The sequence below is a fragment of the Brassica rapa genome, chromosome A06, assembly GCF_000309985.2.
Source record: "Brassica rapa cultivar Chiifu-401-42 chromosome A06, CAAS_Brap_v3.01, whole genome shotgun sequence".
In the NCBI taxonomy this organism is placed as follows: Eukaryota; Viridiplantae; Streptophyta; class Magnoliopsida; order Brassicales; family Brassicaceae; genus Brassica; species Brassica rapa.
Genome location: NC_024800.2, coordinates 489,317 through 627,397, shown reverse-complemented (window position 1 = coordinate 627,397; position 138,081 = coordinate 489,317). Strand labels below are relative to the sequence as shown.

The following is a 138,081-nucleotide window of genomic DNA, read 5'->3' as shown; positions in this document are numbered from 1 at the left end:
TCATGGCGTTTTGCATTGCCAAAGTTTCCGCAAGTAGGGGCGACGCCACAAAAGAAGCTATCGTTGAGTGAGATGTGGATGTTCCAGCATCATCGATGGTCCACGTTTTGGATACCGGGTGAAAATTACCTCTTACAAAGAGGGACTGTGGTGAAAAGATTCTCTCCTGCAAGGAGGAAGTGGATTACGATCTCTCTCGGCCCTGGCGAGAGGAAGTTTGAGTAAAATTAACCATAATGGTTAAAGTTACTGGGCTGGTAGGAGTAAGCTTTTGTCTTTTCGGATTGTGAAACAATGTAGCGCTTGAGCTTGTGATTTTGTTGACCTTCGGTGGTTGATTGATGAACGTTGTGAACTCAACCGAAGTTACCATCCCCTTGAAACTTTGTTCTTCAATTGAACCATACCAGAGATGTTGGAGTTCACATGGAAAATGACAGCACCAAGTGTAGACTAAACTCGCCACAGAAGGTTCGAAGAAACAATAATCAGTTTGCAGTGAGAGGACTCTAATAGGAAGCCACTAGATAAGAGAGGACAAAGGACCAAATCTGAATCTGAAGCAAGGTCAGGAGGATCAGGTGGATCCGGCAGTGGAGGTGGCTCCGGCAGAAACAGATCCCAGATGTGAAGAACTGCTAATGGTGACACCAACGAGCTCGAAGGCATGGGGAACGGAGGAGACCAGCTCGTCGGTTGTTGGAGACTGGACACTATCTTCAGCAAGGTACAGCTGAGAGTTTCAGTTACTGTTCTTCCCGGTGAGGGAGAGAGGTCACTGGAGCGGAGGAAAAAACTGGAGGAAGAACCACCAGTGAGACGATGCAGAGGTCCGGATGCCCATGAGAACTGCGACAGAAAACCATTAAAGGAGCATAAGAGTTCAGATCTGGCAGTTGCTAAGGAATTGAGCTTGAAATCTGGCGAGTCCGTCTGCGATGGTGGAGAAAGATAGCTCGACTGCAACAATTGGGGCTTCACGTGGGAGAGAGAGCACCGAACTGTCACGGACACCAGATCGAAAGATGAGAACAGTAGCAGATTCGCAGGCGCGCTTGAGGGGGACATGGAAGCGGAGCTATAACGGTGGTAACGATCTCGTCGGCGCAACAGGCCATCGACGGAAAGAGAGACATGGTTCTTCGGGGTGATTAGGAGTGACCCGAGAGATACGACAAGAGTGCAGAACGGAGAGGAGCCCAAGTCGGAGACAAACCACCAGAGGCTTCTGTTCATACTGAACTTTCGCCGGCGGCGCCTCGTAACCTGGGCTTATCGCTCTCTTTTATTTCTTCTTCTGTGATAAGAGGAAAGGGAAATAAAAAAAAGTTTTTGATTTACAACAAATTTTTGTTTAGTTAAATAATTCATTTATGTACGAGGCCAAACCAAGATCGGAAAATATATATATCAATCAGTGAAAAACTCCAAATCATGCAAAATGGAACCCCCTTACGTACGCCCCACCCACGTGAGCAGAATAAGACATGCATGTAAGAACAACCTGTGGCGGAACCAGACAATGATTTAAAAATAATAATTAAAGAGGGGTAGGTAAGGATAAATCCAAGCTAGTAGTAAACTTACAAAACAAGCTTCATTAATATGAATTTCAATAAAAAACAAATTTCAAACCAATATCGGAAAATATATATATCAATCAGTGAAAAACTCCAAATCATGCAAAATGGACCCCCTTACGTACGCCCCACCCACGTGAGCAGAATAAGATGTGCATATGAGAACAACCAGTGGTCGAACCGGACAATGATTTAAAAATAATAATTAAAGAGGGGTTAAGGTAAGAACGAACTCTTGTTTAGGGGTATCAGTAGACACCTTTTACCAAATAGCCATCGAATTCTCATTGTTCTTAAGCATCTTCTTATACATTTATAGATTTATGGGGTGTCATGTGACACCCCCTCCTCCCCGAATGGATTCACTTCTGAGAACGACCTTAGAGCACTGAGTAGATATTCAATAAACATCTTAACAAGTTAAATAAACAAAAAAAAATAGAAGAGGGAGGCCGGAAAGTATCTCAAATGTAGAAGTGTCATAGTTTTATGAGTTATTTCAACTAGGCTATATGAATTTTAGTGTGTAAACTAGGTTAAGACTGACTTTTTACGTAGGGTGAGACATATGTAAAAATTATATAACCAAAGTAGGGCGGTTTAATACATATATCGATCTAGTTTCAGTTCAGTTTTTTGGTATCTCGATATATAAAAATTAGATACCATATTAAAACCACATCTACTTTGGTTTGGTTCGGGTTATATACCGTTGGTGTTTGGTTTATTTGATTTTTACCAAAAAAATTAAAATATATTTATCTTTTATACCATTTTTTCAATTTAATTTTGTATGATTAAAATGTGAATTATTAAAAAGTACTCTAATTTTTAAATATGATGTTTTCTAGTTTATTTAACTAATAAAATAACTATTAAATAAATTATAATTATTATAATTTCATAAGATGAAAAAGATTAATAATATCATATTATTAAATAAATAAATTTTATCACAAATGTATTTCAATGAAAGTCTTTACTTAAAATAACAAATAATTCAAATTAACGTCTAAAATATCAAGATCGTATCAATAAAATAAAATACATATATATATTATTAATTATATTATGTAATTTACATATAACTATATTCTTATATTTTAATTAATCAGTTTATTTGGTTTAATTGATTTATATACTGAACCATATTCATATATCAGAGTTTTTAAAACTAACATCTACTCGATTTATACAATATTACCAATTCCAAACTACTTTTTCTATTTCGATTCGGTTTTTACCGGATCGACCACCTTTAATTCATATAATCAAAGTTTTTAATTTATAATTAAACCTTTTGAAAAAAATAGATTCCATCTTTCGAAGTAAACTGACGTAATATACATTGTTTGATATAGTTTCTTCGAAGAATAACATCCTTGGAATATATAATTTCGTATTTTCCATAAATACATTTTTTTATGTGTTAGGATATAGTTATGAAGATATATATTTTGAATCATATATAGTTTGGCACAAAGATAGTAAGAAATATATTTTATTTAATACAAATGAGTTGTATATTGCCAAATACAGATTTTAAATAAACTTGTATATCGCGTGTATTGATTTAGTCCTTGGTATTCACTTTCTCACTAAGCAAATAAAAAAAATTGATTGACTTCTAATAAATTGACGGACCATTATTCTGATCGGTCCGAAATAAAAGTAGTTGAATAATAACTAAAATTTATTAACCAACTACATGGAGTAAAAAAAACTATGGAGTAAAAATGACTATGGAGTAAAGAATGCTCCAACCCAACTTCATATCTCACTCCATAATAAAGTTTATTCCATAAATGGAGTAATCTATTTTTTGTTTGACACTCCATTATGGAATAGGAAATTGAATAAAGTTAGAGTAATTTTACTCCATTTTTTACTTTTGAAAATGGAGTTTTACATTGTTGATGTTTTTACATATATGTTTTGGACATGCCCCAACATATAGTTCAAAATCAACGAAATTTTGTTCTGTGCATCACACTGCAACTTATACAGAATAATAAAACAGTTAAAACAAATATGTTTTGAGCGTTACAATATATAACTATCTTAACAGTGCAGACAACTATCGTTAGTATAAAGACTATGGTAGTGGGTAGTACGAAATTCATAATATAACAATATTATTGTGACCTTCGGACTTTTTTGGAGTTCTCTCAGACGTCTAACTCTCTGGCTTCTCCTCCGACATCACCTTCGTATTTTGTCATTTTGTTTACATTTTCCAGACTATTAATAGGTCTGCAGACTCATTAGCGAAAGCCTCTTTATCCTTGTATTTGGGCCTAAGACCATAAACGCTTTTCTCATTATTAATCAATTGGTTGATAAAAAAAATATTATTATGAATTTCTGTCATGAATTCTTTTTTTGAAATTTTGTGATGAATTGTAGACATAAAATTATTATTGTGGTTTGTATAAAGGATATGGTAGTGGGTCGTATGTATAAATCAGATGCCAGATGTATGTATTCAAACAAGCGATGGTGTGTCCTTCGCATTATTCTGATTTCTCAGATGTCATTGCCATGTGACTGAGTTCTGAGACAGAGAAAAAAAAAACAAGAGCTGATCTTTTAACTTAGTTGCAAAGTTGAAAAAAAACAATTTATTCTTTTCTTCAAGAGGGAGTATTGTGAAAACAAAAAAATAATTAGAATTAGAGCACTTTTGAAATTCGATAATAACAGGAAACAATGCTAATTGGATTTCATGATTTATAGGTTCCTACAGTTCACTTTAATTTTTAATAAAGACGATATGTGTATTTTCATAAAACCATAAAAAATAAACACTGCACTTTTATTTTATTACAAAAAACAGAGGATAACAACATTTTATTTAGAGTTTCAACGGTCACACCGCTTAGCTAGCGACTGATCTAGACACTAACTTTTAAGCTCGAAACTACGTAGATGCACTCGCATTGGCGTCGTATTCATGGACCAACAACAAATTCCTCCCTACTGGTTCTTTCCAAAACTCAGACATATTTGTATTAACAGGATAGGTAATAAGTTCACGAATGTTCATGGGTTGGATAACGTTTGGATTGGCTCCAAAGAGAAGATGAGCAAACTGTTCCTGTGCCTTCTCTGAGTTGTGACGTCCATCGAAGAAAAGATAAGATCTTTGATACTCACATAGCTTTGAGTGCACGTTAGGTCTACCGCAACCGAAGGCGTTGTGCGACCCTATACCGCAGCACGATACATTCGTAAAGGAGTAACCTAGTCAGTCACAACAAATATTATCAAATACTAGTTCCAAATCCTTTATATTAACTAGTGTATATATATTTTGTAACGGTACATAATACTTACGGAAATTCATGTTTCTTTGTGTCCTGCGAAGAATGACATTGTAGAAATCGAAAACTGTGAACTGGAAACCCGATCTGGCTCTCGCTAGATCGTTCAGCATCGGTCCGAGTCTAGCGTTGTGTTGTTTAGCCAAATCATTCAATTTCTCGTAACAGTCGTTTCCAGTGTTAAACTCCTGTCTCACGATAGGAAAGCAACCCAGTGCGGGTAACGTATATACGACGAATTTACTAGCTCCCGACGAATACAACATCTGTAATATGCAAATTAATTATAGTGTAACAAATGTCATTAATATACTTCTAACTAATTTTCTCATTACTTTAAAATCGAAAGTACTTACCTCGATATTGTTTCTTAGTCGGCTAATGACTGAAATGACAAAAGCTTGTTGAGCAGAACCATCGGCGGTAGGGTTGTTTTTCGTGAAGTTATAGTAATCTTCCATACCAATGGATATCATAAACAATGATTTCGTAATGTAATCTTCTTTCCAATTTGATATCATCTGATTGAATCTCCTCACTTGGTTATTCAGATTCAACTATAAAAAAAAAAATTAAAATCATGCATTACATAATTTTTTTTTGTGGACAAACATTACAGAATTTTGCTTATAATTATTTAACAAAAACTAATGACAGAATAAAAATGATGACTGTACTAATCAATTATGAATAACAATAGTTACTTCCTTTGTTCGCGTGCATTATAAATATACATAAATAATTAAGGAAAGTTACAGAGTCTCTGGCAGTCCCAAGTATGCTAGCAGAGTCTACAGCAAAGCTAGCTCCTCGTGAGACATTGGCGCCAGGTTCAAACGCCGGCGGTAAATCGTGTGGAATCCCCATGAATTTTGCTGTCATTTTAGTAAATAAATATATGGTTACTTAAAAAACAAAACCAAAAATAAATCTATGTTTTTTTCTTAATGTTTGAGAGTTCTGTCCCTATTTTTATTTCATTTTTTTCAAATGGAACATGTTCAACAAATATTTAAGCATAATATAAACTAGGATCCTTAGTCCGTTGTATTTCAAGATTTCACACATTTATAAAATGCTATGCTATGCAGTATCTTTGAATTGCTTGTTTAATTGAACTCGGTTTAAAAATATTTACTTCAAACAATTAACTCACCGATAAAGTCAGGGACAATTCTGCCATCCGAAAACTTGCCAGTGGGGTCATCTCGGGATTTACCGTAAGGCCAGAAGTTTTGAGGAAATCTTGTACCTGCGAGGAACATTCTGTTTCCGGCGTCGAAGTTGGAATCGCCGAACGTGAACAATGCCACCGCCGGAATATTTTGTCCGGCCACGGTGATCGGGTCGTGGAACAGAGTGAATACTAAAACTACCCCTAGAACATTCGCTAAACTGCAGTTGCATGCCATTTTTAGTGAAATAGAGAGTAATAAGATATGTTTGATAAGTTCCTCGGTGCACTACTATATTTATATAGTAAAATATTTGAAACAAATATATTTTAAAAAAGTTTGTTACAGTTAATCGAACCTATTTGAATGACAAGTTTTGTTGAAAGAGCCCTTTCAAGTGACAGCGTTGTGAATGTGGAAGTGTTCACCATCCAGTCTAACTTTTTTTACAGGTGTTGGAGCATTTTTAATTCATTCATTTTTCATTCATTCTAAACTTCATTTTAAGAAATAAAAATTTTAATCTATTTTATACTGTTTAATATAGTATATATTAATTCAATCCGAGAATCAGGAATTTAGATTCTGTTACAACATGTTTTGAACAAAAATTTCAAAATCAACCTACTACAATACTAACTTCGCCCGCCCATTAAACCGGTACATTCCGCTAATCCGTTTTTGAAATTTTTTGGAATTGATTACCGTTCTTGGCCATTAACTAAGATCCCGAAAAAGTGAAGTTTTCTTCATTGTCTCGGATGTCGGGACTTTTCAAATCGTCTCCGAATATTAGAGGATTTCTTCTATGCTCAAATCAGGCTGAATCGCTTCATCACCTATTTTCAATTGTCTTTTTTTTTTCAAATCGTCTCCGAATATTAGAGGATTTCTTCTATGCTCAAATCAGGCTGAATCGCTTCATCACCTATTTTCAATTGTTTTTTTTTCAAATCATCTCCGAATATTAGAGGATTTCTTCTATGCTCAAATCAGGCTGAATTACATCATCACCTATTTTCAATTGTCCTTATTCTACTCGGGTATGGTCTTATTCAGTCTGGAACCATCTTGTAAGCTTCCTGTTTTCGAGAATGGTATTTGAAAAATAGAATTCTTTGGTATCTGGTTTAACTTTTGGTATAACAAGTCAGCTTCAAATCTCAAAAAGTGGACTGTAATCTGGTTAGTACTTGTAATTTCTAATTATTAATGAAAGGTGTTTTTTTTTTTTTTGTCAACAATGAAAGGTGTTACAAAAACACTTTTCAAAAAAAAAATCAACATGTTTGAAGTTATATGTGTGTGTGTGTTTCTGTGTCTGGTTATTCTTTTGAAAATGTGGTGCTTTATTATATTCACATACTTTGCAATTATATTTAGTTTATTTCAAAATAATTTTGCCTTGAGAAATCATAAAAGAGTTAAAAAGAAGAAAAGGTTGACAAATTCTGTTAAATGGTTTCATATTTTAAATTAAATTGGTTTAAGTATAGTATAATTGGATAAAAGAATAAAATAATATGTGGTCAGTTTTAAACAAATATATATTATTTTATACATAATTTGTTGTAATCGATTTTCTACGGTTCAGTATGTAATGACATGTGGTCAAAGGTTCCGTCCAAATGTCAACCATACGAAACAATAGCAACATGTGAAGACTGAGACATATAGGGTCTAAAACATAGGATATAATGGTTCCACTTCAAACTTTAATTTTGTTTCTCAACATCATCTCGTATTAGCCAAATATGAGTACAAAATTCAAATCTCGAGATTTAAACGCAAGTACATCCATATATCAAAATATGAACTTCTCGATATGAACTTCCCAAATCCATTCATATATCAAAACATGAACTTCCTTTTTTGGAAGAGAAAAGAGGTGGCTCCTCTGAAACTACAATTCGATACTTTTCCGTAGATCTGTTGGTATATTTGAAAAGCGAAAAACGACAAACTCTTCAATGGAAAAGACGTATTCCTCATTGATACCCTCCAACATGCGTCTTTTGAAACGAAATGTTGGAAAAGACTAACAAAAAAGAGGAAGCAAATGAGGATCATAACGATCTCCTTATTACAGAGAGTGAGACAGTGTTCCCTTAGATATTCTCGAATCCCTACTTGTCAAATTGATGCATCATGGATCAATAATGGTAGTGTCAGTGGCTTAGGGTGAAGTCTTAAGGATCAAATGTGCTTAGAATACTTCGGATTACGGGCGTGTAACAGGAGCCTCTCAGCTTTGCATGCTGAGATGGAAGGATTATTTTGGGCAGCCTCGTGTATAAGAGACAAAAGGATCACTTCGGTATGGTTTGAGACGGACTGTTCGGACTTAGTGGATATGACTACAAACCCGATGGACTGGTCTGCTTTTGCAACAGAGATTGAGATATTCCAGAGGTTACAGGAAGACTTCGAGTATGTGAGACTGTCTCATATTCCTCGAAATCGGAATGGCCGGACAGACGGATTAGCAAAAGATGCAAAGACCAGAGGTTATATTTTCTCCCATATAGATCAGATCCGGACAGATAAAAATGCTCCTCAGAAGATTGGCTCGTCTGTTCTCCGCTTGATCTAGCTTAGATAAGTAAACGATAAAAAAAAAAACCCAAGACACAACTAGTAAGATCTAGTATCTTTTGAAACCACTTTAAAAAATTCTACACTACCTAGATTAAACTCAACACACAATCATTATTTTCTGTTTTTTATATACTTTCAGTATTCTAACAAAATCTATTGTTTACTAATTTATTTCTTAGATTATACTTTACTAATTAATTTCTGCCCCAAGTAAAAAAAATCTAGATCCATCACCTCTAAACACTACAGACATCTTACTGATATACAAGAATCTATGGCTGCCATGAGGTTGAGGCAGATCAGAATTGAGTCTCTTTATGATATCAAGAAGATGGAATCGGAGATGGAGAATCAATGGCCTTTCTGGTTGTCTAAGATTATGTTGCAATATGTGATCAAAGCCTGAGTCAGTTAAAAGAGTTACTATAATAACGAACAAAGACAAGAAAACTGAGGCATCTTTTTTTAGTTTTGTAATAAAACAATCGGAATTGAGTCCATGATATCCCAAATGTTGGGCCTATCTTACTATCTAGATCTCCTCTTCCAGCAATATAAATAATCTATAATCTATAATCTACTATCATTTGTTGTGACATTCAATTATGGGGTTATGTTTTGATGACAATAGTGAATTAGGTGGATCATTTATGGTCTAAATAGTACTATAGTAGGTTTAGGTCGTCATAGCTAATTCGTAGTTTTTACATATTCTGTAAAAGTACAAAACAAAATAGGGCTAAACTTACTTCACGTCATTTTATATAGTAACTGTTTTAAGATAAATTGTTTTAAAATTATTTCAATAACATGAAATTAGTAAAGTACTATTCAGAAATCTTCTTTTGTTTATTTCACGGTACGCTAGTTCATTGTATTCCATATAAAACTCCTTTTGTGGCTTTATGTTATGGTGTTGTAATTTAATGAAAGTTAAAAGGAACTTATATAAAAAAATTAGGAGTATCATTCATCGTCTTTATGTTCTATACATTTGTTGTCATCTAATTGAATATATATGGTTCCAATGAATAAATGTCAAGTACGATTCCGCGAAAATTAAGTGATGCAACAAGTTTGTACTTTGTAGATAGTTTCCATAGTACTATCAATCATAATACAATCAAATAATTTAAATAAACAATCGAACAAGACAAAATAGTAAAATATTATTGTGAAATCCTCTACTTTGTATATTCACACGTTGGTAGGGAAATTTTAATTTCTCTAAGGCTCTCAATCTCTCATAATAAGGCTGGTTCATGTATTCCAGATCAAACTCTTTTGTGTCTTTATGTTATAATGTTTTGATGACAAATGAAAATAGCTCATATAACGAATTAGGTGTATCATTCATGGTCATCATCTAATTAAATATAAGTTCAAAAAAAAAAAATCATCTAATTAAATATATATGGTTCTAGTGAATAAATGTCAAGACGATTACTGGAAATTAAATGATGCAACAAATTTATAGATAATTTCATACTATCATATAATTATTATTAGAATTACACACAAGGAAAGATATTATCCCAAATACAGCAATTTCCAAACCACAAACACACATAATTCGATTTAATAAGATACCACAATCAGCAACAGGTAGATAAATTGGCTGTTTTCGTAGGTCTCACAAACCTTTATTGGTGCATATAATTTTAACCACACAAACATACCACGAGGGTGGGAGCATTGATTACGCAGAATTAACTGCGTAGAAGTAAAGCTCATCGGTTCGGTTGTTGGTCGGACGTTTTCCACCATGCATGAGGAGACCTTTCTTTCCATACACGGTGGCAGTCGTGTAACCGGGCCAACCAAGTTGACCCGGTTCAGCTCCTCCTCCAAACCTCTCCCACACCAGTGTCTCAGTGTCTAACGCAAACCCTTCATCAGACAACGTCCCTGGTCCCAAATGTGCCTTTGGGTCCGGCCAGGTCTCTCCTCCAAATATCAGTATATATTTCCCCACAACCGCATGTGCAAACACGCTCCTCGCACAAGGTTTGTCTCCTTTAGTTTCCACTTCGGTCCATTTCTGAGTAGCCGGGTCATAAAACTGCACTTGGTCGGACTCATAGTCATTTTTCCCATTAGGATCAGGAGAAGTTGCAAACCCGTAAACCACCCAAATCTTTCCTTGCACCACAACGAATCCAGCTCCTCCTCTTCTCTCGAACCTTGGGAACTGCTCACCAGGATCAGGAAGCTGAGCCCATTTCCCATCAGCAATGTTATAGGCCTCGATGGTCCTGAACCTAAAGGGTGTCTTGTTGGTCCCTCCTTTGCTCACTCCACCGAATACATACACATGGTTTTCATCCGAAGCCATGGAGTGGTAAGTTCGAGCCTCGGGTCCTCCCTCTTGATCCAGAGTGGTAATTTTTGTCCATTCATTTGTCACCGTATCGTACGAGTAAAAGTCATCGAACTTTTTATTCTCGTCGCGGCCTCCGAATAGATAGAGCTTAGTTCCCACGGACACCATGCGGGTGCCCAAGGCCTTGACGTCAGGGGCTACTCCCTTGGACGGAGCGATTGACCAAGTGTGAGTGTTGAAGTCAAAGACGTAAAGGTCCTTGTCGATGGAAATGTTGGGAGTTAACTCGCCACCAAACGAGTAGAGCTTGTCTCCGACCACGGCTATGCCATGTGAGCTTCTCGGTCCTGGTGTCTGTCCTCCTTTCTGCTCGACCTGTTAATCAGTATCAATGACCAAGATAATTCAAAACCATGTTGATGATATGTGACTATTAAAAAGGGATAAGTATGATCAGTCAATTAATTATGTGTGAGATGTGTGGAGAACGAGGAAAGGGTATCGGTGTCTACGTAGCTTTACTAAAAGTCTATGTTTATCTCGTGCAAAATTATGTATACGAGAGAAATTAGGCTGACATTATAATATAATCCATGATTAATTAATTAGTTACCTTGATCCACTCGCCTTGCACACTCGGAGCCATAGCTGCACTATTCGGTTTTTGTGTATTTGTTTGTGTCTTTCATCTTCTTTCCCCGCTGTTCTATTTATAGGCTAAAAATCTACGTCAAGATATTTCCAATTGTGTGGTGCTTGTGAATCGTTGTGAACATAATGCATGTGTATTTTTGTCAAAAACAGAAGTGAAAATGTTGGCTATTTGTTCATTTGAAAAATACCATGGATAGCACTAAAATATCTTTTGTTCAAAAATTGGTACACAAATTTCATTTTCTAAAATAACACTAAATAAAAATTAAAAAACCATTTTATTTACATTTTAGTTTAATTTTAGTGACTAGAGTTTAGTATTCAAAGGATGGAGGTGGCATTACGGTTTAAGAGTTATAATAATTTAACCTTTTTTTGTCAAATAAGATGTTGAAAATAAATCAGGAAATGCAATCGTGTTTCTTTTATGACCAAGCGCAGTTGGGCAGCATGGATGGTGCTCAAAGATGTGCTAAATTCATGAAGTAAGGAAAAGCATAGCAGCGATGATGATGATGCATGTCTTTGGTTATTGTACCTATCACCATTAAAACATGACTAGAATAACGTGATTTTTATTGAATTTTTTTTTTACTGAATTTTTTTTTATTGAGTTGTAGAACATATCTTTTAATTTCTAGAAATAATTATCTTTCCAAAATACTTCAAATATGAAAATAGAAACACAATTTCAAGAAGAGTACATATAAAGATTCTCAGAATAAGTCAATAACGTTTGCAGTTGTAGGAAGTCTTCTTTAAATTTCAAGTTAAGTTTCTGTGATTTCTTCTTAACTTTTTCTGAATGTTGTGATATTTTGCAAAAGGGCGAATACAAAACTGGTTTTCGCTACGATTTTTTTTCAGTGATTCAAAATTAATAAAAACATATCTGATTAAATGAAATTAGATATTTATTATTTCAAATCCTAACTTATGCGTCTCCTTTTATATGTGAAAATGTATACCAAATAACACTTTTCAAAATAAACCAGTTATAAACATATTTTTCTTCTTTAGGTGTTTGCACTAAGTAATTATCAATAGACCTAAAATAAATATAGATTAAATATAAACAACCACAAAGAGAAAATATATTGTTTTTGTTTGGATCTACCTTTGGATAAGAGAATCTCCGAGTTTACTTTATTTTTACATGGAGTTTGGAGTAAGAAATATTTCAACCTTATTTTATTTTCTATTTAATGTTTTTTGTCGAGATATTTTCTATTTAACTATATAAAAAATAAAATAATTCTGTAAATAGAATAATAATTTTTTTCATTGTTTCATTTTTTATTTTAAAATGAAACAGAATTATAGTAAAATTCAACTCATATAGTTACTCCATTTTGAAGTAGAAATAAAGTACATTGGAGATGGGCTAATTAATAGATGTTTTACGTTTTATATATTGACGGGCAATAATGCCGCTCATATGTTAGCACAAAAAGTCACACCCATCTTCTTTTTATTAATTTTTCTTTTTATCCTTTTTTATCATGAAGTGTTCTTATTATCCTTTCATGGTTAAATTATACTTTGTATATAAACCATTTCATTCGAGTTAATGAAAATTAATTCTATGCTTATCGTATATATATATATAGACATTTAATTCAGTGGTTTTGGAAGTTCGTACCAATCACAGTATTGTATTTAAGTTACGATCTGTGCTCAGCTAATTGCCTAATTTTGTCCTATTGTTTTCTGTTGAAATTCTTTCAATTCTCTTATCCGCAATTTCATGGTTTCAATAAGTTAGAATAAGAATATAACCGATTAACCAAAAATATAATTGAAAATATTAGCTAATGTTATGGCTAAACTATTGTATGTAGTTTATATGTTAAACATAAAAGTGTTCTCAATTTCTTTTTAAATTTTGTATTCTTTTTCTCTTTCACTAATTTTGTCAAATTTCATGTGCACTGTCTTCTTTTCTATCTTGCCCCTAGACAATTTATAGTATAATTTTACGTGGTCTAGATTATCATGTCTCAACGCTGATCTCCAGTCGCCGATTGTTTTGTTCCTATTTTCCGATTCGAGGTGAACCTCAAAACATCAATAATACGCGGGTCTTTAACTTTGAAATTCTCCACCAGTATAATTTGAACATTGAATTCTATACTATTTCAACCTATATACAATATATTTTTTTTTTTGACTAAATTCTTTCAATTAAAAACATAAACGATTACAAAGTAAGGTTACAAAACTTTAGAGTTTGGTAACATTTGCATGAAACACATTTCATGATAAGTTAAGTCTCAAACCAAATGTTATTAGGCCGGAACTAGAAAGAACCAAAGAAATGAAAGTAGTATGTAATATGGTATCAAAAATATCAAAAATAATATTATTTTGATATTAAAAGAATATAATATGGTAAAGTAGTATGTTTGGTTACATATGTTATATGGATATATTGTCCGTAGGCCAAAAGAAAATGGATATATTGTTGAGTATATTGTTCAGTATGAAACCCAACATGGATATTTGTATTTGCATCTGCGGTAAAATTATAAATTCGACTGATACCCTAAAAATCAGAATATATCATCCATGTTCATCCCTATATCTGTAAATGATAGCATTATAACGGTTTGGATAATTCATATGATTAGGAAAATTAAACTTCAACAAATATATAAATATATATCAAATAAAACTTAATCACGAATTAGGAAAAATTGTCTTTGCTACTTGTTGGAAACTTTAGCTGGTTATATTATTGAAAAGTTGCTTTAAAACCACTCTAGGGAATGTGGACGGCACAAACCTTTAAGACAGTCGCTGTCTTATAAAGAACTGAAGAGCAACGTGAATGTCGTTTACGAATAATCCATCGTGCACGTTTTGACACGTACGTCAGCAGTCTCCTTTCAACAGGTCCCCTGTTTAGGTATCATTTTCATTCATCTTTAATCGTTTTTACTCCCATCAACTAATAATTGAGTCGATATTGTTTAATTTTGTCAAAGAGAATTCGATATTGTTTAAAAAGAGAGTTTTTAAACAGTATAACTTTATATCAAGATAATTTTCTTTTAGAATCGTCAAAAAGTTATGGATACCGTTAGGAATATGATGAATGACTTGAATCGCGTTAGTGATTTAACACAACTAAACGTGCAGAAAAAAAAAAAATTTCGTTCGTAGAAACTGCAGTCTAAAATTTACTAGAGAAGTCTAGAGGCAATAGAAGAAACATGCTATAATTATACACTGACTGTAGGGAAATTAATAGAATTGCAAAAGAAAAACAAATGGTGCAAAACGAATGGTACAAAAACAACATATTTTGATAAACTTGTTCATTGCATAAAATGTCGATATAACACACAAATAACGAAATTCTTGGAAGATAATGGTGGCCACGCGTTTCTTGAACACTTAAAGTTGTGCTTATCCTAGAGTTCCTTCTTAGTGGTCCTTGTGAAATCTACTTGCAAACAGACGAGGTAAGTGATTAGAGGCTTATTGAATCAAGAATTTGAAAAAATTAAAGTTTTGGGTAAATCCAAGAAGATCTGAGATTTAAGTAAATTTTAAAAAAAAATTGTTACAAGTTTTAAGTATTTTTGAAGAAATTGCAGAGTTTTTGAAAAAAAAAATCTTTTAAAATTTAAATATTTATTTAAAATGATATTTTATTTTTAAAATTGCTATAATTCATATTTTATTGTTTTATGAAATATATAAAATAGATAAAGTTTAAAATTCGATTTTTAACTCTTTTTTTCATTTCAAAAAGTTTGATTTTCTTTTCAAAAATGTGAAGTAAATTTTTTGTTTTTATTTTTTAGATTCAAATAGCATCATAGGAGGTGGTATTTCCATTCACTGCTTTTGCACTATAAAATATTATCTAAACTCACCAAATCTCATTTGATAGATTTTATTGACAACATACATATTTTTCCCTGTTCGAAAACGCGGCCACTTAGCCACTGTTCGGAGGTTGACCGCGGCGGTTATGCCCAAATCGGTGTAACCAGGCATTGACCGCCTAAATTTTTGTTTTCGTCCTTGTAAGTTAAAACACGGTTGATTATTTTTTACTCATTATTGACAGATTTTGTGTAATTATTCATTACTAAATAATTATAATTACCTATCAAACCCAAAACAAACACATACATACTACATTTAGAGATTTTTTTCGTATCAAAATCCACCATTTACGAATCAAAAAGAGAGTATTTAAAATTATATATAAAAAAATTATATAATTATGTCTAAGAACTTGTATCATCATGTTTAAAATTAGCTAAATATATTATAAATATATTAAATTGTATTTAAAACTAAACCCCGCATATTCTCCGAATACTCTTTGATTTTTTGATAACTCGCTAGGCCCGGAGTTACCGCCCAAATAGCGCCTAGCGTAGTTCCGAACAGGGATATTTTCCAATAAGCTGAAATTTGAAAGAACTTTTCGATTCCCATGTGAGTCTATAAGGTAATAAATCTGGTTAGCTGAGCGTCCAGTTGCAACCACCCGGTGAAAGAAAGATGTATCTAGGTCTCTAATATTCAGCCAGAGCACTCTAGAGAACGTTGCTGTAAGAAATTTTCCTCAGCTATAGCCAGGGTAATCTATTTCCTATGAACTTCCTTTTCAAGTTGAGCCAGCTGCGAACTCGGGTTATGCATCATATTTCTCTGACTATCAACCAGCAGATTATGGCCTTCCTTGACTCGAGCTTCCAAGTCTGAGTACTGCTCACGATTTATGTCTCTGATTTCGTTCTTCAGGAGTTCTAACTTCCTTGAAAGCGAATACATTTCAAAACCTTGAACTGATGATTCATGCCAGTTAATAGCAACTCTGGTGAGAAAATCCTGGTGAGCAAGCAGAAAGTGCGAGATCATGAAGTGCTTTTTTTTGTCTTGGCCCTTGACCCAAAGATAATGCAGCTAGGATCGTGATCTGAGAAGATGGGTTCTCCAAAGTGGGCATATACCATAGGAAATTCGATTTGCCAATGATCATCGATGAGGATTATATCAAGCTTCTTCGCTATAGGTGATTATTCTTGATTATTCCACCAGGTAAATGCATTGCAATCAATGGCCTATCAAACAAGCCTGCATAATTAACACAATCCCTAAAATTTGATATACCCCGAGAGATTCTCATAGAACATGTTGAACTCTCTTGAGGGCTTAAGATCTGGTTAAAGTCTCCCAAAGCAGCCCAAGGCTTTCCACATAACATAGAATCTTGAGCAAAGATCCTCAACTCATCCCATAACTGCCGCCTACGGTATTTACAATTATAACCATAAATAAAGGAAACAAAAACCGCTGTAGTGGATTGAGTCAACTCAATCTGGCAAGTGATCATCTGAGCAGATTCATCCCAACTCAGCATACGGCTTGGACTGCCGTAGCCATTTTCTAAGATTATTGTGCTTGAGCTTGCTATTGATTCTTCTTACATTCCAGAAAAAGAGTCCACTAACATATCAAGGTTTTAGATATTTGCTGGGGTGATTCCCCGAGAACCTCCTTTTCATTCCATCGCTTCTTTTTTCTACTGCTTTTCGAGACCTTTGTGGAAATCATAGGGAAATTATTTCTGGGTTGTGTTAATCCCCTGAAGGAAAATCTGAAGAACAATCTGAGCTGACACTTTCCGAGGATTCAGAGTCCGAAGATAAAGATAAAGATGTGACAAAAGGAGTCTTCTGGTGGTTACTATAGTTTCTTGGTCAGATTCTGAAAAGTTCTTCACTCCAGCCATATTTACTTGAACCATTATTCACTTTCATCATCCATCTATTTTTGCGCGTGTTAATATTTATCAATTATCATAACTACAAGTATCCGACCCCACTATCAGTATCAAAGGGTCTCTGTCTGTTTTATAGCATCTAAATAAACACATGTCTTATTAAAATAAAATAAAAAATTGGTGAAGAGAAGAGACATTATTTTGTCTGGATAGAAATCAATCAATCATCATTTGGATTCACACACTCAAGTTAAAAATTTGATCAAACAATTAATAAATTGTTACCTAAATATCAATACCTTGTATGATTTCTCATACTATCATATACTCACTTGTTCAAGTTTGCTAATATTTCCCAACGATTAGGAAACTGAGCCATGTATGGTATATATATATATATATATATATGAATGCACCGTCCAGAGAAAGATAATGGTCACGCGGTTGTTAAGGACGTACGTTGCTGTTGTAGACCTGAACTTGTGCTGGTCTTGCTGGTCCTAGTAAAACCAATAGCCAAATCATTGAATATGTAGTTTTGTTGTTTATCCATTATTCTAATTTAAGTCCAACAGAACCGTATTGAGAAAAGAAAAAAAAAAGTAAGTAAATAGGTGATTCCTTTTTATAAATGAAATAAAAAGGGTTATAAATTTCTAGGAAAAAAACATTTGCCGATTAATAGAATAAAAAATCGACACACTTACTCACACTGTCACACATAGGATTTGAATGGAAAACTGATCAGGCACAGATCGTATCTAGCAGATCTAGCGAGAGTGGATCTCCAAGAGTGAAACTAGCAGTACGGTTCAAAATATATTTGAATTGTGAGAGTGAATAGAAATCGGTTCAAAACATTATATAAATATAAAATAATTATAAAAAGTATTTATGCTTTCATAATTAAAAATAGTTATTTTTAATAAAACTAATTACCAAATGCTATAAATAAATAAAACTATTCAAATATAATATTATTAATTCAAACATATATATAATTGTTTTGAGCATTAAAATTAAACTAGAATTTGATTCGTGCACCTGCGCATATATTTTTCACTTTTATACAAGTCAAAACTTGATATCCAGTGCTACATGATGGTATATAATTTTTACTTCTAATCCATGTTCGGGAGAATGTTAGACATGAGTTAGGAGGCGATATCAAAACTGCGCTATTGGAACTGTCAAATTATCAAAAAAAAATTCGAGATTAATCAGAGCAAATCTTTAATAATCTATTGTGATATTAATTTATAAAATAATATAAATTCACTCAAAGGTTTTACTCCAAATGATTAATTGATATTTCTTATTCTAATACACTAAAATATATATATAATTTGTACATACATGATACATCAAAAAATCTTGTCTTGATCTTGAGAACATACAAATGATATTTTTATGTTTATCGTTTTTATCTATAGTTTCTTAGAAAAAAAACATATTTTGATTTTTCAGAATAATTCTTGTCCTTCTAGCTACTTCAGCTTCTACTGTATATGAGACACAAATGAACTGTATATGAGACACAAACGATGCTTTGTATCTCCATCTTTCACATACTTTTGTTTACATCTGCAATGATCATGTACATAAGCTTAGCTTTCTTTTGTCTTGAAGGTTCTCAAAATCTGAAACACATAATCTTCTTATAGCTTTAGGTTGTCTTTGTTGTTTGAACAGACTTGCAGGTTGCTTATCTCATGTCTGTGCGTCCATTTCACTGCCAAATCATATTGTTTCAGCGTAGTACCTATTGGAACCAATTTGTATACATTCACTGTGCAACTTAAAAGTGAAAGCAATTTGCACTGTTTGAAGAGCAAGAGATTTATACCTATTGGAACCAATAAGAAGATGAAGATTAAAGGCTCTTATTATCCAGTAACTGTTTATAGAGCGAGAGATTTATAAAGAATTGAACTATTGGCTTCAGAACTCAAGTCTGTGACAAATCTGTCCAATAATTCAAAACTCAAGTCTTCAGCATTGGCTTAAGAACCAAAAAAAAAATCACATGATACTCTGAAACACAACCATCTAGCTTATTGGAAGTAGTGGATGTGACCATTGGAGTCGTTAAGATGAGTAGGTGTCAACGGAAGAAATGTTGGGATTCCATTTGAACCGATCAGACCAATCTCAACCACATCTCTATTAGAATCATTCATCACAAAGTTGGAGCAGATCTCCTCAAAATGGTATGGGGTAATAGATTCTTATTCTTGATATCTTATCAAGCCAGTTCAATTGATCGATTGATTCCAATTTGTTTTTATCCGTTCCATCTGCCTCTATATCTGAATCCCGTCGTCTATATTTCTTTTTTTTTCTTATTCAGTTCTCTGTTTCAAGATTTCTTATATTGACATTGGTTATATTCTAAATCATTTAATCTTGTTATATTTTAAGGATAGTGAAGATGGCAGACTAAATGAATTGTTTTCAAGGGGTGTACAAATGACAAACTTGCCATTAATAAATATTTAGGATTTGGTTAAAAGTGGCATAAAATATAATATCGCACATGATAGTAAGATTAATTCTAAAGTGTAGTTCTCTTTTAATATAGTAGATGAGTTGAAAATTTATAAGGCCTATATATATACTGATAAAATACTTTTACCCGTGATAGTACGACTGAATGATACAAACAAATCCGTAGATTCAATATATTCATTTGTTATACATACACATAATTAAACACATTATTCGAACGATATGTAGATAAACATTTCCAAACCACAAACACACAGCATACACATAACTTGATTTAGATAAATAAACGAAAACATGCACGCATAAGTGGATATTATTTCATAGGTTTCACAAACCTTTAGTGGATCATAAAATAATTAACCTTGAGAGTGAGAGCATGCATGGATCACGCGGAATTAACTGCGTAGAAGTAGAGATCATTGATTCGCGTATATTGAGGAGTTTTACCTCCATGCATGAAGAGGCCTTTCTTCCCATAGGCTGTGGCAGCCGTGGAAGCCGTCCAACCACGTGTATTCGGTTCATCCCCTCCTTCAAACCTCTCCCACACCAATGTCTCTGTGTCCAATGCGAAACCCTCGTTGGACAACGTCCCCGGACCGAAATGGCCCTTTGGATCCGGCCAGGTCTCACCTCCAAATATTAATATATGTTTTCCCACGACCGCACTCGCAAACACGCTCCTCGCTGAAGGTTTCTCTCCTTTGGTCTCTACTACGGTCCATTTTTGAGAGGCCGGATCAAAATATTGAACTTTGTCAGACTCATAGTCACTTTTCCCATCAGGCGTAAGCGAACTCGCAAACCCATACACCACCCAAATCTTCCCTTGCACAACATGGAGCCCGGCTCCTCCTCTTTTCTCGAAATTTTCTCCAGGATCAGGTAGCTGCGCCCATTTCCCTTCAGAAACGTTATAGGCCTCGACCGTTCTGAACCGATGGGGGTTCGGCGTAACACCATCGCCTTGGCTCGTCCCACCAAATACATACACATGGTTTTCATCCGAAGCCATCGAATGGAAAGTACGAGCCTCGGGTCCTCCCTCTTCGCCGAGAATCGCCAGACGCTTCCACTCGTTCTTCACCGTATCGTACGAGTAAAAGTCGTTGTTTCCTTCCTTCTGATTGCGGCCTCCGTAGACATATAGCTTAGTTCCCACGGCCACCATGCGGACGCCGAAGCTGCTTTTAGGGATGTCTGGTCCAGATCCCTTGGCCGGAGCGATTGACCAGTTTTGAGTGTTGAGGTCAAAGACGTGAAGGTCGTTGTCGATGGCAATGTTGGTACTGAACTCGCCACCGAAAGAGTAGAGCTTATCCCCGACCACAGCTATGCCGTGTGAGCTTCTGTCACTTAGTGTATTTCCTCCTTTCTGCTCCACCTATTAATTAAAAACATGATGACGGTAGCAATGTTTATTACTGCTTTATGGAGCATATTGCTTCAAAAAACTTCATTTTTTTTTGAAAAAATGTTAAATTAATTCAAATAAAAAAATGGATTCATAATGGAATTGTGGCTATGTTTTTAGCACTCTAGCTTTCACCAAAAACTTCGTTTTGATGTAAAAGAACTTGCCAACTCGGCATACGGCTTTGTTTTAGTTAATTATTTTATAGTCCTGAGCCATCTCTTAGAGGTAAAACTGTAAAGTATATCAGTTTATTTTAAATAATAATGTATATATTAAGAATATGAATGTTTCTCTGGGGCAACAATATGAATTTGAGTGAAAATAACTCAACATTTTAAATCAAATCCTTTTTTAAAAGGCTTTTAAATCAAAATCCTTCGTAAATTAAATAATATTTACTGACGAAAAAATGTTAAATAATACATATACCTTGATCCACTCGCCTTGCAAAGTTGGAGCTACAGCTGCGATCTTCAAGCTTCGAGTAGAGATGTGCGAGGCCTGACGGAACTTTTGCGAAGCATGACGAACTTGAGTGAGCGAGGCGGGACAGAACTGGTGTGAGACAGAGTGAATATGCGTGAATTTAAAACATGGAATATTCATCTTCTTCTTGCAATAGAAGTCCCAAAAGTGTTTGGTTTTTGTTTGTAACGTCTTTTGCTGATCTGCTTGTTTGTGTCCCTCAGCTTCTCTTCATGTCGTTCTATTTATAGGCTAACGTGCCCTAACCCTTTTGATTGAGATCTTAGAGTTGCATTGGATCGGACGGCTGTGATTGCACGCATTTAATATTAATCACGTTAAGCGTTCCATAACAATTGAAAGCAGAAAACATTTTTGCTAGTTTTATCGTGGCAGCCTAATGGACAAATAATTAATAATCTCATTGTGCATGATTAAGATGAGAACTAGGCGTTAACTCAGTTATTTATCGAGTAAGCTAGCTTTTTTGGATGGTTATTATATTTGGGATTAGTCGAATCCAATTACCTTATCGAGTAGTATATGTGGCTTTGGAAAAACCTTTTTTGAAGAAGAAGATAGAAAATTGAACTTAAATTCTTGGTTTTATGCTGGACGGTACAAAAAACAAGACCACCCTGTTTCTTACTCGCTCAGTTTTTCAGACAACTATCCACGAAGCTGTCCACGAACTGGTTTGAAGGGGATAATAGTAATCTCACTAGAATCATCAAGGATCAAGAGGAAAATGTGGAACTGGGTAGTTTGTTATTTGCATAAGACACTGGATGTTCAAGTTAGCGGACTGCTCGCTGGGTCAAGTAAACAGAGAGAAGAATCATGCAGCAGATATCTTATAAAAAAAAGTTATGATTCACATACATTATCTTTTATATTTGATATTCCACCTTGTTGGTTGATTGAAAATATGATTTTAAAAAAGAAGAGACAAAAAAAAAATTATTTAATTTTAGAAGATATATTTTATTTTTGAGAAACAAAATAAAAAAATTATTTTTTATAATTGTATCATCTCAAGTTTATCAATTTTATAAATATATCATCGTTTTATTATTTAATTAAACAGTTAGATCTTGATACTTTAAAAAATATATTATGTATTCCATGTTTTTAAAAACATTTTTAGTAATATTCAATTTTTCTTCTAAACATTATTTATAGAATAAAAATGTTTTCAGTGGTATGATTTATCTTACATTAAATAGAAAAGAATTAACAATATTATTTTAAATATAGAATAACAATATTAGATGACAAAAAAAAAAGAATAACACTATTCATTTATTTTGTTTTGAAATTGATTTTTTTTCTTTACAAAAAATTGTACATTTTTATATTGGTTCATTTCCCATCTAAATAAAATTATATATTATACTTTTTATATTTAAATATTATGTTTAATGTATTTTTTATATTGTAACAAATTTTTAATTTTAAAATAATCATTTAGTTTTAAAAATGTTACAATTATGTTGGCATATTATTACAAGAAAAAAAACAACATTTTAAAAGTTATTGATTATATAATATATTAATTAATATATATATACTTAGAAATTTTATTTTTAGAGTAAAAAATTAAAGTAATTATTGGAGAAAACACTTTTCTATTTTGAATATTTTGAGTACTCTGTTTTGGGAATAAAATATAGAAGTAATTGTTAGAGATGGTCTTACACCTTAGGGCATCTCCAATGGTTGGCTTCATTTTCAGCTTCAAAAGTGCACTTTATTCAAAATGAAGCACATTTCTTCCAATGGTTTGCTTCATTTCTTTTTTGTAAAATGAATATTCCAAGTACATTCCATGTCCCCTTTATCATTAATTATTAATAACATCTTATATTTTTTTCATATTTAGTAATTTTACCCAAGTGTTTTGTTTTAACAATAATTTAACATAATTATTATTTAATATAAATCAAACATTATCATATTAAAATACTACTACATAACATAAATAAACAAACACAGAACACCATATTTTGTAAAAAAAGACATCTTATATATATTTTTTCTTTAAATGATTAATTAAAGTGTTTAGAAGTAAAATGTGATATTATTTATTTTCCATTATTTTTAAACGAATTAAAGTTCTTAAAATGAATATTCTCATGTTTTTCATTATAAATATCTAATTAGATGAATAGAATTGTCAAAATTTTAAAATGGATTGGATAATATTGACATATATAATTTATTTCGGTAAAAAATAGAAACAAACAAAAGTTAAGAACCAATTTATAATTTAGAAAGTTTAGCTTAAAAAATGAATCAGTGAACAGTATTGCTTCAAATTTGTAATCATACTGTTCACTTCTTCATTTTGAAACAAGAAATAAAACACCATTGAAACAAAATTTACTTCAAAATTAAATAAAAAGTGAAAAATAAAGCAAAAAGTAAAAAATGAAGCTCCATTAGAAATGATCTTAACGGTTATTAAATATTTCTACAATTTGTGGCTTTTGTTAAATATATTCTTAACTTCTTTCATGGACCGCACAGACACAGTCTAAAGAGCAACGTGCCATCATACTCACCTATCACGGGATCCACTCTTTAGGAATCTTTGGCCTTTTTAACGAGAGTAGCCGAGTAGAGTTAAATGTCGGGGAAAGCTGTGTTTCTATTTTACTACAGAGTTGGTAGTAGAAAATGACTATACTTTCAAATATATTAGTACAGTAATAAGGAAAAAAATAATGAATCTGGAATAGAAAATCAAATATTTTGTTAGCATATAACAAATATTTTGATCATATTAGAATTTTAAATTGTATGTTATCTCTTCAACTACTCCGAGTGGTCCTCGTGAATGTGACTATGTGAGCGCATACAAACAAAGCAGTACAAACATATAATTAATGCTAGTTGTCATCACAACTACACTATTAGCCCACGTGTTGTTATATATTTTCCTGCGTGCCTGTGCATGCACTTGGACGTAACCAACTTTTTTTTTTGAGAATAATATCCAACTTTTAATTGTAATAAATCTTATATATAACACTTTTATAAGTGTAGAAATCTAAATGCTAAATGGTAATGCTAAACGTAAATGGCTTTGGATTCAAATTTATAAATGTATATGGTCTAATTATGTGAGGAAAACGCACACTACCAGCTATTAAAAACAACGCACACAACAATAACATGTCTATGTAACTGAGAAACAATCTAAAAAATTTATTTTGCCAAATCACAAGCTAAGAGTTAAACTGTAGATTTCTTAAGTTGCTTTATCCTATAAAATCCAAACTCGTATTTTTCACCTTTTTGTTATATTATTTGTAGCAGAAAATAATAGCATGGAAATAAATAAAACTGAAAGTGGGAAATAGCATTCGAAATTGTGCATAACGTGATTATATAAGAATATATGTAGCTTATCATTGTAACAACTTCGAGTGTTCATCAAATTAGGACAATTAAACTATATAGAAAACAATATGACGGCCTCAGTACACACGATGTGGAGAGAAAGGAATGGGAGAAGACATGGAGAAACACATCAGCCCTCAACTATTCTCATTAAGTTAGAAAGCCCTTTTTCAAAAAAAAAAAAGAAGTTCATTGATAAGGTGATCCTCTATAGAATCTCGTCACTCAATAAGAGAGTCCCCGATATGAGAACTTGAGAAGGCCATGCATGACGGCCTGGTTTGGTTCAAGATGAAGACCTGCAATTTTGATGCAGTTTTGTTCTGTTTTCAAATTGCATAAAGCTCTCTTACTCAGAAACATCAAACCTAATGCTACTAATAAACATGTTGTAATATATATATATATATATATATATATATATATATATTATTTTTTTTAAGAAAGGGTTTAAGAAAAATATATTTTTGAGATGAATAAATATAAATTTAACATTCTTTAAAAAATAAATATGTAAAATATAAGCAAAAGAAAACCTTCAACCAAAGAAATGTAACAAACACGGATAAAATTAAACTAAGAAAACATATCTATCTCTTTGCTCAAAAAAAAAGAAAACATATCTCTTTTGAGTAAAAAGAGACTATTGGGCAAAACTTCTGGTATTGGGTTAATTTTTTGGAAGTGCCAGACCTCATTGCTACCCATGAATTTGATTGCAAACAAACAAGGCAGTACTATTACTAACATATAATGACTGATATTTGTTAGTTGTCATCACAACCACACACTTAGCCCACGTGTTACATATTTCCTGGGAAGTAACTAATTTTAACTGGTTCAACATCTAATACAGAAAACTTTTATAAGTGTAAGAATGTAAACATATATGGATTCAGACTCAATTTTATATAACAATCTTAGTTAATTAATTAAAAGGTTATATGGTCTAATTATGTGAGGAAAACCCACACTGACAAACAATTTGATTATGGCATTTGTGAAACTCCTATTACATCAGATGTTTATCTACCCGTTACTGTTTGTAATCCGTTGGTTGAAGTCTGTTTGTTGATCTTATACATTTGTAATTGTATACTTTTTTTGAACTAGCTTGTAATTGTATACATTTCACAATATATAGACTAGAGTAAACCCCATACATATACGGGATATATATATCCTAATCCCATGTTCGAATAATCGTTCATGAGGCGTATCCCAATTGTTGAGCTTTGATCCAAATCGGTTAAAATATAGGAGCTCCTAAAAAATTTCACTTTTTTTTTAATTTCAGTTTATACTAAAAATGCTTTATATTAATTGGATATATAAATTTTAAAGAAGCCATCCACTTTGTTTTTTTCCGGCTCAACAATAATTTTCATAATCTAAATATGTCCAACCTAGTATTTAAACTTCACATACATCGACAAGATCTAGTAATATCTAAACACACTTAACAAGATTCTATGCTATCCCACCGAAACAAATTCATCCCACTACTCGATGTGAACCGTCCCGTACACCAACTAATTCTACCACTATACATGAGATTACAAAGCTATCCTAGTCCTCCAAGAGATCCTAGCAGAGAACATGATAGGATGACCGGAGCTGTTGTTACCAGAGAGACCTCTATTTTGCAGGTTCTGTGATCTAATCTCATTCAAGCTTTCTAATTTTAATAGATTTAGGCCCTGAAAATGAAATCCCACGAGTCATTTAATATCCAAAGATCACAAATCTACGATGTACAAAACACAAACTCAAAAGAAAACTGATTTTTTCTAAACCGTTCAAGAAATCGCAATTTGGAGAGTCTTAGGCTTTGGTGGCTGCGGCCGCACCTTCTCAACTGTAACTGTCAGAACCCCATCAGCATCTTCAGGTAAACGGAACTTCTTCACGAGAATCAGAAGAAGTCTCCGCTCGAGCCTAATGTACTTGCATCCTTGTTCTCTCTAATCACAATCCTCTCTCTTCCTCTTCCCGCTGCTCTTTATCACTATTGTCAACTCTTCCTCCACAGTCACCTATTCAAAACCATCACCACATCAAACACTTAAGTGAATGCTCATTATACTGATTACATGTATCTATGTGTGTACTTGGATATCAAATTTTGAGATTCATGGTATGTCGATGTAGAAGATACACTCTTTGGGAGATTCTAGAATATCAATTGGGATGTTAGTATTGCTTCCTCCTCTGATCGCTTTATCCTCGCCTGAGCGAGAAACCGGAAAGATCAGCTTTTTTATTGTCTCTCGAAGACTAAACCGGTGGTTGATTGCAACAGAACTCATATTGTGTCTTTTCTATGGATAGTTGGCTTCGATTCGTTTGAATCTCAATGACTGTTAGGCCATGCTTTGCGTCAAAACTTATTTTGCAGGGCCATAGAACCCATTAAGCCTATTGTACATTGGACCTGATTGATTTCTAATCGTATGCTCTATTGAGTGGTTCAAATATTTATATTACCATTGTGTGATTGTATTTACATAAAGAAAAAAGAACTTACATATATTGGAAAATTTTTGAAATTTTTTAAAATATATTTCGAACTAAAATGGCAAAAAAAGAGTGTAATTTTACTTTTCATCTCTTCAGTTTATATAGCAACAACTAAGATGATACCGCTGTACATACGGGTGAGCGGATAAGCGATACAATAAAAACATAACTTAGATTATGATGAAATTTTGATGAAATTTTTTCAATATTTAGTTTGTTCGCAGTTAAAGATGTTATTAACTTTGACTATTTTCTGTTACAACTTTAAATATTTTATATTTATTTTAAGAAATCATTATTTGTTTTACATTAAAACATTCATGAAAATATTTTTTGTTTTACCTTCAATATATCTCTTTCAAAAAATAAAACTATATATATATATATTTGTTATACATTGTTTTCAATATTTATGCTTTGGCTTTATAGTAAATATAGTTAATTAAAGATGATAGTTAATTGTGTTCAACACAGAAAATATGGTTTCTTATTATACATTCATTTTTTGAATTTAATGATACTTTTTGATTTATGATTATTCTAAAGTTGCTAATTTAAACGATATCAAAATCAAATAATTTATTCATTAAAAATTATATTAAATTAGATAGGCAATATTAAGCATAATTATAATTGAAATAAATATATATTTCGAATCTTGTATATGTTATTAAGTTTGGAAACTAACTACTACTAAATAAATGATAGTGATTAATTTTGAAAATGTAACTTTTACATTAAATTTATAATATACAGTTGATTTACTTTATATTAACAACTAAATATTTTTATTTTTATTTTCAGATTTTATACTTATGTTTAAAATTAATTACTTATATATATTCTAAAATACGAACTTACTATACTTTTGGATCAAATAATTTTTAATTATTGAGTTTATATCTTTTGAACTGAAAATTTTAAAATTTATTATAACTATATTGATATAATTATATTCATTCACGCTTTTGATAAATTATATTGTATTTTGGTTTATAAATTAATAAATTATTATTTTAAAGGTTTTTTATATTTTATTCAAAATAATAAAATTAAATATTAAATGATCTGGTATACATATAGATGTCAATATTTACTATTATATTTAAAATATTTTATATGAGTATAACCAGATCTATTAATTCTATTATTTTTTAGAAAACTGGTGTTTGAAAATTTATTGAGAATTACTTAAACTATCATTAGTTAAATCTATTTTTTAGATCAATCCAAAATACTCTAAGATTTAAGTTTATGATTTAGTGTTTAATATTTAGGGATTTAGTTGAATTTTTGAATTTCTATAAATAATTTTTAAACGTTTATAAATGATTTAGCAGAACTAGTTTATTTTTTTCATCACAAATTTATAGTAAAATTATAACTTTCTCAAATTTAGTTATGATTTTTTAAAAATTATTGTTTTCAGTTTTAGAACGTACATTTAATTTTAAAATCTTTAGAACTATATGATGCACTGTTAAAATTTTGGTCAAAACATTAAGATAATAACAAATGTGAATTTTTTTTTGTAAAAATTTAATATGTATGCTGAGATCTTATACTTTCCTTTAATCAATCAATGATATGTGTATGCATAAAAAGACTCATCATCTTTGTATATATAGATTTTGCGTTTTAAAATATTTACCATTGTATTTCTGATATAATTCAATAAAATTCTTTTTTTTTTTTTGTCAACAAATTCAATAAAATTCTAGTTTGGGAAAAGTTAATGTTTCCATAAAACTCATGCGAATATTAACATTCACGTCTATATTATTATTATTTTCTGTTATTAAAGAAAAGAGTGATGGGCCTTTTCGTCAAATTAAAATCGGGTCTGAGAGATTACTCATCCGGCGATCTTATCCCTTCTTCGCCGGTGAGACCAAACTCAGATCTACCCAAAAAACTTCGAATTTCGCATCGATCTGACGATGATGGAGGAAGAAGACGAGACTCCGTCTCAACAATCTCCACGAGATTCCCTCTCACCAGCTCCGATTTTGCCTACAAGCAACGTCACGGTGGCCTCCGCAACGAAGCCCCCTCCCTCCTCCTCCTCTCAATCTCCGTTGGCTCTGGTAGTTCAGACTCCTTCCGTCAACAGAAACGGACGAATCGGCGGAGGCGGAGGAGGAGGGAGAGACGATTGCTGGAGCGAGGAAGCGACGAAGGTTCTAATCAACGCGTGGGGGGATCGATTCTCGGAGCCGGGGAAAGGAACGTTGAAGCAGCAGCAGTGGCACGAGGTGGCTGAGATCGTGAATTCGAGTGGCCAATGCAAGTACGCCAAAACAGACGTTCAGTGCAAGAACAGGATCGATACGGTTAAGAAGAAGTATAAGCAAGAGAAGGCCAAGAATGGGCCTAGCAAATGGGCCTTCTTCAAAAAGCTTGAGTCTTTGATCGGTGGTGGCGGCAAGGCTCATGTGGGAGGGCGTAGCTCGGGTCCAATGAGGTGGCATTTTAGGAAACGGAGTGCTTCCGAGTCTGAGTCTGAGTCTGAACCTGAGCGCTCAGCTGAGAGTCTCCCTCCACCGCAACCGTTGTTGCCGAAGCGGGTGAAGATGGGTGAGTCAGGAGTTGGAGATGTGGCGAAGGCGATACTTGGGTTCACTGAGGCGTACGAGAAGGCGGAAACTGCGAAGCTTAAGCTGATGATGGAGCTGGAGAAGGAGAGGATGAAGTTCGCTAAAGAGATGGAGTTGCAGAGGATGCAGTTCTTGAAAACTCAGATGGAGATAACGCGGAACAATCAAGAAGAGGAGAGGAGCAAGCGTGACGGTGATGATGATGATGATGATCGCAATGTCAAGAATAATGGCGATGTAAGTAGCTGACAATTGAACACAGATGTTTTATGCTAATTTGATATGATTTAAAAAAACTTATCTAGATTGCTGGCTTAGCGTTTGATGTTGTTGTTGTTGTACTTTGTGGGATATGTAAATGTAGGAGTTTATTGCAGGGGTTCGGAGAACTGTGATGACCATGTGTTATGTTATCTTGTCTGAAACAAGAGTAAGCTTAGATCAGTAACAAAGATTCAGATTTGTCTTAGTATAAACCTGAAATGAGACATAACTTACAGAATATTCACCATGTCTTTAAGTACATTGAGATTAGAGGAACGTTAGGAAGAAACTATTGATTAGTCAGCAGCATCATAACCCATAATTAAAACCTCCTTAATTAAGCTAGAGCTAATAATTAACCTCACTAAAAATATTCAATGCTTCTCTTTGTTCATGGCCTCTATAAAACCATTTTCCTCGCAGAAGAAATGAAAAAGGTTAGAGACAAAATAAAAACCCAAATAATTTCAAAATATTTGTTTAGATAATATTTTGATCGGATGGGGTTCTTACACAAGCTGTGGGATGACACGGTGGCCGGACCAACTCCGGAAAATGGTCTGGGGAAATTGAGAAAGCATGTTTCGTTAGCCACTGTCCAACCTCCTCCTCTCTCCACCGATCAAGTCACAAGAAGCATAGTCGTTACCAAGGGGAATAACAATGTTCGTGGGCTCCGGAAATTGAAGATGGGTCTGGGTCGTGCTCCGGATTCTCCGACCGGGTCAAGTAGCACGCCGGGATCGCCTCTAACCCGTATTTATTTCTCCTCCTTCCTTTAAAACTAGATTAATTACGGATACAATTAGGAACTAATCACACGGATCACATTTTATTAAAGTTATGATAAATTATCCATTTTAATTTTATAACATTCAATCATTGCATAGCACAACTATACGTTGCTACTTCCATTGAATGCTAATTATTAGAGATTAAATCATTATTAATATCAATGGTATGTTCAATGAAAAATTACTATAACATGTATATATATGTATATCAAAACTAAAGAAAATTCCTAAAATGTTAGTAAGCAAAATAAAATAAAATTGTAGCTTATCAAATATCACAATAGGTGATGATACCACAAAATTACAGTTACAGTATATCCTCGTATATTTAGTATCGCAATTAAAGGCCCCATGATTGATAAACGTATTATATGCAGCTGGAACACCATGTGATCACTTTGGACCATTCAGCGCAGATAAAATCCCATCCGCCGGTGAAGTTGATGCCTCAAGTCTCACTACTTATGAATGGTTAGTATTATACTATTATTACCTGCATCACTTGATTTCTTCATAGATTCACTTATATATGTAATAGCATAATTTGCATTATATATAACCCTTTATTTTTGTTTATACTAATATATAGGATTGTGATAAACGCATTGGACCGTTGAAAACGACGAGAAAGAGAGAAAATCTCTATGGGTTTTTGTTTGTAAATATTAATCACCTATGCATGTAATTATGTAAATATTTACTGATATGGTAACTGTTAAATAATGTCTATTTTTTAACAATGATTTAGTATTATATATAACAAAACATAAAATTATTACATAAAAGTCAAAAGACAAATACCTGGACCAAGTTTACCATTACAAAACTACAATACAAGACACTTACTACTCCCTCAGACAAACAACATGTCTAGTAGAACCCAAACCAAACTCCCTTTTATTTCAATTTTTATTGCTTGGCCTAACAAGCCAAGTAATAAGACTCATAGGTTACAAACCAAGAAGCATACATATAGAATCAACGACTTCAAATGAGAGAGACACACATACATATAAGACTCTGAACAAGGTCTAGAAAATGAAAACAAGAAAGTGATAAAATTAAGAAGAAAAGAAAAGGTATCTCAGCGCCAAGGCACCAAGAGTTTATTACTGATAGTACATGAGCTGCTGATGCGCCGCAGCTACATTCTGAAAACCACCATCGTACATAGCCGCACTTGCTCCAGATGCATTGACATGCCTTAGAGAATGCTGAGCCTGAGGATGCATCTTGGCCAAAGCCAGTTGCCTCTCATAGGCTAAGAGGTCCATTGGGGACAGACCAGGGACTGCCACTGGCGCTGGTGGTGGAAGCGGGTTTGAGGCTGTGCCTATTGGAGTTGGTTTGTTTCCCCATGAACACTGCATATTATATCATCACAGAAATGAGTTTAGGTGAAAACCGGCCAAACCAATTTACAAGCAAGGGGTTGGTTAGTACCTTTATCTGTCTGTTGAAGAGGAAAGGCTGAGAGTTGCCCATCTGAATAGCAAGCGCAGCCTCGTCATGAGTGTTGTATCTCACAAAACCAAAGCCTTTGTCTCGCTGGACACGGACCTCTTCAATCACTCCAGCGCCAAGTGTATGGAACAGGCGGTGTAGATCAAGCTGAGTTACCTGCAAAAAAATTGACAACTGTCACCACATGCCAAAAACAGGAGCTGTCTCTGTTTTCATATAGAGCAGTTTCTAAAAACTTACTTCTGGAGCGAGGTTTCCTACATACACAGTGGTGTACTGAGGATTGTTTTCAGGAGCTTCTTCGTTTGTGATTGAGATCTCTCTACCATCCTCTGAGCCGTTTGTGAGTTCAACGACACTTTTGCCATCAGAGCTATGTTTGTCCTCCCCAAAAGTAGCACCTTTGGTCGCCCAGTTGCATCTGATTTGTCTGCTACTTAACCATTTACCTGATAACAGATAAGAGAAACATAAGATTATACTACTGACAAAACTATACTAAAAAATAAAATAAATACTAAACACAAAGTCTAATCCGAAAATAAAATGTAAGTTCAACACTTCATCGCTGCTAAGCTAAGCTGCAAACACACAGAATAGCACCAGAGCTACCATTCTTTAGCCGTAACATGACACAGTACAAAGCATCCTTACAGTATAAGCATCATGAAATCAAATTTTACAAAAGGGAACAATAAAAAAGACCATATAATCGTTCTTACCATTCATTTCATTTATGGCATTTTGAGCATCCTGCACAGATTACAATTAACAATTTAAAATCAATGTAAAAACATGAATTGAGCTAAAGCAAACAATCACACATGATTTGAAGAATAACAGAACCTGCTGATTGCGGAAGGAAACAAACCCAAAGCCTCTTGAGCGTCCAGTTTTCTGGTCCCACATTACTCTTGCATCCCTACACAAGAATAAAGAACGACAAAGTCACAAAACAACAAGCTTAATCAACGAGTACAGTTTTGTAACCTGTACTGATATAAGAAAAAGAGCTTACGAGCAAGTGTTGAAGGCAGAGAAGCTCTCAAACAAAGCTGCATCAGTAACATCTGGACTGAGATCTCCAACAAAAATGTTGAAATGGCCTGCTTTCACAAACTCATTAGACTCTCTCAAAGAACAAGCAAACAAAAAATGCAATTCTTTATTGTAATCAATGCGCTTAATTAGAACTTACTTGATGTGTCTTCCCTTTGACCAGTAGCATACGCCCAGTTAACTTTGATAGGCTGTCCAAACCTGTGAACCCCAGTATTACAAATCTAGTAGAACGTATAAAACAGATTGAACATGAAGTATCTATCACCGTCGGATGCTTACAGATGCCTTCCGTTAAGAGACATGATAGCCAAACCAGCAGATCTTCGATCAAAGTAGTGAACAAATCCATATGATGACTGTGAAGCGTAAAACACAAAAAATTAAAAAGTTAGCACAAAATGAAGCAAAGGAGAAAGAAGGTGTGGTCTTGCGAAACTCTTACCTTATCCTTTCTGATGAGCTTACAGCTCTCAACAGGACCGGTGCTAGCAAAAATCTCTTGAAGAAGAACCTCAGTGACCTGCGTGTGAATGTTGCCAGCATACCTACAAACCCCCAAAACTCAGCATTTACTACAAGAAGAAAGTCAAAGAAAGAAAACAAATTTCAAACGAAAACACTCACACACTGCGGCAAGTAGTGGGATCAAAACCAGGAGGAAGGTTTCCACTTGGTAGAGGCTCCATCTGCACAAACAAACATATCCCAAAGCTCAAAAATCACACCTTTTCTACTCGTAATCAAATACCCATCACATTACAAAACATACCCATCAAATTACAGAACATACCCATCAAAATTAAACCAAATCACTAACTCCAAACATGATCAAAATCTTAAAAATCACAGCTTTTCTACTTGAAATCAAAGACCCATCAAAATTAAACCCAATCACTAGCTAGAAACCCTTACCCATGATCAAAATCAGAGCTTTTCTACTCGTAATCAAAGACCCATCAAATTACAGAAATGACCCATCAAAATTAAACCGAATCACTAGCTCGAGACCCTAACCCGTGATCGAAAGCTCGAAACTTTACATGGTAATAGAGAGAGAAAGGGGGAATCGGGAATTTACAGGAAACCCTAAATTGGAAAGAGGGAGGAATCAAAGAATAACCTGAGGAGGGGGAGGAGGAGCCATAAGGCTAGGATGATAGAGAGAGTGGTGTTGTTGCATCAACGCTTGCTGCATCATAGCTTGTTGTTGCTGTTGCTGCTGTTGTTTGAGCCTCGGATTCTGCATCTTTTTTGAGATGGAAAAATATCTGTTTTGTTTCCCGAGAAAAAGACCTCTTTCCCCTTTTTAGCTTAGGGTTCGAAATCAACTAAAACGAAGAGAGAAACCAAAAAAAACGAAAGGAAGAAAAAAAAGAAAAAAAAAGAAAAAAAGGAAAAAAAAAGAGAAATAAGAGAGGAGAGAGAAAACAGAAAGGAACGCTCTTTGTGAATGGATGGAGTAAAGAAAGGGTTGTACGAGACTAGTGACCATATATAGCAGTAGGACGATTTCTCTGTGACAGAGAGAGTGAATGCTAATCTCACGCGGCTGTTAGGATTTAGATTCCGTCACTGACCAATTATAAAATTTATTGGTTCTTCGCGGCCCAGCCCACGGCTCAGAGAGAGACTTACGTGACCGACAAATAATTAACAAGTGTTGATGATGGCCCAGCCCAAGTCCCAAGTCTTTATCCCAAGACCTTCCTTGGAGTATCACTGAAAAAATTATTGACCTTGACATTTTGAATTTCTTCTCATAATGAGCGTGGAGGCCTTCGGTGGATGTGTTGGTAATGGTAACCATGGATCAGACCACATATCAATCAAAGAGCCATCCCCAACTATGAATCTCATTCCTTTTACAATCAAGTTTCTTCCATGTAAAATTGATTTTCTGAAAAGCTTCCACATCCCGAAATCCAAGTCCACTTTTTTGGACTCTCTTCCAAACATACCAATGTAAGCCTTTCTTATCTCCATTTTCCCACTAAATCTAGCTAAGATTATGTTGATCTTTTCACACACTTCCTTTGACAATCTGAAGATATTCATAAGAGTAGATTGGCACGGCAAGGACCACAACTTTTAACAAGACTTATTTACCTCCATGTGATAGATGACGTTCAAGCTATTATGTTTGACCTTCATTTTATCAATAATGTACGCAAACATCTCACTCTTTTTGTGCCACATTGTTCTAGTAATCCAAGATATTTTCCTATTCTTCACTCATTATGAATGCCTAATATGTTCCTCATACTAGTTTTGGTTATTTTCCTTTTTGTGTTTTTAGTCAACAAAAAAAACATTTTTCAGATTTTTTTGGGAGTTTTCTTTCAATATACATTTCTCAACTTAGATGACTATAAACTTAAACATATATATGAATGTTTTCTTTAATGTTGGGCTCACTAAAACCATATATTATTCTTGAAGTATGTGGCAGTCACTCTTTTGTACGTGTGAGCAAATTTGTTGAATGTATTGTTTGTCTGTTACTCGATACTCAGTCCATTTGTTGATAAATGTTGGCTTATATTGCTTTTATTGTATGCTTATGACTCTTGTATATTTTTCTTCAGAAACCCGTCTAAATGCATCTTGATTACTTTATTCTTTAAGATCAACATGCAAAATGTCAACGACTTTAAGAGTCAGCTGAACAGATGAAACTTCTGGAAGAAAATTGTTGTCAAACGAATAAAAATCGACAGCGCAGCAATGTATTGGACGTTATTTTTGTCAGTAGACCAAGTACAATCGACGTCACAAAATAGAGATATTGTGATTTTACTTGCTGTTCAAAAGAAAAAACAGTGTGATCTTCTATCATAAGGTTTGCTGTTCTAACGCAACCCTAGCGTAAGCCTTCGTTCGTTACCCTTCTCCGGATGCATAATTGCCAACACAACAAACCAATTAAAAGATGATAAAATAGTTGACTAAAGTATACAATAATGGTAATATTCGACGAACCTTCTTTAGTTATCATCTTCAAGGCAAGCGATTTTAACCCGATCTAGTTAGAGTTATCTTGCACGCTTTCAACTCTTCTTCGTCCACGTGTGTGTCTCATCCATTCGTGCACTTCATAATTGTCCAGATTATCGAAGATCAAAAATACCATAATTGACACTTTTTGCCAAATAAAGCCTGCACGTTAAAATCATGATAGCTGTTTAAAAAAAAAAGAAATACATGTGTTCTTTTTCAAAAAACATGTGTTACTAAACTGGTACAATCAAAAATCTGTTTAACTTATACTTTTAAAATGATTTAAGTCTAATCCATATCATTTAGTTTGGAAATTAATTGCAATTTGATTTATAAAATTTCATATTTTTGTGTTTTATATGTGTAAACCTTAATTCAACTAATCCTAAGACAATATATATCGGTAATCTGATTCTGAATGTTACATTTTCTGATAAAGTTTAAGATAGGATATCATCTTCGTCTAATCATTAATTTAGTTTCTAGTAGAAACAAACCCATAATCGACAAATTTAATTAACTCTTGCTTAAGTTACTTAATGTTTGTGGTTTTTCACTTTAAAATCTTTGGGTATAAATTTGTTTACCAAAATAAAATCTTTTGGTATACATTTGTATATAAACTTTGAAAAGTTCAAATTCGCTGTTTTTATGCTTTTTTGTAAAGCAATGGCTTGATTAAAGAAGGTAGAAGGGTGTGTCTAGAGCTATGTAAAAAACTCAGTTATGGTAATATATATATTATTTCAATGAAAAAACTAATTCAAATAGTATTGGTGTGGCGGTATAAAAAGGATTTCAGTTTAACGTAACTTCATTGTCAATGTTTGCTAGAAAAACATAAAATCATGTTACAGCTATACATATTCACTAACCATTCAACCTAATGCGATTTATGTTTATCAGTCAAAACAAAATAAAATGCTCAGCTGGCAACTCCACAGAGTGACAACGATCAATTTTGCAGTTTTATCCGCATCAACATATGCCGACGTGGAACTATAAGGAAAAAATCAAAATTTCGTACTATTTCCTGCTCTTGATCATTTAAATGTTCTGTTTATGAAGAATGTGTGAAAGAGTCGCTGAAATTTTTTTATTTTATAAATCCTTATAAATAAACCTGCTTTCTCTATCTCCCTCATTCCACTAACGATCAAAGATCAAAAGTTTAAAGCAAAACTGCAAAAACAAAAGAAGGTTTTTCGACCAAAAAAAAACTGCAAGAAGTTACAAAAAAAAAAAAAATCTGATAGCTGAAATGAATTCTAGGTATTCCTGGGTTTGATCATTCTATTATTTATAAAATGATTTTCTTCTTCTTCAAGCTATTCAACGGCGAAGCGCAGGTAGCAGAGTGGGAGAAAGAGAGATAGTAAAATCATTTACACACATACACGTGTACTTACATACTTACTAGATTTATCACCACACGTTCAGATTCGGACCAAAAGGTTTGTGTTCTGTCTGAGAATCAGATTCCTCTCTGTTTTTTAATTCAAATAAAACTGATTCTTGTTATGTTTCTTTAGTATACAGAGATATGTCTGCGAGTTTTATGGCGATCGCGAAGTCGTCGGAGACAGAGTTCGTGAGTTGCGAATGTTGCGGTATGACGGAAGAGTACACGGCGGCGTATATGGAGAGCGTACGCGTTCTCTACGCCGGGAAACTGATCTGCGGGATCTGTTCCGAGGCGGTGAGTTACGAGATGTTCCGGAGACAGATCGGCGTCGACGAGGCTTTAGCGATTCACGTGAAGGTTTGCGGCGAGTTTTTGTCTTCTCCGTCTCCGACCGTCGATTTCATATCGGCGATCGGAGAGATGTTTAGGAGAAGATTGGTTCTGGGTTTGCCGAGGGTCGTGGCTTCAGCTTTGCCGTCGCCGAGGAGTGTTCCGGCTGTTGACGGTGGAGTGGTTTGTGCTGCGGCGGTGATTGGTGGAGCTGGGAGTTGCTTGCCTGCTTTGTCCGGTGGCGTGTAGATTCGAATATTCCGCGAAGAATCAAACTGAGAAGGAAGCGTGTGTGTGAAGGAAGATTAGGAATAAAATATATTATTAAAAATTAGAGAAAAGATGTTTAAAAGGAAAAAAAAAACGGGAAATAAAAAATGATGTAAATAGAATTGAAAATTAGGATATCGTTTTGTTGTAATCCTACTATATAAAAGGGACTAAATTCAAGGCTTTTGAGGCTATCCACCTCAGCCAAAATATTCTCATCCAAAAAGAATTAAAAATAAATATCATTTAGAAGATAATTAACTAATATAAAACTTTTGATATTTCTAAAAATTTCAAATTTGTAACTGCTAATTTATTAATAGAATCATATATCTATATTGAATTATGTTCTATTTTTAATCGTTACTTTAAGAGTAAATAAATTATTAATTTATAATATATATATAGTTTATAACTTTATATTGTAGTTATAAATAAAGAGAAAATAACCGGGAAAGGTGAAGAAGCTCATATAAAATTATGTAATTAAAATGGTAAAATGGTGAATATGATGAAGTGAATCTAAGAAAATTTGTTGTACAAATTATGGTGCTTTCTTCGTCCACTATAATGATTTAAAATAATATATATTCATATAAATAAGTCAATATTTGTTGTTTTTTTTTTTGTAAGATGTTAAGGTTATCATTTTCTGAAAGGTTACACTGATCCAAAGAGATTAGTTTGTGGAGCTAACCAAACGAGGATTATAGTGTTTACTTTGGAAAAAGTAATAGGTTGAACGATAGATGGCGTGCGTGTTTTTTCACATGGAAATCTGCACATATATTAAAATTGTAAGATTTGAATCATAGAGAAAATATAGTGTATATGACTGAAGTTGATTCATTCCGAAACTAAAGATTGCTAAAATTCTTATTTGTCAAAATGCATAGATGTGAATCTTATATGAATAGAGTTCTCAATTGCTTATAGCAGTGTAATAAATTCCGTGTGTAAAGGAAAAAAAATGTTATATAAGTGAAAACAAAAATTATGATTTTTTTCTTGTGCCTATAGGCTCTTCGCAATTTGAAGAAGAAAGAACATATTGTGTGAAAATCTTTGGCTCGGTCAAATTTTATCGAGTTGTTTATAAAACTGTTGTTATATGATTCATGTAAATTTTCAGTGTTGATTTAAAAGCCCAAGAAAACCCATCTATACTGACTTTTTGATTTTTTTCTGTGATTTAAATTTAAAAAAGATAAAACTTTCGATAAGTTATGTAAACTCAGAACAAGTATTTAACTTTAGAAAGCATTTACATGTTTCAAACTTATAATATATACATATATAATATTTAAAATTATGTATATAAAACCTGTATAAAATGTGCTTAAATATGTTTCTCTTCTTTAATGTGTTAATTGTACTATATATAACATTATTTTAAAATTTCAAAAAGTTTATGTCACATTCAAAAACTATCAATAAAAATATAATTCTCCATCTACAACCAGAAAAAAGAAAAACTATAAACATATAAATTTAAATTAAGAAAAACTAACATTGGAAAAACAAAAAATTAATGTAAAAGAAACAAACCGACAAATAATATTATAAATAAAATAAATTTATAAGACACAATCCGCGCGAAGCGCGGAAAAAATCTCTAGTATATTGTAACTATTTATGTGGCAATGTCAAGTGTTGATGTGAGTCCTTAACTAATGGAAGTTTTGGTGTGTGATAATAAGGACTGGTTGTTGGATTTTTTTTTACGATATGATTTTAAATTAATTTATCGTTAATTTTGGCCCAAATGTTCGTTTAAATAACCGAATGTTAAATAAGATATAATTGTCACCATGTTTATCTTGTGTTATGACAAAAAAAAACCATAATGTTGTTTTTAAAATGGTCAAAACATGATAATTTTTAATTTAATTACAGAACCAAGTAACAAATAATATGTGTAATGTGGAACTTGTTTTCTCATCTAGTCTAGTCTTCAGTAATCAATATTAATCGAAATTTAAATATTAGAGGAAGATTCTAGGTTCCACTAAGTGTTTTAAATTTCTCAAAATATAATTTGGCCGACTTCTACGAAAGAAAAACGTTGTATCACCACAAGGAATAATGCTTCGTAATATGCTCAGACAGCTATATTTAAATAAACTTATTATTATAGTATTTTTTTTTTTTTGTCAACCATTTCGTTTTATTAAACGAAAACCCATTACAAGTAGACAAACCATTCCCTTACAAAATTGAAATTAAGCCCAATATGAAGCCCAAGCTAAGAAGATAATATTAACTTAATGCAAGACACGTGTAGCATATGCAGGAACTTCGAATTTTCTGGAAACGGTGAGATTGATCCATGGTTCGCCGGCTACATGTCGGTACGAATCCACCGGTCTCTCTCTCCGGATAGTTTGTTCCACTTGCTTGCTTCTACAACTCTTGATCACCGTCAATCCCTGGAAGTTCTTCTTCAATTTACCAGAGGTGAACTTTGAGAGAAGCTTCAAGGAGATAGCAACAAATCCTTATCGGAACGTCTTTTACAGACTCCGCCTTATCTGAATCTGTGCTGAATCTTCCCACTGCTTCAACTATCATCTCTGTTCTTTATCAACAAGGAGACTTTGCTTGTGAGTCAGAGCAAAGATTGATTCCTATTTCAAAATAAAACAGAGCATAACCAGCAAATAGAATCAAAGCTTCCATGGTTGATCGGAATAGAAGTTCACAAAGAGAAGAGAAGCAGAAAAAAAACTATAATACAATCGCCAAAGCGAGCAAAAGATCCGCAACCGGAAAAAGAAAATCCGCTAACCGGAAAACTAAGTCGATCTAATGATCGAAGATATTATACAACAAAAAGAGATGGTAACCGGCGACTAAAGTCACCGGCCACCAGAACGGTGGTCTTGTTTAAACGAAACTGATGAGAGAAGTTTGGTTTATTAAAGGTGGGAAGAATAACTCTATTATTATAGTATTGACAAAGAAATAAATCTTTCACTTGGGTAGTTATTGTTTATTATGTACACAAAGAGGTCTACAAACAGAAATTTGTATACACATCTACAAAGAATCAGCATCTTAAGATTGGTGTGAGATTGAAACAAGACGTATTGTTTGTCCATGCCATATTCCTTGTTCCAAAGAAGCCAATTCTATGTTGTTGGCCTATGGGTTATTATAACCAAAGGATTATAATAAGTTTGTCAATTGTTGGGCAGTGAGAAGTGTTATGAGCAACCTGCTTGAAACTCGGACGTCCGCTAAAAATCTTGGCTACCTTTGCCGTTGATCAAGAACGGACAGCAATCTGATGTCATCTATCTCTATCAATTCCTTGCGCTAGAGGTACTGTCAAAAGATAAACCGGTTTAACCAATCAAAAAACTTAAACCGGAAAATCTATTAAATCAAAACAGAGAGAGAGAAATCGTTATTGCTTCCAAGAGTCACTACCAGTTTCACGACCACCACCAGTCGCTTTCTCACCTCCAAAATCACCTCCTATCTCAGCTCCATTCGTCGGTATGTTCACATTCACTATCCCACAATCACTTCCCATTGGTCTAGAGAGTTGTCAAAGCCTAGTTTCAGTAGACTGGAGTGCAAAAGATTGTGGCTTTTCAAAAGAGCACCTACCCTATCCACTTAAAGATGTTTTTAGGTTTACGTGTGAATATGGAGCTGCTTAGACCTTGAGGAATCGAGTTGTTTATCGCTACTTGCTTCTTCAAATGACTGTCCATATCCACAATAAGATTTTTACTTGTATATAAAGTCTATTACTCTTATATGATTCTAAAGACTTTTTACCTTAAACCTTAGAGCATATAGAACCGGAGCAAACAGCTCTTCTTTAACAAGAACAGCATCTGATGATATCTCAAGTATCGTAGGCTCCACAAAGTTTCCTTCACCTTCTATTGCTTTACCGCCGGTTAGTACTTTACCACCCTGTGAATGCAAAAGGGTTAGCTGAAAGTTGAAAATGTTTAAAGAACTCTTTGGACTTGAGGTACTTGCCTGGGATTTGATGACTTCGATTCCTTTCTTAAAGTTCTTCCTCGATTCAGGAGTATGTAATGGTCCTAACAACGTCCCTTTTTGAAGAGGATCACCGATCTTGACTTGTTTGTATGAAGTAAGGAGTTGCTCAAGTACTTTGTCATACACACTCACATGCAAAAGGCTTAAGACAATAAAGAAAAAAACACTTTTAAACCATTCAGCAAAAGGAACAGTAGAGGATCAGATTCTTTAGTACCAGCCTACGGCAAGTTGTGCAACGTTGGCCGGCGTTTCTGATGGAGTAACCGATAATGCGAAGGTAACGTTGAATTTTAAAAATGCCTGACTTAGCCTTTTTAGTTTATTGAATTCTTAGAGAATGCCCAAAAATAAAAATTCAAGAATTATTTAACGCAACACTCTAAATTTTCTAAATCAATAATTAAAAGTTGTATCTCTCACAAACCCGATAAAAAACTATATATAATGAATAAGGTCCTAGTCGGCTATGAAGTATAACCAAAATCTACGTGCAAAAGGAAAAACCAACTAACATAGAAAAGGAAACTAGAAAACCAAAGCTTAATGATATGCGCTACATCAGGTTCCTACATCAGGTTCCAACAGCATCAAAAAGAACAGAACGAGCAGTTACTGTATATCAGCATCGTCCATGACTATGATTGCATTGTTCCCACTCAACTCTAGCAATGTTTTGCCAGATCTACCACTTACTTGTTGTACCATCAAACCCACATATGCATAATTTAAAAATATACAGATATAAGACAAGAAGTATCTCAGTGTGTTTTGTTGTAGACTTGTAGTAGAATAAAGTACTTGGAGCTACCAGTAAAGGGAACTAGAGGAATGCTACTGATAATGAATCTGGGCCGTTTTGGTTGATATCGATCGTGGATTGACAAATGTATTTATGCACTCATAAACTATAGAATACGGGCCTTAGTCTTAATGGGTCGGCTTTATCCACTCAATAGTGTAAACCCACTTGTTTCGTTATCTGTCACCTCTACGGCGTCACGGGGTAGTGCGATATACTGTATCTAGAAAATATTTGTTTTATCTGATTTTCAACCGTCATGCAACGTAACTCAGAAGTCGATATCATTTTCTTGGTGACTGTCCACAAACTACAGTTTTACAAATATATTACAAGACATAAATAACATTTACATAATTAAATAATGTGGCCCTGTTCGTTTGTCAGTCGCTAGCGGCAGCGATCAGCGGCAGCGACTAGCTGCAGTGATTAAATATCGCTGTTGTTGTTCGTTTCAGTATCGCTGACATAGCGATAGTCGCTGCGATAGTCGCTCGATTGTTCGGTTAGTAATCGCTGCCGCTAGCGACTGATCTGCTGCTAAGTTGTTTGTTATGCTATCTCTATGACTGAACGTTAAATAAAATTACTTTAAACTTATAAATGACACAAAAATATAAATGCAACCTCAAATGAAATATTATAGTTTCATAAAGACAAAGTCTAAAGTAAATATAAAACTTAAATAAAGCATTACAAAAGATTTTCTAGTATGGCAAACGACCTCCTCTACCCATCTCATTTGTAATGTAGTCACGTACACCTTCCACAGCTCTATCACCTGTTGGTTCATAAGGAGTATATCCACCATGAGCATGATCATCATCATCACTACTATCATCAGGTGATTCATCTTCATCATCATCACCATCACCATGAGAAGTATCACCGTCAACATTATCACTATGAGCATGATATTCTTCTATTCTCTCCCAATGAACAAAATCAAAATCCTCTCGATGTGAATCACGTATGAAATTATGTAGTGCCATGGTTGCAACAACAAGCTTCATCCACTTAGTCAAACCATATTTTGGATGCTTTCGATCTAGTATTCTCCACTTTGCTTTCCATACTCCAAAGGTCCGTTCAATCACTGTTCTTAAACCAGAATGCTTCCGATTAAACAATTCTCTAGTGTTTGTTGGCGGCCCTCCTCTGTTAAAGTGATCAAGATGATATCGAACTTGACGATGCGGACCAAGATAACCTGTCCTGGTGGGATATCCAGAATCAACCAATTTCCATTAGGAGGATGTGGAAAATTAGGCTCTTCTTTTGCGCAATAAGTCAACACTTTGGTATCATGTGCTCGACCTGGTACACCAACATATGCATATATGAACTTCATATTGAAGTTGCATATAGCAAGGACATTCATTGTCGGTTCTTGCTTTCTACCTCTGTATGCTTCTCCATTGTGACTTGGAGGACGAACTGAGATGTGAGTTCCATCAAGTGCTCCAATGCAGTCTTTAAAATATGGATAATAACGGTCATCATTCCTCAAGATAGGGTTTACCCTTGCGAATTCTCCTTCTTCTGGCTTAAGCGTATCAGCTGCAAACTTGAGAAGATCACTCAAAACTTCATCAAGTTTTCTTTGTATTGTATCCAGTGACCTTTGATATCTGTCTGCAAGAACCCGCTTAGTTTTATCTTGACCAACCGCTTCAAGAAACATTGCAACACTTTCCTCCAAGTAGACATTATCAGTTTCTCGTAATCCATACCTTGTAGAGAGCATCCTACATAAATCTTCAAATGTCCTTTGATTCATTCGCAGAATATCATAACATTGCTGATCTGATCCATGCATCAGTTGTTGAACATGACGCCATCCCGCACCTCTATCAGTCCTTTGAATCACTCTTTGAGTATTCGGCAAATCACGTTCATCATCATCATCATCATCATCATCATCATTCAACCACATCCATCTAATCATCTACAAAACCAAAATAATAATCCAAAAATTAATAAGCTGATCTTTTCATAATAATAATAATCCAAAATTCAAAGTAACCAAAAGCCATGTCAGCCATCAATAACAAAAAGTCGTAAACAAACAAAACATTAACCAAAAGCCATCAATAAGAAGAGTCGTAAACAAACATCAATCGTCAAGTTTAATGCCCATCCTATGTTCTAAAATGGTAATCTTATCTTCAGCACTAGAAAATGCAAGAAACCCTTGTCTATTTGCTGGATCAGCTAGCAAATGATCAACTGCAGCCAGATGAAACTTAGACCATTTTTTTACTCCAGGCAAATCATTGAGGATCTCCACACAACGCTCTCCGCTACGTAAGTTCTCACGCTCCATCAGTAAGATCATTTTCCCCATCAGTTGATTCTTCTCATCAAAAATTACATTACGTCTAGCAGCATTTTCAGTACTCGGATCAACTTCCTTCCTCTTCCTTTTTGATCTTGAACCTCCATTTTTGTTTTGAGTATCCCCAACTGGTGGTGGCATATCTGTACAGTCGTCTTCCTCATCATTGTTTCCACTCACTCTGGAATCTAGGCTAGCTTCTCCTTGCTGAGCACTCCACCCTTCTGCCCCAGTGACAGTAATGGCACCAAACTCTTCCTCAAAAAGATCAATATTAGGAACATGCTTGTTTTTGTATTTCCTAGCTCCAGGCCATTCCTGTAAGATTGAAAAAAAAATCACTGATTAATAATCTCTTACGTAGCATGAATCATGTTCCTCAACCACCGCTTGATTATAAAAATATTATCAGAGCACTAAACGGCATAAAGTGGATGGTGGGTCAGAGCACAAATCATCACATGGTCAATTCAAATGATACTAAAACAATACACATGTCTAAACAATGTAAAACATTATGCTTTTAACCATAACAAATACTACAATGGAAAAGAAAATAGTTTAAAAACAAAAACGTACAAAAGTTACCTTTATGCGTTCTTGCCACCAATCATCAGACATGTTTATTCTTCCCATATCATCATAGCCCATTCCAGTTCTGTTATGAATCAGCTTCTTAACGCTTACGTAAACCCTTCTACAAGTATCATACTTGTTCTTAAATCTGTCCCATATATGCTTCTCTCCGTATTTCTCTTCAAATGTCTTCACAATGAACTCCTTTGCAGTTTGATTCAATCCATTCCTTGTTTTGTTTCCCTTTTTTTCTCTTCCAAGAACAGTTGAAAAAAGAAACGACATTCCTCATCGGTCCAGTTCTAATTTAATAAATCAGCCATGAAATCATAAGACCAACCAAACCAAGCAAGACAAATTCAGCCATGAAATAAAAAACCGACCAAACCAAGCAGCACAAATTCAGCCAAAGAATAATTAACAAAAAAAAAGACTTACGTCATTAGTCAACTTTGACATCCTTGTTTAAGAGTGATTCCTCCTAAAACCTGGAAAGGATACAAGAAGGAGCAACAATAAACATCAAAAACAATGCGTTATGTATTCATTCACGGAAACTCAACACTAGCACAAACATACTCATATATGAATTCAGAACCATAATATCACAAACAGACACAACAAGTATGAGGTAAACTAAACTTGAAACAGACCCATGACCACCAACCAAATTGAAATCACAAATAGCCAAGAATACAACAGATCCATAAGCACCAAAAAGAGCAAAACGAAAGAGCTACCGTAAGAGAGAAAACCGACAAGCTTGGCCGCGGCTCGAAGCTCCTTGGCCGCGAGAGAGAATCGAAGTGGAGTACTGAGAAACCCAACAAGCTTGGCCACGAGAGAGAATCAAAGTGGAGGATTGAGAATCGTTATAGCTTGACGGCGACAAGAGAATTATAAAAAATATTACGTTTAGGTTTAGATTCATTAGTAGTTTCATTTAAAAACCAAGGGTAACATTGTCATTTAATGGGTTCATTATTAAAATAATAAAACAAACGCTGGAAAAAATAGCGATTGAAAATCTTTGTCGCTGCCGCTAGCGATTAGCCGCCGCGTTTGATCGCTCGTACAGCGATAGGTAAACGAACAAGAGATTAGCCGCTGCCGCTGATCGCTGCCGCTAGCGACTGACAAACGAACAGGGCCTGTATTAATCAGCATGTAACATATTATATTATCTCGCATTTAATTGAATAGATAACAAAATGGGTCAATAGAGCTATGTAAGTATGGGAGACAAATGCGTAAAGTTAGTGATGATGTCGTAGAAACTTATTTACATTATCTCTCCCTTGCGCATGAAGTAAACAAATTACGTCATACCTTATGTCACTGAACCCTCTTGCGCATGAAATAAACTATAATATTTAAGAATTTTGATGCCATATAACACCGTCTCGTACCATTACATATAGATATAGTGTACAATGACTATATAATATGGTCTGAATATGCTCAACTAAGGCCACGACATCCAAGAACATGTTATATATTATTGATATGTTCACGCAAAATGACAACTCTGACATTCATATGGGTTGTGTTTTATTATTTTTGGGTATATATATAACTTTCTGTGGTTACCAGTAATAACTTATTACTGCTCACATTGATCTTGGGTTTATATACGTGTTCATGACAATTATTTTTGAGGGAAATCGTCAGATCTAAAAAAAATTATATAGTACGCTGAATAATAATATTCTCTTTAATTTGGGATTTATAATTGTATTCGAAGTTTAGCATATATATCAGGCAAAGTTTTCATTCAGTCTAGTTAAACGCGCATAGTCTGACAAGCGATTGATAACCATATATACATTACCATATATAAAAAGAATTATCCGCCATATTAGTTCAAGTTATGTGGACCAAAATGGAAAATATTATCGACTTAATTAACATAATTAGGTTAAAGACAAATTCTGAGACTCTCAGTCAATCATTGAACTTTTCTCCATATCATAACAATATATTAACAATGTTTCATTATTTATTATATATGATGTTTCAGAGAAAAGCAAAAATATTAAGAAAATATAATTTCTCTTATAAAAATTCTCAAAAATATAAATTAAAAATAATACAACAAATAAGAAAAGAATATGTATAATTTAATTGATTAAACAGTATTCAGTAAATTTAAAATTGACACAGAAATATCAAAACATCATATATTTTGAAACAATAAATTTTTTAAAATATTATATATTATGATATGGAAGGAGTATTCATATTGAAACATACAGAAGGAGAAGAAACCAGGTATAGACCTAAAGTGTTTTAAACAAGAAATATTGTTTGATTGATTCATAAAGAGAAGACATGAAAACAAGTTCATGCGCTCTACATGAGCTCTATAAACTAAACCCTCTCTCGTTACAATTTATTGAGAACAAAAAATACATAAAATCTGCTGCACATAAATTAATTTAGAATCTGAAGCAAGAATATGAGTTTGATGTGTGGTCCAGTTGAGTTTTATGTCAATATGAATATATAGGCCATATACCCTTTAAAAAAACTGTATATACTAATTAACAAACCCATTAAAATGGTATTGTATCATTCAGACAATGAAAATAGTATTTTACATAAAATGTCACATGTCACATGCAAGGTCATTGACCCCAAAACTAAAATGTTTGTGTATATAATGTCTCTATATATTAGTTTCTCAATGTGCCTCTCTAAATATAATCTCTCTCTCTCCCTCTCTCCTTCTCTCACTAACCAAATGGATCCTCGAATCGCCGCAACATCCGTGTTCCGGTGGTCTCGGAGTCGCCGGAAGATTCATATCCGCCGTAGAAAGTCACAGGTAGTGCGTCTTGGCGGGAATCACAACGTGGTGCCACGTGGCGGATTCTCGTTGAAGAAGATGGTGAGGAAGATGAAGCTGAGATGGTTGAGATTACACTACGTGAGACTGGTGAAGAAGATCAACGGGTTTTATCGTAATTTGGTGAAAGAGTTCTTAGACGCAGGAGCTGAGCTTGAAGCGATTCAGAAGCGAATGGCGGTTGAAGCGGGTTCGTTTGCGGTTCCGGGTTTCGGTCTATCTTTCGCCTCTATGTCAGTTCATGACCGAGCAAGGCATTTTCTTGTATAGTAATAATATTAATAATCACATTCATAAGCTTTTGTTAATTACCTTTATTGTTGTTGTAATTGTATCTTATAAACTCTATATTATTTTTCACTGTGATTTCGTATTTCGTGGAATCATGAGACCGCTGGGATGTGACATTGGAATTAGTAGCATATATGGTTTTAAAACTATATAGTTAATATCCAGACGCAAAAACTATACCATACGTAGGTGAAGAAAGATAATGATTAGGTGAGAGATAATAAAACATTGCTGGTTACAATTACAAAAGATATTTTCTACTTTCTAGTATTAATATTTTGATAAAACAATAGAATGAAAAAGATTACAAGTTACAAACATACGCATATATGCCTATACGATCTTAAAAAAAATGTGTGTGCGTAGTAACGTGATTAGGAGATACTCCTGTCTTTTTAAGGGATTGAGTTAAGATGAATGCCTTGCTGGAAATGCAGTTAGGCATTGAGCTGAATAAAATACTAGTACTAACTATCATTATTATTATTCAGATCTTTATCAATACTGTACACTCATTACATGACAAACTCGCCGATTCCCGATATAATTTAGAAATATTTAATCAGATTTTGGAAGATTGCTTTACAGGAATCTCTATGCTTAAGCAACCAACAATAATTTACAAAGTTAAAGTTTCCATACATCACACAAACTTTCTGGGAGCAGAAACATCAATTTAAAATAAATACATTAAATAGTTATCTTTTATTTTGTGTTTTCTAATAAATAAATAATGTTAGGTTGATTTTTTTTCTGTTTATATATCATGTGTAAAATAGTAAAAAGAAAAAGAATCTCTAAGCGTAAGCAACAAAGTATGTACTCATAAAGTAAATTAATATTTAGTCAGTAACAGTTTCAATAGATGATATATAAGAATATATGTGTTGTTGATATTAATATCCTTGTAATGAAAGTGTTTTGAAAAGACTATTTGACAAATTGTAGTTCTGTCATGGATCTTATAAAATCTGCTAGATTAATAATATCAACATATCAGTAGTACGCAACGGGCGTTAACCATATCAGTAGACATGATAGTCTCTGATCATAAATCCATTAAAGGCGCGGAAATATTTCACCTGATTGTAAGAGATATTCGAACGTTGATTTGATTCAACGGTATTACTTGACGGTAAGATTTACCTGTCGTATCCTAAGATATTAACAATATAATAGAGTTAAATTCAATGATACTCTATTTTATAATGAAAAATAAACAGAAAATAAAATATTAGCATTTTTATTCTAAATTCTATTTTATTGAAAATAGAGTGAGATTGAAGATACTATAACACAAGTTGTACGATCCTCTTTGTTCTCCATCTTCACCATAAAGAAGATAGTTTCTTAGAGATAGTGAAATAAACATTTTATCAATTCTTTAATTTAGCATGGATTAAAAAAACTTCCAGAAAAAAAACTTTCTTGAATTTAGCATAGACTTTGCATTTTGACAACGTCCAACAACTTCGAAAGCTTCATCACATGGAGGATTGGTATATGCTGATTGAGATTGCTGCTGGCCGTTGCATAACATTGGTGGTTCAAGGGTTTAAGAATGTATTGGTTGTACTCAAATGAATGAATAAACATAAAATTATGAGATTTAAGTATACTCACGGTTTCGCATGTACGTTACCTATTACGTGGTTGCGTAAAGGAGGAGGTTAAAGTTCAAAGTGTCCTGGGATGGGTGGTGGTTCAAGTTTGCACTCTGACTCTAATTAATCACTTTTGCTTCTAACGTAATCACCTCTAACTATTTCTTTTATTATGAGAACAATCCCTCCCTTTACACATTTTCACGAAATGATACACTTCTTTTTTCATTTAATCAAAACTATATTTGAAGAAGAGATCCGATACTCGTCGGCTTCTTATTTACACGTGTACATATGAACTCATGAATGGAATATCACATGTGTGCAATAAGAATACAACTTTTTTTTTTTTTGACTTTTTGTGTTTCTTAATTGATGTATTTACCAAAGTTTTGTTTTGTTTTCGACCGAAAGTCAAATACAAAAAAACAGGTGTTGATATTGTTGAGTCGCGACCGTAAGCAATATATACGATTAGACGGCGATGCGTTTAATCACAAGATTCAGGCACGGCCGTTGATTTATGTAGTAGGTAAACCATTCCCACAAGTCACGGAGGCTGAGCCCGACCGTGAATGATGACCTGGCACGAAACTGTAAGCTTGGCCGCCAAACGTGACACGTGTCTTCTTTAGGGCATCTCCAACTCCACTCTATTTTTCACTCTAAAATAGAATTTAGAGTAAAAATGCTCCAATGGTACTCTATTTTCCACTCTATAATAGAGTAAAAAATGGGTTTACTCTATATATAGAGTAAGTTGTTTTTTGTTTGTTCATCACTCTATTTTTCACTCTAAAATAGAGTACCATTAGAATATATCACAACTCTATTATAGAGTCACTCTATTTTAGAGTAAAAAATAGAGTGAACCATTGGAGATGGTCTTAGCTCCGTCCCATTAACTCGACGTGGTAATTGTGTTTGTTGCAGACTTGCAGTGATAGTTCTTCTACGAGGGTTCGTCGGTGTCCTTATCAAAATGTGAAAATTACTTGTTAAAAAACTGTAGTATTTGTGAAGCAATAAAAATTGGCACCTAGAAGCTGAATAAAACGTATTTGAAATTTCCATATTGTCCTTATCTAACATCATTTGCGATATGTTCTTGTCAAGATTTCAAATTTTCAATATGTTACTTTTGATAAACTTCTTATTTGCTCAATATAATCTTTGATATTGTAAGATATACCCTTTTGTCTAAGGGAATACAAAATCGAATATGTAGCTGTCAGCTTCTAAAATTATGGAAATGCAATTTTAAACAAGAAACACATAGTTCCAGAGTAAAACAACTAAACCCAACGAACACAACCAGAACCAAGACCAAATAAACTACCATGAAAGATGGAAAGTAAGTGAAATTTTCAAAAAGAAAACGAAGAAAATGGAGGAAATAAGTAAAGAGTAAAAAATAACGTAAAAACATAAACCTAAAGACAGTTTACAAAAAAAAAAACAACCTAAAGACACTGATTAATACAAATCAAAGGCCCAAACGGGAATCAAATTTCATATACTCTTAGTTTTTATCTGATAATTAACTTTGCAATTTTACATCTCCACCAAAAATAAGCTTTATAAGCACATATATACTAAACCAATTAAAGAAAAAATAAGCTTTATAAGCACATATAAGATAAAAATAAGCTTTATAAGCACATATAAGATAAAATATAATTAAGTTTCATATAGATTCAACAAACAAAAAATGGTCAACGTAAATGAGCCATAATCCAAACAAACGATTTAAAACACACATAAAAGATGATTGATCGCAAAAATATATTGAAATATTAGTTACAATATGAATTTTCATTCATTGATATTTAAGTATTAAAATATTTTTCCTTTTAGTTTTGTGGTTAAATTTTAATAAACTTGGTAACTCCAGTTTCAAAGAGTTGGTTATTCAAATTTCTCCATCTCTCTATATGTTGCTTTACAAACAAATGCCAAAACATGTTATTTTGATATTTCCTTTTATCAACGAACGTATTAAGGGTTTGTATTATCGTTTCCCTAAACGAGAAAGAAAAAAAAGGAAAAAAAGAGATTCCTCATCCATATAAACCAAATAGATTCATTGAATCAAAAAATTCTCAACCAGACAAAAAAAACACTTAGAATCCCCACGGTGGATCCCACGTCCGACCAGTTGCCGATTTTTATAACAAATCATAGATTTTTATTTAGGCTCATTTGGCTCAATATACATAGCAAGTTTCGAAATTGCATGACTGAGCTTATTTTTTAATAATTGGAGAACTTGTAGCTCTAGCAAGGTGGAATGACTGATTTGGCCTCTAAACCATAAGTCTTATCCTATTCCCAAAAAACCTGCAACCGGTTATACTTGGATTATATTTAAATGTTATTTTCTGTTTTCTGAATGAAAGAAACATGGTTTTGTATTTCATAATTAAACCGAAAGGTGGAAAACCAAATTGTATTCCGTTTGCGTAATATAGTTTCCCACTTTGTTGCTATCTACAAATAGTTTCCGCATAGTTAGTAGTTAGCATCCATCTGGTGATCCTCATTTTCTGGATCTAGAGTTGTCAGACGGGTTGACCTGCGTCCACCTGGACAGTCCCGCAGCGGGTCCATCCGCTCACCAGACCGTGCGGGTTTGTCCGCGGCCGGTTGCGGCCTGGATCCTCTTGTCCAAGCCCACCCCGATAAATTCACCTTGTTTGCGGGTCGATCCACGGGTTACCTGCACAAACATAATGGAATTTGCATTTTTAACTTACACTTTATTCTTCAAGGCTCGAGAGATACACACAAACATTAAGCAACATACCATTAATCAGACAACACAATTTAGTTTTGAACTTACACACAAGTATTGTTTTAGTTGATTTCTATTAGTGACAACACAATTAGTGAAAGTTTTAGTTGGTTGCTTTCTATGTTGAAAGCATTAGCATCTGTTTATAATATAGTTGCAGTATACCAAAGTTTAAAAAAGTTGCAGTATACCAAAGATTAACAATTCTTTAGCCAAAAACATAGAACATCGTATATACTTTGTTATCAGTCCATATTTCATACAACAAAAACTTCACAAGCAGACAAAATTCTTACCAGAATTAAGCTTATTCTTATTATGACGTGAGAATAAGTTTAAGCAAAGGTAGGAAGCAAATGACCACTGAAGCTTTCAAGTTTCAAGACTAGAAAGTCTTGAATTCAAATTGTAATAGCTATAATTTTAAAACTTTGTTATCAACCAGATTCCACACAACAAAAACTTCACAAGCAGACAAATTCTTACTAAGAACTAAGCACAAATCAAATTTAGAACATGAATCCAATATATCAACGTAAAGAACATGAAAGCAACAAACTGTAATAGTTCAAAAGCAACACCAAATAAATTCCAGTCAACAAACTTAAATTCTAAAAGGAAATACGAAAACCAACAAGCCAAACTCAAACAGGAGACATTACAGTCAAGAGCAGAGACTCACCTTGTATTTGTGACATTTGTCAGCACCAACATCCTCTGTTCCAGAGAAAACTCTTCCCTTTCACTTCATCTATGATCATCAATAGAGATGAGTTCCCTTTACACAAACAAAGAAAAATGAACTCCAATATCAATGAAACCAGTTATAAAATTGTTTTAGAAAAAATGAGCTATATTTAGAAACATAAGGCAAAAAGAGCATAAAAGGAAGCTTGACGAATACATAAGAGTAAATGTACAAACCAAGTTAAATCAGGAAGGGGGCAAGAGACAATAAACAAGCTTAGCATCGATGACAGTTGAAAGAACACATAGAAAGTACGTAAAGAGACATGGAGAGATCAAGTGATAGAAGCATATAAGAGAGAGTACCAGCTTGATTGTGCTTGCAACAACTTAGCATCGATGACCATGTTGTTTTTGTTGCTTGATTGTTCTGTATTGGGGAGGTGTAACTGGATAAGCCTAGCTTTGTAATCTCACCCGAAGAAGCTGAATCCGCCGTGAATCAACTCGGCATCTCCGTCTTCCAGCTCCTCCCTTCGCTGGTCTATCCTGCAAAATCCTTCGCTCTACCACCAATCTCAAAATTCCACGTCGGAGCTATCGGGCTCGGATCATCGGGTCGGATCTTCTTAGGCGTCAATGTCGAGTCCCCAGGCCTCCTTCTCCACCACTCGATCCACGTCGAGCAGTTCCTCGTCACCAATCTCACGCTCAACGACGAGCGTCATCTCCGTCACTTCGCCGTCTCCGCCGCGCCGTGGGGACATTGCCGTTAATTACTCCAAGAGATCCGCGACGCGTCAGAGATCAAGCTCATAGTCATCGATCCGAACGCCACCGTAGATTCTGACGCCGATTCGGACGGATTCCTCCGCCTCGGAAGCAGATTGCCGCATAGATTCGGTCCTGAGGATCTTCTCGATAAAGAATTTCCTCTCATCCTCGAGCATCACGATAACAACCTCACGATCTCGGATCTCGATCCGATCTCCAACGGAAACACTGTGGAATTGAAACGTACGGCTCCAACGACAGAGAACAGATCGTAGGCGCCGTATTGTTTGTGTCCGTCCCTATCTTCGCGGTGTGTCAGACCCAAAACCTTTTGCAGCCGAAACTGTAGATATCAATATTTTATTCTAATAGGCCTAGTTTCGTCATTATTGAAAAGTGAATAGGACCATCGCTATTTCCCTAATAAAATAAGTTAACGTAGCCATAGAATGCAAAAACCCTTTTATTTATTACATGTAGTAAATATTCCAATAAGATTATTACCAAGTAATCAAAATTACAGGTACTTGTTTTGGTAAATAAGCGCGATGATTGATAAAAGTACCAGAAACTAGTCGGTGACAACCAGGAAAAAAGTTATTTATAGTTCATACTAGATCACAATGGATTACGACATTAACGAATACTAATCAGAGCTTACTTAAGCCAGTAATCTCCATCTAAACGAAAAGGGTAATTACGTAATTTGTGACGTTCAGTTTCGCTTCCATTGCTGGATTTAACGGCGAATAATGTATAGATTGGTTTTCTAGAATATTGAAAAAGTAGAATTTCTCTCACAAATCTCTTCGATTTTCCAAATTTATTTCTTTCCATTTCGTGTTTGTAGCTCGCTTTGTTCTTCTTCCCCCTTTTAGTATAACAAACCCTAATCGGGTTTCTAGATTTTCTGGGAAAATAAAATCCTTCGTTTCCCGAGAAATTAACAAGTCCGTGAAATCAATTTCGAATTCAAAAAATTCGTTCTTTTAATTTCTAAAAACCGAAACTTTCCGATTTCAAATTAAAAAAAAAAAACAGAGAGCTTTCTTCAATGGTGGTAGCAACGACCATAGCGCTCTACGCGAGTCCACCGAGCACCGTATGCTCCACGCCGCACCAGATCACCGCCTCCTGCGACCTCGATCTCAATCCCAGATCCTCATCTTCATCATCTTCCACCACAATCGGAGGTCTCTCTCTGCTCTTCAAATCATCGTCTCCCTCCTCATCCTCCTCTGCTTCACACCCATCCCTAGGAGATGAACTACCTTCCATACGCCACGACCGAACAGAGGATCATCGAACCACCTTAAGCAGCTCCTTCTCCTATTCCCCGACCAAGTTCATAGCTTCCTCTTACCTCAAACGAGACCACCACCAAAGCCCTGTCTCCGTCCTCCACGGTCCAGTCTCATCCAACAACAGCTTCACTGGCGGATCTCTCCGTGTAGGATCCACCAGATTGTTCAATGGTTTCATCAGGAAAGCGGTAGGCTCGTGCGTTGACTACGAGACGGACTCTGTTCTCGTGGATGAGCAGCTTCCATTCGCCATGGACGATGAAGGAGAGGAGAGAAGGCAACCATACGCTAGGAACTTGCTTAGACGCGCTCAGCTGAAACACAAGATCTTCGAGGATGAGTCTGTGATCAAAGCCTTTTACGAAGCGGAGAAAGCTCATAGAGGACAGGTACAATCAATAAAGCTTACAACTTTATCTATAAAGTTTTGTTTTTATTGCCATAACTAAACGCTTTATAGAGAACTAGCAATTAAGCAGACTATTTGGAGTCTAGACATTAACAAATTGTTGATTTATTTTACATTTATACCAGATATTTTAATTTTCGGGCTTAATTATAAAATTATATTGATGAATTATCAAAATTTGATATACAAAACTAAAGAAATTAGATAAATTTGTGGATTTGTACTAATAATATTACTTAAATTAATAATAATATTACTTAAATTATAAGATTTAAACTAATTTAGATAAACTAATTTAAACTGGTTTTTAAATCGATCGATGGCTTTGTTGAATCAGATGAGAGCTAATGGTGATCCTTACCTGCAACACTGTGTTGAGACTGCTATCTTGTTGGCTGAGATTGGAGCTAATGCGACCGTTGTTATAGCTGGGATTCTACATGATACGTTAGACGATTCGTTTATGAGCTATGATTATATCCTCCGAACTTTTGGAGCAGGAGTTGCTGATCTTGTCGAAGGGGTAAGTAGAAGAACACAGACATGGATGTGTCTTGTTGTTTAATGATTGAAAGACTCGAAATTTAGTTTTGTCTTGTTATTGCATTAAATGTCTAAGCTTAGCCAAAGAGACAGATAAAAATGGTGTTTAGCTAGTAAGCTTTGTTCCTTAATGGTTGAGATTCTAAGTAGGGTGTTGTTTTGTGATTGCATTAGGTGTTTTAATGGCTGATACTCTTATTAGTGTTCTGTCTTGTTATTATTGCATTAAGTGTTGTTTTAATGGTTGAGACAGTGTTTTGTCTTGTAATTGCATTTGGTGGTGTTGTAATGGTTGAGACTCTAATTAGTGTTTTGTTTTGTTATTGCATTAGGTGTCTAAACTTAGCCAGCTAAGTAAACTTGCTCGAGAAAACAACACTGCGTGTAAAACCGTGGAAGCAGATCGTCTCCACACCATGTTCCTTGCAATGGCAGACGCGAGAGCTGTTCTTATCAAGTTAGCTGATCGTTTACACAACATGGTGACGCTCTACGCTTTGCCTCCAGATAAGCAACAAAGGTTTGCTAAAGAGACGCTGGAGATATTTGCACCTTTGGCTAATCGGTTAGGTATCTCCAGCTGGAAAGTTGAGCTTGAGAATCTCTGTTTCAAGCATCTTCATCCTGACCAGCACCACGAGATGTCTGCTATGCTCGAGGATTCGTTCGACGAGGCTATGATCACTTTGGCGATTGAGAAAATGGAGCAAGCGCTTAAGAAGGAAGGCATTTCTTATCATGTTGTCTCTGGACGGCACAAGAGCTTGTATAGTATATATTGCAAGATGTTGAAGTAAGTTCTCTTCTCCTCTTTTGCTCAAATTTGCTTCTTTCACTGAGAGTCTAAGATGAAGGAGAGAATTAGAATACTGATCTTGTTCACGTATGTCAGGAAAAAGCTAAGCATGGATGAGATTCATGACATTCATGGGCTACGTTTGATTGTTGACAATGAGAAAGATTGTTACAAGGCCTTGGGAGTAGTTCACAAGCTATGGTCTGAAGTTCCTGGAAAGCTGAAAGATTACATCACTCATCCCAAGTTCAACGGGTAGGTTCTTCTGCAAACACCTGTCATAGCATCTTCTACCAAAACGATGCTAACTTCGGTTTATGAATATTATATAGGTACAAGTCTTTGCATACCGTAGTGATGGGCGATGGAACCATTCCGTTAGAAGTTCAAATACGGACCAAAGAGATGCATTTGCAAGCTGAGTTTGGGTTTGCAGCTCACTGGAGGTACAAGGAAGGTGATTGCAAACACTCATCGTTTGTGCTTCAGATGGTTGAGTGGGCAAGATGGGTTGTGACTTGGCATTGCGAGACCATGAGCAAAGATATCTGCTCTTCCGAGCCCTTGTGCAGTTTCCCGTCTCACGCTGAAGACTGCCCATTTTCTTATAAGCCTAATGGTAACCAAGAAGGACCAGTCTATGTCATTGTTATCGAAAACGACAAGGTTAGTTAGTTAGTTAGTTGCTTATGAACATCATCTCAACTTCTTCTGGTTATAATTTGCTTAAAAATGCAGATGACTGTGCAAGAGTTTCCCGCTAGCTCCACGGTCTCGGACCTGTTGAGCAGAGCAGGACCAGGGAGCTCGAGATGGTCGATGTACAGCATCCCGGAAAAGGAAGAGCTGAGGCCAAGGCTAAACCAGGTACCTGTGAGTGATTTGAAATGCAAGCTGAAGATGGGAGATGTGGTGGAGCTTACTCCAGCCATACCTGATGAGTCTCTGACTGAGTACAGAGAGGAGATTCAGCGGATGTATGATCGAGGGCTCGTTTTTTCTCGTCCTCGCCGTGCAGCTGCTGGCACAATGGTTGGCTGGGGAAGCTAATAGATTCTTAGTCAAAAAAACAGGATCCTTGTTCATGTATGTATGTATATAAGTTGTTATATACAGGTGTAATGCTTCAGAAAGATTTGTTGTACCTTTTTATCTTCTTGATTTAAAGTAAACAATGTATATAATATATGCATATATAGGCTACAAAAGTTACTGGCTCTGGTCATTTAGGCCATGGTTCACTATGACACAAATGTTTAGTAACTGATTCTTATACATTCTCCATATCTTGATAAGTAACATTAGTTGTTTATGTTGTCTTTCTCTACTTATTTGGGTCGTCTAGAGAGAGGACCCTTTGAGAAATTTGGCTTCGAAGCTCTGATGTTTGTTGTGCAGGATTGGGCATATCTTCATCGTCCTCTTTTTCTACAGGTTCTGTTGAAGCTGACATATTCTGCATGCTGGTAGTTTGGACTAAGCAACGCGTCTTGTTCAGGCGGAAGCAGAACACCGAGCCCTGCAATGGATTTCCTGCTCGCAGCAAGCTCTAGCAGTACCTAAACACCAACATCGAGACATAAGTATCAGAAACTAATCACATCATGTATATTTTCGGACAACTCCATTGTGCTCTGGTCATGAGGCACATCTTCTTTACCTTCCCCAGCCATGCTTTTCCACTAAACAAACAATTAGATCTAATTTTTTTGGGTATAGTTTGTAAATCTGCTCTAACGGTGAGAGTAAAACTAGAATTTACATAGAACGCTATGATGTTAAGCTATTGCGCTTTGCGGTTAAAAATGGTGGGCCAAATGGTAAATAGCCCAATAAACGAAATACCCAAATGAACCCTCTCGTTAGTGGGCCACTATTCTTTTTCAAGGCCCATTAAAGAGTATGCCGCCATTTGTCTATCTTAAATGCCTATATTAACCTCACCTCCTCCTTAATCGTCAGCGTTTGGATTCAAAAATTACCAAAATGTCCTCGCCGGATCGTTCCGCCGTCTTCCCCCTCCTGATCGACATCGCTCTATCCTTCGACGGAGCCATCCTCGGAGTAACCCTAGCCTTAGGCGCCGTCCGCGCTGCTTTCAAGTACGCCTCGACCTCCGCCGCGTTGAATAAGATCAAAGACGCCCCCGAAGTCTCCGTCTCCGATCTCCGATCGCTGATTCCGGCGTCTGATGACCAATCCGAGACGAGCGGTGAGCAGGAGCGTATCGTGGTGGTTAGAGGAACGGTCAAAGCTAAGGTTACAGGAGGTGAAGGGAGTAACAAGCAGAACAACAACGTGTTGATCTCTCAGGAGACGGGAGATAAAGCTCTTATCATTCATAGATCTCAAACTGTACGTTATACATATAACATTGTGCTTACAAATTTCAATTTCATTTTACTTAATTTTGCATTATGCTTACAAATTATAACTAGAGATTGCTAGAGGAATAAATGGAACAAACTCCACCCTATTATATATTAAAGAGTTACTCTATTTTAGCAGTAAAATTATCAAAATACATTGGAGATGGTCTTAGCCGATGTTGTAAGAAAAAATGATTGTGAACTATACGAAACACATAGCGACATTTATAGTCGTAACACTTTCCCATATAAACCAGACATGGTCGGAAAAATAAAAACAACATCAATAGTTGGAAAAGAGTTAGTAATTATATTGATGGTGTTAGCAAAATATTTTTTATTAGTTTATAGATGTATATAGTTTGTATAGTTGTTTGTATATTAATATGTAGCTGACAATCATTTTTATTTTTATATGTATTAGTAGAGAAGACTGTATAATGCTGCTTAGAAGAGAAGACTGTATAGTGGAAGCATTCTAATATCATCTTGTTCAATTTGATTTTTTTTTTTTTTTGACAGTATGTGTATAGTGGATGGAAGACTTTGTTTCAGTTGACAAATGGTCACCGGTTTCTTCTGGAAAGATCTTTGCCCAAACAAGGAGCTGACTTCATGAGAATGGTACAGACTTTTAGCTCTTGTTTTGAAGTATGTATGTATTTATATTTCTTTTTGTTGTGTGCAGGTCCCTTTTGTTATAGTGGACAACACTCAACCGTCGCAGTCTAGCTTTGTTGTTGTTAACATGGATGGTGCAAGGCAGCCTCTCCCGCTTACCACTGTGTATAATCGTTTGCAGCCTATTAATTCATCTCCCTATGCGTTTCTTCAAGCCTTGTTCTTCCCTGAGTATCCCGTGAGTACATGTTTTCTTAGGACCCTTGGTTACTTGTTCTTGTCCTAACTTTTGTGATCATTTCTTCTTCCAAGGTTGGTTTGATTGATGTAGAGAAGATATTACCACCTGGGAGAGACTTAACGGCTGTTGGCATCTGTAGTTTTAACAACGGAGTTCCTGAAATCAAATCCTGCCAAGATCTTCCGTACTTCTTGTGAGATTTTTTCTCTGTATATCTTTTTTTCTCTTGTTGTTGTAGAGCTTAATTGTATCTGCCTGTTGTCCAATGTTGCAACATGCTCTCGTACTTGTTCATGTATAAATATTTTTGATTAATCTTTACAGATCAGAGATGACTAAGGACAAGATGATATTAGACCTCGCGGAGACTACCAGTGTAATATTCTGGGGCGGTATTATCATGGGATGTTTGTCTGCTGGCATCCTTGGCTTTGCTGCTGCCAGGTACTTTAACTAGTGAGACAACACAGATTGTTTTGTTTGGATTCTAAATCTGTTTACTGTCTTATCTTCAGGGCCTGGAATAGATGGAAACAACGGCACCATGAAAGGGAACAGCAACAGAGACCAGACGAGCAGAGACCAGAGCAACCCATGGTTGCTGATGAGACTGAAGATGAAGATGAGATTCCAGATGGAGCACTGTGTGTGATCTGTGTGACACGAAGGAGAGTTCCTGCATTCATTCCCTGTGGACATGTAGTATGCTGCAGACAGTGCGCCTCAACCGTGGAGCGTGAGGTTAACCCTAAGTGCCCTGTTTGTCTCCAGAGCATTAGAGGATCTATGCGCGTGTATTACTCTTGATGAAATGTGTTAATCTTGTCTCACTTGTGTATTTGATAAGGTAATGCTACTTGTAAACTTAAAAGAGAATCCGAAAATGTTATAACTAACAAAATAGTTTGATGACAAATGATATGAAAGTTACTTCAATATATAGAGTTGAGATTGCAGATGATGAAAACAGAGAGTTTTTGAAAGTAGAAATTTTATAAAGAAGCAGTAACAGTTTATAGCCAAGGATGACTTCCCACATTGGCTCAAGTCTCTGACATGAGAGCTGAGACATGGTGTGTTGATGGATACCCTGAGAATCTGAACGGTGTGTTCTGGAACATGTTGTTACGGTCTGAACTGGAGCTTGGTGTGGTCGAGCTCTTTGAGTAGCCCTCTCCATTTGCCATTTGAGAAGAACAGAGTGGTGAGTTTGATGATTCTTGAAGCTTCTTTGTATTGAGGAAACGTCCACCAGAGCCTCTGGCTCTCTTTAAAGCATGAAGATGGCGAGACTCATGAAGGTACGGCTGCAAAACATAACAAGCTTTTGTAACTCACTAGTCACTAGTAACTACGATCTTGTGGTGTTTTAAGCAAAAGGGAACATCATACTTTACGGCTTTTGATGAGTTTGTTCTGAGCTTCAAGCTTAGCACGATGCTTCCTGCGACGTAGAATGGCGTGGTACTGTTTTGCATTGACGAATATTGGCTCGTTCTCTTGAATGTTATGAGGCAATGGCACTCTTGAAGTAACCAAACCCATCATTTCTAAATGCGTCAGCGCCTGTACATAAAACTTTCCCAGTATAACTAACCAACGGCGCTTAGATTTAGAATCTTTGAAAAAGGACAGGACTATACTGTAAATTACCGTTGGTTGCGATGCATATTCAGGAGCCAAGAAACCATTGAAATGTGATGTTTCAGCACACTGAAGAGGCCAAGATGGTGGACCACAAGTAGGAGGAAACACAGGCTCTTGAGACACCATCGACGAGGTGGTTGTTGACTTATTATAACCTACATCGATCAAAACAAGTAGAAAACCCACAAAAAAAAGTTAAGCAGTTTCATAAAATCTCTACAAATCAAGTTTATTTGTTTGACCTGAGAGATTGGTATTAGCAACAATACTGTTGCATCCATAACGGTTAGGTTCTCCAAAGCTTGCAGCTTCACCACCGCCTGATTCTCCAGTAGATTGCGTTGAGGAAGAATCTTGATTTTGCAGCTGCAAACTCGAATGTTTCATCGAGCTGGGGAGTTGTGTAGTAGACATCATCATCATGTTCTTTGTCAAGCTGAAAGATTGAGATCTTTGAATGTTTGAGTTTTCCCAAGTAGACCCAGATGAATCTTTGCTTTGGAACACTTGCATTGTCTTCTTGATAAGCTAATGTTACCAAAGGAAAAAGGCCTGTCAAGAATCATTTTGGTCATATTACCCACAAAATCAACAAATCTAAGACATGCATGGATCCATGAAGTTTATAAAAACTATCCTAAAAGCCAGATTTCATGTTCAATTTTGCTTAATAATTTGAAAGATCCAAATTTTGTTAAACAGATTGGATTCACTAGAACTCACACAGAAAGCATAACATGCAAACCAATATGTACACAAAAACCTTTACAAAGAGAAACTATATTGACAGATTGTTAACTAATATTACTGGTTATGAATAGAAAAAGAGCTCATCCTCACACGAACCGAGTAGAAATCAAATCTCTTTAAACTTACTGATCCAAGCAAACAGAGAGAAAAGCGGGCATAGAGAAAGCAAACTGATTATGTTTTAAGAATTGGTTATAAAAATGGTTATTTTTTTATATTTGATCATCAGAATCAGAAGTACAAATAGAGCAACCAAATCATTAACACACTACCAAAGAAATGATGAGAGAGATAGACCTTTGGTGTCTAGATTTGGTAAAAGATGGAGAGAAAGAGAAGTTAAGTAACAAGCTGGAGAAGATGATGATGCATGTCTCCTTCCTCAAAACATGGCTGTTTCTTCTCTCTCTCTTCCTCTGTCTCTGCAAATAAGTGTATTATTGGCTATGGCTTAAAAGACTAAACCTGTCTCTTTTCACCCTTTTTCTTGTCTTTGTTTTTTTATCTCTTCACATATACCATTTTATAGACATAAAACTTAGCTAAAGATTTTTTTTTTTCTTTTTGCAAAAAAAAACTTAGCTAAAGATTTAACTTGGTGATTTTTTTTTTTTTTGCAAAGTTAACTACTGTTTGTGTGGTCAATATTGCTTCTCTCTTTATTTTATTTAAAATTTATTGTAGACAATTTAATTATATATAAATACTTCATAATTTACTGAATGTGACATGTGTATAATATTGAGTTAAATATATAGATATATTTAAATAATAATAATTTTTAGTATAATAATATGATTTATCATACAATGTGTACATAATTTATATGATATAATAAATAAATGATTATAGATAATTTATAAATGATAACATATAAAATATAATGTTAAGGGTTAAGACAAACAAAATATCGAAGAAAAGAAACAATAGTTTTGAAAAACATAAATGACAACAGTTTTCATTGCCACTCATAATCTTATATGCAGCTACACTTGTATGTTGTAACTAATTTTACTTCACTGTCAATTAAAAATATGTGTCAAAAAAAATGAATGGTGATATATATGATTTATGAAAATATAAACCCAAATATAATTAGCAGTTATTATCTTATTTTCACAATTTTCCTAAATGGAAATGTACATATTACAATTAACTTAAAGTTACTATACCATTTAACAAGCCATGCCACAATTTAAAATAAGTTACCATTTTTTACAAAAACAGATATAGTAAAAAAGTTTGCAATATGTAGATAACCATACAAAAATATATAGTAGATACAAAAATAGTTTTGCAACGCATGTATAATTAGACAAGATAAAACTATGTATACAAATTTGCAGATGATAGTACAGCAACTATAAAAATAAAAATATAAAAAAGTATTTTTTTTGAATAAAAACAGAAATGAAACCACATACAAAATGCTCTTTCTAGATTTTAAAGATTGATGTTTAGGATTTGCACCCATATTAATAAAAATTAAATATATATTTTAATTTATTAGTTTTTGTTATTTTTATTTTCCTTTCAATAAAGTTCTACCACTCATATTTTTAGATTTAGATTTATGGTGTTTTAGTTTTCAAGTAAAATACGTTAGTTAAAGGTAGAACATCATTTTTTATTTATAAAAATAATTAGAACATCTAAACATTAATTGTATATGGAGGAATTTTTTTTTTTATCGTATCTCATCCCTCAAATAATAGCTACTAGCCTGCTACATGTTTTTCTTAAGAAAGTCTACTACATGTTTTGTGTAATTTTTTTTTAAAATACAAACATTGTTTTCTGTTACTTGTATGCCAAATATTTTATCTATTTAGCTAAAGTGAATAAGTGTTACTTTACATTTTTACATTCGTTACACATTTTTTTAATAAAAGTATATACTACGTTGTTTCTTAACAAATGCGAGATAGAGGTCGTATTTTATACATACTTTTTCGTATCTCTTTTTCTTCCTTAAGAACGTTTGTTTATAAAAAAAGCAAAAGTATAAGTGGAAGGTTGTCAACATCTCTTTATGGTGCAATCAATATCGCATTCAAGTGAATAATTTTAAAATATTTTAATTTTGTAGTTGGGGGTAATTGAAATTTATTACAAGTCAAGCAAAGCAAAGCAAAGAGCCTTTGTCAGTTTTCTTTTTTCACATTTCTTAATGCAGCTTCCCCCAACAGAAGCAACGAATCCTAATTCTGCTCTACATTTAATCGACAACTCTGAATAGTAATTACAACAACAGAAAACATATAGTATAGAGAAAATAAAGAAAATTAATAATATAGGAACATTTCTATTTTGAGATGAATATTCTAGTTGAATAAAATGACCAAAATATTCATCTAATTCCATAAATTGAGTTTTGTCGTTTAAAGAAAATAAAAAGGAGTAACTATCATGCTTCCGAAGACGTGACATGTGTCAACCTAAAATATCATATAACCGAGAGAATCTAGAAGTACTTAGAATCAATAATTAGATTTTTAACCATGTTTTCGAACTTTTAAATAATACTACTACTATTTGAATAAACGACAAAATTAACGTGTCAGATCTCCCCTAACCTGGATTCTTGTCTGAAACTCACCACGACAAGATTAATGGTAATGATTTTATATGAAAATACGAATCATGTAAGACCAACAAAAGACTAAACCCATTATCCTAAAGCACTCCAAACTAAAACATTACGCTTTCAAACCCAATCATAGACGCACTACTTTATTACCTACCGAGTTTTAACACGTACATGTAAGATTGAACAGCAGTCGTCGATTGGGAAAAGGTAAAAATACATATAATATAAAGAAAAAGAAAACATGTTTGCCTACCTAATATTTTTCTTTTCAATATAGAAAGACTCGAACATAGAATGTCATACAACTAAAGACTTAAAGTTTAAACAGAGAAAAGAGTGAAGAAAAAAGTGAGATCAGCACGAATCTAAATCTAAATCTTGTCTAATCAAACATAAGCAAACAAATCAATATCACATGTGTTCAATTCTTCTCTCATGGACCATCAAACCATTTATCAAATTTTTAAAAAAGAAAAAGAAAAAGATTCGGTGCTGGAAATAAATTAAACACCCCCAATCCATCAAAAGATTATGCAAAACCTTGTGCCACCATCCATTGTTTGGTCAAAAGCTAATAAGAGTCTCTTCCTTTATATTGCATCTCCTGCAATTCAAAATCAAACATGTCAGCAAAATCTATCTCTTTTGAGCAAATTTATAAAAAGAATACACAATGGAAGGTTAACAGTAAACCGGTTGGTATGGCGACGGCGGCATAAACAAAGCCGGTCTCTGCTGACCAACCATCATCTGTTGTGGGTACTGTTTAGAAATTGATATTCAAAAAAATTCAGTCTTCCAATAAAGAATTTTTCGAGTCGATGGCTCTAATAGCAACAAACCTGTGGACTATTTGGAGAATAGTAAGTTTGATTTGGACCAAGCTGCTGGGGTGTATTGTTATACATCACTGGATGTTGTCCAGGGAATGCTGCTCCCATCTAACCAATTTCAATTTTTTTTGTGAATCAGAAACATGGAAACAGACGTAAGCTTGATTTAGATGTAATGAGTAGATAAAAGAGTAAAGAAAGTTACTCCGTATACAATGTGTATTCCAGGCATCGGCGGAAGGGGAGGGTAATAGAAAGATCCTTCAGGAACTGGAGACTGAGGCCGTGTAGCTGTTGGAGATGGTTTGAAACTCTTTGCGTTGGGGTTTGGCTTAAATTCCTGAATCAGACCTTAAGCTCATTAACAAATTGCTTACGAGTAAAGCCCCACACTCTACGCTAATTCCTACTTGTGTTAGATACATAATCAAAGCACGGCAAACAAAACCTTGGCATTTGGGTTGAGGGTGGATTTTTCAGAAGAATAAGAACCAATTGAAGAGCTTGGTGAGAGCATTGGACGACTTGTGGGTGAGGAAGTTGCAGAGTTTTCTGGATTTCTAGAAATGGAGCTTCCAGGCCGCCAACAAGAGCTCTCAGGTTTCGCTCTGTCAGAAAGTCGACCGAGTAGTTTTCCATCAGTGGAATTTTGCCTATCAGAAGCTCTCCATGGATCAGAGGTTGCTGCATCTTCATTAATATCTTCAATGCACATTCGAAGACTCAGTTGGACATATTCTATGAGTATCAACGTTTAAGATGCAAGGAAAGTAGATAGAAATGATAAAGTTAACGTGAAGTTGCACATACCTTCAAGACCAGACACTGATTCCATGGACGGCTGTGTTGATACAAATTGAAGGCAACAGAACAATGTTAAAAGTCGTGGAACATTATAAATTCTAAATGCAATTACGACTAGATGCATTATAAGAGGTTAACTTAATTACCTTTCTATAATGGGTAGCCTCTACACTTTTGATGTTTCTCTGCTCACCAAACTGGCTCTCATTCCTATAAGGATGAACTATTAGAAAGCTATAAATCAATAAAACATGTGTTGATAAAAAGTGCATGTTTCCAAGGAAAGAAAAGAAACCTGTTATTGTTTCCCGGAGCACGAGTAACTTTTGATGGCTGTTCGAATATAGGCTGCCGAGCATGCATATTTGAGTTCGAGCAGCTCTGACCTACGCTAGATAGACTGCCACCCCCCTGTAGGACCAACAAATGGAAAAATCACCGTATATTCTCCTACAAACTACTACCCGAGAAGAACCCAACCGTACCCATGATTCTTCATAGACCTTGCCATTGCCAGTTGAAGCAGATTTCATTCCATCAGAAGAAGTTGAATCACCAAAAGTCAAATTATTACGGCAATTCAACAAAATTTCTTCTTCTTCATCTTCTTCATAACCCGAATCATCAAATCCATTAACCGGACAGACCGATGAGTATTTAGTTTCCTCGTCAATATCAAACTTTCCGCTAAGCTGAATCCCTCTTTCCTGTGTGAGATAATTGCATTCATGCATCATCAGAAATTAGAAAGGGTACGACAAGAAAACAAAAAAAAAGGCATCCTAATTCACCTCTGCTACGTGAAGGTCTCGGGTATTCTCACCCTCGATCTCTCTTGCAATCCTCAAGGCTTGCTCTTCTAGCTCCCTCGTCCGAGGACCTCTCTCGAGTTTTGTGGTATACAGTTCCTCGTCAAAAGTGCTTGTTACGCCAAACAATGTCTTATTGACCTCAAACTGATTCCAGCCCCTATGATATCATCACGTATGAGAGATGTTGTTTAGCCAAGAAGAGTACATAGTGAAAGAACAAGGCTGAAACCAAGGAGATGAATTGAACCGAGGGAAATAAATAAATTGCTACTTATTAGAGTCAAGAATCCGGAACCAAAATAACACAAAACTCACTTTATAAAAGAAAAAATCAAGGTAACTACAGCAGAACTAGGTTCACAGTAACAATCTTTCCCACGGCCTTAAGCTCCTAAACACTGTCTAGCTTGGATGGGTTTCACAACCAAGACTCCATCTCGATATAATAAAACTCAAAGGCAAAAGGAAGAAAAGAAACAGAGATACTAAACAGTTCTCTCTACGTCAATAAATAGAGTTCCTAGTTAAAAGGAAAAACATCATAATTAAGAGAATAGGAATCACTACCTCTTCCAAGAGTCATCAAACACATTCTCCAGATCTGAACAATCTGGAACATCTTCATCAGGTACCCAACGTTCAAGCTCTCTTCCCAAATCAACATGAGTAGACTGTGATATAGAAGAGTCTGTCAACAGCTCTAAAGGTCTCTCGCACTGAGCTGAATTTGAGGCGTTATTGCTGTATACAGGAAGGTCCTAACACCAAAAACCAACGACAAAGAAATAATAATGTCAAAACACCAACTAGTCTCTCTAACACTTTGACATGAGAATATAAAGAATAAACACCTTTGCTATAACTTGCACAACTTCATCGGCAGGGATAATGAGTATCTTTGAAGGTGGCTTGCTGACAAGCGAAGAAGAGGCTTTCATTCCTGGTAAACTACCTTCCCTGATCAAAGAGGCCATTTTCAGAACAATTCCTGAAAATTTCAAAGCACGTTTGTAAGTTAACCAAATAAAAACAGTGACTTTCTTTCTTGTTATATACATATCACAAGGTCCCCTCACCAAAACTGTTCTCCACATCAGCAGCATGAAATACGCCACCATAAACCGACCCATCTTTTAGATGAACTTCAACATGATGTCCGATATGACAAGCTGCGAGATACTCAAACGGATCACGAGAAGAGATATCCACACTTCCAGCTTTCCCACCATTCTCTGCATCAACAAACCAGAGAATATGCAAGGCGTGATGTTGATGCAAAAATCGTAATATATATCCTAAAATAGATGTATCAAAAACCAGTACTTTTCAGGGTGTGTTGCTTCATCTGCTGAGCCTTATTAATCCCTCCTGCTTCGTGTTCAGCTCTTCTGTACGGATATCCATTGGATAGAGGCTGGCTATTCATTGTTGCCTTAAACCTGTTCAAACCTGCAAAGTCAAGACACTAATAACTCTAAGCAATCAGTTCAAATTCACGTTCTTGCTGGCATCGAAAGTCACTGTGAAGTCAATACCACGATATAGTATAGTCAACAATAATGTAAAGAGTCTAACCTCAAACCAAGCATAGGAAATAACTAATTAGCAATTGAAAAATGCAGACTAAAGGTTGGGATCCAATCGATGAATCATATACATTCAAACAACGATTCGTGCAGAAATCTCCATTACCAACAGAAACCCTAAATCAGCCAAGTCAATCAGCAATGTCTCTGCTAAGGAACGTAAAGCAACAGAATCGGAAGATAGAAGGTGATGATTACCTCAATAAGCTGCCTTAGAAGGACAATGCTTAGACGATGAGGATGGTTTCCGAAGCAGAGAATTAGGGTTTAATCAGGTCAACAATGAATCTCAGGAGAAGACTGATTTTGGATTTATGATCTTTCCCCTTTTTCTCGCTATTGACGAAAAAAATAAAAAAAGAGGAAGAAATCGCTGTATATTCGTCGAGGAGGGGTGTGATCAGGTGCGGACGAGCGTATGATTTTTTATTTGAATGATATCAATTTTTCTTTTGAATTTTGTAACTATTAATTTCTCAGATGTGTATGTTAAAGTATAGATAATCTTTACCAAAATATGAATAATTTCCACATTAAACAAGAACCACCAACCTTTACACATTAGCTTTTTTGCTTGATGATGTGAAAGTTGTACTTGGAGCTTTTACATATCAAACTCATACATGATTATTAATCAAAGGGCTTAAACTTTCAAGGAGAAGAAAAAAGGTATTATGAGGTTTAGGTGGGAAACATTTGTAAAAAGAGTTGTATATTATAACTACTTCAAAATTTTAAATGCTAATGCTTACCAAGATATTAAGCATTTTACAAATTAGAAAAATACTATAAAAATAGTTATAGTATATATTATAATGCTTACTAAGCATTAACACTTAAAGATAATTATGAGGTTTAGGTGGGAAACACTTCTAAAAAAGTACTACTACTATATACTATAACTATATTATAAGCTATATAGATATTAAAATGCTAGTGCTTAGTTGCACGCTCTAATCACTATCATTATTAATTATCGTTTAAAAACTTTAGGAGCAATCATTTTTCTCCCTTTTTCCAGATTTTAAGAAGAAAATATTCTTCATTTGTTGTCACCATAAACATAAACATAAAATGATTAAAGACTTAATAATGCAGCCATTACGCCGTTAATAAATAATTAAAGCACCAAAAAAAAAAAAAAAAGTAGGCAAGTGGCACAGAGGATCAGTAGAAGAAACACAGTAGACCACACTTCATGTGCTTAACTTTATTCTTTTAAGTTGCATTCTCCAACGAACTCAAATCCCAAATCTCAAAGCTTCTTCCTTTCTGTGAGAAGAGAGAGAGAGAATAGAGAGACTGTGTTTCATTCATTCATTCTCTCTGTCGCTTGAAGCTGCCTTAAGGACAGAGGAGAGAGAAACAGTTAATGCTAGATTGATACTTAAAGACTGTTTCTTTCTTTTTCTTGTCCACTCTACAGATCTCGTGCCCTGATTTAACGCGTGCGTAACGGTCATATATTCTCAACAGCCGTCACCTCTTAAATCGTTTGCTTTCGATCTCAGGCTCGTGTTATAGAGAGAGAGAGAGAGAGAGAGATGCTGACGTGTATAGCGTGTACGAAGCAGCTCAACACCACCAACAATGGCGGATCTAGACCCCAACAAGAAGAAGACGAAGAAACACAGACGCCTAGGACCAAACACGCGACTAAATCTCTGACGTCACAGGTAAATAAAAGTTTTAATCTTTTTTTTTCCACTGAGACTCAAACGGTCTTAATCCATGTTTTGATCTGTAATAACATTTTTATTCCTCTGTGTTGTCAGTTACTCTCTTGTCTTTTTGTTTCAAACCATGTGATGACTCTTTGTTTACTGTTTTCATTCCAGCTAAAAGACATGGCAGTAAAGGCCTCAGGAGCGTACAAAAGCTGTAAACCGTGTTCCGGTACATCAAACCGGAATCAGAACCGGAACTACGCTGATTCGGATGCTGATTTGGATTCTGGGAGGTTTCACTACGCGTACCAGAGAGCTGGGGCTGGGACTGGAGCCTCGACTCCTAAGGTTTGGGGGAAGGAGATGGAGTCTAGGTTGAAAGGGCTTTCGAGCGAAGAAGGCACGCCTACTTCCATGAGCGGAAGGACGGAGTCTATAGTGTTTGTGGAGGAGGATGAGGCTAAAGAGTGGGTTGCGCAAGTTGAGCCTGGTGTTCTCATCACGTTTGTGTCTTTGCCTCAGGGTGGGAATGATCTAAAGAGGATCCGTTTCAGGTAAATTGTTTCTTGCCATGTTGAAAAACTGATCATAAAATGCTGCATATATCCATTTTATCTTTGACGTTAAAGATGATTACTCAATAGTCTCCCTAGGCTGCTTCTGCTATTTTATTACCGTGCAATATGTGTTACTTGTTGATCTGATCTTGGAGTTAGAGGATTGTTTTCTTGTGACAGCCACATGAGTAGTACCATTGTTTTATCTGTGTTTTAGTAGCAGCTTTTGGGTAATGATGAGAACACTTGTGTCTCCTCATCAGACTATAGATAGGCAGGGCCGGGCCCTGAGATATTGAGGGTTGTAGGCTATTTAGTAAAGATTTCAATAATTTCATTTTTTTTTACAAATTTGGAGGCTTACATTTATGTAATTTTCTTTAAATATTTGGGGTCTAGAAGTCAATGTTTCATTTGGTTTTGCTCAGGACCGGCCATGTAGATAGGCACACCTAAACAGACAAAATGAGCCTTACCTGGATTATTGGCAGGGCCGGCCTTGAAAGGCCGGCTCTGATTATAGGTTTGATTTTGGCTTGTCATGTCTGGACTTGCCCCCCAAGATTTGTATATACTGAGTTTTTGTGTTACATGTTTGGCCTTTGCGCTAAGCTAACGTGTGTTTAACTGAAGGTGACATTTTAATAAGTTTTTTTACTTTGTTGCAGTCGTGAGATGTTTGATAAATGGCAAGCACAAAGATGGTGGACAGAGAATTCCGAGAAGGTCATGGAGCTGTACAACGTGAAGCAGTTTAATCAGGAGAGCGAGCCACTCCCAACTCCTCCTGCATCTGAAGATGGGGTAAATGCTTCTTCACAAACCCAACTCTTAGCTTCAATAATCATTCGTCCTAAATAGATTCTTGGAACAATCTTGTGTCAGGGCTCGCAGATACAGTCGGCTAAGGACAGTCCTGTAACTCCACCTATGAACAATGAGCAGCCTCGAGGAATGGGATACTCATCATCTGACTCACTTGATCACCAACCAATCCAAACACCTAAGCGTTATGATTCTGCTGGTCTTGCTTCGACAACAAAGCTCATCAGTGGGACCAAGACTGAGGCATCATCTATTGACGGTGGTTCTGCTAGAAGTAGCTCAGCAGATGAGGGGTCCGAGGAGGTCTCAGTGAGTAACGCAAGCGACACGGAAAGTGAATGGGTGGAACAAGATGAGCCTGGTATCTACATTACAATCAGAGCTTTACCTGATGGTAGCCGTGAGCTTAAACGTGTTCGATTCAGGTAAATTGTTGGTATTATTGCACGCATGTATGTATGCTATCTTTGTGAACAGATTGAGACAGTGTTGTTGTTTGTGTTGTGTAGCCGAGACAAGTTTGGGGAAACACTTGCGAGAGTTTGGTGGGAACAGAACAGGGCTAGGATTCAGAAGCAGTACTTGTGACTTGATGATATAGATTTACTAAAGAACAACAAAAGACTTTCTTTTCTTTATGGGCAAACATACTTTCTTTTCTTTTAAACTTTGAACAAAAACAAGTGATTAAACAAAGTTTATGCGATTTAATTTATGTTTAGGGACCTAAATTTTAACTAAACATAACTTTTATATCTACTGGCAGCAATAACAAAATGGATGTCTTTACCATGTATAAATTATTTTTATTAGGAAATCACATGAAAAGTTTAAATCATTATATGGAAATAATATTTTGATAGACGTATTATTTACAAAATATGCTATCATAAATTTTCTTTTTAAAATATTTGAGGTAATGATGTTATTATTATTCTCAACTAGTTTATTCCTTAATACCTTTTTAATATAAATGTATATTTTTGTTATAACAAAATTTTATACAAATTCATTAAATTTCTATGTGCATATATGTATTAATAATTTGGTTTGGAATTTTGATTAATCACTAAATTTCCAAAAACATAACAAATTTACTGCATTGTTTTCTAAAAATATAAACAAAATATGATATCTCATTTTCTTATACTTATGTATATTTATTTTGTTAATAATTAAAATAAGCATTTAATTTGTAACTAATTATATAAAATAATTTCAGAAATACTTGTATGTTTTTTTTTGAAACAAAATACTTGTATGTTTTCTCAACAAATTTGGGATTTAGGGTACATATGTGGAAATCATAAGAGAAAACTTTTTAAAAAAAAATTGGTAACTAATATTGTATATGTTTATATAGTAGTTTGCAACATTTTTATTATTTTTTTGTTAAACACTCAACAACTATTCAATAACATGTTTATTACCTGCTTTCTTTCTACTCTGAGCACTTGTGGTCTACATAAAATGCATTTCCTCTTATCTCATATCCAAATTCTAGTTTGATCTCTTTCTCATATTCACAATAAAAGCATAACTCCTTTGAAATGTCTAATTTGGATACAGGGCTTGGATACAATATAAGCATTCGATTTAGAGAAATGATTTAAATTAAATATTTTCGTAGGGGTTAACCAATAGGTTGTAAGAAAATTTTGAAAAACTGAAAATTCTATTCTAGTGCATAGTTGCATTCTTCACGAACATATGATGAAGGTCAAAGAGGTTTAGAACCTTTGTTGTCTCTATTTTTCTAGAGAATAGCGATTTTATAGTGGTTAGTCAACCAATTTAGGGCGTATTATGAAGTTTTACTAAATTTATTGACAAAAAATTTAAACGATGCCCATGTACCTTGAAAAAGAGTTCAATATACATTAATACAAATGTAGAATGTATTTAAAAATTTTAAAACAACACTAAAGATCATAGATTTTAGTATATAGATCATTTACAGAAAAATTAAATATTTTCGTAGAGGTTAACCTATAGATTTTGAGAAAAATTCAAAAAATGAAAATTCTATTTTAATGCATAATTGCATCCTTCACTAACATATGATATGATGAATGTCAAAGATGTTTGGAACCTTTGGTGTCTCCGTTTTTCTAGCGAATAGCGATTTTATAGTGGTTAGTCAACCAATTTAGGGAGTATTATGAAGTTTTTCAAAATTAACCGACAAAAAATTTAAACGATACCCATGTACCATGAAAAAGAGTTTAATATACATTAATACAAATTTAGAATATGTTTAGAAATTTTAGAACAACACTAAAAATCATAGGCTTCAGTATATAGAGCATTTAGCGAAAAATTCAATATTTTCATAGGGGTTAAGCCATAGATTTTGAGAAAAGTTAAAAAAAAAAATCTATTTTAATGCATAGATGCATCATTCAATAACATATGATGAAGGTCAAAGAAGTTTGGAACCTTTGTTGTCTACGTTTTTCTAGAGAATGACGATTTTATAGTGGTTAGTAAACCAATTTAGGGAGTATTACGAAGTTTTACTAAATTAATTGACATAAAATTTAAACGATGTCCATGTACCATGAAAGAGAGTTTAACATACATTAATACAAATGTAGAGTGTGTATAGATATTTTAAAACAACATTAAAGATCACAGGTTTCAGTATATAGAACATTTATTGAAAAATTAAATATTTTCGTAGGGGTTAACCCATAGATTGTGAGAAAAATTTGAAAAAATGAAAATTCTATTTTAGTGCATAGTTGCATCCTTGACGAATATATGATAAAGGTCAAAGAGGTTTAGAACCATTGTTGTCTCCGTTTTTCTAGAGAATAGCGATTTTATAGTGGTTAGTCAACCAATTTAGGGAGTATTATGAAGTTTTACTAAATTTATTGACAAAAAATTTAAAAGATGCTCATGTACGTTGAAAGAGAGTTCAATATACATTGATACAAATGTAGAATGTGTTTAAAAATTTTAAAACAACACTAAAGATCATAGACTTTAGTATATAAAGCATTTACCAAAAAATTCAATATTATTGTAAGGGTTAACCATAGATTTTGAAGAAAATTCAAAAAAATAAAAATTCTATTTTAATGCATAGTTGCATCATTCACTAACATATGATGAAGTTCAAAGAGGTTTGGAACATTGGTTGTCTCCGTTTCTCTAGAGAATAGTGATTTTATAGTGGTTAGTCAACCAATTTAGGGAGTATTATGAAGTTTTACTAAACTATTTAACAAAAATTTAAACGATGTCCACGTACCATGAAAGAGAGTTTAATATATATTAATACAAATGTAGAATGTGTTCAGAAATTTTAAAGCAACACTAAAGATCATAGGCTTCAGTATATAAAGCATTTACCGAAAAATTCAATATTTTCGTAGGGGTTAACCAATAGATTTTGAGAAAAATTCAAAAATATTAAAATTCTATTTCAATGCATAGTTGCATCCTTCACTAACATATGATGAAGGTCAAAGAGGTTTGGAACCTTTGTTGACTCCGTTTTTCTAGATAATAGCGATTTATGGACTATTATGAAGTTTTACTAAATTTATTGACAAAAAATTTAAACGATGCCCATGTACAATGAAAGACAATTCAATATATATTAATACAAATGTAGATGTGTTTAGAAATTTTAAAACAACACTAAAGATCATAGGCTTCAGAATATAGAGCATTTACCGAAAAATTCAATATTATTGTAGGGGTTAATCCATAGATTTTGAGGAAAATTCAAAAAAATAAAAATTCTATTTTAATGCATAGTTGCATCCTTTACTTACATATGATGAAGGTCAAAGAGGTTTGGAACCTTGGTTGTCTCCGTTATTCTAGAGAATAGCGATTTTATAGTGGTTAGTCAACCAATTTAGGGAGTATTATGAAGTTTTACTAAACTAATTAACAAAAATTTAAACGATGTCCATGTACAATGAAAGAGAGTTTAATATACATTAATACAAATGTAGAATGTGTTTAGAAATTTTAAAGCAACACTAAAGATCATAGGCTTTAGTATATAAAGCATTTACCGAACTATTCAATATTTTCGTAGGGGTTAACCAATAGATTTTGAGAAAAATTCAAAAATATTAAAATTCTATTTCAATGCATAGTTGCATCATTCACTAACATATGATGAATGTCAAAGAGGTTTGGAACCTTTGTTGTCTCCGTTTTTCTAGAGAATAGCGATTTTATAGTGGTTAATCAACCAATTTAGGGAGTATTTTGAAGTTTTACTAAATTAATTGACAAAAATTTAAATGATGCCCATGTACAATGAAAGAGAGTTCAATATATATTAATACAAATGCAGATGTGTTTAGAAATTTTAAAACAACACTAAAGATCATAGGCTTCAGTATATAGAGCATTTACAGAAAAATTAAATATTTTCGTAGGGGCTAACCCATAGATTTTGAGAAAAAATTCAAAAAAATTAAAATTCTATTTTAATGCATAAATGCATCCTTCACTAACATATGATGAAGGTCAAAGAGGTTTGGAACCTTTGTTGTCTCTGTTTTTCAAGATAATAGCGATTTTATAGTGGTTATACAACCAATTTAGAGAGTATTTTGAAGTTTTACTAATTTAATCAACAATAAATTTAAACAATTCCCATGTACCATGAAAGAGAGTTTAATATACATTAATACAAATGTAGAGTGTGTTTATAAATTTTAAAACAACATTAAAGATCATAGGCTTCAGTATATAGAGCATTTATTGAAAAATTAAATATTTTCGTAGAGGTTAGTCCATAGATTGTGAGAAAAATTTGAAAAAATTAAAATTTTATTTTAGTGCGTGGTTGCATCCTTCACGAACATATGATGAAGGTCAAAGAGGTTTAGAACCTTTGTTGTCTCTGTTTTTTTAGAGAATAGCGATTTTATAGTGGTTAGTCAACCAATTTAGAGAGTATTATGAAGTTTTACTAAATTTATTGACAAAAAAATTAAACGATGCCCATGTACCTTGAAAGAGAGTTCAATATATATTAATACAAATGTAGAATGTGTTTAAAATTTTCAAAACAACAATAAAGATCATAGACTTCAGTATATAAAGCATTTACCGAAAATTCATTATTATCGTAGGGGTTAACCCATAGATTTTGAGAAAAATTTTAAAAAATAAATTCTATTTTAATGCATAATTGCATCCTTCACTAACATATGATAAAGGTCAAAGAGGTTTGGAACCTTTGTTGTCTCCGTTTTTCTAGAGAATAGCGATTTTATAATGGTTAATCAACTAATTTAGGGACTATTATGAAGTTTTACTAAATTTATTGATAAAAAAATTTAAACTATACCCATGTACAATGAAAGAGAGTTCAATATACATTAATACAAATGTAGATGTGTTTAGAAATTTTAAAACAACACTAAAGATCATAGGCTTCAGTATATAGAGCATTTACAGAAAAATTAAATATTTTCGTACGGGTTAACCCATAGATTTTGAGAAAAATTAAAAAAAATGAAAATCCTATTTTAATGCATACTTGCATCCTTCACAAACATATGATGAAGGTCAAAGATGTTTGGAACCTTTGTTGTCTCCGTTTTTCTAGCGAATAGCAATTTTATAGTGGTTAGTCAACCAATTTAGGAGTATTATAAAGTTTTTCTAAATTAACCGACAAAAAATTTAAACGATACCCATGTACCATCAAAAAGAGTTTAATATACATTAATAAAAATTTAGAATATGTTTAGAAATTTTAAAACAACACTAAAAATCATAGGCTTCAGTATATAGAGCATTTAGCGAAAAATTCAATATTTTCGTAGGGGTTAACCCATAGATTTTGAAAAATTCAAAAAAATTAAAATTCTATTTTAATGCATAAAGGCATCCTTCACTAACATATAATGAAGATCAAAGAGGTTTGGAACCTTTGTTGTCTCCGTTTTTCAAGATAATTGCGATTTTATAGTGGTTATACAACCAATTTAGAGAGTATTTTGAAGTTTTACTAATTTAATCAATAAAAAATTTAAACAATACCCATGTACCATGAAAGAGAGTTTAATATACATTAATACAAATGTAGAGTGCGTTTATAAATTTTAAAACAACATTAAAGATCATAGGCTTCAGTATATAGAGCATTTATTGAAAAATTAAATATTTTCGTAGGGGTGAGTCCATAGATTGTGAGAAAAATTCAAAAAAATTAAAATTTTATTTTAGTGCATAGTTGCATCTTTCACGAACATATGATGAAGGTCAAAGAGGTTTAGAACCTTTGTTGTCTCCGTTTTTTTAGAGAATAGCGATTTTATAGTGGTTAGTCAACTAATTTAGGGAGTATTATGAAGTTTTACTAAATTTATTGACAAAAAATTTAAACGATGCCCATGTACCTTGAAAGAGAGTTCAATATACATTAATAGAAATGTAGAATGTGTTTAGAAATTTTAAAACAACAATAAAGATCATAGACTTCACTATATAAAGCATTTACCGAAAAATTCAATATTTTCGTAGGGGTTAACCCATAAATTCAAAAAATTAAAAATTCTATTTTAATGCATAGTTGCATCCATCACTAATATATGATAAAGTTCAAAGAGGTTTGGAACCTTTGCTGTCTCCGTTTTTCTAGAGAATAGCAATTTTATAATGGTTAATCAACTAATTTAGGGACTATTATGAAGTTTTACTAAATTTATTGATAAAAAATTTAAACTATACCCATGTACAATGAAAGAGAGTTCAATATACATTAATACAAATGTAGATGTGTTTAGAAATTTTAAACCAACACTAAAGATCATAGGCTTCAGTATATAGAGCATTTACAGAAAAATTAAATATTTTCGTTGGGGTTAACCCATAGATTTTGAGAAAAATTAAAAAAATGAAAATCATATTTTAATGCATAAATGCATCCTTCAAAAACATATGATGAAGGTCAAAGAGGTTTGAACCTTTGTTGTCTCCGTTTTAAGCGAATAGCGATTTTATAGTGGTTAGTTAACCAATTTAGGGAGTATTATGAAGTTTTTCTAAATTAACCAACAAAAAATTTAAACGATGCCCATGTACCATGAAAGAGAGTTTAATATACATTAATACAAATGTATAGTTCGTTTATAAATTTTAAAACAACATTAAAGATCATAGGCTTTAGTATATAGAGCATTTATTGAAAAATTAAATATTTTCCCAGAGGTTAGTCCATAGATTGAGAGAAAAATTCGAAAAAATTAAAATTTTATTTTAATGCGTAGTTGCATCCTTCACGAACATATGATGAAGGTCAAAGAGGTTTAGATCCTTTTTTGTCTCCGTTTTTTTAGAAAATAGCGATTTTATAGTGGTTAATCAACCAATTTAGGGAGTATTATTAAGTTTTACTAAATTTATTGACAAAAAATTTAAAAGATGCCCATGTACCTTGAAAGAGAGTTAAATAAACATTAATACAAATGTAGAATGTGTTTAGAAATTTTAAAACAACAATAAAGATCATAGACTTCAGTATATAAAGCATTTACCGAAAAATTCAATATTTTCGCAGGAATTAACCCATAAATTTTGAGAAAAATTCAAAAAATAAAAATTATATTTTAATGCATAGTTGCATCCTTCACTAACATATGATAAAGGTCAAAGAGGTTTGGAACCTTTGTTGTCTCTGTTTTTCTAGAGAATAGCGATTTTATAATAGTTAATCAACCAATTTAGGGACTACTATAAAGTTTTACAAAAATTTAAACGATGTCCATGTACCATGAAAGGGAGTTTAATATACATTTATAAAAATGTAGATGTGTTTAGAAATTTTAAAACAACACTAAAGATCATAGGCTTCAGTATATAGAGCATTTATAGAATGTGAACCCATAGATTTTGAGAAAAATTCAAAAAAATTAAAATTCTATTTTAATGCATAAATGCATCCTTCACTAACATATGATGAAGGTCAAAGAGGTTTGGAACCTTTGTTGTCTCCGTATTTCAAGATAATAGCGATTTTATAGTGGTTATACAACAAATTTAGAGAGTATTTTGAAGTTTTACTAATTTAATCAACAAAAAATTTAAACAATGCCCATGTACCATGAAAGAGAGTTTAATATACATTAATACAAATGTAGAGTGCGTTTATAAATTTTAAAACAACATTAAAGATCATAGGCTTCAGTATATAGAGCATTTATTGAAAAATTAAAATTTTCGTAGGGTTAGTCCATAGATTGTGAGAAAAATTCGAAAAAAATTAAAATTTTATTTTAGTGCATAGTTGCATCTTTCACGAACATATGATGAAGGTCAAAGAGGTTTAGAACCTTTGTTGTCTCCGTTTTTTTAGAGAATAGCGATTTTATAGTGGTTAGTCAACCAATTTAGGGAGTATTATGAAGTTTTACTAAATTTATTGACAAACAATTTAAACGATGCCCATGTACCTTGAAAGAGAGTTCAATATACATTAATACAAATGTAGAATGTGTTTAAAAATTTTAAAACAACAATAAAGATCATAGACTTCACTATATAAAGCATTTACCGAAAAATTCAATATTTTCGTAGGGGTTAACCCCTAGATTTTGAGAAAAATTTTAAAATATAAAAATTCCATTTTAATACATAGTTTCATCCTTCACTAACATAGGATAAAGGTCAAAGAGGTTTGGAACCTTTGTTGTCTCCGTTTTTCTAGAGAATAGCGATTTTATAATGGTTAATCAACAAATTTAGAGACTATTATGAAGTTTTACTAAATTTATTGATAAAGAATTTAAACTATACCCATGTACAATGAAAGAGAGTTCAATATACATTAATAGAAATGTAGATGTGTTTAGAAATTTTAAAACAACACTAAAGATCATAGGCTTCCGTATATAGAGCATTTACAGAAAAATTAAATATTTTCATAGGGGTTAACCCATAGATTTTGAAAAAAATTAAAAAAAATTAAAATCCTATTTTATTGCATACTTGCATCCTTCACAAACATATGATGAAGGTCAAAGATGTTTGTAACCTTTGTTGTCTCCGTTTTTCTAGCGAATAGCGATTTTATAGTGGTTAGTCAACCAATTTAGGAAATATTATGAAGTTTTTCTAAATTAACCGACAAAAAATTTAAACGATGACCATGTACCATGAAAGAGAGTTTAATATACATTAATACAAATTTAGAATGTGTTTAGAAATTTTAAAACAACACTAAAATCAAAGGCTTCAGTATATAGAACATTTAACGAAAAATTCAATATTTTCGTAGGGGTTAACCCATAGATTTTGAGAAAAATTCAAAAAAATTAAAATTCTATTTTAATGCATAAAAGCATCCTTCACTAACATATGATGAAGGTCAAAGAGGTTTGGAACCTTTGTTGTCTCCGTTTTTCAAGATAATAGCGATTTTATAGTGGTTATACAATCAATTTAGAGAGTATTTTGAAGTTTTACTAATTTAATCATCCAAAAATTTAAACAATGCCCATGTACCAAGAAAGAGAGTTTAATATACATTAATACAAATGTAGAGTGCGTTTATAAATTTTAAAACAACATTAAAGATCATAGGCTTCAGTATATAGAGCATTTATTGAAAAATTAAATATTTTCGTAGGGGTTAGTCCATAGATTGTGAGAAAAATTCAAAAAAATTTAAATTTAATTTTAGTGCATAGTTGCATCTTTCACGAACATATGATGAAGGTCAAAGAGGTTTAGAACCTTTGTTGTCTCCGTTTTTTTAGAGAATAGCGATTTTATAGTGGTTAGTCAACCAATTTAGGGAGTATTATGAAGTTTTACTAAATTTATTGACAAAAAATTTAAACGATGCCCATGTACCTTGAAAGATAGTTCAATATACATTAATACAAATGTAGAATGTGTTTAGAAATTTTAAAACAACAATAAAGATCATAGACTTCACTATATTAAGCATTTACCGAAAAATTCAATATTTTCGTAGGGGTTAACCCATAAATTCAAAAATATAAAAATTCTATTTTAATGCATAGTTGCATCCTTCACTAACATATGATAAAGTTCAAAGAGGTTTGGAACCTTTGCTGTTTCCGTTTTTCTAGAGAATAGCGATTTTATAATGGTTAATCAACCAATTTAGGGACTATTATGAAGTTTTACTAAATTTATTGATAAAAAATTTAAACTATACCCATGTACAACAAAAGAGAGTTCAATATACATTAATAGAAATGTAGATGTGTTTAGAAATTTTAAAACAACACTAAAGATCATAGGCTTCAGTATATAGAGCATTTACAGAAAAATTAAATATTTTCGTTGGGGTTAACTCATAGATTTTGAGAAAAATTAAAAAAAATGAAAATAATATTTTAATGCATACTTGCATCCTTCACTAACATATGATGAAGGTCAAAGATGTTTGGAACCTTTGTTGTCTCCGTTTTTCTAGCGGATAGCGATTTTATAGTGGTTAGTCAACCAATTTAGGGAGTATTATGAAGTTTTTCCAAATTAACAGACAAAAAATTTAAACGATACCCATGTACCATGAAAGAAAGTTTAATATACATTAATACAAATTTAGAATGTGTTTAGAAATTTTAAAACAACACTAAAAATCATAGGCTTCAGTATATAGAGCATTTAGTGAAAAATTTAATATTTTCGTAGGGGGTTAACCATAGATTTTGAGAAAAATTCAAAAAAATTAAAATTATATTTTAATGCATAAATGCATCCTTCACTAACATATGATGAAGGTCAAAGAGGTTTGGAACCTTTGTTATCTCCGTTTTTCAAGATAATAGCGATTTTATAGTGGTTATACAACCAATTTAGAGAGTATTTTGAAGTTTTACTAATTTAATCAACAAAAAATTTAAACAATGCTCATGTACCATGAAAGAGAGTTTAATATACATTAATACAAATGTAGAGTGTGTTTATAAATTTTAAAACAACATTAAAGATCATAGGCTTCAGTATATAGAGCATTTGTTGAAAAATTAAATATTTTCGTAAGGGTTAGTCCATAGATTGTGAGAAAAATTCGAAAAAATTAAAATTTTATTTTAGTGCATAGTTGCATCCTCCACGAACATATGATGAAGGTCAAAGAGGTTTAGAACCTTTGTTGTCTCTGTTTTTTTAGAGAATAGCGATTTTATAGTGGTTAGTCAACCAATTTAGAGAGTATTATGAAGTTTTACTAAATTTATTAACAAAAAATTTAAACGATGCCAATTTACCTTGAAATAGAGTTCAATATACATTAATACAAATGTAAAATGTGTTTAGAAATTTTAAAGTAACAATAAAGATCATAGACTTCACTATATAAAGCATTTACCGAAAAATTCAATATTTTCGTACGGGTTAACCCCTAGATTTTGAGAAAAATTCAAAAAAATAAAAATTATATTTTAATGCATAGTTGCATAATTCACTAACATATAATAAAGGTCAAAGAGGTTTGGAACATTTGTTGTCTCCGTTTTTCTAGAGAATAGCGATTTTATAATGGTTAATCAACCAATTTAGGGACTATTATGAAGTTTTACAAAATTTATTGATAAAAAATTTAAACTATACCCATGTACAATGAAAGAGAGTTCAATATACATTAATACAAATGTAGATGTGTTTAGAAATTTTAAAACAACACTAAAGATCATAGGCTTCAGTATATAGAGCATTTACAGAAAAATTAAATATTTTCGTAGGGGTTAACCCATAGATTTTGAGAAAAATTAAAAAAAAATGAAATTCCTATTTTAATGCATACTTGCATCCTTCACAAACATATGATGAAGGTCAAAGATGTTTGGAAACTTTGTTGTCTCCGTTTTTCTAGCGAATAGCGATTTTATAGTGGTTAGTCAACCAATTTAGGGAGTATTATGAAGTTTTTCCAAATTAACAGACAAAAAATTTAAACGATACCCATGTACCATGAAAGAAAGTTTAATATACATTAATACAAATTTAGAATGTGTTTAGAAATTTTAAAACAACACTAAAAATCATAGGCTTAACCATAGATTTTGAGAAAAATTCAAAAAAATTAAAATTCTATTTTAATGCATAAATGCATCCTTCACTAAAATATGATGAAGGTCAAAGAGGTTTGGAACCTTTGTTATCTCCGTTTTTCAAGATAATAGCGATTTTATAGTGGTTATACAACCAATTTAGAGAGTATTTTGAAGTTTTTCTAATTTAATCACAAAAATTTAAACAATGCTCATGTACCATGAAAGAGAGTTTAATATACATTAATACAAATGTAGAGTGTGTTTATAAAATTTAAAACAACCTTAAAGATCATAGGCTTCAGTATATAGAGCATTTGTTGAAATTAAATATTTTTCGTAAGGTTAGTCCATAGATTGTGAGAAAAATTCGAAAAAATTAAAATTTTATTTTAGTGCATAGTTGCATCCTCCACGAACATATGATGAAGGTCAAAGAGGTTTAGAACATTTGTTGTCTCTGTTTTTTTAGAGAATTGTGATTTTATAGTGGTTAATCAACCAATTTAGAGAGTATTATGAAGTTTTACTAAATTTATTAACAAAAAATTTAAACGATGCCAATTTACCTTGAAATAGAGTTCAATATACATTAATACAAATGTAAAATGTGTTTAGAAATTTTAAAACAACAATAAAGATCATAGACTTCACTATATAAAGCATTTACCGAAAATTCAATATTTTCGTACGGGTTAACCCCTAGATTTTGAGAAAAATTCAAAAAAATAAAAATTATATTTTAATGCATAGTTGCATCATTCACTAACATATAATAAAGGTCAAAGAGGTTTGGAACATTTGTTGTCTCTGTTTTTCTAGAGAATAGCGATTTTATAATGGTTAATCAACCAATTTAGGGACTATTATGATGTTTTACAAAATTTATTGATAAAAAATTTAAACTATACCCATGTACAATGAAAGAGAGTTCAATATACATTAATACAAATGTAGATGTGTTTAGAAATTTTAAAACAACACTAAAGATCATAGGCTTCAGTATATAGAACATTTACAGAAAAATTAAATATTTTCGTAGGGGTTAACCCATAGATTTTGAGAAAAATTAAAGAAAATGAAATTCCTATTTTAATGCATACTTGCATCCTTCACAAACATATGATGAAGGTCAAAGATGTTTGGAAACTTTGTTGTCTCCGTTTTTCTAGCGAATAGCGATTTTATAGTGGTTAGTCAACCAATTTAGGGAGTATTATGAAGTTTTTCTAAATTAACAGACAAAAAATTTAAACGATGACCATGTACCATGAAAGAGAATTTAATATACATTAATACAAATTTAGAATGTGTTTAGAAATTTTAAAACAACACTAAAAATCAAAGGCTTCAGTATATAGAACATTTAGCGAAAAATTCAATATTTTCGTAGGGGTTAATCCATATATTTTGAGAAAAATTCAAAAAAATTAAAATTCTATTTTAATGCATAAATGCATCCTTCACTAACATATGATGAATATCAAAGAGGTTTGGAACCTTTGTTGTCTCCGTTTTTCAAGATTATAGAGATTTTATAGTGGTTATACAACCAACTTAGAGAGTATTTTAAAGTTTTACTAATTTAATCAACAAAAAATTTAAACAATGCCCATGTACCATGAAAGAGAGTTTAATATACATTAATACAAATGTATAGTTCGTTTATAAATTTTAAAACAACATTAAAGATCATAGGCTTCAGTATATAGAGCATTTATTGAAAACTTAAATATTTTCGTAAGGGTTAACCCATAGATTTTGGGAAAAATTCAAAAAAATTAAAATTATATTTTAATGCATAGTTGCGACCTTCACTAACGTATGATAAAGGTAAAAGAGGTTTGGAACCTTTGTTGTCTCTGTTTTTCTAAAGAATAGCGATTTTATAATAGTTAATCAACCAATTTAGGGACTATTATAAAGTTTTACAAAAATTTAAACGATGTCCATGTACCATGAAAGGGAGTTTAATATACATTAATAAGAATGTAGAATGTGTTTAGAAATTTTAAAACAACAATAAAGATCATAGACTTCAGTATATAAAGCATTTACCAAAAAATTCAATATTTTCGTAGGGGTTAACCCATAGATTTTGGGAAAAATTCAAAAAAATAAAAATTATATTTTAATGCATAGTAGCATCCTTCACTAACGTATGATAAAGGTCAAAGAGGTTTGGAACCTTTGTGTCTCTGTTTTCTAAAGAATAACGATTTTATAATAGTTAATCAACCAATTTAGGGACTATTTAAACGATATCCATGTACCATGAAAGGGAGTTTAATATACATTAATAAAATGTAGATGTGTTTAGAAATTTTAAAACAACACAAAAGATCATAGGCTTTAGTATATAGAGCATTTATAGAAAAATTAAATGTTTTCGTAGGGGTGAACCCATAGATTTTGAGAAAAATTAAAAAAAATGAAAATCTTATTTTAATGCATACTTGCATCCTTCACTAACATATGATGAAGGTCAAAGATGTTTGGAACCTTTGTTGTCTCCGTTTTTCTAGCGGATAGCGATTTTATAGTGGTTAGTCAACCAATTTAGAGAGTATTATGAAGTTTTACTAAATTTATTGATAAAAAATTTAAACTATACCCATGTACAATGAAAGAGAGTTCAATATACATTAATACAAATGTAGATGTGTTTAGAAATTTTAAAACAACACTAAGGATCATAGGCTTCAGTATATAGAGCATTTACAGAAAAATTAAATTTTTTTGTAGGGTTAACCCATAGATTTTGAGAAAAATTAAAAAAATTGAAATTCATATTTTAATGCATACTTGCATCCTTCACAAACATATGATGAAGGTCAAAGATGTTTGGAACCTTTGTTGTCTCCGTTTTTCTAGCGAATAGCGATTTTATAGTGGTTAGTCAACCAATTTAAAGAGTATTATGAAGTTTTTCTAAATTAACCGACCAAAAATTTAAACGATGCCCATGTACCATGAAAGAGAGTTTAATATACATTAATACAAATTTAGAATGTGTTTAGAAATTTTAAAACAATACTAAAGATCATAGGCTTCAGTATATAGAGCATTTAGCGAAAAATTCATTATTTTCGTAGGGGTTAACCCATAGATTTTGAGAAAAAATCAAAAAAATTAAAATTCCATTTTAATGCATAAAGGCATCTTTCACTAACATATGATGAAGATCAAAGAGGTTTGGAACCTTTATTGTCTCCGTTTTTCAAGATAATAGCGATTTTATAGTGGTTATACAACCAATTTAGAGAGTATTTTGAAGTTTTACTAATTTAATCAACAAAAAATTTAAACAATGCTCATGTACCATGAAAGAGAGTTTAATATACATTAATACAAATGTAGAGTGTGTTTATAAATTTTAAAACAACCTTAAAGATCATAGGCTTCAGTATATAGAGCATTTGTTGAAAAATTAAATATTTTCGTAAGGGTTAGTCCATAGATTGTGAGAAAAATTCGAAAAAATTAAAATTTTATTTTAGTGCATAGTTGCATCCTCCACGAACATATGATGAAGGTCAAAGAGGTTTAGAACCTTTGTTGTCTCCGTTTTTTTAGAGAATATTGATTTTATAGTGGTTAGTCAACCAATTTAGAGAGTATTATGAAGTTTTACTAAATTTATTAACAAAACATTTAAACGATGCCCATGTACCTTGAAAGAGAGTTCAATATACATTAATACAAATGTAGAATGTGTTTAGAAATTTTAAAACAACAATAAAGATCATAGACTTCACTATATAAAGCATTTACCGAAAAATTCAATATTTTCGTAGGGGTTAACCCATAGATTTTGAGAAAAATTCAAAAAAATAAAAATTCTATTTTAATGCATAGTTGCATCCTTCACTAACATATGATAAAGGTCAAAGAGGTTTGGAACCTTTGTTGTCTCCGTTTTTCTAGAGAATAGCGATTTTATAATGGTTAATCAAACAATTTAGGGACTATTATGAAGTTTTACTAAATTTATTGATAAAAATTTTAAACTATACCCATGTACAATGAAAGAGAGTTCAATATACATTAATACAAATGTAGATGTGTTTAGAAATTTTAAAACAACACTAAAGATCATAGGTTTCAGTATATAGAGCATTAATTGAAAAATTAAATATTTTCGTAGGGGTTAACCCATAGGTTGTGAAAAAAATTCGAAAAAATGAAAATTCTACTTTAGTGCATAGTTGCATCCTTCACGAACATATGATGAAGGTCAAAGAGGTTTAGAACCTTTGTTGTCTCTGTTTTTCTAGAGAATAGCGATTTTATGGTGGTTAGTCAACCAATTTAGGGAGTATTATGATGTTTTACTATATTTAATGACAAAAAATTTAAACGATGCCCATGTACCTTGAAAGAGAGTTCAATATACATTAATACAAATGTACAATGTGTTTAGAAATTTTAAAACAACACTAAAGATCATAGACTTTGGTATATAAAGCATTTACCGAAAAATTAAATATTTTCGTAGGGGTTAACCCATAGATTTTGAGAAAAAATTTAAAAAAAAAATGAAAATTCTATTTTAATGCATAGTTGCATCCTTCACTAACATATGATGAAGGTCAAAGAGGTTTGGAACCTTGGTTGTCTCCGTTTTTCTAGAGAATAGCGATTTTATAGTGGTTAGTCAACCAATGTAGGGAGTATTATGAAGTTTTATTAAACTAATTAACAAAAATTTAAACGATGCTCATGTACCATGAAAGAGAGTTTAATATACATTAATACAAATGTAGAATGTGTTTAGAAATTTTAAAACAACACTAAAGATCATAGGCTTCAGTATATAAAGCATTTACCGAAAAATTCAATATTTTCGTAGGGGTTGTTAACCCATAGATTTTGAGAAAAATTCAAAAGAATTAAAATTCAGTTTTAATGCATAATTGCATCCTTTACTAACATATGATGAAGGTCAAAGAGGTTTGGAACCTTTGTTGTCTTTGTTTTTCTAGAGAATAGCGATTTTTAGTGGTTAATCAACCAATTTTATGACTATTATGAAGTTTTACGAAATTTATTGACAAAAAAATTAAACGATGTCCATGTACAATGAAAGAGTGTTCAATATACATTAATACAAATGTAGATGTGTTTAGAAATTTTAAAACAACACTAAAGATCATAGGCTTTAGTATATAAAACATTTACAGAAAAATTATATATTTTCGTAGGGGGTTAACCCATAGATTTTGAGAAAAATTCAAAAAAATGAAAATTCTATTTTAATGCATAATTGCATCATTCACTAACATATAATGAAGGTCAAAGATGTTTGGAACCTTTGTTGTCTCCGTTTTTCTAGCAAATAGCGATTTTATAGTAGTTAGTCAACCAATTTAGGAAGTATTATGAAGTTTTTCAAAATTAACCGACAAAAAATATAAACGATGCCTATGTACCATGAAAAAGAGTTTAATATATATTAATACAAATTTAGAATATGTTTAGAAGTTTTAAAACAACATTAAAAATCATAGGATTCAATATATAGAGCATTTAGCGAGAAATTCAATATTTTTGTAGGGGTTAAGCCATAGATTTTGAGAAAAATTCAATATTTTCGTAGGGGTTAAGCCATAGATTTTGAGAAAAAATCAAAAAAAATAAAATTCTATTTAATGCATAGATGCATCCTTCACTAACATATGATGAAGGTCAAAGATGTTTGGAACCTTTGTTGTCTCCATTTTTCAAGCGAATAGCGAATTTATAGTGCTTAGTCAACCAATTTAGGGAGTATTATGAAGTTTTTCTAAATTAACCGACACAAAAATTAAACGATGTCCATGTACCATGAAAATGAGTTTAAAACACATTAATACAAATTTAGAATGTCTTTAGAAATTTTAAAACAACACTAAAAATCATTGGCTTCAGTACATATAGCATTTAGCGAAAAATTCAATATTTTCGTAGGGGGTTAACCATAGATTTTGAGAAAAATTCAAAAAAAATAAAATTCTATTTTCATGCATAGATGCATCCTTCACTAACATATGATGAAGGTCAAAGAGGTTTGGAACCTTTGTTGTCTCCGTTTTTCTAGATAATAGCGATTTTATAGTGGTTAGACAACCAATTTAGGGAGTATTATGAAGTTTTACTAAATTAACTGACAAAAAATTTAAATGATGTCCATGTACCATGAAAAAGAGTTAAATATAAATTAATACAAATGTAGAATTTGTTTAGATATTTTAAAACAACATTAAAGATTGCAGGCTTCAGTATATAGAGCATTTATTGAAAAATTAAATATTTTCGTAGCGGTTAACCCATAGGTTGTGAGAAAAATTCGAAAAAATGAAAATTCTATTTTAGTGCATAGTTTTATGTTTCACGAACATATGATGAATGTTAAAGAGGTTTAGAACCTTTGTTGTCTCTATTTTTCTAGAAAATAGCGATTTTATAGTGGTTAGTCAACCAATTTAGGGAGTATTATGAAGTTTTACTAAATTAACCGACAAAAAATTTAAACGATGCCCATGTACCATGAAAGAGAGTTTAATATACATTAATACAAATTTAGAATGTGTTTAGAAATTTTAAAACAACACTAAAAATCATAGGATTCAGTATATAGAGCATTTAGCAAAAAAATCAATATTTTCGTAGGGGTTAACCCATAGATTTTGAGAAAGATTCAAAAAAATAAAATTATATTTTAATGCATAGATGCATCCTTCACTAACATATGATGAAAGTCAAAGAGGTTTGGAACCTCTGTTGTCTCCGTTTTTCTAGAGAATATCGATTTTATAGTGGTTAGTCAACCAATTTAGAGAGTATTATAAAGTTTTACAAAAATTTAAATGATGTCCATGTACCATTAAAGGGAGTTTAATATACATTAATAGAAATGTAGAATGTGTTTAGAAAATTTAAAACAACACTAAAGATTATAGGCTTCAGTATAAAGAGCATTTACCGAAAAATTCAATATTTTCGTAGGGTTTAACCCATAGATTTTGAGAAAAATTCAAAAAATTGAAAATTTAATGCATAGTTGCATACTTCACTAACATATGATGAAGGTCAAAGAGGTTTGGAACCTTTGTTGTCTTCGTTTTTCTAGAGAATAGCAATTTTATAGTGGTTAGTCAACCAATTTAGGGAGTATTATGAAGTTTTACTAAATTTATTGACAAAAAATTTAAACGATGTCCATGTACCTTGAAAGAGAGTTCGATATACATTAATACAAATGTAGAATGTGTTTAGAATTTTAAAACAACAATAAAGATCATAGACTTCAGTATATAAAGCATTTACCGAAAAATTCAATATTTTCGAAGGGGTTAACCCATAGATTTTGAAAAAAATTCAAAAAAATAAAAATTCTATTTTAATGCATAGTTGCATCCTTCACTAACATATGATGAAGGTCAAAGAGGTTTGGAACCTTTGTTGTCTCCGTTTTTTTAGAGAATGGCGATTTTATAGTGGTTAATCAACCAATTTAGGGATTATTATGAAGTTTTACTAAATTTATTTATAAAAAATTTAAACGATGCCCATGTAAAATGAAAGAGAGTTCAATATACATTAATACAAATGTAGATGTGTTTATAAATTTTAAAACAACACTAAAGATCATAGGCTTCAGTATATAGAGCATTTATAGAAAAATATGAAAATTATATTTTAATGCATAGTTGCATCCTACACTAACCTATGATGAAGGTCAAAGAGGTTTGGAACCTTTATTGTCGTTGTTTTTTTAGAGAATAGCGATTTTATAGTGGTTAATCAACCAATTTAGAGAGTATTTTGAAGTTTTACTAAATTAATTGACAAAAATTTATACGATGTCTAGTAGTATAATGAAAGAGAGTTTAATATACATTAATACAAATGTAGAATGCGTTTATAACCATGAATCTGTTGGATAAGAACGTGTTCATGGTCACGTTCTGCAGTTCCATGAATGCTTGTTCCCATGGAACCTCCCCCTCCTCCTTCATCTCCTTTGGAATGTTTATATACAAAATATTCTCAGAAGTCCAGAAAACGCTGCAGCAAACACGCTGAATATGTATAAAGTCTTGGCCTTAACACCATATAGAGCTCGCATGAGAAGTTTTTCTTCTTCGTATTGTTTCTTCTTCTTCTTATTCACCTTCTTTTTGAGAACATGAAGATCATGATCATCACTCATGGATTCAACAAGATTACTCAAAACCTCACCGCAGTTTTCGATTCTAGGGTTCTTGGAAGCCATGTGCTGCCTCCAACAGTCGATATGCGATAAAGAAACCTCATCAGGATCACTAAAAGCAAACTTGAGTAACATGTTTCCGTGGTTAAGCCGGGCCAGCTCCGAGGTGAAGGCGTAGCAGACTTCAAGCAGCTTCGAACTGATGTCAGCGTACATACTTTCTTCCATGTCGGATACAGGAAGGTCTACATCGGTGGTCATGAGTGTCGAGATACACTGGTGTATCTCACAAAGAGAGTGCATTGCTTGAATCATCCAAGAAACAGTGATAAAACCATTCTTATCATCATCCTTTGGTACAAGTTCTGCAATCGATACCCTCAAACTTGTCTCGAAGTTGTTCAATAGAGAGACAAGATGTGAGGACATGCATGCATTGTTCTTCTTTGGAAACAGAGCCTTGAATGGGTTTCCACAGCTAAAGAACATTCTCTGCGTATTTATTTACGCTGAAAAGAGACAAGAGTTCAGAAGCAAAGGGAAGAGAGATAAAACTAATTACAATTTAGCAAACCCTTTTGCTCGCAGATAAAGTATAAATAGGAGGAGGACTAATAAAAGTGTCGTGTGTTGGAGGTGGGTTTTACCCTTCTCAAAAGACCTTTTGATTTACATGGAGGTATCCTGAATCTATAGAATGAACCTGGTTAATCTCCAAAGAAAAATGTAATTATGGATAGATTCTTTTTTTTGAATATTCAAATAAGACCGCAAGCATAGCTTTATGTCCATGTGGCCCCAAGATAAAGTGTAATAATGTGCTTTTAAATCCGGATTACTTAGCAATCCAAAGTCCGTCTACCACTAAACCACCATTTTTTAGTTAAAAATCCATGACCTTTCATTGTTTTCTTTGTCATTTGTATATAGTTGTTTTACATATATGATATATGTTAGGTTGGTTTGAAATTTGTCTGGAAATATAAGCAGAAAAAAAACTTTTAATTACTGTATTTTAATTCAAGGATAAACTGAAATTTTCCTTCTTTAAGGTTTATATTTTCAAATCTTTTGTTATTTAATTGAATTCTGATTGTTGTTGTTGTCATGCAGCTAAAACTCATGGTTCATGTAAAAAATGTTTTTTTTATCAAGGATGTGTTTATTAATTTTTAATGCATATTCAGTGTAATGTGAATATGGAAAATAATTGATTGTTCTTTGTTAATATGCAAACTGAATTCACGTGTGTCTGAAGCAACTAAATAAGAGAACCACAGTATCACAAACAACGAATCTTTGTTTATAACTTTTTTTTAAAGATGCAATAATCGTGAAAATTTCTTACTTCTCCATTAATTTTGTATGTTTTTTTGTAGGGTCTGATTATATTACCAAATTATCTCATTCACATTAATTAGTAAAGTAATTACATGAGAGTATATATACAAGTATACATGAGGCCTAAACCATACAAACCAAAGATATTTACACTGGCTTATAGTATACCAATATACAATGTGTAAACCGACTAAACCAATACGGTTAATAGATTACCAGATAATAATGGTCAATAAAACTATAATGATATTGGAAAGTTAGAATCTGATTTACATTATAAGTTTATTCGGTGTCATACATGTTTTGTTTATGTTCATCTTTTGGGCTCTTCTGGCTTATGTCTTTGTAAAGCCTGAAGTAAAATGAATATAATTTGTAGTTTCAAGGTATCAAATAGGAAGTAATATGCCCACGGGATATTTATGGGTCCTTTCGTTGTTTTAAAAAAAAAAAAAATTCTTAGGCTTGGATAACTACTAACCCAACATCATGAGGCCCATCTTAACTTAAGTCTGTTCCGTAACACGCAGATGATCTATGAAATTTATCCAGGGAAAGTAAATAAAATCGGCTTATAAATCTCCTTTCTTCCATTTACTTGTTGTTGTTGGTCATATTCCAGATGAATTTAAAATATTGCAGAAAATATCAAAAAATCGTGAATGATTATAGAAACACTAGTTTATATTCATTAGAAGTTTTATCAAATTTTAATGTAAATTCAAAGTATAATATGGATACAGAGAGCAACTGATGATTTGCTAATATGCATACTGAGCTCCGTGCATGTGTGTTTGAGTCAGTCAAATAAGAAGATCATGTTATTACGAACAATGAAGGTTGCTTCTAGCTTTGTTGATAAGTTGCAATAAACAACTTCTTACTTCTCCATCAATATTTTGTTTTTTGTTAGAAGTTCTCTATGAGTTGCTATTTGCTTATTTATAGATCATCTATTCTTCTGCAGGCTGTTTCGTTATAAAGCTTGAAAGGGAGTCACACATGATTATCAATTCTCTTGACCATGTAATGCACTCGTCCTACTCCATATACCATCATCGGTGCCCTAGTTTTTTCTTAGCTAAAAATCATTGTCCAAAGTAGGAAGAGAATCTTATAATACCATGTGCTTGGTCGTTGTAGTGTTATGCTTCTTTTGGTACCCTGTTCTTTTTTCTCTTTTCTCAGTGAGAGTTTTGGGGATTTGAGAAAAGAGATACTGATGTTTTCTGAGTGATGTTTCAAAGAAAAGATTGAGTTGTCATTGTTCTTCTTTGAGTTCTGTGTCATACTTTTCTTTTCTTGGGATCCCCAAACATTTATTTCATATACTCTCCCGGATTTTCATAAAGGAACATTGGTTCCTGAGTTTGACTAAGCTTTCTTCTACACTAAGAATATATATGTACCACTTTTTAAACTAACTAAACATTGTTTGAATATAACTTTGTAAGCTTGATTATCTTCTTGATTACTTTGAATTCTAGTTATCTTTTTGTATAACATTTCACACGAAATTATCATGACAAACATACCAAGAAGAATATAATCGATGGTGTTGTTGACATTTATGGAAAACTGGGAGTTGGTTTAAGAAAACTGGTCTAGAATCTTAATCAAGTGCCTATTGGTCCGGTCCTCTCTCACTTACCCTTTTTGACAAATGATTGTTCTCTATGGACTTCTAACTACTTGCCTTGAGTGATTTGGAGTAACTAATACTCTTTCAACTTTTTACCAAAGGTTCAGTAATTGTTTTCTTGTCCTTGATGATATGTGATGCGATCGTAGGAGTCAAAGCTACACTGATTAGACTTATTATTTAGTGTCTTGCAAGCATTGGCTAGGGATTATCTTAGAGAATCCTGAGATTTGAGAAGCCTATAGACTAGGGGTTCATCAATTAGGGAGTTTAGAATTTGATTAGGCGACACTATCTTTTTAATAATGAAGCCTTTATAAGGGAAAATGATGAGCAATTAGGCTTTTCTTGACCCCATCTTCGTTAAGAAATGTTAAAGCTATATGTAATGTTAATTTAACTCCAATTCACTTCTATATATATGGAGTATTTATTTAACATATTTCTGAAGGAGAACCATAAAGTATAATGATTAGGATCAATAAATATAGTACCCTAAATGTTTAATCCTTAAACCTAAAATTAACTTGTTGAAATTTTGTTATGAAAATTTTATATATTAATTACGTCTCATTAATTTGATTACAATGGATTCCCCTTTTACTGCATGCACAAAACTCAGCATGATCATACGAGAAGCTGTCATTTTCTTATAACTGCAGTCCACACATGCATACAGGCTCTGCATCTCAGAATAATTTATTTCTTTTTCTTTCAATATATTAGGACAATAATAAATTAACATGGCATATAAATTATATACAGAGAAATATAGATACAAGATTCTAATTCCGCCACTCAGATTTCATTTTTTTGTTGGAATGAACTATTTACAATGTTTACATTTCCAAAAAAGAAGTAAAAATATTAACAGATGATTTATAGTTAAGACTCGTACCAATGTAGCCTGGTTTCCTAATGCAGACAACTCAGCATTTTTTAACATTTGCACACAAAAAATTATAATTTAGAAAAAATAGAGAACTTACATTTAATAACTGAGAAAAAAAAATCGCAAACTAACCAAAGTCCCACCATTTTCTCTTTTTATCTCTTTCTCTAAAAAACTAATTTTAGTGTGTTTTGGTTACTTCACAAATAACCCCAAAAAATATAGACATTATTCATGCTATTATGTATTTTGAATATAAGTGCAAGAGTTATTGTCTCAACTATGAAAGGTGTTCTGAATATAAGAAAAAACTATTTAATGTTTTAGAAGCATGTTTATGTGCTTGCACGTTAAGCACATATCTTGTGAGTATCTGTATATATAGAGTCGTTTCGTTTGATCTAAGACAGGAATACGAGATTGAATAATATATACAAGTTATTTACAAAAAAAAAATTAATATATACAAGTTAATATCTGTTTTGTTCTGTATAAAAGGAAAAAGAATAGCAAAAGTGTACGAGGACGGGTCCGCTTAGAAAAGAAGGTGCTATGAGTGGGATGTGTCGTGGATTGGAAGGGACGATCATTTTACACTGCATTTTCGAATGTGTCACAAACAAGTTATTTTATTTTTGAACAATATAATTAGAAAATACTTAAAACTTATCAATTAGTGCATTTTATTATACCAGCATTTATTTCATCTGAGTATATATGTTATCTACATATGCAAGAAAATATAGAAAGCTAAGAACAAAAAAAGCAAAGATTGTAAAGAGCTGGACATAGTTTTTTTTCTTAAAAGAAAACGATTCACCTTATTACTTGTTTTGTGTCGTCCCCGTGGAAGAAAACAAATTTCAATTTTAAAACTTAGCCCACGAAGTAATCATATAACAAATCAGTATCATTCGAACATGCTTTCATCAACTTTAATTACTATTATCTTAATTTAACATATATTTAAACCACAAAAACATTAGTAAAGTACAATTTACGATGAAATTTGTTTAATATTAATACGAATACGTATAACGCATGTAAAGTATATCATTAGTATTATAATAAGTTAATTATTTTGATTATTATTATGCTAAGATAAGGGTTGGGGCACACTAAACTTATCCAATGGTTTAGGATTTATGATTTAAGGTTTTAGTCTTTTGCTGGCAGTGTTAAAATATTTTTTTAATTCTTTTTTTGCAACTAGTACTATTTTTTATTTTTATTTTTTATTTTAAAATCATGATATGAATTGATAATACTTTGTTTCTTTTTTTAAAAGAATACTAAATATGAAACAATTAATTCCTATTGGTCAGTGGACATTAAATATAAATAGAAATTCCTTCTTTTAACTAACTGTTTTAAAATACTTTTAGGTAGAAATCACATGCGAAAGACTGACTAAATTAAATACTTCTCTACCACAACTTAATAAAACTGTTACATGTTTCTTTATTAACCGAAAGCATTATGTTAATCGCTTACCTATAGAAAATTAAAAATATTAAAAATATATATCAATATATGTATGTACGTACACGTTTGATTGACGTTGACTTCCTGAGTTGTCCGAAAAATAAGCCATTGTATTTCTTAGGATAGTCATTAAGCTTCTCCATATATCAAGTACGAATTAACGTGGTAGATCCAATAATTATCAACTACGATGGATGCACTAATAACAATTAGTTTGATTAGCTTATGAAAAGGAAACGATAAACGTGAAACAAATTGGGGAACATAGAATGATTTCAAAGCATGATCGAGTAGTGAAAGTTAATAATTACTTTTGGGGAAATAAAAGACAAGTTAGAGATTTCAACAATGAAGACAATCAAAGTATGTGAATAAACTCTTTTAAAAGTTAAAATTGCCATAGTATCAAGGTAGTGGCTTGCAACATAATTAATATCTGTTCATGAGGATTGTCTCAGTGTTGGTGTTGGGTCAAATTATGTGACTGAGCCTCTTAGCCGCATTGCTTGACTATTCATTCTCTATAATCTTTCTTTTAGCCATTTTTGATTCACATCGCACCGTTAAGGCGTTCACATACAAAGCGAATCCTATGTATATCCCTAGGGTTTACTTTTCTGGTCCCTTTGCCCTAGATTTTCTCTTGAAGTTTGACAAACCGTGCCTTCATTTTAAGTGTATGCGTTACAATTATTGTTTACACAATCATATCTAAAGATAGCAATATGTACTTTTAGTTTTAAGTTTTGAATTTTTTTGTACTAGCATAGATTATCTTTCTTATATATTTAGATTCTAGTCCTTTTCAGCAAAAAAAAAAAGTACACATATTTGTGGAACGTTTAAACGGTAAGAAGCTTTTGTGATCATATTTCTTCAAAAATCCAAAGTTCTCAAAGTAATGTAAATGACAACTTCGATATTTAATTCTTTTTAGAAAGATCTATGTATAGTATAAAACATGTAATGTTATATTTTTCTAATCACTCATACTGAATAACTGCTAATTCCAGAACAGTTTAGTGTATAGTACCTAATATATAATTAGACTAGTTGAAAACATATATATATATATAATAGTATTCACGAATATATAAATTTTGAAAAGAAAAGCTGTAATGGACCCAAGTATCAACACTGGATTTGCTGTAATAAATCAACGATTTATAATTTTTTGTGTTATGAAATACACGTACAACTTTTGTTTTTACAAGTTATGGCCGATGATCAAGGTTTGTAACCGATTGTCTTGTACATATTAATTAGTGTTCTGGTTGTGTCACAATTTGATTTCACATTCATGAAATCGTGTGTAAAGCTGTCTAAATGATAAAAAGAAGAAAAAAAGTAACGAGTGATCTGAAATTCTGAATGGTCTGAATCAGGTAATAAGAAAATCAGGAGAAAACAAAAGGAATTGAACTAGTGAAAATACGAAATAGTAATTAGAAAAATCGTTTTTCCACTTATGTCTGAATCTAAAAACAAGATGCAAGTTATACTTTTGTTTTATTAATTTTAGTGTTTTGGTATATTCACCACTCCCTCCGTATCAGTTTAACTGGTGTTTAAAGATATTCTATGTGAAATTTAATATCATTTGAAATTTTTAACCAATTATAAAATATTACATTTTTTATTAGTTGAATTAATTTTATTTAATGTTATTTTATGTAACCAAGCTAATCACATAAAAGTTTATATTTTTTTAATATTTGTGCAAAAACCTTAAACATCTCTTAAAATGATACAAAGGGAGTATTAGTTTTTTAAAGCTTGACCATTTTTTTAAAAAACAGTATGCAATATTTTCTTATAATAACTAAATCAAATTTTGTCAAATTATTTATACATGTGTTTAATTCTTTTTTTTGTTAATGTATAAACAAACTTATAAATAAATGTCATTTTCTCCAATTTGAGTGAGAATATTGCTAAAATAATTCATACTTTTGTATATTCAATTTCTTTACTCTTTTGTTTATTTTTTATAATCATTAGATAACCACCCATCGAAAGCTTAATTGAAAAAAAAAAACTATTTTCCCACAAAGCTATGTTAGGTAAAAAAAACTCACATGGTTAACTAGTAAAAGTAAGACCTACCAAGTTAATTATTCATGAATAAAAATAATTAATAATTAATAAAATGGTTTTTAGTAATTAAACCCCTCAACTAAAGATGAATCGTAAAAAAAACCCTTAACTAAAAATCCAGTGAAATAAACCCTCAACTTTAGTTCCGTTAACATATGTTACCCTCCGTCTAAAAAACCGTGACGGAGGGTAACAAATGTTAACGGTTTATAAGTTGAGGGTTTATTTCACTGGATTTTTAGTTGAGGGTTTTTTTTACGATTCATCTTTAGTTGAGGGGTTTTATCACTAAAAGTCATTAAATATTATTAAATTATTTATTATCATTTATACATTGTTTTAAGATTTATAAGCCTTTAAAACTAATTTATAAATTTTAATACATTAATATATTTGTATATTAATTTATACATCTTAAATTTTATAATTTTTAAAACTACTTACAACTTATTATAACTTTGAAATATTAAATTATTTGATATTTGGCAATAGTGATATAAAAAAATTTGTGTGTTTATATCGTCATTGTCAAATATGAAATAGTTTATAGTTTCTAAGTTATATTAAGTCTTAAGTAATGTCGAGATAATTCATCCATGAAGTCAATCTTTCTATTTAGAGTATGACGCACTTTTTCCTATTTTCATGATTTCTGTCATCCGATTCATACTTCTCTCCCTCCAAAATAATGCATGATTATTTTTATTCTCATTGATTTCTGAATAACTACATTATATTTTTATTTTCTTGATCAATAATATATTTAAAACATAAAGTAATACAATAAATCAAGAACAATATAGGAAAATAGGAAAGTATGAGCCTGATGACGAAAATAATGAAAATAAGAAAAAGTACGTCATACTCCAAATAGAAAGATTGACTTCATGGATGAATTATCCTCAACACTACTTAAGACTTAATATAACTTAGAAACTTTCAATTATTTGATATTTGAAAATGACGATATAAACACACAATTTTTTTTATATCACTATTGCCAAATATCAAATAATTTAATATTTTGAAGTTATAATAAGTTGTAAATCGTGTTGAAAATTATTAATTTAAGATGTATAAATTAATTTTATAATAGATTAATATACTAAAAATATAAATTAGTTTTAAAGGCTTACAAATCAATCTAAAACAATGTATAAATGGATAATAAATAACTTAAAAACCCTTTAATGACTTTTAGTGATAAAACCCCTCAACTATTTTTGAATCGTAAAAAAAACCCTCAACTAAGTTTTCAACATTATAAACCCTCAACTTATAAACCGTTAACATATGTCACCCTCCGTCACGGTTTTTTAGACGGAGGGTAATATATGTTAACGGAACTAAAGTTGAGGGTTTATTTCACAGGATTTTTAGTTGAGGGTTTTTTTTACGATTCATCTTTAGTTGAGGGGTTTAATTACTAAAAATCCTTAATAAAAAGAGTTAAATACAGTAATATACATTGTTTGTTGCCAACAACTATATTCCCGTCTGGCACTTCCACCTAAGTAAATACCGAATGTTTACCCATAGGAAAATAATAAGACACGTGGCAGTGAGTAACATTTGGCTGATAAGACCCTCTCTTCTTTCTTCTTCTTCTTCTTCTTCCTCCTCCTCACTCTCAGCTCACAAGAAGAGAACAAAGCGTGCTTCTCTCTCTCTCTCTTTCATCATTCTCTCTCGCTCTTCACCCGAAACTCCAACACTATCATTACCTCCTTCCTCTATATAAACTCTAAAAATCTCATGGATCCTTGGGATAACAACACTACAGACCACCAGTACCGCCGCCGCGACCACCGCCATCCTTCCTTCTCCTCCTCTCTCCTCGACCAAATCTACCGCTCCACCGACGACTCCTCCGACGTCTCCATGAGGAAGAAACAGAACCGCGCCGCCTCTCTTGATGAGAATCGCGTCTGCCTCGAGAAAATCCTCCTTAACCGCCGCAAAACCGCCGACGATTTCGCCGTTAACCGCCGCAAAACCGCCGAAATAAACACCGTCGAGCCAGTTTTCTTCAAGCACTCAAGCTCCAGCTCCTCCGACTCGAGCGGATTCTCCTCCTCCGAGTCAGACTCCTTCTACAAACGAACTCGCTCGTCTCGCTCTCCGCCGGCGATTCACCACCATCCTAAGCCGATTCGAACCGCCGTGGAGAGACTCGAGCGACCTAACAATAAAGTGAAATCGAAGGCGTTGAAGATGTACAGCGATTTGAAGAAAGTGAAGCAGCCGATCTCTCCCGGCGGACGCCTCGCCACGTTCCTTAACTCTCTCTTCACAGGAAACACGAAGAAACCGAATAAAACCGTTTCCACCGCCACGTCATCACACACCACTTGCTCGTCAGCGTCTTCCTTCTCCAGATCTTGTTTGAGCAAAACGACGTCGTCCAGCGAAAAATCGAAACGGTCTGTTCGTTTCTGCCCCGTCAACGTCATCCTCGACGAAGACTCCAAGCAACGAGAGTCCATTCGCCACCATCAAAGCCGAGTTATGGAGGAGAATCGTCGCGTGATTGAGGCCGCCAAGGAGCTTATCAGAACTTACCGGGAGAATAAAGACGTCGAAGAAGAAGACGACGACGATGACGATGATGCTGCGAGTTGCGCGAGCTCTGACCTGTTTGAATTGGATAATCTATCGTCCATAGGGATCGAAAGGTATCGCGAAGAGCTTCCCGTCTACGAAACAACTCGTTTGACCACGAATCGTATTATCTCCAGATGAATTAATTGTTTTAGTTTCTAATATAAATAATTACTTACTTTGGTTTGGGGTGGATTAATTAATTTTGGATCAATACAGTTTTATCATGAGTGAGGTTAATTATATATAAATGTAAGTGTTTCCACAAAATGAGTTTACTACTAGTACTTAGGTTGATCAGCTCGTAGTTATAATTTGGATTAATTAATGACTAAATTAGCCAGAACTTTGATATCAAGAAGTGCCTGAGATGAAGATCATAGATCTTTGGAGATGAGTTGAAAAGCATGAAAATAGGAAACACAGATTTTTCTACCCTTTGTCAATAATTTAGATAGCAAATAGAGGTCGATGTTATTTACTGTCACTTGTTGGGATCCACTCATAAAAATAAAATTTATTATGGTTTACTTTATCACTGGTTTGTATTTTCAACACTTTGGAGCAAATAACTACGACTCTACTCATTTAGTTTAATTACCAACCAATCAATTATGGAGTCTTTGAATATGAGTCAAACGCAATGAAAATTAGATCCAATTTTCTTTACTAGCTAGTAAATTGTTTGATGGTTTTATGTTCTAATAATATACTGTATCCTATAACAAAAATAATTAATTTTTCAAAATTTAAATTCACTAACCAGTAGTTGACCAAAAAAATTCACTATTCTCTCTATTTCGTATTAAATGTTATTTTAAGTTTTCAAATTTATTTTATTATAAATGTTATTTTACATTTTCGATATAAGTATTAAATAAATTTCTAGTTTTTTTATTTTTAGTTTTAATTCATAAATTAATAAAATTAAACAAAACGGTACTAAATAGAGATAAATATAAAAAAAAATATCAGTTTTCTTCATAATATATGTGCAAAAATCTATTTTTATTATAAGATGGAGGAAGTAACTAGTAACCGCACTTCCACAATCTCTCCCAAGGAATTCACTTACCAATGCTTCAGTTGTTTTACTTTCGTGAAACTACTTTAAATTTAAAATAAATTAATGAGAAAAGTAATTATTTGAGTTGATTTTACTGAATATTAATCATGATAAATAAGATAGGGGACAAGAGTGACAGAGACATGGTCTCAAATGTCATGGACAAGAGTATCCAATAATTTGATTCTATTTTACCACAATTTGTTAGTTAAATTGAATTGTTTTTGTCCCAAGTGCGACTTTAATGAAGATTACAATTATATTAGACGCATGTAATTCTCGTATGTATATGTAAGTTAAACAAACTAAGTTAATTTAATAAGTTAAACTCCTATCCATAATATCTGAAAAAACTAATCTACCATGTATCATGTATGTTAAAAATTCAAAATGAGTACTATGCATCTTATAGCAATAGTTCTTAGTTCTTACCACTTAAGTCGGACGCCGAATATGAATTCATCGTACATGTATAGAAACAAATAAGGTTTATTAATAGCTTAATCATAGCCTAATGATACGATACACTGATAAAGCACTTAAAACATTATTAATTTAATAAGTACACTTTCTTAAAGTATAAAAACAAATAAGAAGAAAAAAAGGGATAATCTGTAGCCACTAAAAAATCCTATACAAAGGGAGCATAAGACACACTAGCAAGAGCACATTTTCAAAAACGATTACTATAAATAAATAATCAGTTGTAGTATTCGGATTCGTAGTATTCACACTTTCACAGTATATAATAGGCGCCTTTAAGTTATGCAATACAGCCTAATATAATTAGATTGACATCAGTCAACATATATACCAATGCAGTGACGTAATTAACAACGCAAACCCAAGTAGTTTTATTTGGTATAATTTAGATTTTTGGTCATGAAATTCATGTTTATCTAAGTGTGGCATACATGCAAAATCTCGCTTATGCTAACCAAATTAAATAGAATATGTGATCCGTTATGTCAATAAAATTAGAGAGCTAACACTCCAAACAATATAATATGTTGAAAATATAATCAAGATGAGAATTTGTATGTCGTTCTACAGTTTGCAGGTGGACCGTTATAAGCAAGAAGTTGGTGATCATATCAATCAATAAAAGCAATTGGACAGCAACATATCATACGTAAAACTACACCACAAGTTTACGTATATTTAATAAAAGAGGACTCTAGGGGCAAACCATGTCCCAGAACAACCATGCATGCACGACACGACTCGTCATTCTCATGCACTTACTGTGCCTTAAGTCCTTAACCCATCAGAATGCACGCGATGAAATGGTTTTGATACACATCTTGCCGATTTGTTCAGACTTAAAAAAAAAACAATATAGGATTTTGATTCTCATAAACATTTGTACATATATTAGACAAGGTAGATTTAAAAATTTCGGGACGAGACACAAAGCTTCCAATAGGTAGGTTACGTTTGCTTTTGTTGTACGCTAAATTACGGTGCTATTTTGGAGTTGGATTACTTATCGGATGGTTCATTTATATTATATTTTTTCCATTTATATTAATTAAATTTAACATTTTAACAATATCAGTAAAAATAACAGTTTTAGCAATATATAGTTACCTGTTTTGTTTTTGTATCATCAAAAAAGTTATGGAGTCTTATAAATCTACATACTATCAATTTTGTTACAAGCGTCATTGATTATAGCACCTTTAAATTTTGAATAAGACTTATATAATTAGCATCTTTGAGTTTGGATTGGTGCCACAACCATAACAGTAAGTGATCATCAACACATTCATACCAGAATGCTACAATGCCACATATCCTGGTTGTAATTTATTTCTCCTACAATTTCGAGATTAAATGAGGTAGAATAATTTTGGAAAAATCTTTATCATACCAATAGAAATCTTTATTATACCAATAGAGTTGAAACACTAAACAATCAAAATATTAATGGTGAACAAAAACACGGAAAATAACTCATGTGTTACGTTTCTGTCAAGCTATTTACAGTTTCAAATACAACAAATTTGCGTCTTAAATGATATGGTCTGCGTGTATTACGATTTACGAACATAACATCTGATATAGCGATGGTTTCTGAATGAACAAAAGTCTGATATTTCTGGAAAAAACAAAATGAAAGAGACAGAGTAAGAGTTTTCAATTTAAGAGGGCAACGTGGATAGGTAGCTACATACAGAGACCAAAACAAGTGGATATGACTTTTGCCCGAACATGACGGGTGGCCTCTTATGTCTACTGGTTGTCGCGCGTGCACACGTGTGAACCCTTCTTTTTCGTTCCCTATAATAATCTTCCTTCTTCACGTCACCTGTGCGCCCCAGTAATAGGCTGTGAAATTTTAAGGTGTGATTACAAATGTGCTACATTAATTTTTGAGAAATAACATGTCAAATTAATTATTGAGAAAATCTCAGTTAAAATTAACCATAAGAAATTTCAGAATTTAAAAACAAACATAAATTCATAGCATTATATTTGGGCTTTCTATTTTGTTTTAGGTTAAATTTTTTCAACAATAAAATGAGACTTCAATCGATTTGATATTAGATTTATTTTAATAGTAGACTACTTTAAATAAAGTTATATTGATATTTTGACTTTTGACTTTATGTTTCAACGAAATACGTTTTTTAGTTTTTTTATAAACTCTAAAGTATTTATTTCGATATAATTAATATTTTCTGTTGTGCTTATAATAATTTTTATGATAGTTTTACTTATTTCATCTTTTAAACTCATCTCATATATAGAGACATATTTAATTTAAATATAAATTCAAGGAATCCTTCTTCATTTGGGATAAATAAATAATATGAACAAAGCTAAAATAAAAAATTGAAAAATGCATATAATTGAGTTGTTACTTGTCACCGTAAGTATTTTATTTGATGAATGAAATTAAATATGTTTTTTTGTCGTAATTCAACAGTTTGAAGTTACAATATATTTTGATGTAAACGCTATATTTGAAAAACCAACAACAAAAACTTGCTTTAATAATTGCGATAACAGTTTTACAAATAGAAATGTTGAGTTTACCAAAGAAAAATAGAAATGTTGAATGATATTTTTGTAAAAGAAAAAGGGGCAAATGTGAAATATGCTAAACCCGAAAAAAACAAAGTAAAAAGAAGAATGTTTTGTTGGATGCCCAAGACGATGATTGTCACTGACGTGCAGCTTTTGTCTGAAAGATGATACAGCGTCGTATCAGCACCACTTCGTTTCACATTCCAGTAGAAAGATTCTTCCATTAATCCCAATATTTTTGTAATTTTTTGTTAACTTTCCCAAGTGTAAAAGTCATGAGATCGGACTAGTAAATTAGTGCCAGTACTAGTATGTGTACTTTATTAGGGTTCTTGTTCCACGTATGAAATAAAACAAAATGTCCTCTAATTCAAATTAGTGCTGCATTTACAAGGATACAGAGAAAACATTAGGTTAAATCAATCATATGCATCAACTTTTGGATAAATTAGGAACAAATAATAGTTGTTGTTTGTTGGTCGATCAGTCCAAATTCATCTTTTTGATAAATCAGTCCAAATTCATCTTTTTGGTAAATCAGTCCAAATTCATCTTTATCTGTTTAATTAATATTAAATTTGTCTTTTCTCATAGGCCACAAGTAAAATGGAGACAAAGAAAATAATGTTCCAAGTACACACAAATATTTGTTTTCAACTATTCTTTTTAATAGTATTATAGTTATGGTCAAAGATAATTTAATCGACATCAACTCTACTAGTAAGAGTAGGGTGCGCATTTTAGTTTAATTTTGTATTCGGTTCGATTTAGTTTATTTGGGTTTACAATTTTTTTAACCAAAATCAATCTAAATTAGTTTGGTTTGGTTTGCGTACGGTTTAGTACAGTTTTAATACAATTTGGTTTGTATTCAGTTTGGTTTTAGTTTATTTTTTTAATTTGTATATGTTCAGTTCAATCGAGTGATCAATCTTTTAGTTTTTTTTTCTATTTCGGTTACAATATTAAAACATAAAATAAATCAACACTAAATCATTATCTTCTTCATATTTAAACATAAAGCCAAAAAATCTCAATAAAAATATAAAAGATGTAATTCAATAATTTTATATTATTATTATTTTTAAACCTAAGATAAATATAATAGTTAATTTTTTAGTTTTGATGTTAATGTAAGAGATTCATATTTTTATTTTAGTTTTTAGTTTTTTTTTTTCCTACTATTCATTTAGAAGTAAAATATATAAATTATGCTTGATTTTTTTAAATGATTAAATATCTTAAATCTTAATATTATTAGTGTATTTATTTAATTTAATTTTTTTAAATTCGACTTTTAGGTTCTGTTTAAAACCGAGAAAAAAACATTTGAGTTGATAAAAATTTTAACCAAAAAGTTTCGACATTTACTTTAGTTTGGTTCGGTTGGGTTGGTTTGTTTCGTTTTTTGTTTTTACCCATCCCTAAGCAATAGCAATAGTCGAGCTTTTTACAGCAATTGCAGCACAAAAATTTCATCATGTTTATCGACTAATATTTACCATGTTAAAATAATTAAATCCAAAAGTTATCTTTTAGAAATAGGTAAAAAAAAATTTAGTTGGCCAAAAAGAAGAAAATTTTGAGAAGTTATTTGACATAAATTATGTTGGATACTGATTTTAAAAAAATACATTCAATCAAAAACACTCTAACATTTGGATTTAAAATTTAGTGATTATGGTTTAAGGTTTAGGATTTAGGAATGTGGTGGGCTTATAAACTTCTATAACTAATTCTTGCATAAATGATTTAAAAGGGTTAATCTGTCTGTTTGTATAATAAACTTGATGAATTTATGAAATTGATTATCATTTAAATGTAAATTTAAAATAATGATATCAAGTTTGAGGTAAAGTTGGAATTTTCCTAAAAAATATTATAGGATAAGATTAAACATTTTTGTTACAAAATAGCACATGAGAGAAAATTTTCCAAAATAACACTAATTAAAAGTTTATTTTAATAACTTTTATATTTGAGTTTATGATTATTATATAATGTTTAGTATTTAAAGGACAAAGTTAAAATAAAAGCTTAGAATTTGGAATAATTTAATCATTTTATTCTTTAATTTACTTTAAACTAGAGTAAACCCGCCCTACGGGCGGGACAGTAACTTTAAAATAATATAGAAACATCTTATATTTGAATGAGCATTTGTAAATATAAATGTTTGGATTGACATTTGTTTTTAACTTCAACCGGGGTTGGTTATATCATTTGTGAACCATTATTTCTATGCCATATTTAATTAGTTATGTAGGATGTTAGAATATTCAGCGTGAGAACCCGTCATTGACTACATAATACATCTTGTAATATATTGTCCTTAATTCATGCTTTATTTGGTTTGGACATCAGAGCCATAATAGTTTATTTAATAACATTCATGCTCTACCAAAAAAAAAACAGCATTCATGTTTGTTATTTTTTTTGCTATGGCATTCATGTTTGTTATTGTAATTCGTATAAATGGAAATATTTTTTTTTTGTATGAGTGTTGTTGTAAGATCAACATAATTAAAATATAAATTAAACTATTAAATATAAATAATACTGAATCTTCGATTCAATTCGTAATAATTAAATGTTTGGATTTTATATTGTTGGTCGAAATCAAGTGGTGATTCCAAGTTGCCATACGGCCCACACCCACCTTTTTTTTACAATCTTTGTGTAATTCCACATTGTATACCAAACTCGGTTAGATGTATCGAATTCCCAAAATGATATAAATCAAATTTACGCATGAAAAGAAATATTAAGAGGAAATTCGGAGACTCTAGTGGAGTTGGCAGGGCTAAGAGCAGGAGAAGAGATGGTTAAACATAGAAACCGAAGAATACTGTCATTGTTTATACTCAGTTAAAACCGGCCCTCACAGCAATCCTTTCACTAAGACCACCTCGTGAATAAGCTCGATCTCTTCTTCTGTTTAGGACTACCGTCTAACCTTTCTCCCATTACAATAAAGTTTTCATTAAAACCACCAATTACAAACCATGATTCAGCTTCAACTCTAGGCTCAACCTGAAATGTGATAATGATATACCTCAAAACCAGCAGGAAGCTTATAACATGGAGAGAGATCAACAACTACTCATAATAAACCTCAGGTTAAGGACACCAAAACTCTTGAGAAAAATATACAATGACTGAGGTGACAGAGAGATTATGTAAGGATGGTCGCGATTCACCTGATTTATTACTGGGTCGCTTTATTGCCGCTAAATACTGTAACCCTGTAAGAGAGATTGAAAGGAGTGCTCCTGTAAAAAGGTTATTTCTCACTTTCTTGATCGTGGCTGACCATGAACACAATGAAGATATATATCTGCAAAAATAAAATAAAAGACATAACAAAGTTTGGTATAATAGGTTTTTCTCCTTTAACTTTCTCACAATCCCAACAAAAGTTCAGAAATTTTGTATACTTTTTTATTTCATTCAAATTAATTTAAACAGCCAAAGTCGTCATAATGCGTGCGTTTTACACGGCTGACTTGACATAGGATTCCTAAATTATGTTTGTCATATTGATTGTTGTTTCCTCTGATATTTGGATTTCTCAGCAGAGAAATCACTAAACACAGTTACTTCCCCACCGTAGAATAAAATCAGACGGTGCAGTTTGAGTTGTTGGTTTTACGGACCCGTTTCTCAAAATAACATTATAAATTAGCCAAAGAGCTTTAAAATTGTAGCTTTAGAAAATCTTTGTTTATCCAACTGATTTTTATACAGGTGGAACAATGGTCATTTGTAAGGTAAGGACATAAACTTTCCAACAATAACATAACTCAAGAATAAATAAAAACAAAGAATGGATGCTGCACTGAGATTCAAGTTCCTTAGTCTCTAGTTGTCAGTGAGCTAACATCAACTGATCAACCTTATCCTCATCTTTTAGATTTGCAATCTCTCCGTCTTTTACCTCAGTAACCTATTCATTCGCGCAAAGTTCTTTGGAAAAACCTCTCCAAGATGTTTCCGGAGCTTACATTTTGTGTCTTTCCCAGACTGCAACAAATGTGGTTTTCTCACGCTAGATCCTCATAGCTTCGTCTCTCAGCTTCTTCTGAGAACAATCTCTATGAAAATGTCTTTTAAGTGATGAACACTCTCTTTTCATAACCCATAAAGATTCCATAACTAAACAAAAATTACATCATATTCTAGCTAAATTACTCAGATGTATTTCTTTGGTGGTGAAAACGTTAATTTGGAAGTAGGGTGAAGAAATTGTACCAATCAAAAGATAGAGATTTGTATATTAACTATGGTCACAAATGAGAAAACGAAACATGGGTTGATGATTTTACAAACCCTTAATGGTTAACCAAGAAATATATAAAAAATCAATTTAATCTAATTAACTTTATGAAATTGTAAATGTCAGAATTGCTCTTAAGTAATCCTAAACTGAATAGAACTGCGAGGGTAGATGAGGAGGCCAACCTTTACATCAGTCAAGAAGCATGTCACACCTTTATCCTGGTGGAGAAGCCTCCTCTGGTAAATCTGGGACTGGTTTCCATGCCTCCATCATCTGATTCATCACCTCTCTCCAGCTTAGGAAGAAGCATCTGCCTTAACCGAATCGTCCACCGCATCAATGGCCGCCGCAAAATACAAAGCTGTTTTCACCTCACATTAACCTCATACTCTGTAAAAAGCCTGCCCGCGAACGGCTTCATGAATGCGCAAGCAAAAGGAGGTTTCGTCGTCCAGGAAGAGAAAGGATAGAAGACTAATCTATTTATGACTGCTTTAAAATCAGCAAGGAGGAGAGAAGGATTCTTCACTATTCTGCTTTGCCAAAGTTTATATGACTGTCAGAAATGAAATGATGAGTTTTACAGATTGAAGACTAATCTACTTATAGTTGTATTTCACCGACTGAGAAAAGAGAGATGCATTGAATGAGAAATAGTGCATTGAAGGAGCTCTAGAAACGATTCGTCTGTAGTTTTGATTATGACGTTTGGAGTTGTTGGGCTCATCATGTGTATTAGCAGCCTGTTTGACCAAGCTTTCTAAACCCAAAACAATTGTTGCAGTTAATATTGAAGCCTATTAATTGATATCCGGTTATTGAAACTTAAAACCCATTCAAAACGTGAACAAACTAAAGAAATCAGATACAGAGAGACACATTAACGATCAAAGCCCAATTGGCTCAAGCTTAAATGAAACGATGAGTTTCATTTGTCTGGGACACGTGTCGCGCTTAGAGGAGTCGACTTTCTGACCTGGCGCTGATGTGGCCAAACAGGAGGGAGGCAAACAATTTTATATATATATATATATAGATATTTTCTTATGTGCTATTTTTCATAATTTTTGTTATTAAGTGATGAGGATCAAGTTGATCTTGAAGTGTGAAACAAATAAATTCATGCAAATTGGACTATAACCAATTAGCGATGTGGTTTAAAATCGGGTCAGGTCCAATAACCGAACTTCGGTTCAATGTTTGTTACAGTTCAAATTTATTTAATTCGTTTAAAAGCCCAATTTAACCTGGGCTTATAAAGCCCAAAATATAATCGTCAATCGCAGACGTGAACGAAAGAGTAACGTCTTCCTTCTTCAGCTCTCTCTCTCCTTGGAATCATTCATCAATGGCGGAGACAGAGTCACCGAGCTCTGTTCGTAAAGGCGAGTTTTTGATTCATCCAATCAAATTCGAACAATCGAATCAATCTATGAACCGATTCAATTTCGTCTATTTCCAGTTTTGGTTTTCTCGTATGATTTCGATTTTGATTGATTTATAGGGTTTCTGTGTATATGACAGTTGTTGTTCATCTGAGAGCTACTGGAGGCGCTCCTATTCTCAAACAATCTAAATTCAAGGTATTTTTAGGGATTTTAGGTTTGGGGTTTGATCGATTCTTCTAGAAAGGGATGAACTTTCTTGATTGATAAGTTTCGTTGTTTTGTAAACAGATCCCAGGAACTGATAAATTTGCTAAAGTGATTGACTTTTTAAGAAGACAGCTTCATTCTGACTCATTGGTAATAAAACACAGCTTCTCTTCTCCTTCTTCTATGTGTGTATGTATGGATCTTTTGAGTTCGATTGTAACCAGTTATGTCGTTTTCTTTGCTTGTTTAAGTTTGTCTATGTGAACAGTGCTTTCTCGCCAAACCCTGATGAATCTGTAAACGATTTGTACAATGTAAGTGTTTTCACTTCGCACCCTTTTGAAATGATATGCCTATTTGCTTATGTTATGTAGTTGTGGTTTTGGTATTTGCAGAACTTTGGCTTTGATGGTAAACTGGTGGTTAACTATGCGTTTTCAATGGCGTGGGGCTAAGGCCGTATACAGTATACTACTTACTACAGTCTAAAGTGTTATCATGCCGTGTAAGCACATTTTTCATGCTATTAACTCTCTTTCTTTTCGGCTTTAACTTAGCATTCTGGCTCTTCAATTGTAGAAGTTTATCCACCAAGATCTAATACACATCTATGCATAATTGATTATGAGTGAAGTGATATATGAGCTTGAAGTTTTGAGTTTTTTCGTTTCAGGGTCTTGCTGGATGCTCTGATGACTTTTAGATGGAAGTTTCTGTACATAATCTAGCAATGGACTTGATATTTTTCACTCTACATACATGTAAATAAAGACCACATCAAAGTTCTAAAAACTAATCTTCAGTTCTCGTCTTTGTATTTTTGTTGGGCACTTGGGTTTGTGTTTGAGATTCAGAATCAGGAAACAGAGGGAGTATAATGCAATGAACTTGACATTGATATAGTTAAGAGTATAATTAGGAAACGATGATGAAAATGGTTGTTTCTTAGAATGAAAAAAGAATCTGAGATCCGTTTATATTTAAATGGTATTCAGAAGTAGTTTAAAGAAATAATACCGTCATAATTAGCCTATGGAATTTAGAATGCTAGACCAGACAAAATCTATAGCGTTCAAGAATGATAAAGTTGGTTCTCATTACTTAATGAATTAATGAACAAAACAAGATCGAATAAAAGTGTATCTCTTTATAGTATTTATTTATATACGGTGAGAATGTGTCTAATCGTAAATGAGCTGAAGTTATCACCTTCTTCTCACTTTATGAATGACATTATTATGTATTTATGTTATGGATTCCTGTGTTTCATCCGTTATGATCTTTAAAACTTTTGAATGTTGAGGTGAGTTAATTTTCTCGTACCAGCATCAATTATGATATTTAAAGTTGTTTGACTATGAGATTTTATTCTGGAATGTTATACTATTGGTTTAATAATTTCTCCCTAGTTTTCTCCTTCAATATAGTGAGATTAAAATGTAAGTGGTGAATTAATTGTCCACTAGATCCATTCAATATAGTGAGGTGGATTCTGGTGTGATTGAAGTTAACTGGTATGATTTGCCTTAGTTCAATGGATTATGGATTTCTACTATCAACACAAATTGCATAATATGTTATCAAAGATAATGTAACAGAAAAAAAGACAGTTCAAAATAAACACTTTTAAAAAATTTCGAAATTATTTTACAGTATTTATATGCTTGAGAAACAATATATTCAGAAATTGCTAGGTATTATTTATATAGAGTATGTTTTTCAATTCAATGTTCCTTTAAATTTTCCATAATAATAACCCAACCAAAGTTATAACTAATGTTTACTATTGGGAGTACAACAACAAAGATATTCAGAACCATCGGGACTGAGCATGCATAAACCAAGAGTTCCATGTGGGAACTCGGGCGGTCCACATCGACTCTTACATTCGTAGCTGAACCTGCACGAGCCTCTGTAGACACACTCGTCTTCATATCCGATTTGTTTTGTGTTCAAGTTCAATGCTATCATTTGCAAAACCAACAACCAATATTATTATTTTGATACGTTTTCACGAAATAACATAATTGTTTTTAGACAATGTTTGCCATTTTATTTTAAATATCGTGAGACTCGGACCCGAAGACAATGTTTGCTTATTTTTCTTGATGTTCTTTATATCAAGAAAAAAACTTGTGCTGGAAACGTGTGTGGCAAATATTCAAGAGATAAATGGTGTTGGACGAAAATAAGAAGAATAAAAAGGTTTACCCTTTGATTGAGAAGCATACAGGAGAAAACATGAGATGAAAAGGGCAGCAAGTTGGAACTTTGACATAGCTATACTCCTATTCTTTGAATGGTATAGGTTTTGTTGTTACAAGTTTTAGATGTTAGATGTCAAATGTTAAATGAAAGCAGCACATGCCTATATATATATATATATATACACATATATGTAAGTAGTTGACCTGAAATCTTAACATTAACCAAAAAGTTGTAAAGAAAACATTAAGCAAAAAAAGAAATTGTTGACCTTAGAAAATATATAAAGGAATAATAATTCTAATCTGGAAAGGATTCAAGGTGAGATCTTTTGCAAAAGAAAGAATTGGCAAATTAAGACACATTCAACTTCCAATCTAACTTCTTGGTCATGTAAATTTGACATATCTTGGCCTTTATAAATGGGAAATAATTTTATAGATATTTAAAATTACGAAAAAATAAAACGATTATACACTATTATAAATATTCAAAATACAAAATTAGTTTTACAATAGGGATTATTTGTGAAATAACCAAAAAAAAAAGAAAATTAGTTTTGTAGAGAGAGGGTAGAGAGAGATAGGAAGAGAAAATAAGAGAGAGAGTGTAAAATTGGTTAGTTAGTTAATTTTGGGTTTTTGTTTGGTTATTGGATGCAAATTCTCTTTACAATTACAATATTGTATAATCGTTTTACCAAAAAAAAAAAAAAACCCGCAACCTATGGCTATGGCTATGGCTACCTCGTCCACATACAACAAACAGTCCAATGTATATCATTGATTTTTTTTTCGTACTTTGACTGTTATTCCTCTTTTGATTTTCAGAAAATAAAATACTTTTTTGTTTCACTAAATATGTGTGTTGCCACTTGCCAACATATGGGTTTAGCTTTAATTATTTTAAAAGAGAAGATGTTACAAGTTTTGTTATTCTGATTACCAAACAAAAAAAAAAGGTTTGGATACTCTCTATTATAAATCGTTATCATCATCATTAATCAGGGGCTCGGTTCATTTTCAACTTAAAAAGGAGATTACATATTACTTACTATATATCTATTAATCGTTAATAGTACTTACTAACCATATTTAGCTCTAAGAAACAAGTCTGTTATTCTTCTCTCTGTCTTTTCCCGGGAAATAATATTAACCCTCTTCTCTCTCTCTATGTCAAATCGGAAACAGAGAAAGGTTGTCCCTTTGATGCCACATTTGGATTTAATATCGTGAAGATGTGTTTTCTGAATCCTCTTCACATTTTGATTTTCGCCTTATCTTTCACCATCCATTGTTTCCTCCTCGTCAAATCTCAAGAACCGCCTCTCTTTACAAAATCTTCTCTACCTCCTCCACCACCACCATCGCCTCCACTTGACAATGTGACAGACAGTCCTGCACCTTCTTCAGTCTCGGAGGTAATTGCGCCTCTGTCTTCGCCACCACCTCATCCTCCACCGCGGTGGAGGCCAAAGTCAGAACCTTTTCCACCGCCTCCTGAGCCACGGCGGGTTGGGGGGTCTCCGGAGAAGAATAAGAGAGGTGGATTAAACAAAGGGGAGACTGTGGGACTGGTCTTTGTTGGGTTAATAGCAATGTTGCAGGTGTTGGTTGTTGTCTTCTTGGTTCTCAAGAGAAGGCAACTTCTCAGACAGAAAGAAACTCAATGATAGTTGCTTAACTAACTAACACTTTCCGCATTAACAACATAACTTCTTTTGTTTTTCTAAGTCATGTAACAAAAATGTTGATTAGAGTAAATATTATTATAGAGTGTTTTAGGTGGAAAGAAAATGCAAAGTGTTAACTCATAATGTGTAGAATTGATTTCTTTCTTTCTTTCTTTCAAGATGAAACTGATTTGGCTTAGTGGATCATAAAGACTTATACTTTTTGCAATCTTTGGATATGATGTGTTCCTAGGTGCATTCTTATGAAATGATGATGATTCATACAGCATTAGTAGAGGCAATACGAATCCTGACCGTCAAAGCCACTTTCTTTTCTCTGTTTCTCAAGGTTCAGGAAGAAAGAAGATAAGAGACTTTGAACACAGAAGATAATAACCAGACATGACCTTCTTAGTTAGATTCTGGTCTGGCTTAAGATTCTAATGTGAATATAGGTTTCTTGGACAGCTGATTAATTAAGGAGCTGTAAAGCATCTTCATTGAGGTTGATCTATTTCGCTGATAATGTGATGCAATTCATGAGCTTCAAACAAGGCCTATAAACTTGAAGTTTGCAAGTAAGATAGTTGGCTGGCTTGAGCTTGGTTATACCCCGGCATGCTGAGGAGGGAGATGACAGAGTTGTTGCCAGACATGGTCGGCAGCTGTATGTTCAGAGAGTAACAAAAGAAGAATCAACGGTCTCTTGAAGGTTTTAACTTTTATTGATTCATAAAACTCAAAATATTATTTCGATTTAACAAAATAAACAATGGGGTTGTTTACCCATCCTCCATGATCAATTAGAACCCTCCATATTTATTGGTACAAAAAAAACCCAAAGAAAATAAATTGGTACAGTGTGTTTAAACCAGAGAAATGAGAGATCATAGACTCCTATGACTATGAGCTTTGACGTGTTCTGGTCATTGTGTGATTTTTCTCTCTCTCTTAAAGCAACATCGATTCAGGGTTCTCGATGTAGCCTTTGAATGCTTTCAACCATTCAGCTCCAATGGCACCTGCAGATAGCAGAATATTCGACTGAGTTTAACAGTTTTATGATGAATGTATGATGGTAGAAAACCTGACTTACCATCTACTACGCGATGGTCACAGCTCAGTGTTACAGGCATGTAAGAAGCAAAGTTATATTCATCTGGACCGTTACCAGGAACAACTCTCTTCTCAGCTGTTTTTATTAAGATTTAGACACATAACACGAATCAGTTCTTGGATATTTGGGAAGATAGTAACATGTGCACTCTGTTCTGTAATGAGAGAGAGAGCTTACCAGATCCAACAGCTAGAATGGCGGCTTGAGGGGGATTTACCACTGCACAGAACTGCTTGATTCCAAAAGGTCCTCCCAAGTTAGACACTGTAAATGTTCCTCCCTGAGAATGAAGACTTTATTATAAGCGGTTATTTCCGAAAGATAGATATGCTCAGTGAGTGAGTAGATTTTGCTCACCTCATAATCTTCCGGCTTTAAGGTGTTCTCTTTTGCTTTTTGAGCCAACAACCGAACTTCTTCTCCAATTGTGGACAGACCTTTCTTGTCTGCGTCCTGGAATAAGCCATTGATATAGTTCAGTAATCCGAAATTTGTGCAAGACAAATTCATTACTGAATGCTGTTTTGCACACACACCTTCACCACAGGAACATACAGCCCATTTTCTGTCTGCACTGCGACGTTGATGTTTACGTTTTTAAACCTACATATAGAATGGTTAAGATGTTTGCCAAGCCAGAGATATTCAAAAGTTTGCAATCGATGTACTTACTGGCGGATGTAATCATCAGTCCATGAACTATTGCATTGAGGAACTTTTCTGAGAGCTAACGCAGCAGCCTGAAACAAATGCAGATTGTTAGTTATTTCAGAAGATCTGTTAGCTTAATTGCTAGTATACGCAAGTAAGATGTACCTTAACAACAAGATCGTTGACAGATATCCGTTTCCCACCAGAAGCCTCTTGGAATGAATTGAGCTGACTCCTCAGACTGCATATACAAAAAGCCGCTTTGTCAAGCTTGCTCATTGACAACGACTCAAATACATCATCGGAAACTTAATCTTTACCCCATAAGTTTGTCCACACATGCATCGACGGTTAAGTAATAGTGAGGAATAGTTTGCTTGGAGAATGCCAAACGTGAGGCTGTGACCTGTCAATTTTATACAGTCAAAAGAGGTTTCAGAATCCTTGATCCTCTTGAAATTTGGTTACAAACCGTGCAAGGATTAAAACAAAAAGCTTTACCTTTCGTATCTGGGAATGAGGGATGTCAACATAGTCCAAAGCTGGAACCTTAGAATCAGTGACCTTAGATTGCTTCGCAGTAGCTTCTTTACCACCTGAAGCTGCAACCATTAGAGGATAGATTAGGACAAAAGGAAGGGTGAAATAATGTAAACAGGGCAAGAAAGGTGTGAAAGAAAAAGCAAGGGAAAGGAAGATCCAAGGAGTTACTAATACCCAAGTAATCCTCGATATCTGCCTTCACTATCCGTCCTTCAGGACCTGTGCCTTTGATGCTTGAAAGAGACACCTGATGTATTTTTAAAGGAAATGAGAAAATAAACTAGCATGAAAGCTAAAACAAAATAAATATCCAAGAACATTGTGAATACTAACATTGTTGTCTTCAGCCAACTTTCTTGCAAGAGGGCTAGCAAAAACACGATCTCCGGTGGGAGGTGGGCCAGGCTTGGACGTCTTCGGTTCCGGAGGCGATGCCTTCTCTTCCTTTGGCGGGGGAGGAGCTGCATCTGTTTTAGGAGGAGCTGCATCTGCTTTAGGAGGAGAGGCATCAGCAGTAGACGATGGGGTGTAATCTTTGAACTTTCCAATGTCCTCTTCATCTTCGACTGTAATAGCAATTACCTACTTGAAGGCAAAAGATTGACACAGTTACAGTTCACATTTCCACAAATGGAGTCTGGATCCTAAAATATGTATCCGAGTCCCAAGGGAAACGACGATAATTACATAACTCTAGAGAAACCAGAAAAGTTTCACACCTCTCCGACTTGGATTTCTTTTGACCCCTCCGCCTTAACAATTTTGGCGAGAAAGCCCTCTTCCATGCATTCCATTTCAACGGTGGCTTTGTCCTACAGAACATGACTTAGTCAGAGTTGTTTCCCAAATAAATATAAGATACAAGAATACAAGATGAGAACAGTCTAGATTGACATTACAGTTTCAACTTCACAGAGTACTTCACCAGGAGCAACTTTATCACCTTCCTTTTTCAACCACTTGGCAATGTTACCCTGAGAATTGGAAAGGTAGCTTATTAGAACATAAAGACAAACGGACATAAGTTTTGATCAAGAGGTAGAATGGAGGTCCATGCCTCAGTCATTGTTGGCGAGAGAGAAGGCATCCCAATCTCTTGGTGAGGAGGCAGATCTGAAACACATTTTCAGAAAATTCTAGGTAAAATGAACCAATCTAGAGTATATACCATTAAGCATCTCAAGTCCGGCAATTTTTAAAGCACTACGTAACTCTCTGAGGAGGATTAAGCCCTTAAATCGTTATCAGGTTACATAATTAGCATAGGAGAAAAATCATGATATTTAAAATCGCATATGTAAAACCAGATGAATGGCAATGCAATATATATCAACCATAGCTAAATTTGAGTAGGTGAAGATGTATCTTAGGGCAAGGTGGAAACTACAAGAGTGAAGTGTGGAAAAAGCGCATAAAACAAAAGTAAAGATGACTACCTGAACCGGATGAGAATCCTCTAACTGATTGCATCGAACTGGTACGCATAAGAAAGCATGTAGTTAGCACAAAAAGGTATCAATACAAGCAGACAGCAAAGGCTAATGCACATCTGCAACATGAGAGTAAGAGTAAGAGACTGAACCATGAAAAATGATTTCCAAGTCTTGGCCTTCCCACTCTACTTCTTAGTGTTGTCCTCGTATTTGAAAAGCAAATAGACACCTATAACCAGAATTAACGACATGAAGATCACATTAATCTCCAAAGGTTTATGCTTAGTTAACACGGCTGAATGAGAGGGGACACACGGCTATAAAGAAAAGTAAGGACTTACAATGTCAGTGCTACACTTGGTCATCCTCTCCACAGGTGAAAAGCCAAGATGGGCACTGAAAGCATCTGAAGACCAATAAAAAAAAGAACATGCTGAAGCGACAAGCAGAGAGTCTTACCGACACCAAACAAAAGTAAAATACAACTGGCCAAAAAATGGATAACATTACCTTCTCTGCTCAGAGGAGCCCTATTAGTGCTGGAGAAATAGCGGATCGATGCAGCCTGCTCTCGCCGCAATAAAGTGGAAACATCTTTCAACTGTCACAAAATACAAATACAGATCTCAATCATCTCCCAGAAGCAAGATGACTCATAAAAAAATCACAAAGCTTTTCAGTTTAGCTGACCAAAAAGCATCATTCATTCCCCGTACAATTCAATTCAATTCAATTGCGAAAGCAGAAAACACAATACGTCAAACCCAAAGACAGGTTGACTCAAAAAAGCAGAAATGATTCCATGTTGATCATAAAAGCTCTTCAATTTAGCTGATGATGAAACCACAATTCAATTGAATCTCGAACACAATACGTCACACCCAATTCAGATCCTCTCATCAATAACGCTGAACAGTTGTTGCATACGATCGGGAAAATGAAGTTACCTTCTTGGAGTGATTGAGGATACGTGACGCGTAAGCCATAATCGGAACTGCTTAAGCCCGATCCGATTTTCGTTTCGCTCTTCTCTCTCTCTCTCTCTGTGCGCTGAAGATGAAAACTTTTCGAAGACTGTTAGGGTTTTTATTTTCTCTCTCTCAGGTAAAGATTTCTGATTTACCAATGAGGTAGAATTTGTGATCCGAGCCACTGACTGGGTGAGAGACAGATAGATAGAGCGGCTTTTATCATCGTACGGTCCAGATTAAAGTTGACTTCGATTTGACCATTTTTCTTATCGGGCTGGATATAGGCCCATTAAGAGCTTTTAATGGCCCACTCGAAATGGTTATATATCCTGCTCAGTTGGAAATTAGAAGAGGCGGGAAACAATCTTCTTCTTCTTCTTCTCCGAGTGAGTGCGATTCTTCAAGAATCCATCACTTCAACAAGGTATATCGTTTTCTTTCTTAGATTCATGCGAAAGATCAAGCATTTTCTGTTCTTGTGAACATGGCGTAGTATTCTTCATAAAATCTTCTACTTTTTTTTCTCAGTGACCATGGATGATCCTGCAAGTCCTTCTTCTTCAGATGATGATACTACTGCCCCTGGGGTTGTGACGTCTTTGACTCTTTAACACACAATCTCTTTACTTTATGTATTGTTTCTCTACGTTTTTTAACAGATTCTTCCCTCTCTCTTTAGGTATTCTGATTAGAAAAAATGCCAAAGAAGTCTCTGAGCGATGTAATGTCCACCTACTCGACCACATTAACTATCCTAAATTGTTCATCAGTCAGCTCTCTTTTTGATTCGTTCCTTGCACGTGCTAAAAGGCGAAAATGTTGAACTGCTATGTAGAGCTTTATACCTTGTGGTCCGGTTCAATGTAAGATGTAAAGGACTGGTTTTTTAATAGTTTTTGGCTTTGAGAACAAAAATAAAGAGTACATGTATATGAGATTTCATTTACTATTGACGTTGTCACTTTCTGGTTAGTTTTTGATGTTAAGTACGTTTCTGGATGTTAATAGATGTTTTTTGCAAGTCATACTGAGAATTGTTAATACATGATTGTGTTTTTATTTGATTACATTTGATTCAAGTTGTTAATACTGAGAATTTTTAATACATTATTTTTTCATAAAAGAAATAATTTAATTTAAATAAACAAAGAATATTATAACTAATATATTTCTATTTGAAAATAACATTGTGACTTTGTTAAAAAAATCAACAAACTGATAAGAAAATATTTTTAAAATTGAATAATGAAAAATGAACATTTGTTTAATTTATTTTTCATCAAAATTATAGAAGAAAATATTACTTCATAAATGTCTCCAATATGAAAAAAAATAGATCCATGTGTCAATAATTTAACCAAAATCAATTTACTTAATACAAAATCTGAAAACATTGACTTTGTGGTGTAGTTCAATTCATAAAGATATCTTTCTTGTTTTTCACTATATGTGGGGTGAGAGACCAAACTTTCTCATCAAGTTTTAATGACTTTGTCATCAAGTTTTGATTGCTTTCTCATCAAGTTTTACATTACTTCCTTATAAAAGTTTTTTTTCTACTTGACAAGTGTCTTTAATATCAACCGTCCATCAAAGTTAATTAGTTAACAATAGCAATTGTAATAAAAACTAGATTTGGACCCGCACAACTGTGCGGGTATTAATTTTCATGTTTATATATATATATATATTACATAATTAGAATATATTTTTAAAGTTACTTATATATTTAAATGTTTATATATAACTATCTTAAATATAACAATTTGATAGTTTTCATGCTGTAAGTTAATTGATTATTTCAAATCATCACATATATTTGGTATTTTTTATTATATATATTTTAAAATTATTTTTTATTCAATTATTATGATCCTAATCCGTAATTCAAAGCGCTAGATTTCTTTTATCAGTATTTTTTTATGTTTATTCATTTAAGATAATAACTATATATATATAAAAGTTTAAGATAAGTTAATTTTATACATGAATTATCCAATTTACTAATGTTAACCCGTTCTACCAACATATTATATTTCTAGCATAAATTTTTAATGTTTGTCAAAATAAAATATATTAATTTATCAATTTAAAATAATTTTATCATATTTAGTTAAATACAATTTTTTATTTTAAAATGATAGATATAACTATAAAATAGTAAAATTTGATATAATGTTTTTCATTTTATAAAAGATAACTGATTATTTGTATAATAAATTTAATATATAATAAAATATATATATTAATGTATAATAACATTAATTTTATTACTAATTACAAAATTAGAGAAAATATTTATATACAATTTTTGATAATATTTATATTTATTTTATTTATACTATATATAAATCCAATAGATCATCTATTGTTTAAATTTAATTATTGATAGCCCAATAAAAATTTCTTGTAGGCCCAAAATTTAAATGATAAAATTAGATATTAAATATAACATGACTTTCTAGGAATAGGTCCATTAAGTCCATTTTTAAAAAAAATCACACATGAATCAAGATTGTGACTTCTCTTTTAATATATAAGATGTGTTTAATTATAAGAATACAATAGAAAATAAGAATGAACGGGAATGATAAAATACTTATTATATCAAATCTATTAATATTTAAATAATTATTTAATATGACATATTTGATTATTTACTGTAATAATAAAATAAATATAAATTTGATTTTTTTAATTATAATAAAATCTGTTAAGGAAAAATCTAAAAAAAAATTACAAAAATTTAAATATTTTTCTAAAATAAAAATTAATTAATTTTGCAATTAATAATATAATACTTTGTCATAATGTTATATATGGTGTAGTTCAATTTATACAAATATATTACTTGTTTTCTCATAAAATATAAGATATATTATCAAATAGTCATATCATATTTACATTGAATAAAGATATATTAATTATTTTTCTCCCACAAAATATAAGAAAAGTGGGAAAAGAAAAGAAGGAAAATTCCTAAATAGGAAAGGAGAACAATGCCAAAGAGGAAACCTTGAAGACCACCGCCTCGAAAGAAAAGGAGGAGGGGACTATATAATGTGTTGTCTAACATCCTTTCGTTCTCTCTATCTACCTGAAAATTGTATTGCTCTCTAATTCTCTCAAAGTCGCTCTTTCTCTTCTCATTCGGTTTCAAATCCGAACAAAGAGAATATTTCAATCACTCTTAAGAAAATCTTTCACTTTTGCTCTTACTCAACCTCAAGGTTCGGAAACATCTGTTTTTTTTTTTCAATTTGTTTTCTCTCTCTGTGATTGGTTCCTGTACATCTATACTTCGTCATGGGTCATCGTTACATGAATCAATTAGTGGCGGGTTTATATCTGTACTTGGTCCTAGCTTGTGTTATTATTATATGCTTTTATGGAGAGAGATATATGTTTATTTTGCATGGTATCTATGATATTGGATGAACCATTAGCTTTGCTTCTCTCTTGACATTAATATCTTAATTCATATTTCTTTTTTGCTAAACTATATATTAATTCAGATATTAATGCTTGTTTTCCTCTCTTTATGGAATCTCAAGTTTAGATACTTGTTTGTACGTTATCTTTAAGCTGTTTTGGTTGTCTTTTATAATCTAAAGTTGTAGTGTTTTTGTGTGTGGGTCTGTTTGTTATAGTCATGGCAGGATCAGCACCAGAAGGTACACAGTTTAATACGCGTCAGTTTGATCAAAAGCTCAATGAAGTGTAAGTCTTAAAATATTTACCTTTTAATACTTGTTGTGCTTTTGATGCAATTGGCTAATGTTAATTTAATTTGGTGCAGCCTGGAGGGACAAAATGAGTTCTTCACCTCCTATGATGAGGTTCATGAGAGCTTTGATGCCATGGGTTTGCAAGAGAACCTTCTTAGGGGTATCTATGCTTATGGTATGTCAAGATGAATCATCATAGTAACATTTTTTTGTGTTTCGTGCTAGCTTCATCTAATGTGTTGATTTTTCTAGGTTTTGAAAAGCCTTCTGCTATTCAGCAAAGAGGAATCGTACCGTTTTGCAACGGTCTTGATGTGATCCAGCAGGCACAGTCCGGTACTGGCAAAACCGCTACGTTCTGCTCTGGTGTCTTGCAGCAGCTTGACATCACCCTTGTCCAGTGCCAGGCTCTAGTCCTGGCTCCCACCAGGGAGCTTGCTCAGCAGATTGAGAAGGTCATGCGTGCTCTAGGAGATTACCTTGGCGTCAAGGTACATACCTGTGTTGGTGGAACCAGTGTTGTTGAGGATCAGCGTATCCTCCAAGCTGGTGTCCATGTTGTCGTTGGAACACCTGGTCGTGTCTTTGACATGCTCCGAAGACAATCTCTTCGCTCTGACTGTATAAAGATGTTTGTTCTTGATGAAGCTGATGAAATGCTCTCCCGTGGTTTCAAGGATCAGGTTTGAATCTTTCCTCTTTATTTTTGAACTCTGATATTGACTTGGTTATAATCAGTGTTCCATAAGTCTTGTCTAGGGGCTAACTAGACGGCAAATCGATCTAAACAAAAAGATTTTTTCAAACCGATTTTTAAAAAAATCTGTCTAGGCGCCTAAACAATAAACCTCATCGATTTTTAAAAAAATCTGAAAAATCGGTCTAAGCGTCCGCCTAAAGAACCCACCTAGCAAATTGGTTATAACGTTTTTTTTTCTGTGTGGTGAATTTGCAGATCTATGACATATTCCAGCTTCTCCCACCAAAGATTCAGGTGGGAGTGTTCTCAGCTACAATGCCACCAGAAGCTCTCGAGATCACAAAGAAGTTCATGAGCAAACCAGTGAGAATCCTGGTGAAACGTGACGAGCTAACGCTCGAAGGTATCAGGCAGTTTTACGTGAACGTGGAGAAAGAAGAGTATAAGCTCGAAACTCTCTGTGACCTCTACGATACTTTAAACATCACTCAGGGTGTCATCTTCGTCAACACACGTCGCAAGGTGGACTGGCTCACAGACCAAATGAGGAGCCGTGACCACACGGTCTCGGCCACTCACGGAGACATGGACCAAAACACGAGAGACATTATCATGAGAGAGTTCAGGTCTGGTTCTTCTCGTGTTCTTATCACAACCGATCTCTTGGCTCGTGGTATCGATGTGCAGCAAGTGTCTCTTGTCATCAACTTTGACCTCCCAACACAGCCTGAGAACTACCTTCACCGTATAGGTAGAAGTGGGAGGTTTGGGAGGAAAGGTACGGCGATTAACTTTGTGACTCGTGATGATGAGAGAATGCTTAGTGATATTCAGAAATTCTACAATGTTGCTGTTGAGGAGCTTCCATCAAAAGTCGATGACCTGATTTGAAGAAAGAAAAGAAAACCACCGTTGTTAGCTGGTAAAGAATAAAAAGGTTACTTGTTTCGCAAGCTTCTTATTTGATTTTTGACCCATTTCTGTCTCTTAGAATTATACACCAACTCTTTGGAACATATGTCTCATCTGAGTATTTTTCATTTTAATCTAATGCAATATTTTATTTTTCTGTTCTTGCAATATTTAATCTCTCATGCAATCGTCACCATCCAATGTGATAATTAAACACACTGATGCTTAACGTGTTTACGTTAAACCTTCAGTACTGATGCAAATGGTTTAAGAACCGGTTTGGAAAGTTTTTGGTTTTTGAATGTCACTCAAATTACAAACTAAGTTTGATGCTTTTTTTTTTTAATATTATCACACAACAAACGCAAAATGAAAAGTTCATACATTTGTTATACTCGCTAATAAGCAAACCATTAGGGCGTACCGAAGTTACCCTGCACCTGAACGTAGGGGATTATCGACCAATTGCCTCCCGATAACTGATCCATTCCCCTCAGATCAGTAATCGCCTTCGTCGGGAAAAAAAAATGAGAGAGGAAGGATTTCAAAACGACAACGTACTATATAATAAACTCCCTGGATTGAATGAAACGACGTCATATTGTTGGCAATAAGTGTGGGCTCAAATCATAAAAGCCCAATATCAGGACCAAGCCCAACTAAAGATTCTTCTTCTCCCTCGTCCTTTCCTCTTTCATTTTGGTGGTGAGTGTGTGTGGAAACCAACGATCATGGATCAGTAAAAGAATCTTACTCTCGAGCCAGAAGAACCATTGGCCTATTCGATTTCCAGAAAAAGGTATGAAGTTCCTCAGATTCCTTTAGAACTCAATCTACCTCTCTGCTGTTTTAGTTCTCAGCCTTCATAAATTAATTAGGCGATTCTGTTTTTGAAATTTTGTACTTTATTTTTGGAGATTTCGTAGCAAATATATGAAATTGGTTTCCATATAGGTTTGTTTTGAAATTGGTTAGAATCACACTTAGTTCATGAATTTGACATTGATTGAACTTTGATATAACATGCATTTGTGAGTTATATACTACAATCTTTTTTTAAGTTGATTTTTTTTTTCATATTGGTTTTGAATTTAAAGGAAGTAGCACCTTGTAAGTTACAGCGTCTCTCAAACTATTTTAAAAATGACTGACTCATCATACATTGTACTGTATGTAGACTGTAGAATGAGGCTGTTGAAGGTGGCCACGTGTAACTTGAATCAATGGGCAATGGAATTCGAATGCAACATGAAGAACATCAAGGCTTCGATTTCCCAGGCAAAGGCTGCCGGTGCTGTCATCAGGCTTGGACCCGAGCTCGAGGTCACTGGCTATGGCTGCGAGGATCACTTCTTGGAGCTTGACACCCTCACTCACGCGTACGTACGCTTCATTAGATTGATGGAATCTAGTTCTTGAATCATGCTTTTACAGGTGGGAGTGTTTGAAGGAGTTGCTGCTTGGTGATTGGACAGATGGGATCTTGTGTAGCATAGGAATGCCTGTGATCAAAGGAGCAGAGCGGTATAACTGTCAGGTTCTCTGTATGAACAGAAGAATCATCATGATCCGACCAAAACTGTGGCTCGCAAACGATGGGAACTATAGGGAGCTGAGGTGGTTCACTGCTTGGAAGCAGAGAGGAGACCTCGATGAGTTTCACCTCCCTATTGAAGTTTCAGAGGCCTTGTCACAGACATCAGTCCCTTTTGGTTATGGTTACATCCAGTTTATCGACACGTAAGTCTATTTGATATTAATGGTGTCAATGATTTTTTCTATGATTCTAAACAATATCAACTATTATATTTGCTTTATCAGAGCTGTTGCGGTCGAAGTCTGTGAGGAGCTGTTTAGTCCAGTCCCTCCTCATGCCGAGCTTGCGTTGAACGGTGTGGAGGTGTTTATGAATGCAAGTGGGAGTCATCACCAATTAAGAAAGCTAGATATTCGCTTGAACGCTTTCATGGGGGCTACTAACGCTCGTGGTGGGGTTTATATGTACAGTAATCAACAGGGATGTGATGGTGGCCGCTTATACTACGGTACGTTCAAAGAACCTTGGAGGATTGAGATTATCAATTTTGAGTGATTCTTATCTACTTTTTTTTTTTGTGTAGATGGATGTGCATGCATTGTTGTAAACGGGCATGTTGTAGCTCAAGGCTCACAGTTTTCATTGAAGGACGTTGAGGTCATCATTTCCCAAGTGGATCTAGATGCGGTATCCTACACTTATCCTCTGTTGTTACTTTCTTTAATGATATATATATATATATATATATGTATATGACGAATTTGTTAAGACAATTTTTGCTTGCTTTGGTTGAGAAAGGTTGCTAGTCTTCGGGGATCTATAAGCAGTTTTCAGGAACAGGCAAGCTGCAAGGTCAAAGTATCTTCAGTATATGTGCCCTGTAAGCTGACACAGTCCTTCAACCTGAAAATGACACTAAGCAGTCCGAAGAAGGTTTTAAATCCTCCCTTGCTTCCCATAATCTTTGAACTTTAGTGAATGTTTTAAATATTCGTTCGTGTGTAGATCATGTACCACTCTCCACAAGAAGAAATAGCATTTGGTCCTGCGTGCTGGCTATGGGACTATCTGAGGAGAAGTGGAGCTTCAGGGTTTTTGCTTCCCCTTTCTGGTGGAGCAGACAGCTCGTCTGTGGCGGCTATTGTTGGCTGCATGTGTCAACTTGTTGTCAAAGGTATGTTGAGCTGTAAATAACTTAAAAAGAGACTTCCATGATGTTGATATCTTCATGATCGTGTAGAGATTGGGAATGGAGATGAGCAAGTGAAAACTGATGCGAGAAGAATTGGGAATTATTCTGATGGAGAGTTTCCTACTGATAGCAAAGAGTTTGCCAAGCGAATATTTTACACTGTTTTTATGGGGTCCGAAAACAGGTAAATCAGTGAAACTTAGGAATGAGGATGTGAGTTTTGGTCATAGTAATGGGAGTTTTGCAAACATCAGCTTTTTCCCCATGTTTAAATCTCAAATGTGCAGTTCCAAGGAGACAAAAATGCGTGCAAAGCAGCTGGCAGATGAGATCGGTGCGTGGCATCTCGATGTTTGTATAGATGGCGTTGTCTCTGCGGTTCTATCTTTATTTCAAACGGTTACAGGCAAGCGACCTCGCTATAAGGTAAAGCAGGAATTTAGAAACAGCTGAACCAACCTAAATATGATTAAAATGGTTTTGTGTATAGGTTGATGGAGGATCAAACGCTGAGAACCTTGGATTGCAGAACATACAAGCTCGGATGAGAATGGTGTTAGCGTTTATGTTAGCGTCTCTCTTGCCTTGGGTTCATAGCAAGCCAGGCTTTTACCTTGTTCTAGGCAGCTCCAACGTTGATGAAGGTCTCCGTGGTTACCTGACTAAGGTGATGAGTACCGCTACATCTCAGTTCCCAATAGATTGTTAATTTAATTCATTCTTTTGGTTGGAACAGTATGATTGTAGCTCAGCAGACATAAACCCAATAGGAAGTATCAGTAAACAGGATCTGAGGCTGTTCTTAAGATGGGCTGCAACAAATCTCGGTTTTCAATCTTTGGCAGATATAGAAGCTGCTCCGCCAACAGCTGAGCTTGAGCCCATTCGTTCTGACTATACTCAGGTAAATAACAAAACTGTTTGTGAGTCTCTAGCTAAAGCCAACTAAGTATCACTATTCAGACATCTTGAGTTGTGAAAACAGCTTGATGAAGTCGACATGGGAATGACATATGAAGAGCTTTCAGTCTATGGAAGAATGAGGAAAATATTCCGTTGTGGTCCAGTTTCCATGTTCAAGGTTTGAGTTATGATCTTCAGACAAAGGTACTAAATCATGATGCACTGAAACTGACTTTGTGTCTGTTGATTCTGCAGAATCTATGTTACAAGTGGGGGACAAAGCTAAGCCCAGCAGAAGTAGCTGAGAAAGTGAAATACTTCTTCAAATATTATTCGATTAATCGACACAAGATGACTGTCCTTACACCATCCTACCACGCTGAGGTACTACTTCTGTTTGTCTGAAACATGTTTGGAATCTGTCTTGAGAGAGAACTCATTGTGATTTTTTGTTGCAGAGTTACTCTCCAGAAGACAACAGGTTTGATCTGAGGCAGTTTCTGTACAACAGCAAGTGGCCATACCAGTTCAAAAAGATTGATGAGATTGTTGATGGCTTAAATGGCGACTCGGTTGCGTTCCCGGAAGAAGAAGAAGAAGAAGCAACCTCCAGCCAAGAATTTGGAGTCGTAGCAGCAAATTCTGGTGACCCAAGAGCAGGTCTCTGATGAACATATCTCCCTTACCCACTCTGTTTCAACTCAGAGTGGAAGTTTGGAACGATAAGGAAAAATAAAAAAAACATCTTTGTGTGTCACTGAAATGTATAAAGTTGGTTTTAAAACGAAAACAACACTATTTACTTCCAGTAAGTTTACTTTTTAAGTGCGACATTGAGTCATTGATCATTTGATCTTGTTAACCAGTTCATCTATTTTAATATCATTTAGATTAAACTATATACCAGATAAAAAATACATAAAATGTTAATTTTGAAATTTTAGAAATATGTATCATACTTGAATTGATTATAATTATATATTTTTGCAGTTTTAATTTGATCAAATCATTAAAATATATTTTACATATCTTTCTTCTTATTATTTAAAAATTTAAAAGTATTTTCTTAGAAGATTAGTGTTTAAAATAAAATTTTGTTTCAAAATATCCATTTTTAAGTTTTTGATGCAATTTTAGTAGTTAATAATGGTAAATTGTAAAATTTACAAAATAATTGTAATTTTCAAAATACTACTAACTTAGAATTATAGAAAATTGGAAAATATAAAAAATAATATATTTATTAGCAAAAAACACATAAATATGTATCTTTTAGAAACACATGGAGTATTTTATAAAATATTTTACTCTGGAAGAGCGCAAATTATTACTTAATCTATCTTATTAAAACTTAAGTACAAATTATGTTTGATTATGGATATCAATTTTTTTTTAAAGTTTGTTTGGAAACATCGATTGCAGTTTTAAAAAAAAGTTTGTTTAGAAACATGGATTGCAATTTTAAAAAAGAAGTTTGTTTGGGAACATTGATTGCAGTAAGTTTGTTTGAAAATATAGATAACAATATATTAAAAAGAGTAATAACCTTATATTTTTAAGAAAAATTGGAAGTCTATTATATTACGAGAAACTATCTATCTGGTACCTAATCGGGTTCGGTTCAGATACGTTTGGGTTTCGGGTTTCCAGGGTCAAAGATTTCAGCCCCATTCGAATATTTCAAAATTTTAGTTTGGGTTCGCTTCGGATTTTTGCGGGTTCAATTCGAGTTCAGATAACCCATTTAAATTACTTTAAAATTTTTAAAATTCATTATATACTTTAAATTTCTCAAAAACTATAAACAAAATAATATATTAAATATAAAGTTGAACAACATATATCAGAATACCTAAACTTAACATATAAATTGTTTTAGTTCAAATATTTGGATAGAGAATCAATAATTATTTTAAATGTTTTTGGTGTTTTAAGTATACTATTACTATTTTAGATATTGACTATTTGTATATATTTTCAAGTATTTAAACCAACTTAAAAGTATCATATATATTCTAGATGTTTTTATATACAATAAATCTAAAAATAATTAATATATAAGTATATAAATCTATTTCGTATACATTCGGGTATCTAAACTATTTCGGTTCGGATCGGATTCTGTTTCGGTTCTTCAAAAACTAAAATTTTGAATAATTCGGATATTTAATCAATTTCAGTTCGGGTTTGGTACTACTTTTTTGGATCGGAATCGGTTTTAGGTATTTTTACCCTGCCCTAATATTATTGACATGAAAAATAAATACAAATATATTTTGAAAAAATATATCAGCGCGGGTGTGCGAATCAAAGTATAGTTACTTGTTTTTTTTAAAACAATGTTCGATATTTCAAATCTTATATTTAAATCTCTCAAACATATGTAATTTGGATTTTGTAAGATTGAATAAATCTTAGATCATATCTTATTTTTATCATTAATTTTCCTTTTTAAGAAAAAGCTACTGTCATAAAATAATTTTCCATTAATTTTCATTTTTAAGAAAAAGTTACCAGATCGTACCGAACAATTAAATATTTTTTCATGGATTTTCCTTTTAAAGAAAAAGTTACTATCATACCGAATCAATTAAATAAAATTTCCTTACTAATTGACCATATATACAATATTTTCTTTTGAAAAGGAAGATTTGTATCACCTTTTCAAAGATTTCACCCACTTAAACAGAAATCTCAATATATCTCAACACAATAAACAATATAGATTGTCCTGATCAGCTACCCTGTCTCCCTCGTATTAATACGCATACTAGGTAATAACCCGCGCCTTGCGCGGAATGTGATTATTTGTTTTGTTATTTTTAATAAAAACACATTAAATTTGTTTAATCTGGATATCGGTTCGGTTTTAAGTTATTTTTTGGTTTTTAATCTCCTAAAATATAACCATTATTTTAAATTAATATTTTATTTTGGTTTGTTTTGTTAGAATGTTTGATTTTTTAGTTTTTTAGAAAAAACTAAAAATTACTATTATTTGTTTATTTTCATGTTATAAATTTAAGATAATCGTCATGTCGAACTAATAGTTGTATATCATAGTTTGTAAGCGGATAATAGTTCAAAAAAAAAAAAAAACTATTAAGACAAATCATTTCACTACAATTTGGTCGGTAGTGGAAGAAGCATTAAGAAAAAAAATATTTCAACTTCCAAAAAAAATAGATACTTCAGTGGTGGTAAATACTTATAAGGTGCTCACATCAATGTGCATATGTATGTGTATGTAAAAGTATATAAGAATAAATGACAAATATATAAAGATATTGTTAATTAATATTAAATGACATTTTTGTTCTAAATAATACATGAAAGATAAAATTAAAATTAATTAAAAATTAAAAAGGCCTTGACATTAGTGAATTTTTTCCATATAAAGAAAAATCAATTGTATCCGTAAATAGAGGTGTGCACATATCGAATATCTGGGTATTTGGAGGCATTCAAGTCGATTCAATCTTTAGCCACCTAGATAGTCGGTGACTCTGATAACCGAAATGATTTAGAATTTTAAAGAATATCCTATTTGATCTGTAAATAAAATAAATTTTATAAAATAATTGAAAAATTTAATAATAACATTTTATTACAAAATAAAATATTATTTAACTTTCTAAACTTTAATACCTATTATAATAAATTTAATTCATAAAATATTGTAAACTTATATAAACTATAATATATATAACATATATATATAATTCTGTACATATATGTACATATATGCATATAACAGATCGAATTTGATATCTGTTCCTAAAAATATTGGAATTTGTGATTTGTTTTTTTTTTAATTATATTTTAGTAACTGATTTGCTTCGTAGAGTTACAGATATCCATATTTTTTGGTTCAAATCAAAACGGATAACAAATGGAAACAAAATTTAGAAATATTTTGCCTTACTTTATCCGTAAACAATAAAAATAATATATATATAGTTTAGATTTTGATTCGTTATTTGTTTTGATTCGAAACGAAAAATCCAAAGTTTTATTGGAACCGTGCATATGAGTTTTATATTAAAAATATAAAGTATATAGTGTGAACACATTTATGAATATAGTGTGAACGCATTAGCATATGTATTATCAAATTATCGTGAGGCTGCCACGTGTCTATTATAGTGTGAATACATTTATTACAATGTTTCTCCTTTAATATATAAGGGATTCTTGCTCTCTACTTTCTTCACATCAAGAACAAAGACAAAAAAAAAAACAGAACACTGAAATTTACGTTATACCAATAAAATGGCATTATCAAAGCTTCAATTTGTAGTCATCTTCGTCTTATGTTCTCACCTTGTTACTTGCCAGTCAAAAGGTGATACGTTTTTTATTTACAATATCATCTATGATTAAGAGTGATACATTTCGAATTCTCTTTCTATTTTTTTCTGAAATCATTGTTTATATGTTGGTGAACTGATAGGTGTAAGAGAGAATGCTGATCATCCTTCACAGTGTGTCTACAGAGGTTCGTGTGAGAGCAACAGAGACTGTAAGAGTCAATGTGGACCGCCTGAGTTTCCACCGGAGACCATTGGCTCATGCCAAGCTAGTCCTAGGGGTCATGGCAACATTTGTTGTTGTGCTAAAGATTAATATTCTCTTTCCAGCTAAAAAGAATAGTTTTTATCTACTTTGAAATAACTATATGTAATAGTTGTTCTAAAGTTTTTTAATCAAAAAAAAAGAAAGAAGTTTACTACGTTTTTTGTATTATATTTAAAAGAAACATCTACAAGATTGGATGTTTTTTGTTATTCACTATTTCATAAATTAGTAGAATTCTAAAGAGATCGTTAGGAATCTCACCTCAGAGCTAATCGAATTTATAAAAAAAAAAATATAAGAGATATAAATTAATTTATAATTTTTTGGTCGGTTTTTGAATTGATAATCTATGATGCTTTAGCAATTAGCAGTAATCAATATGTTACATAAAATTTGATAACTTTTGTTAAGTGATAAATGAAATAGAAAATTCAAATGAAAAAGAATTAACTATATATGCATTTTTCAACAAGCTAAATTATATTTTTTTTGTGAATACAAAGATTTCCAATTACAATCAAATATTATTACATAAGACGGCGAGAAAGTTTTTAGCTAGTATGATCAATATGACAATATATAATCATTTGTGTGGTTATTAGAGAGAAATTTCCTACACGTGCCTAGACTTCACTTCGAAATGTGTTACAAATGAATATGTTAACTTCACTTTGACCATTGATTATAAGTTCATAACTACGTAGAGAGCCCTCTTATGTTTTGCATGTGCATGCGGAAATATAAAATAAAAACCCGCTTATTAACAAACGACCATGAAACGAAATTATAAAATTAAATTTCCTTTTTTTTGAATAAACTTGGGATGATTTAGATGGACCTCCATAATCATCCTATAATCATGGAAACTGACTTCAGAAAAAAAGAAAGAAAAATGAACTTTTAAAAAATCTTTGCCACACTCAAACGAAACTAAAAACAATGAAACTAGAACTTTAGATGGACCTCCATAATCATGGAAACTGATTTCAGAAAAAAGAAAGAAAAATGAACTTTTAAAAAAAATCTTTGCCACACTCAAACGAAACTAAAACAACAATGAAGCTGGAACTATTAAGAAAAGAAAAGAAACAATAAATATATGATAAGGGAAACAAAAACAGTTAATTTTTCAAAAAAAAAAACAGTTAATTAACTGTTATACAAGAAAATTTATCTTTTGAACGTGTCGAACAGTCGAAGTGGTTGATTGAGAAAATTTTATCATAATACAATAGGTAGTTTTCTTATTTCATGCATAAGCATACATTAAATAATAAATTATACATACATACACCTCTAAATATTATACATATCTATGAAACGGCCATACAAAGTGTATATATTTTTTATAAATTTATATATAATTTATAAATTATATTATATGTGGACCATTCACCTAATAACTGTATATTTAAGTAATAATATTTGACAAAGCATTTTATTGACATTTCCCTTAAATATATTCATAATTCTCAAAATTGCACTAATTTTTTTAGAACATCAAAATTAATTTCAATAGTAGGACACGCATCATTATATTTATTTATAGGAAAGAGAACGAGTCTAAAGCTTTCACATATTATATGACCAGAAAAAGTTAAAAAATTTCTAAATTAGATTCGTTTAAAACGGAACATAAAAATGTGAGCAGGTTAAATTAGATATTTTTATTATGTATATATGTAAGAATATTTCTTCTTCTGTTGTGA

General features: G+C 32.9%; 23 protein-coding genes, 7 long non-coding RNA genes and 2 pseudogenes across 40 annotated transcripts; 17 read left to right on the top strand and 15 right to left on the bottom strand.

The window, feature by feature from the left end:
- Positions 1-4,374: 4,374 nt before the first annotated feature.
- On the bottom strand, positions 4,375-6,315 carry LOC103871087 (GDSL esterase/lipase At1g54020). Of its 2 annotated transcripts, none has more exons than XM_009149309.2 (5): positions 6,060-6,315; positions 5,660-5,778; positions 5,260-5,460; positions 4,917-5,169; positions 4,375-4,823 (listed from the first exon to the last, which is right to left on the bottom strand). In XM_009149309.2, exons 1-5 carry the CDS (start codon positions 6,313-6,315, stop codon positions 4,501-4,503), a joined length of 1,152 nt encoding a protein of 383 aa, XP_009147557.1. In that variant the 3' UTR covers positions 4,375-4,500. The 2 variants fall into 2 exon arrangements, with proteins under 2 accessions (XP_009147557.1, XP_009147558.1); XM_009149310.2 differs by having other exon boundaries at positions 4,501-4,787.
- A 3,814-nt stretch (positions 6,316-10,129) lies between these two features.
- LOC103871086 (epithiospecifier protein) lies at positions 10,130-11,810 on the bottom strand. The gene is made up of 2 exons (XM_009149308.3): positions 11,613-11,810; positions 10,130-11,374 (listed from the first exon to the last, which is right to left on the bottom strand). Exons 1-2 carry the CDS (start codon positions 11,643-11,645, stop codon positions 10,376-10,378), a joined length of 1,032 nt encoding a protein of 343 aa, XP_009147556.1. The 5' UTR covers positions 11,646-11,810; the 3' UTR covers positions 10,130-10,375.
- An 8,246-nt stretch (positions 11,811-20,056) lies between these two features.
- On the bottom strand, positions 20,057-22,026 carry LOC103871085 (epithiospecifier protein). Its single transcript, XM_033273223.1, has 2 exons — positions 21,757-22,026; positions 20,057-21,294 (listed from the first exon to the last, which is right to left on the bottom strand). The coding sequence occupies exons 1-2, from the start codon at positions 21,931-21,933 to the stop codon at positions 20,296-20,298; spliced, it is 1,176 nt and encodes a 391-aa protein (XP_033129114.1). The 5' UTR covers positions 21,934-22,026; the 3' UTR covers positions 20,057-20,295.
- Positions 22,027-23,526: 1,500 nt separating this feature from the next.
- On the bottom strand, positions 23,527-29,115 carry LOC103871081 (annotated as a pseudogene).
- A 294-nt stretch (positions 29,116-29,409) lies between these two features.
- LOC103871083 (trihelix transcription factor ASIL1) lies at positions 29,410-30,766 on the top strand. The gene has a single exon (XM_033273226.1). The coding sequence runs from the start codon at positions 29,658-29,660 to the stop codon at positions 30,561-30,563; it is 906 nt and encodes a 301-aa protein (XP_033129117.1). The 5' UTR covers positions 29,410-29,657; the 3' UTR covers positions 30,564-30,766.
- Positions 30,767-30,828: 62 nt separating this feature from the next.
- LOC103871078 (dormancy-associated protein homolog 4) lies at positions 30,829-32,345 on the top strand. Its single transcript, XM_009149303.3, has 3 exons — positions 30,829-31,334; positions 31,750-31,843; positions 31,962-32,345. The coding sequence occupies exons 1-3, from the start codon at positions 31,079-31,081 to the stop codon at positions 31,987-31,989; spliced, it is 378 nt and encodes a 125-aa protein (XP_009147551.1). The 5' UTR covers positions 30,829-31,078; the 3' UTR covers positions 31,990-32,345.
- Positions 32,242-35,359, bottom strand: LOC103871079 (oligouridylate-binding protein 1A). The gene is made up of 11 exons (XM_009149304.3): positions 35,019-35,359; positions 34,523-34,584; positions 34,341-34,443; positions 34,178-34,254; positions 34,035-34,096; positions 33,855-33,942; positions 33,683-33,758; positions 33,559-33,589; positions 33,077-33,285; positions 32,816-32,992; positions 32,242-32,736 (listed from the first exon to the last, which is right to left on the bottom strand). The coding sequence occupies exons 1-11, from the start codon at positions 35,142-35,144 to the stop codon at positions 32,482-32,484; spliced, it is 1,266 nt and encodes a 421-aa protein (XP_009147552.1). The 5' UTR covers positions 35,145-35,359; the 3' UTR covers positions 32,242-32,481.
- Positions 35,360-36,899: 1,540 nt separating this feature from the next.
- LOC103871077 lies at positions 36,900-41,553 on the top strand. Its single transcript, XM_009149301.3, has 4 exons — positions 36,900-37,918; positions 38,224-38,349; positions 38,428-39,052; positions 40,521-41,553. The coding sequence occupies exon 3, from the start codon at positions 38,439-38,441 to the stop codon at positions 38,877-38,879; it is 441 nt and encodes a 146-aa protein (XP_009147549.1). The 5' UTR covers positions 36,900-37,918; positions 38,224-38,349; positions 38,428-38,438; the 3' UTR covers positions 38,880-39,052; positions 40,521-41,553.
- On the bottom strand, positions 41,058-44,059 carry LOC103871076 (aldehyde dehydrogenase family 7 member A1). Of its 2 annotated transcripts, none has more exons than XR_004448536.1 (3): positions 42,690-44,049; positions 42,516-42,614; positions 41,058-42,442 (listed from the first exon to the last, which is right to left on the bottom strand). XR_004448536.1 is itself a non-coding variant. In XM_033273222.1 (3 exons), the coding sequence occupies exons 1-3, from the start codon at positions 42,620-42,622 to the stop codon at positions 42,193-42,195; spliced, it is 252 nt and encodes an 83-aa protein (XP_033129113.1). In that variant the 5' UTR covers positions 42,623-44,059; the 3' UTR covers positions 41,058-42,192. The 2 variants fall into 2 exon arrangements, 1 of the variants encoding a protein (XP_033129113.1); XM_033273222.1 differs by having other exon boundaries at positions 41,058-42,227; positions 42,333-42,442; positions 42,516-44,059.
- Positions 44,060-44,827: 768 nt separating this feature from the next.
- LOC117125892 lies at positions 44,828-45,661 on the bottom strand. The gene has a single exon (XM_033272770.1). The coding sequence runs from the start codon at positions 45,659-45,661 to the stop codon at positions 44,828-44,830; it is 834 nt and encodes a 277-aa protein (XP_033128661.1).
- A 673-nt stretch (positions 45,662-46,334) lies between these two features.
- Positions 46,335-47,737, bottom strand: LOC103871073. Its single transcript, XR_001959144.2, has 4 exons — positions 47,380-47,737; positions 47,078-47,127; positions 46,652-46,941; positions 46,335-46,381 (listed from the first exon to the last, which is right to left on the bottom strand). It is a non-coding gene; the product is annotated as an uncharacterized LOC103871073 (long non-coding RNA).
- Positions 47,738-47,791: 54 nt separating this feature from the next.
- On the top strand, positions 47,792-53,031 carry LOC103871072. The gene has a single exon (XM_033273220.1). The coding sequence runs from the start codon at positions 49,200-49,202 to the stop codon at positions 49,755-49,757; it is 558 nt and encodes a 185-aa protein (XP_033129111.1). The 5' UTR covers positions 47,792-49,199; the 3' UTR covers positions 49,758-53,031.
- Positions 53,032-55,312: 2,281 nt separating this feature from the next.
- On the top strand, positions 55,313-56,087 carry LOC103871097 (annotated as a pseudogene).
- Positions 56,088-56,392: 305 nt separating this feature from the next.
- LOC103871068 (probable GTP diphosphokinase RSH3, chloroplastic) lies at positions 56,393-59,962 on the top strand. The gene is made up of 6 exons (XM_009149293.3): positions 56,393-57,330; positions 57,688-57,873; positions 58,226-58,686; positions 58,786-58,944; positions 59,022-59,355; positions 59,428-59,962. The coding sequence occupies exons 1-6, from the start codon at positions 56,692-56,694 to the stop codon at positions 59,737-59,739; spliced, it is 2,091 nt and encodes a 696-aa protein (XP_009147541.1). The 5' UTR covers positions 56,393-56,691; the 3' UTR covers positions 59,740-59,962.
- A 665-nt stretch (positions 59,963-60,627) lies between these two features.
- LOC103871070 (E3 ubiquitin-protein ligase SPL2) lies at positions 60,628-62,858 on the top strand. Its single transcript, XM_009149294.3, has 6 exons — positions 60,628-61,044; positions 61,581-61,682; positions 61,747-61,917; positions 61,992-62,113; positions 62,245-62,364; positions 62,436-62,858. The coding sequence occupies exons 1-6, from the start codon at positions 60,676-60,678 to the stop codon at positions 62,725-62,727; spliced, it is 1,176 nt and encodes a 391-aa protein (XP_009147542.1). The 5' UTR covers positions 60,628-60,675; the 3' UTR covers positions 62,728-62,858.
- Positions 62,786-64,809, bottom strand: LOC103871071 (nuclear transcription factor Y subunit A-5). 2 transcript variants are annotated; one of them, XM_009149295.3, is made up of 5 exons: positions 64,615-64,809; positions 63,810-64,119; positions 63,574-63,722; positions 63,313-63,486; positions 62,786-63,227 (listed from the first exon to the last, which is right to left on the bottom strand). In XM_009149295.3, exons 2-5 carry the CDS (start codon positions 64,078-64,080, stop codon positions 62,964-62,966), a joined length of 858 nt encoding a protein of 285 aa, XP_009147543.2. In that variant the 5' UTR covers positions 64,081-64,119; positions 64,615-64,809; the 3' UTR covers positions 62,786-62,963. The 2 variants fall into 2 exon arrangements, with proteins under 2 accessions (XP_009147543.2, XP_009147544.2); XM_009149296.3 differs by having other exon boundaries at positions 62,964-63,227; positions 63,810-64,095; positions 64,615-64,803.
- Positions 64,810-67,140: 2,331 nt separating this feature from the next.
- Positions 67,141-71,387, bottom strand: LOC103871067 (polyadenylate-binding protein-interacting protein 3). 4 transcript variants are annotated; one of them, XM_033273219.1, is made up of 16 exons: positions 71,141-71,387; positions 70,680-70,805; positions 70,433-70,588; positions 70,208-70,344; positions 69,924-70,114; positions 69,336-69,513; positions 69,030-69,251; positions 68,840-68,955; positions 68,691-68,754; positions 68,551-68,581; positions 68,189-68,442; positions 67,946-68,080; positions 67,750-67,848; positions 67,601-67,669; positions 67,457-67,511; positions 67,141-67,350 (listed from the first exon to the last, which is right to left on the bottom strand). In XM_033273219.1, the coding sequence occupies exons 2-15, from the start codon at positions 70,780-70,782 to the stop codon at positions 67,479-67,481; spliced, it is 1,788 nt and encodes a 595-aa protein (XP_033129110.1). In that variant the 5' UTR covers positions 70,783-70,805; positions 71,141-71,387; the 3' UTR covers positions 67,141-67,350; positions 67,457-67,478. The 4 variants fall into 4 exon arrangements, with proteins under 4 accessions (XP_033129110.1, XP_009147537.2, XP_009147538.2 ...); XM_009149289.3 differs by adding an exon at positions 70,932-71,059 and having other exon boundaries at positions 67,188-67,511; positions 71,141-71,357; XM_009149290.3 differs by having other exon boundaries at positions 67,188-67,511; positions 67,955-68,080.
- A 248-nt stretch (positions 71,388-71,635) lies between these two features.
- On the top strand, positions 71,636-74,746 carry LOC103871065 (protein Brevis radix-like 3). The gene is made up of 5 exons (XM_009149286.3): positions 71,636-72,618; positions 72,781-73,163; positions 73,835-73,970; positions 74,052-74,416; positions 74,501-74,746. The coding sequence occupies exons 1-5, from the start codon at positions 72,487-72,489 to the stop codon at positions 74,577-74,579; spliced, it is 1,095 nt and encodes a 364-aa protein (XP_009147534.1). The 5' UTR covers positions 71,636-72,486; the 3' UTR covers positions 74,580-74,746.
- A 1,698-nt stretch (positions 74,747-76,444) lies between these two features.
- On the top strand, positions 76,445-77,907 carry LOC117126009. The gene is made up of 2 exons (XR_004448531.1): positions 76,445-76,589; positions 77,617-77,907. It is a non-coding gene; the product is annotated as an uncharacterized LOC117126009 (long non-coding RNA).
- Positions 77,908-78,607: 700 nt separating this feature from the next.
- LOC117126010 lies at positions 78,608-83,190 on the top strand. Of its 4 annotated transcripts, none has more exons than XR_004448534.1 (2): positions 78,608-78,667; positions 82,819-83,190. It is a non-coding gene; the product is annotated as an uncharacterized LOC117126010 (long non-coding RNA). The 4 variants fall into 4 exon arrangements; XR_004448535.1 differs by lacking the exon at positions 78,608-78,667 and adding an exon at positions 79,957-80,065 and having other exon boundaries at positions 82,819-83,178; XR_004448533.1 differs by lacking the exon at positions 78,608-78,667 and adding an exon at positions 80,970-81,101 and having other exon boundaries at positions 82,819-83,178.
- On the bottom strand, positions 82,129-82,999 carry LOC117126008. The gene is made up of 2 exons (XR_004448530.1): positions 82,781-82,999; positions 82,129-82,429 (listed from the first exon to the last, which is right to left on the bottom strand). It is a non-coding gene; the product is annotated as an uncharacterized LOC117126008 (long non-coding RNA).
- A 7,283-nt stretch (positions 83,191-90,473) lies between the features above and the next one.
- LOC117126013 lies at positions 90,474-91,239 on the top strand. Its single transcript, XR_004448538.1, has 2 exons — positions 90,474-90,596; positions 90,950-91,239. It is a non-coding gene; the product is annotated as an uncharacterized LOC117126013 (long non-coding RNA).
- A 2,397-nt stretch (positions 91,240-93,636) lies between these two features.
- LOC103871096 (protein BPS1, chloroplastic) lies at positions 93,637-98,653 on the bottom strand. The gene is given in 2 exon segments (XM_033272503.1): positions 93,637-94,043; positions 94,046-98,653. Coding segments are annotated over 2 exon segments (810 nt in total). The 5' UTR covers positions 94,689-98,653; the 3' UTR covers positions 93,637-93,876.
- A 2,827-nt stretch (positions 98,654-101,480) lies between these two features.
- On the top strand, positions 101,481-104,521 carry LOC103871064 (protein BIG GRAIN 1-like B). Its single transcript, XM_009149285.3, has 2 exons — positions 101,481-101,711; positions 103,104-104,521. The coding sequence occupies exon 2, from the start codon at positions 103,412-103,414 to the stop codon at positions 104,396-104,398; it is 987 nt and encodes a 328-aa protein (XP_009147533.1). The 5' UTR covers positions 101,481-101,711; positions 103,104-103,411; the 3' UTR covers positions 104,399-104,521.
- A 3,669-nt stretch (positions 104,522-108,190) lies between these two features.
- On the bottom strand, positions 108,191-113,676 carry LOC108872304. The gene is made up of 2 exons (XR_001959061.2): positions 112,818-113,676; positions 108,191-112,450 (listed from the first exon to the last, which is right to left on the bottom strand). It is a non-coding gene; the product is annotated as an uncharacterized LOC108872304 (long non-coding RNA).
- Positions 113,677-113,911: 235 nt separating this feature from the next.
- Positions 113,912-115,130, top strand: LOC103871063 (ubiquitin-like protein ATG12A). The gene is made up of 6 exons (XM_009149284.3): positions 113,912-114,020; positions 114,160-114,218; positions 114,312-114,380; positions 114,482-114,544; positions 114,626-114,735; positions 114,904-115,130. Exons 1-5 carry the CDS (start codon positions 113,984-113,986, stop codon positions 114,683-114,685), a joined length of 288 nt encoding a protein of 95 aa, XP_009147532.1. The 5' UTR covers positions 113,912-113,983; the 3' UTR covers positions 114,686-114,735; positions 114,904-115,130.
- Positions 115,131-115,907: 777 nt separating this feature from the next.
- Positions 115,908-116,547, bottom strand: LOC103871062 (defensin-like protein 275; the record flags this gene model as incomplete). The annotated part of the gene is made up of 2 exons (XM_033272769.1): positions 115,908-116,200; positions 116,442-116,547. Coding segments are annotated over 2 exons (303 nt in total), but the record flags the coding sequence as incomplete, so codon positions are not given.
- On the top strand, positions 116,538-118,910 carry LOC103871095 (formin-like protein 14). The gene has a single exon (XM_018659434.2). The coding sequence runs from the start codon at positions 117,673-117,675 to the stop codon at positions 118,105-118,107; it is 435 nt and encodes a 144-aa protein (XP_018514950.1). The 5' UTR covers positions 116,538-117,672; the 3' UTR covers positions 118,108-118,910.
- On the bottom strand, positions 118,827-123,020 carry LOC103871061 (dihydrolipoyllysine-residue acetyltransferase component 3 of pyruvate dehydrogenase complex, mitochondrial). 2 transcript variants are annotated; one of them, XM_009149283.3, is made up of 19 exons: positions 122,799-123,020; positions 122,362-122,452; positions 122,193-122,257; positions 122,001-122,080; positions 121,855-121,892; positions 121,476-121,531; positions 121,318-121,392; positions 121,138-121,230; positions 120,752-121,000; positions 120,593-120,665; positions 120,377-120,477; positions 120,196-120,281; positions 120,041-120,116; positions 119,897-119,964; positions 119,761-119,827; positions 119,582-119,677; positions 119,402-119,504; positions 119,204-119,299; positions 118,827-119,129 (listed from the first exon to the last, which is right to left on the bottom strand). In XM_009149283.3, exons 1-19 carry the CDS (start codon positions 122,835-122,837, stop codon positions 119,059-119,061), a joined length of 1,623 nt encoding a protein of 540 aa, XP_009147531.1. In that variant the 5' UTR covers positions 122,838-123,020; the 3' UTR covers positions 118,827-119,058. The 2 variants fall into 2 exon arrangements, with proteins under 2 accessions (XP_009147531.1, XP_033128393.1); XM_033272502.1 differs by having other exon boundaries at positions 122,189-122,257; positions 122,799-122,877.
- Positions 123,021-123,164: 144 nt separating this feature from the next.
- Positions 123,165-124,965, top strand: LOC108872340. The gene is made up of 3 exons (XR_001959119.2): positions 123,165-123,246; positions 123,351-123,409; positions 123,502-124,965. It is a non-coding gene; the product is annotated as an uncharacterized LOC108872340 (long non-coding RNA).
- A 724-nt stretch (positions 124,966-125,689) lies between these two features.
- LOC103871060 (eukaryotic initiation factor 4A-1) lies at positions 125,690-128,323 on the top strand. The gene is made up of 5 exons (XM_009149282.3): positions 125,690-126,052; positions 126,473-126,542; positions 126,622-126,725; positions 126,803-127,233; positions 127,506-128,323. The coding sequence occupies exons 2-5, from the start codon at positions 126,475-126,477 to the stop codon at positions 128,139-128,141; spliced, it is 1,239 nt and encodes a 412-aa protein (XP_009147530.1). The 5' UTR covers positions 125,690-126,052; positions 126,473-126,474; the 3' UTR covers positions 128,142-128,323.
- A 506-nt stretch (positions 128,324-128,829) lies between these two features.
- Positions 128,830-132,693, top strand: LOC103871059 (glutamine-dependent NAD(+) synthetase). Its single transcript, XM_009149280.3, has 14 exons — positions 128,830-128,961; positions 129,340-129,541; positions 129,597-129,902; positions 129,984-130,207; positions 130,283-130,386; positions 130,498-130,632; positions 130,705-130,873; positions 130,940-131,075; positions 131,179-131,317; positions 131,382-131,558; positions 131,628-131,795; positions 131,877-131,972; positions 132,050-132,178; positions 132,253-132,693. The coding sequence occupies exons 2-14, from the start codon at positions 129,348-129,350 to the stop codon at positions 132,460-132,462; spliced, it is 2,187 nt and encodes a 728-aa protein (XP_009147528.1). The 5' UTR covers positions 128,830-128,961; positions 129,340-129,347; the 3' UTR covers positions 132,463-132,693.
- Positions 132,694-138,081: the final 5,388 nt, after the last annotated feature.

Bases quoted from the DNA above. Each gene is read 5' to 3' on its own strand.
- LOC103871087 (XM_009149309.2), bottom strand. From the start codon at position 6,315: ATGGCATGCAACTGCAGTTTAGCGAATGTTCTAGGGGTAGTTTTAGTA. The intron at 5,461-5,659 runs GTAACTTTCCTT...TTTTTTTTATAG, and splicing joins TTGGGACTGCCAGAGACTCT to TTGAATCTGAATAACCAAGT. The intron at 5,170-5,259 runs GTAAGTACTTTC...TGCATATTACAG, and splicing joins GACTAAGAAACAATATCGAG to ATGTTGTATTCGTCGGGAGC.
- LOC103871086 (XM_009149308.3), bottom strand. From the start codon at position 11,645: ATGGCTCCGAGTGTGCAAGGCGAGTGGATCAAG. The intron at 11,375-11,612 runs GTAACTAATTAA...ACTGATTAACAG, and splicing joins TGCAAGGCGAGTGGATCAAG to GTCGAGCAGAAAGGAGGACA.
- LOC103871085 (XM_033273223.1), bottom strand. From the start codon at position 21,933: ATGAATATTCCATGTTTTAAATTCACGCATATTCACTCTGTCTCACAC. The intron at 21,295-21,756 runs GTATATGTATTA...TTTAATTAATAG, and splicing joins TGCAAGGCGAGTGGATCAAG to GTGGAGCAGAAAGGAGGAAA.
- LOC103871083 (XM_033273226.1), top strand. From the start codon at position 29,658: ATGATGGAGGAAGAAGACGAGACTCCGTCTCAACAATCTCCACGAGAT.
- LOC103871078 (XM_009149303.3), top strand. From the start codon at position 31,079: ATGGGGTTCTTACACAAGCTGTGGGATGACACGGTGGCCGGACCAACT. The intron at 31,335-31,749 runs GTATTTATTTCT...TATTATATGCAG, and splicing joins GCCGGGATCGCCTCTAACCC to CTGGAACACCATGTGATCAC. The intron at 31,844-31,961 runs GTTAGTATTATA...ACTAATATATAG, and splicing joins AGTCTCACTACTTATGAATG to GATTGTGATAAACGCATTGG.
- LOC103871079 (XM_009149304.3), bottom strand. From the start codon at position 35,144: ATGCAGAATCCGAGGCTCAAACAACAGCAGCAACAGCAACAACAAGCT. The intron at 33,590-33,682 runs GTTCTGTTATTC...TAATCTGTGCAG, and splicing joins TTTCCTTCCGCAATCAGCAG to GATGCTCAAAATGCCATAAA. The intron at 33,286-33,558 runs GTAAGAACGATT...ATCTGTTATCAG, and splicing joins TGCCATAAATGAAATGAATG to GTAAATGGTTAAGTAGCAGA.
- LOC103871077 (XM_009149301.3), top strand. From the start codon at position 38,439: ATGTCTGCGAGTTTTATGGCGATCGCGAAGTCGTCGGAGACAGAGTTC.
- LOC103871076 (XM_033273222.1), bottom strand. From the start codon at position 42,622: ATGGACAGTCATTTGAAGAAGCAAGTAGCGATAAACAACTCGATTCCT. The intron at 42,443-42,515 runs GTAGGTGCTCTT...ACAACTCTCTAG, and splicing joins AACATCTTTAAGTGGATAGG to ACCAATGGGAAGTGATTGTG. The intron at 42,228-42,332 runs GTAGTGACTCTT...ATCTTTTGACAG, and splicing joins TGGTGGTGGTCGTGAAACTG to TACCTCTAGCGCAAGGAATT.
- LOC117125892 (XM_033272770.1), bottom strand. From the start codon at position 45,661: ATGTGGTTGAATGATGATGATGATGATGATGATGATGATGAACGTGAT.
- LOC103871072 (XM_033273220.1), top strand. From the start codon at position 49,200: ATGGTATTGTATCATTCAGACAATGAAAATAGTATTTTACATAAAATG.
- LOC103871068 (XM_009149293.3), top strand. From the start codon at position 56,692: ATGGTGGTAGCAACGACCATAGCGCTCTACGCGAGTCCACCGAGCACC. The intron at 58,945-59,021 runs GTAGGTTCTTCT...AATATTATATAG, and splicing joins ACTCATCCCAAGTTCAACGG to GTACAAGTCTTTGCATACCG. The intron at 59,356-59,427 runs GTTAGTTAGTTA...TTAAAAATGCAG, and splicing joins TTGTTATCGAAAACGACAAG to ATGACTGTGCAAGAGTTTCC.
- LOC103871070 (XM_009149294.3), top strand. From the start codon at position 60,676: ATGTCCTCGCCGGATCGTTCCGCCGTCTTCCCCCTCCTGATCGACATC. The intron at 61,045-61,580 runs GTACGTTATACA...TTTTTTTGACAG, and splicing joins TCATTCATAGATCTCAAACT to TATGTGTATAGTGGATGGAA. The intron at 62,365-62,435 runs GTACTTTAACTA...TCTTATCTTCAG, and splicing joins CTTGGCTTTGCTGCTGCCAG to GGCCTGGAATAGATGGAAAC.
- LOC103871071 (XM_009149295.3), bottom strand. From the start codon at position 64,080: ATGCAAGTGTTCCAAAGCAAAGATTCATCTGGGTCTACTTGGGAAAAC. The intron at 63,723-63,809 runs GTCAAACAAATA...TGATCGATGTAG, and splicing joins TGCTAATACCAATCTCTCAG to GTTATAATAAGTCAACAACC. The intron at 63,228-63,312 runs GTATGATGTTCC...TATGTTTTGCAG, and splicing joins AACTCATCAAAAGCCGTAAA to CCGTACCTTCATGAGTCTCG.
- LOC103871067 (XM_033273219.1), bottom strand. From the start codon at position 70,782: ATGAATAGCCAGCCTCTATCCAATGGATATCCGTACAGAAGAGCTGAA. The intron at 70,115-70,207 runs GTGTTTATTCTT...TTTTGGTGTTAG, and splicing joins TTGTGCAAGTTATAGCAAAG to GACCTTCCTGTATACAGCAA. The intron at 67,849-67,945 runs GTAACTTTCTTT...GAAATTGGTTAG, and splicing joins GAATACACATTGTATACGGA to ATGGGAGCAGCATTCCCTGG.
- LOC103871065 (XM_009149286.3), top strand. From the start codon at position 72,487: ATGCTGACGTGTATAGCGTGTACGAAGCAGCTCAACACCACCAACAAT. The intron at 73,164-73,834 runs GTAAATTGTTTC...ACTTTGTTGCAG, and splicing joins CTAAAGAGGATCCGTTTCAG to TCGTGAGATGTTTGATAAAT. The intron at 73,971-74,051 runs GTAAATGCTTCT...ATCTTGTGTCAG, and splicing joins CTCCTGCATCTGAAGATGGG to GGCTCGCAGATACAGTCGGC.
- LOC103871064 (XM_009149285.3), top strand. From the start codon at position 103,412: ATGGATCCTTGGGATAACAACACTACAGACCACCAGTACCGCCGCCGC.
- LOC103871063 (XM_009149284.3), top strand. From the start codon at position 113,984: ATGGCGGAGACAGAGTCACCGAGCTCTGTTCGTAAAG. The intron at 114,021-114,159 runs GCGAGTTTTTGA...TGTATATGACAG, and splicing joins ACCGAGCTCTGTTCGTAAAG to TTGTTGTTCATCTGAGAGCT. The intron at 114,381-114,481 runs GTAATAAAACAC...TGCTTGTTTAAG, and splicing joins AGCTTCATTCTGACTCATTG to TTTGTCTATGTGAACAGTGC.
- LOC103871095 (XM_018659434.2), top strand. From the start codon at position 117,673: ATGTGTTTTCTGAATCCTCTTCACATTTTGATTTTCGCCTTATCTTTC.
- LOC103871061 (XM_009149283.3), bottom strand. From the start codon at position 122,837: ATGGCTTACGCGTCACGTATCCTCAATCACTCCAAGAAG. The intron at 120,117-120,195 runs GTAAAGATTAAG...TTGTATATGCAG, and splicing joins TGTGTGGACAAACTTATGGG to TCTGAGGAGTCAGCTCAATT. The intron at 119,300-119,401 runs GTAAGCTCTCTC...TAATAAAAACAG, and splicing joins CATTCTAGCTGTTGGATCTG to CTGAGAAGAGAGTTGTTCCT.
- LOC103871060 (XM_009149282.3), top strand. From the start codon at position 126,475: ATGGCAGGATCAGCACCAGAAGGTACACAGTTTAATACGCGTCAGTTT. The intron at 126,543-126,621 runs GTAAGTCTTAAA...AATTTGGTGCAG, and splicing joins GATCAAAAGCTCAATGAAGT to CCTGGAGGGACAAAATGAGT. The intron at 126,726-126,802 runs GTATGTCAAGAT...TGATTTTTCTAG, and splicing joins TAGGGGTATCTATGCTTATG to GTTTTGAAAAGCCTTCTGCT.
- LOC103871059 (XM_009149280.3), top strand. From the start codon at position 129,348: ATGAGGCTGTTGAAGGTGGCCACGTGTAACTTGAATCAATGGGCAATG. The intron at 129,542-129,596 runs GTACGTACGCTT...ATGCTTTTACAG, and splicing joins CTTGACACCCTCACTCACGC to GTGGGAGTGTTTGAAGGAGT. The intron at 130,208-130,282 runs GTACGTTCAAAG...TTTTTTGTGTAG, and splicing joins TGGTGGCCGCTTATACTACG to ATGGATGTGCATGCATTGTT.